This window comes from Coloeus monedula (assembly GCF_965178545.1).
Source record: "Coloeus monedula genome assembly, chromosome: 2".
NCBI classification, from domain to species: Eukaryota; Metazoa; Chordata; class Aves; order Passeriformes; family Corvidae; genus Coloeus; species Coloeus monedula.
In genome coordinates, this window is record NC_138782.1 from 78478805 (window position 1) to 78620941 (window position 142137).

The window sequence follows — 142137 nt, forward strand, 5'->3', positions numbered from 1 at the left end:
GTGCTCTAGACCCTTCACCAGCTCTGTTGTTCTTCTTTGGACAAGTTGCAGCACCTCAGTGTCCCAGAACTGAACAAAGAACTTGAGTGTTCTGCACTGAAGACTGCAGCCTCTCCAGTGCCAAGTACAGGGGATGATCACTGCCCTGGTCCTGCTGGCCACACTATTTCTGATATAGGCCAGGATGCCATTGGCCTTCTTGGCCAACTGGGCACACTGCTGGTTCATGTTCATCCAGCTGTTGACTGTCCAGAAGCCCAAATCACCATCATGAGGTAACAAAACACAGGTACTAAATCAGAGCAAGAAAAAGGCTGGGGTCAGGTAGAGAAAGATGGTGAAAACAAAAGAGATGCTCACTTGATGTGATAACCAGAAGCATGAGATTTGCTGCTATTTCAGTTGCTCTAGTATGTTCAGTGAGGTGATGACTGTTATACAGAAACCTCTATCTTTCTCTCTCTCTCTCTCTCCTGATTCCTTAGTGCTGTGCTATGGTGTGTGTAATGCCATTGTGGGTGGCTGTGATCCAGGGCATTTGCTGGCAATCTGGTTCACCTCTTTGTGACACTGACAGAGTGGAGTAAGTTCCTTCTCCCATACCCTGTAAAGTCTGGATGGCTTTTTGGAGAAAGGTGTCAGGTCAGAGAACCTCCACAGACTCCTCGCAAAACACAGACTGTGGTTTCCATCATGTCTCCTTGCAATGAGAAGGGAAAAGTAAAGGGTACGCAAAATATTTTTTCTTTACCTCCCTCCTCCACATTCCTACGTATAAACAGGGTGTGAAACCTAGATTGTCTCTGGTATGTCAGACTGGTGTCTCATTCTGCCAGCAAAGGCATTTAGAGACACCACTGTCTCCATCTGTCCTGGTTCCGGCCAAGACAGGGTTAATTTTTGCTGTAGGCCGGGACCTAGAGGTTATTCTATACCACCTCATGTAATTTTCCAGGGACAGGGCAGGGAAAAGGCTCACTTGCAGGCCAAGATAGCATTGCAGAGGGAGAAGTCAGGTGTTGTTGGGGGTTTCCACAGGGTGAGCAATAACTTTTCTTGTACGCTCTGACATTAGTATTGTTGCTGTTACTGTTATTTTTTTGTCTCATTGCTGTTTCCAGTAAATTGTTATTCTCTCAAGCCATGATCTTTACGTTTTGTGCCTCCAACTCTGCTCTCCAGCCACCCATAGGGGATGGACAAGGGGATGGGGAAGTGTGCGAGTCACGTGGGGTCTGGAGTAGTTTCAGTGTGAACATGATATTTGAGAATATAATTTCTAAACCGTGACACCATTTTACCCGTGCATCTTCCCTCTCTGCTTCATAGTTCCCAGTGAAACTCCAGTATCTTAGCTACACTGCCAGCAACAGATCACTGCAGAGTCCTGTGGGACTGTGTCTGAAAAGCCTGGAGTTTCACCTTTATAACATTCTTGGTTAATCAGCAAATTAGGAATCTGCTCTGGAAAGTTGAGGCGATAAAGTGCAAAACCTAATGATTTAGATAGCAGCTTTAACGCAAAAGAGCTTCGATGATATATTGACTCCTATTGAAACAAAAAGGTCCCTTTTTCTGCATCCATGTTGGCACACCATACACCAGCTCTATGTGCCAGGTCCCTGAGAGCATACTCAGTCCTGGCTGTCCCTTCCCAGCCCCATGAGCTCCCCTCACCTTGCCCAGAACCCCTTCTCAGGCCCCCAGGGCCATCAGGCACTGCTGCATGCTGCCAAATGGCATTACTGAACCCCCACCTTCATGTGGAGTAGGGTGTTAGCCAGCGTGTGATCTGAGCGTGGACACTTGACCTCCAATCACATCAGTCCCAGCAGCCTTGCCCAGGGTCCCTTGTCAGTGGCCGTGCACTCCCAGCCATGCCAAATGCCAGGCAGGCTTGCTCACCTGGGAGGTGACAACGAGGTTCATTTTTATTAATCTTGCTGCAAAACTCAGGTGTACTTGCCCTAGTGACATTGCTGCTTGAAGAAATGAATCCCTCTCTCCCCGCTCACCCTGCCAGGAGCACTGCATCCCGTGGCAGCGCAGGTACAGGCACCCACAGCTCCTGCCTTGGTTCAACCTCCCCGTGGCCTGACACATCTCAGATGATTGGTACATCTTAGTGCACGATATTGATACTTCTCAGTACATGTGTTGATACATCTCAGATCCCACTCAGAAGCTGAGAGCCACCACAGGAAAGAGCATGGAAAGAAAGCAGGCCCATGTACTTCCTGTTTATATTTTAAATTTATAATTATTATATCATTATTAAGAAAATACCCCTAGAGGGTCTCTCCAATGAGGAAAATTCCAGCATGGAGCAAGCTGAGCCATGAAAACTTGGGAACAGGTAAGTTAAAGGGAAATTTAGGTGAGGTGGAGACAGCACAAGACAGGTAAGCTCTGGATCCTCCTGGGTGCTTACAGTTGGGACCTTATTGGGAGAAACATCGGTTTTACACTGACAGAGGGCTGGTTTAGACTGGATATAAGGAAGAAATTCTCTCCATGTGAGGGTGGTGAGGCACTGAAACAGGTTGCCCAGAGAAGTTGTGGCTGCCCCATTCCTGGCAGTGTTCAAGGCCCTGTTGGACGGTGCACTAAGCAACCTGGTCTAGTGGAAGGTGTCCCTGCGCATGGCGGGGGGCTGGACAGGGTGGTTTAGGAAGGTGCCTCCCGGCCCATCCCGGACCGTGTCCCTGTGCCAGCCAGCCGGGCTGCGGGGGCCGGCGGGGCGGGCGGAACCCGCGCGCGGGGGAACGGTTCCCAGTGCCGCGTGTTGCCGGCCGACGGCGGCGGCGGCCGCCTCCTCCTTCCTGCTGCCGGCGCGGGGGCGGCGGCGCTGTGGCGGCGGGGCCGGGGCATCGCGGGCCCGGGCGCCTCCTCCCCGCTCCGCTCCGCTCCTTCCATGGCCGGGAACTTCTGGCAGAGCTCTCACTAGTGGGTGCCGCGGCCGCGGGGCGCGGGGCACGGATGCTGCGGGCCGCCGCCGCGCTCTGTCCATTCATTGCCGGGCCGGGCGGCGGGCATGGCGCTGAAGGGAGGCCCGGGGCGGCCGGGGGAGCGCCGGGCGGGCGGCGGGGCCTGCTCGCCGCGGGACCCTGGCGGGAGCCGCGCTCGGGTGCGGGAGCAGCTCGAGCCGGCCCCGCTCAGCCGGCGCTTGGGAAGCGTGTGGGCGCTCCGGGAGAGGGGTCGCTTCCCGGTGTCGGTGCCCGCGCCGCCCCGGGCTCCAGCGGCGGAGTGCGGGCGCTTGGGTCCCTGACACGCTTGTCCCCAGCGGTGGGGCAGCCGGGACTCCGCTGGGGTTGGACATTAGGAAGCGTGATTGATACTGGAACGGACTGCCCAGGGAGGTGGTGGAGTCACCGTCCCTGGAGGCGTTTAAGGAAAGACTGGACGTGGCACTCAGTGCCACTGTGTAGTTGACAGGGTGGTGTTCGGTCATGGGTTGGACTCGAGGATCTCAGAGGTCTTTTCCAACCTAACTGATTCGGTGATTCTGCCCTAAAACTCCTCATGCTGAGCGCGTCAAGGTTTGAATGGTGCCCGTAATGTAATGGCTGAAACATAAACCTTGTTAGTGACTGTCAGGGTCTAAGATCTGTACAGCCTGCCCAGTTTGCTACTGGTAGAGGGTAATCTCAGCCTCTGGTAGTTCTTGTTTTGTTGTTTGGTTTTTGGGTTTGGGCTCGTTTTTTTTTTTTTTTTTTTTCAGTTGTCTAACTTTTGAAAACCCTGAAGAACAGTTGCTTGGGAAGATTGTGGCTTTATTAAAGGCCACAAGCCCTTTAGCCCCGAGCCTTAATCCATAGTCTGTTTGTACAGGAGACACTCAGTATAATGTTGATGAAGAGCTGCTGAAATTATTTTCCATTCCTTTAGCTTACAATGGATTTTGGATAAACAAGATCTATTGAAAGAACGCCAGAAAGACTTGAAATTTCTCACTGAAGAAGAATATTGGAAGCTACAGATATTTTTTACTAATGGTAAAACATTTTTTTATTTCAGCCATAAAATCTGTGCAATGTCTGCCATGTCTAAATGGAGGTTTGAATTGCTTAGAGAATGTAATGTTTTCATTGTGGTATAACATATACTTTCACAGCCTATTTTAACAAAGATTTGGAATATAAATAACATCATTATTTGTTAGTTATATTAGCACAATTCTAGGACAACTTGCAGGCTAATTAGCTGCATCTGTAACATTTTAACCTGTGATAGGACGAAACAGTAAATTTTCTTATTTTCAAGAGGTTCTTACCAAAAATATAAAAGGAGGAGAAGCAAGCAGAAACTGCTAAGCTAGTGTATTAAAGGCTCAGTGTCAAGCATTAGTACTCAGCCTGGGCTTTTGGTGGGTTCTTAGGCTGGGGTAAGTATTTTAGGTGATCTGCACTGTCCTCTTAAACAGCAAAGTTTGGAAACTCGTTATTTGTGTTCATTTAGATTCTCTGAAACCTGCAACACAGCCCATGTTTTGTCTTCTGTCTGATTTCCCAGCACCAGCTGTCTCTCAAATTGTCCACGAGTTTCTGAGAGCTTGGCAGGCAGCCTGTTCTCCCAAAGAATTTGGGATTTGTGTGTGAAGTTGTCTAAGATTTACTTGATCCTGCAAAGCGTGTAACTATCCGTATGAATGGCCACACCTGAGTATATGAGATTACAAAGGCATTTAAAATTTTCTCTGTGCAATTGACATATTTGGATATTTGAACTGAAATATTTTTAAAAATCTCCTTTGGCAATGGGTATTGCCAAATAGTAGCTTGTTTGCTAGCAGCTCTTCAAATTTTTTTGCAGCAGTCCTTTAAAGTACAGAATGCTTATTTTTTCAGCTATCTGGCCAGAGTAGAGAAGTGAAGTGACTTTCCCAGGGTCACTGGAAGATCTTATGTCAGTGTTGGAATGATATCTGTGAAAGATACTTATCCCAGCTTCTCTCTTAGCTTAGTTATTTTTGTAACAATTGCATATGCTATAAACACGATCACTGTGAATACATCTGTGTTATTGCTTATAGGGCACCAGGAAATCAGGCTAGCAATGATTTACCCATTTGATCCATTTCTGAAATTTCTTGAGGTGAAAACCAAGTGTCACAACTTCATAGCACAAAAAGAGACGAAAGGAGGGGTATGGGTATTTCTAAAACTGTATTTCTATGCTAATTTCCACTAGTATTAATTTGAACTATGAAATATGCCTTTTAAATGTTTCACTTCATTGTTTTTCTTGAGTAAACAAAGCTTTCCAGAGTAAACAAGTTAGTTTTTTTCTTTTGGTTTGTGGTTCTCAGGGTCCTTTCCTTGGCACTCCATGCCTCCCCTGAAGGTATGGTGAGTGACTGGGGGCAGCTGGAGAACAGCTCTGCCAGCGTCTCCCCTGTGCACGTACAAACACAGCCTACCCTGGAGGAGAGCGTGGTGCTGGGCTTTCTCCCCTTCTCTAGCAGAAAGGCCTCTTCACGGGCAGGGCAGTCAGGGGCTGCTCTGTGCTCAGGCAGAGCTCACCATGTTCAAACCCTGGATGTGTTGTATGATTGCCTGCCTCTGAATAGGGACCCTGCTTTGGGTCCCCCCTTGTCTCCCATCTTCACTACCTGAGAGCAGATGAGGCTTGGCCACAGCATGTCACATTCAGTGTGTGAGCCCAGGAGATGGTTTTTCCCTAAAGCAATTAAAATCTGCATGGAGAGTGGCAATTTCCTGCTGCTTCCTCATTGGAAAACAAGTACAGTAGATCACTAACTGATTGTATGGCTCCCTGCAGCTATGAAGAGAAGGAAAAAGATCATCTAACATAGTTTGAAAAAGGAAACTGATGTTGATTTCTCTGGATCACCAAGTCTTAATTGGTTTTGGTTGAGAAGTTATTAGTTGTTTTCCCTTTTTGGTTTTGGGCAGAAGCGGTAATGTTTGTGTTAGAGGCTGCTCAAAATTCTCAGATTTAAAACAATCTTATTAAAAAACCCCAAAACACTGAAACCACTTACTTTGTAAACATACAGGAATAAATGATCCTATAGTTTCTTTTCAAATATTATAAAAATAATTACAAGTATTGGACTTTTTCCCAACATATACAAGCTTCCATTTCATTAAGTCTATCTAGGCTCTTGTCCATTTTTTTTCCTAACCCACACTTGATTTTTTCTGACAGCAGATGGCCTAACCATTCCTGAAAATCCCATGGGATTATGAAGCATATTTGGAGAATTCTGTTTAGCTTAATACTTGAGTTTTTCTGATGCCCGAGTAGTAAGACAGCTTTTTAGCCCCATGGTCAAATTGAAGGCAAAAATTCTTTCAAATCTCCCAAGATATGCTGATAAAATGTTTAATACATTATACACTGCGTACTGGGTTTAACACCCTTTTTGGAAGTATTGCTTGGCCTACTGTCAGTGGCAAACTAGTCCCAATTTGGCATTCTTCTCTAGGAAGAGAATGATATGACACAGGCAGGGATTTAATGTTGCTTTGGGCATTGCCAGTGGGTGGCAAATGTGTACCCTGGCTATTTGCAGGGCATACGTGATAAGAGCATGGGTAAAAAACTCTCTGCTTGAATGTTTAAATAGAGACTAAGAATTTAGTGGTGACTGACAACAGAATTGTTTGGTTTTCCCACCAGTGGTCACTGGCTTGGTGTTGCTGTACATATTTTAAATATCTACTTAAGTGTATTTTAAAATACTGTTTTTGACATTTCTCATGAGGGAGGAAAAAAAGAAGAGGGAGTCTTCACACAGCCAAGCCGTGCTCAGAATAATGGCTGCGAAGAAGTATGGGAAAAATAACAAGTAACAACCTTATGTTTCACTGTGCCATTCTTAATATCCAGCCCCTGCTCTTAATCCCAGCTTGATGCATCTAATTTGCTTGGCACCTTTCCTTTGCCTGGGAGGCCAAACAAGAGCTACCTGCACAGATGACACCAGGGTTGTTTCTTGGCCAACTGGCAGAGGACCACCGTGATGGAGCAGCTGACTGCATCCTCTGGTCTCCCACCCCCTCTCCCTAGACTAAATATGTCTTTTTTTCTTTACACCTGCTGCCTCTGCCAAATTTAATGACCGTGTTTGTGTTGGCAGCTTTACTTGTTTGAAAAAAACCCATCCATTTTGTGTGGCACTGAAGAGCCGTGGATTTATATTTCCTGTGTCTGAGTTTGTTTTGCTCTAAAGTGGAATAGCTGAGCTTTACCCTTCTGAGATTTGTGTTGTCATCTTCTTAAAGGTCATACTCACTTTATACACAATGAAGTCAAGGTACCTTTCCCTTTTTGAAGGTGTCCCCAAGCTTCAGGAGGCAGCGGTTCTTCACCTGCAGGTCTGTAGGTTTACAGCAGCGTGTTGTCTCACTAGAGCAGCTGAGCTGAGGGAGAAGACTGTGGTGCTGCTCCTTAGAATCCCCAGCACTAGTCATGTTTTGAGACCCTTTGCTATTTGGTGTCAAATTGTTTAAAAAAACTCAACTCAAGCTTTTGTTCATTTTTTTTTTTTAAGTTATCCAGGCTTTAGGTGAACATCTTAAATTAAGACAACAAGTTATTGCCACTGCTACAGTCTACTTCAAGAGATTCTATGCCAGGTAGGACTGTTTACTATGATGGTACAAGAATAAAACATTTGCTAGGCACATTTTGGTAGCCCTTTAAAAATGCAGTTCTGTATTAAAAACAGTGCCACTTTTGTTTTCTGGATGGTGTAAAGCTTTTATGCCTTAATAAAGTTAACTTAAGCTTTGCTTTTTCAAAAGGAAGTGTGGTGCTCTTAATAGATTAATCGTTCTACATGTATGAAACAACATATTATAATTTTGTTGTAACATTTCAGATATTCCCTAAAAAGTATAGATCCAGTATTAATGGCTCCTACGTGTGTGTTTTTGGCATCCAAAGTAGAGGTATGAAGTATTACAATTTTTTAATGTAAAATTATGTGATGTATGAGAGAAAGAAAACGTTTAGGACTTTTAAATTTTTTGTCTTTCTTCATGCTTTGGGGGTTGAAACCTTCTCTTTTTTTGCATAGATTTCTATAGCATTTAAGAAAAGGAGACAGAGAAGGCCTTCAAAATTTGTCCGAATTACTAACCCTAAAGTGCCTCTGAAAATTGAAAAAACATTTTAAAAGGCTGTTTCGCTGTGACACAGTGTTTACATATTTACATACACTATATCTTAAATTGTGCAGTGTCTCCTTTCTGGTGTGTTTTTCCTTATTTATGTTTACTCAAACTTTAAAACATAATTGGAATTTTTTTTCCTAATTATCTTGTTCTATTTCATATAGCAAGGGATCCTCAGAGTTTACCACACTTTCGTTACTTGAATTAAAAGTATGTTGTAGCTCATGCGCTGTCCTTGAGAAGTTATAAGGAAGTGACCCATTAGGGATAGTGGTGAGAGGGCTCCATGCCTCCACCATCGGAACTCCACTTTGAATGTGGCCAAGAGTTAGCATCAGCTGCGTGCTGCTGTTAGTCCTTTGTTATGCAGCAAGTTTTACAGCTGTTTGAGAAGTGTCCGTGTAATGGAAAAAAGTCAAATGGGACAATTTGTGATATGTCAGCACTAAGGAATTTTCAGAAGGAACTCAAATACTTTAGGGATGGTAGAAACAGTGCTACTAAACCAGTGTTGACATGTGATACTATTGTCTGTACAAGTACTGTGACACTTTTCAGTGTTTGGGAGACGTGAAGGAAAAGAGAGTGAGTGTTGGAGAGAGTGCTTTTTTATCAACCTGTTAAATAAGCCTTTAAGAAGGCATAGACATAGAGTGTAGAGACATAGATGTACCTTAAATTAGAAGACTGTGTAGCCTTCCTTACGCTAAAGCTTCTGCAACTTTAGAGGGCAGCTGTAGCACTGTTGATTCAGCTATGGACTTACCTGAAAGAACACTGTATGTAGAAAATTTTCAGATTGCTGACTGTCTCAGCACAGGAGTTAAGACTTCATGAAAACATAACTGAAAAAGGTAGTTAATGGCAGGTTTCTAAAGACAGTTTTCTCTCCAGATGGGATAAGGAAAAAAATACTTTCTTGAAACCCTCTTGTCTATTTTATATAAAGAATGTTAGCCAGGTGAGCTTTTGTGGCTTTAGTACCTTTCATAAATCTTTACTGTTCCTCACAAACAACCAATAAACTAATCAATGAAGTAACTCTTGGGTAAAGAGTTTAACCCTGTTCACCTTAAGGAGAAAAAAGGGGTGGGGGAAAAAACCAAATACTACAATACTGCGAAAAGAAGCCCAGTTTAGTAAGAAGCCATTATTTTAATTTGATAACAGTGTGAGTGTATGGTGTTTCAGGTGGTTCACCTCATTTACCATTCTTTTTCTTCAGGAATTTGGTGTTGTTTCAAATACAAGGTTGATTTCTGCTGCTACTTCTGTATGTAAGTATCAGTAATTTTCATTACACTCCAGTTAGATATTTCTATAGGGAGATGAGTTGGTTTCTTTGCTTGTTTTTAAAAGGCAGCTTTTGATCAAATCATGGAGGACTATAAGAGCCAGTTAAAACCGTTTAGAATAAATAGCTTCTGTTTCCAAATATAGAGACAGAAAGGTCCTTCCTGTATTAGTTTTGGTTGATTATGGTTGGAACTTATGCCAGGCATAAGTGAAAACAAAGTAATAAAATAAAACCATCGAAATTGGTAGACAACCTCAAGTAGTAAATTGGATTCTGAACTACTCAAAGATAGAATTCGAAATTTATGGCTTTGTTTAGTAAAAGGTATAGCTCTATGGAATTACCTGTTTTAAGAATTTTTGGTAGGCTGTATACCTTCAAATTTTTTTTAGTCCTTTTCCCCCATCATAAAATTAGCCTTTGCACATGATATTTATTTCTAAAAATACATTTTATAACCTATTGTTCACAATAAATTCAGTAAAATTACACTGTAGTTGCTTAATTCTCTATCTTTCCCACTTGCCTTGTTTTTCCCAGTTCATGTAACTTGCATCTCATCCATCAAAGTCTCGAAGTGATATCTTCCTTAGCTGAATGCTATTCTCTGACCCAGAAGGTCCAGCTGCTTTCAATGGGCAATTCCTGGCTGTGCTCTCCCAAATGTAGGTCAGCGCTTTCAAAATCCCTCGTAGCCATTGAGGGGACAGGTGACTGGCTGCATCTGTAGCCTCCACATGCAGAGAGTGTATCAGTCCATGGGGCTGGCCCTGTGACAGTTCTGCCACCAGGAACTGAAGCACATCTTCAGTGCCAGCATGACCAAGACCAGTACTGGATATAGTGCTGAGAGTTGCTATTTTTACATCAGAAGCATCATTGTGTAGAAGTTTTGATGCATCAGTGAGAAAGTTGGATGGATTTTGGTAAATATGTGGCAGCTGATTTTACTTGGACATCTAGTTCTTAGCTGTGCTGTTTCTCAAAATCCCAGTTTCAGGATCCTATAGAAAATTTTCCCCACAGCTCTTCCTTCAGACGTAGAAGTCCTGTTAGGCCTGATAAGTACTGTGCATTTCATGGAAATGGGGGAAAAATGCAACAGGCTTTCTCCAAGCATTTATTCTTTTATTCTACTTGGTTTTCCTTTACCAGAGTTCCTTCAGTAGCACACAGCAGTTTTTGGGAGCTCTTAATACAAAAGACAAGAAAAGATGAGGCAAGACAAGTAAAAGCAAAAGCAAGCTAACAAAAGGGGTGATGTAATAGTGGCTGGTTTAAGAGGTTTGCTTACTTTTAGCTAGGTAGAAACATGAAGTTAATAACACTTGCTTCTATTGTAAGGAAGATAATCTCAGACTGGTTTTCAACAACCTCTTCAAAAGGTTTTTGCTCTGTTTACACATCTCACTGAAAGGACAGCTCCATGTAGTGGTTGTGTCTGCAGCTTGCTTTGTGGGATTTTTCTCAAAGTGGTATTTTTTTTTTTTACCATGTACCTCTTCAGTTTGCATACATCTTGAGAAACCCTTTTATTAATTCTTCTCTTTCTTGAAATAATTAAAATTTCCGACCAGTAGCCCAGTCTTGGTGTCCTACAGCAAATTTCCTAGCAAAGTCCACCATAGGTCTAAATGGTGAATTTTTTGGTCCAGAGGACTGATGCTGTCTTTTCTTCTAAGTGAATGTCATACTGATTTTCTGGAAGTAGTATCGATACTACCATTTAATAATGTATTGTCTATTATTAATATAAGGAATATTGTTCACTTCCAGGATGTTAAATGTTACCTGTTTTCCTTGGAGGACAAGGACTTAAAATAGATTTTTAAATGTTTCACTTGTACAAATCTCAAATCCACATCTTCAAGTATTCGTGTTTTCCTTTGTTCAGCATTCTAACATGAAATCACTCTCGTTTTGCCTATTAACATGCTTCTTACCAGTGCACAAACTGTACTTGTTTTCCTCGTAAAATACATGAAGATTAATTAGATATCTCAACTGGAGATCATTATTACATGGTGGACCTGCAAGAAGTCTGACTGAGCTCCCTCCCTCACCCTGCCCTTGGGCTTGCTTTTTTAAGACTTCATTAGTTCTTTTAAAATCTTGCATGTTGAAGGATCAAATCTAAGTAAAAAAATCCCTTGTGAAAATTCCATTTGGATTTAGTGTTGGAACTGGGATCCTGAATGTCAGTAGCTGGATAGCTCTGTGAATAAAGACTTGTGGGAAGTTAGTTGTCCCTGAGCTTGTTGGTGGTTAACCAGAAGATTTAATAGTGTCCAAAGGGGCAGTCAAATGTCTGGCTGAGTATCTGTGCAAATCTGCATTTCAGATGTATTTCTCTCTCCCTTTCAGGATCTTAAATCTTGCAACTCATCTCTTCTCTTTGAAATACAAACCTTTTGTACTGAAAGCAGTTTTGCTGCCAAATAGATTTGAAGGGCTATATACAGATGAATGAATAGAAAGGGAAAGAAGTAGAAGTATTAATTACATTATTTTTAACATACTTTTTTCTGTTTACTGTAGTGAAAACTCGGTTTTCATATGCCTTTCCAAAGGAGTTTCCTTATAGGATGAACCATGTAAGTATGCTATTTGAAATACAACTCGATCAAATAAATTAATAATTGTTAGCAGCAAATTCTGTCTTTTAAATTCTAACAAATATTTTCATACTCATATGTCAGGGTTGCTCATGATTAGTTTTGTATAGAATATTGGGAAAGTTATTTTCTAAAGTAAAAAAATATTACATCACCTCCTTTCCTTAAATTGCTAACAGAAAAGATAAGTGATGTGATAAGGTGACTGAAATGGTAGTTTTTCTATAGCATGATGATAAAAGAGATCTAAAAGAGGTTTTTTTTAATATTCTTGGTTACAAATACATTGCTCCAGGGAAAGTAAATGGCCTTTGCACCTGGAATGCTTCCAAGCTTGCACACATGAGCAGTTGGCTTACAGAAAGCAGTTTTGTTTTTGCCTGTAAAATTTAATGGCTCTGGAAAAATAGTTTTTATTTACTACTTAAAATTTAAATTTACCAGTGGTTTTCAAGGTATTCTCAGTCACACTGCTGAGAAGTTTTGTAGTTTTTCTTAAAACCAATTTTGACCTGTGCTGTAGAATTTTGAAAGTTAAATGTCTAATTAGTTTTAGATTGACTGTAACAAATACTACTCTTTTGTTGGTTTGCTTTTCACTCAATCTAGAAAGCCAAATGATACATCAGAATATAAAATACCTAAGACCTTACAATAAAACTGCCCTGCAATTTTACAGAAAAAGGCAAATGGAAATGCATTTTGGAGGACTGCTTTTGTATAGCCAAAGCAGTCCAGTCTTTTCCTTGATGTCACTAATACATCACCACCTCTATTGAGAGTGAGGGCTGATTTAATTACTGCAATTAGACCAAATATTTCATATGAAATTAAACCTGAAAATGCTTTGAAGGCTGTTTGGCATGTTAGTGGCCTGATGAAGAAGCTCTAATTCTACAAAAGAACTTCTCTATTGCTGTGAAGTTTTTATGCACTGGGAACAATTTGCTGCTACCAGGTGTTGAAACAAACCAGACAAGTGCTGCCAGTGAAGCAGTCTTTCATAGCAAACTCGATGCAGAATATTTAAATGAATTGTTATTATGACTGGAGTTAAGTTATAACGGTGATAAGACAATTGCCAATAATAGTTTTATTTTTGTTTGGTTTGTAGTTTCAGATAGAATGCATTTAGGACTGTTGAAAATAGTTGTTGAGAATTCCTGTGCATGTGTGGTGTTAAACTGTGTGTCAGTTAATTCTTTCTGCTGCCTTAAACATGCTGCTTATTAACTGTGATTTTGCTTCTTTACAGATACTAGAATGTGAATTCTATCTCTTAGAATTAATGGTAGGTTGGGTTTTTTGGTGGAACTGCTTCTGGTTTTGGGAGAGTAATCTCCTGATGCAGAGACTGGGATGTCAGTGTCTTTTTTTCCCTAGATGGAATGGCCAGTCATGACCATAAAGAGTTGTATTCTTTCTATGCCCTCTTCTTCTTGCCTGGAAGAATCTAGGGCTACGCATATATAAATGTGCAGAAGGTGTGGGTACTATCCTATTCAGGCCAGTCTATAACAGCCTCATAATTAGACTAATCTTCTAGGAAGTGAGATACAGGTTTGAATCCTGTGAGGAGGAAACCGAATTCAGGCCTCCCATTTTCTGAGATGGTGCTGTAACTATTAGGTTATTGGATGAAAGGAGCACAGTGGGACAGTTTATTCCAGAGCCTTTCAAAGAGAGGAGCCATACCTGCTTTTTATAAGAGTAGCTATCCCATTGCTGTGTTTGCTCGGGTAGCTGAAAGGATGCATCCCAGGCTTCTTAGGGGGCTTGGGTAAAGTGCCTAATTTCTGCATATGGCTTGGATTTGGATGGGTTAAGCACTGAACTCTAGTACTACTGTACTAGAGTAGTTCTGCTCAGGTGCAGAGAAAAGGAGAGAGAAGCCAGGGAGCAGCTTAGTGAGTTAGACAGCAGATGAGAGAATTTATTTTGGTAATTGAACACAGAGGAGGTCAGATCAAAGTTTTTGTTTGTGTCTACAAGTTGTTTCAATACAGTTTTTAGATTCCTGTTTAGATTTAGTCCTTGATACTGCTGTTAATGCATGGCAGTAACTCTTGAATTTTGTATGCAGGAGTTTTAGGACAAGCAACTGCATTTACAAGAAGTCATGTTTTAGGGATTCACTTATTTTTCCAGTATGCTATGCAATATATAGTGTGTGCAGTAACAGTGTTTCACCTAAGTGTTCAGCACATGTAAATAATGTGGCTTTTCCCTGTAGTATCCATACAGTTGGCTGCTTTCAGCAAGAGGATTATTCCTTCTTGTTTACCTGGACCTGAAACGAGGGGATTTGAGAGCAGTGGAATTTTTCTTCTCTTTCTTTCCAAACCAGCGTCAATTATTTTGGCATGCTTTCCATGTATGGTATTTAGTAACAGATTGTTTTCTGGCAGCGTTTTGTATTTCCAAGTGGGAATTACGGGTTTGTAAGCAAATGAGGTTTCAGTGTGCTGCAGATGTGGCTTTCTGTGTCTCTTAGGGGAAGGACATTGACAGACTGGCAACCGTGCTGTGTAATGGTATTCTAGAGAGAGCGCTGCCCTCATTAGAGCAGGACTAGGTGTCAGAATGCTACTTAAAAAAATAATCAGTAATTGACTTGTAAACCAAATGTTTTAGTATGAACTGACAACATGCTCTGCATTGTAATCTAACTTCTATTCCACTGACATTTTTCCTAGGACTGCTGTTTGATAGTATATCATCCTTATAGACCTTTGCTCCAATATGTGCAAGATATGGGCCAAGAAGACATGCTGCTACCTCTTGCATGGTAATGAAGACAATGGAAATAGTTCTTCCTTTCATCAAGAAAGCGTTTAACAATTACGCTTCAAAGGTGGTTAAGCTTTTGCTGAACCAAGCAGGCTTAGCCGTATTTGAATACAAAGGGTGCCCTAGTTAACCTGTACAGGTATATGTCCCTGACTTAGCTTATTCTGTCTTTAACCCTGTAATGATTTTACTTTGCAGTGGTCTAGTTTTTATTTTTTTGACTAGCTCTAATAGCACAGTTTTAACATTACTGAATGGTGACTATGAGTAGCGGAAATTTCTTTCTGTCAGCATTGTCTTTCTGTTGTAGCTTCTCATAGGAGGTAGAAACAATGTGTAGGGTTTTCTAGCTGTGTTAGCAGAACTCGTATTCTTGAACTGTTTCAAATGCACAAAGACAGTAGAAGTACTACTTTCATGCATGCCCTTACTTATCTGTGAAACAGATATTATCTTATGGTATACATCAACATCTGCTGCAGAAAGACATTTATGGTACTAAAATAGTGTTTCCAAATAAACTGCTGTGACTACAAGAAAAAAAAAAGGAAAGGCTTTAAGAGATTTTTACAAGGGTAAAGATCTCTTTACTTGATGTTTTGCTCTGCAGCCTCATTGCTTTGACCATCTGGAAAACTGACAAAATACTCACAAACTGACAGGAGTTTTAAAGTAATATAGTCTAAAGGTGAATAGGAAGATACTTACAAGTTCTTTTTTGCACAGGAGGATAGTGAATGACACATATAGAACTGATCTTTGTCTGCTGTACCCTCCTTTCATGATAGCTCTAGGTAAGTAACAAGTAATGTCTCCTGTCATGTTTAACTGGAAGTATTCTGTGCGCTGTCCCATCACAAGTATTCCTCAGAGTGCCCTCATAAGGTGCTTCAGGTTGTGTTTCATACAGCACTGACACTGTAGCCTTGCAAGTTAAAAAGCCTTAAAGGAAAGTCAGACAATTAATCCCAGGTTTTCTCTGTTGAACTGTATAGGGTTTATAAAAAAATTAATGTTTCTAACTGTATCAGGAGTGTATCTTTGTTCAATATCCATGTCACCTGATCTTTGCAGCTTGCCTACATGTGGCCTGTGTTGTCCAGCAGAAGGATGCAAGGCAATGGTTTGCTGAGCTGTCTGTTGATATGGAAAAGGTACACTGTTTTTATTCTGTTTTTATTCCCGCCATTTGTTATGGACTGACCAGAAATGGTAGTCGTGGTTGTCTTACACATGTGCAATACTGATTTGAGCTTAATTCAGTGATCTTGTTAGGCAGATCTCTTTGGAAGGTAGACAATGTTGGGTTATGTGGTTATCACCCTTCTCTGAAAATCAAGATAAAACCGTAGCATAACAGAAGAGCATTGCTGGTGTTGCCATTTTCCAGACAGTATATTTTACATTGTTTGCCAGAAAAAGAATTCCCAGCATCTTTCCATCATACAGGATTGCCAGCACGAGTCTGACTTTTAAGTTCAAGTGCATCTGATTTTCTGATTCACCTTTCGACATCATGCCAACATACCATACTCATTTTCTCCCTGTACATGTGCAGAGTATAGCATAGTGTAGAACATTTTTGACACTTTCAGGATGTCCAGCACTGTGACTTCAATCAGTGCTAAACAGGGAGACACCAAGATCATTCAGCTGAGTTCCCTGCTAATGCAAATTCCATGTCAAATAATCCCCATCATTAATTTATTAGGTTTCAGGGTACAGTTGTCCTTATACTAACAATGTTCTTCATCAGTTTTACTTTTTAGGTTGGCTTCTTTAACCTTTTTTTAGCTCCAGCAAGCAAATCAAAGTAGTACTCATACTTCTTACCACAGTGTTTCACTTAGCACGTATTTTTTTCAGTCTTTTTTTGAAACTGAGTGTCTGGAATTAAATAGCCTGTTACGGATGAGATGTACCACTTCTCTCTGTGCCCTTGGTATTGCCCTTTATCCCACTGATGTTACGGCATTGTGTTTGTATTCCAGGATTTGTCTTGAAATTTAAACACAATGTGGATGCTGTGCTGCATCGAGAGTTCTGTGAATTATGCTGTCATGCATTTAAAGGCAGGGTGATAATAAACTGGCAGCAAGGGAGAACCAATCTATATTTAATAGATAAAATTACCATAATCTTGATACTGAACATATTTGAATGTTTACACGTATTGGTTCTTATGTCAGTGATAAAGTCTAAGCTTTATTTTTTCACATGAACACCATGGACTTCTTCACCAACTACGACTTTTCTTTCAAGGACATATATTGCTCTAGCACTTAATCAAAGTTCATGTATTAAAAAGAAGAAACAAGTCTACTTCATTAATTTAGAGAATGATGAAACATATTAGGAATGAAACATTCTCCAGCTTTTATATAGAATATTGCACTAGAAATTTAATAGGAAATTAAGGTAGATAAAAAGTGTCCAAACTGGAATTTGGCTTGCACTTCCAGAAGCAGAATATGAAGTGTCAACAATTCTTACTAAGCATATAAGAAGTATTTAAAAACTCTTTGTCTCTGTTTCTTGGAAGGAAAGAATTCAGATTAATGTTTCGTGGTTTTGGGCTTTTGTTTTCCCACACTGTGCCCCTAATACATATAGAACATTGATAATCATCAATTACTGTATTGATAATCTATGGTCATATAGCTGAAGTCATGCTGCCTGGTGTCTATTTTCCCAGGATCTTAGTTATAAGCTGTGACAGTACTTGCAAATAAATAATAAATAGAAAGGTATTTAGTTTGCAGAGGTAGAGAAGCAGTAAATACAGTTGAAAGGGAAAGTACTCCGTTCCGGCTTTGATTCACAATTAAATAAAAAAAATAATTAAATGCTTTATTGCAACCAGATAAAGTGCGAGACAGCTCTGTTTGTAATATGAAAATTGTGTTGTTTAGTTTCAGTTTGGGGCCTGTTTAGTTAATTGCACACTTAAATTGGCTATGACAAAGGTAAAATCACTATCGTGCATGACCTTAGGCTCTCTTTTCTTCCTAATACAGATTTTAGAAATAATCAGGGTTATTCTGAAGCTGTATGAGCAGTGGAAGAACTTTGATGAGAGGAAAGAGATGGCTACTATTCTTAGTAAAATGCCTAAGCCAAAACCACCTCCAAACAGGTACAGTACTTCCTTATTACATCTTTCATATGGAAAAACCAGACTAATATGTTAAGAATGTTTAATTTAAGGTATAGTGTATCTTTTTACAGTGCAGATGTTTCTGATACAAAACCAGCCCGATTGTTCAGGAGCTAGTGGGAAGCATAACATTCATTGTCTTCTGGAGAGTGTTAATGGGATTAGAGTGTGATCAATACAGCTCAGCAAATGTAAGGAACCCCAGTGTGAGGCTCCATGACTGGACCAGATTCAATGGAACTGGGCCTGCTTGATGTCGTATTTAATTACTGTGATTAAATATCACTGTTGGGAATCTGCACATGCAAATTCCTTTGCACATGCTTGTGTAATGTGAACTTCACAATGTTCAGAAGTAGATTCAGCAGGCAGCTTCATGATCATATATTAAAATTATTATTCACATAAATATGGTGAAGTTATTTATGCATGCTGAGAATAACCTTTGCATTTTTTAATGAAACTGAGCAGAATATTTTGACCTATTTCTGTATAGGTTGAAGTAGTTACTTTCAAAAGGTTTTTATTATTTTCAGAATACTGTATTTTTTAATTTTAAAAAAAGTATAAAAATGTAATATGATGCTTCTTATTGAAGAGACATTTTTTTTTTTCTTCAACAGTGAAGGAGAACAGGGTCCAAATGGTAGCCAGAACTCTAGTTATAGCCAATCTTAAGGCATTCCAAAGAATTTCTTTATGGACCACTTTGACTCAAGACATCCTGGGATATTTCCTGTGTTCATGAAATGGACAGAAGGTTTTAGTAACATCTTTGACAAAGAACTTGAAGAATAAATAGCTTGTTTGTGTCAAGCATTTTGAAAGCTTTTTCTCTAAAACTACATCATTTTCTCTGACGCTGGAGCAAATGTGCTGAGATTTTTCAGTGTAAGGAATCAAACTTTAAACCAAGCTGCAAAAGATTAACACTTTTCACTCAAAACAAATAGTTCATTATTGGTTTTATTTGCATTGATGTGAACTATTTTTAGAGTGACAGTAACCCGAGGCCTAAGCGTAACTATTAACGACTTGTGTTGTCTTCATTTTGTTTGTGACTGAAGGAAGATAGTGCACTGTATGTTGAATCTATCCATTACCTTCAGTTTTGTTGATTTAAAAAAAATAAATACAGATTCTGCAACAAGTAACACACAGTCCTTCAGAAACAAATACCTAGAAGAGCCTGTAAAGAATAATGTTACAGTTTTAATGAAAGCTGCAGGAAAGAAAGTCAGTTTCTATTTTTGGATTTTTAAAAGCTGTATTCCTCAGTAGATCTACTTAGTTGTTTCTGCCATGATACACAGTAGCCCAGCTTACCAGAGAAGTGCAATATGTATAGTGATTCTGCAGTTTTCTGAAACATTTCAAGTGTTAGGAATTAAGAAAAACCCAAAATACTAGGATTTTTTTTTTTTCAAATAAATGTACTGTATAGTACAATCGGAATATTTCACAATCAAGTACAAATCTGGATATTATTGCTATTTTTTATGGTGGATTTTTTTGTAGAAAAGATATACACTGTTAGTCTGCCTTCACTGTTAGTGTGAATTTGTGTGGTTTATTAGAGAGTTTATTTAAGAGGATCAAGTGTTCAGTAAGCTTCATACTGGCTAATTTTAATTGGGATGTTAGGAGCAACTCTAGAATAACTGAAATGGGATTCCTTGGTTAAGTTTGTGCTGGAGAAAATGAGATTCCTTCAAACAGAAGGCCATATCCTGCGTTCCTTACTCAGGCAGATATCCCACTGAAGACAGGAATTGGCCTAAATTCATTTACTGATTTTTTAGATAACTTTGTTTCTAACTAAGTTCTGTACAACTTTGTTTTTAACGATAATGCCAACTTGCCCAAGTATAAAAGTCGAATGATAAAGTTCAGTAACATTGTTCTCTTTTTTTTTTTTTTTTGTTTGTTTTCCTGAAACAACACATTTCACTGCTCTGAAATACTGGAGGGAGATTCTTGAAAACATGTGCTCTGTGATGCGTCTTGGTTCAAAAAACTGGCCCCTTAAAAAAACCCCACCATCTTTGTAGTCGGCTGGTCATTTAGTGAAATACAACTCAAGTGGTTTTGTACGTAGCCCATTAGGCTACTAGCATTTATTTCTGTTCAGGTTATTTCCATAAACCTTTAGGTGAACCAGCCCCAAATGCTTTGGTGAGGTGGGAAACATACACGTTTTTGGTCTTTGCTACTTGGTTGCCACTTGATCCATACCTTTTATAGACAGTTGATTGATGAAGTGGAATTCAGCTGTTTTGCTTTCATTTCTTGAAGTCTAAAATGTGCTATTTGTAATGTGGACTTGGGGAATAGAAATAAATCAAAGCGACTTGACCTCTGTTGTGTGGAGTTCTTAAACGGGAGCTGTTCTTTAGGTAAGCATCACTCAGCTCACATATGCCACATTATCTGCCAAGAAAGTTCACGTTTTGGAATTGGGGAATTAATGAAGAATTCTGGCTAGAGTGGTTAAATTTTTTCTTGCTGCTCAAGAGCCTTTGCAGACTTGACTTTACACCTAAATCGCAATGGGACCTAAACCTCAGAGCTAAAATATCGGGCACTTCTTGATGGTACCTGGGAGTTTCCTAATAGTTTTCTCTATTGGAAAGGTGAGGCTAATTTTATCAGCTCTGATTCCAGTAAAAAGAGTGAAAGGCAATAAAGTGCAGTCAAAAGAGCTGGATTCAGTGAAGACAGTTTTAAAAAGATGTAATTTCAAACAACAGGAAATGGAACAATGTGAATTCAACAGTCTTGCTATTAAGCAGACAGAAAAAAATCACCTTTCTTGTGTTTCATTTCAAGGGAGAGGTGCATAAAAATGTGGTATCTCATTGAAAGAGATGTAGCTGAAAGTCTTCACAGGTTATATGGCAACAGGTGACTCTGAAGTGTGAAAGCAAACACAAGCCATCTATGCCAGAACGACTTAAGGAAAAATCCCAAAGGAAACAAAGTGGATCAGACAAGTTACTTAACTCAAACCCAAAATTTGAAAAGCAAATTAGAAACAATCATCTAACTTGACGAGCTACAAATAGTTTGAGAAACATCTTGCAAAAAACTACCATGATTATCAAAAAAGGAAAATAAAAAAGAAGTATACAGTAGTTTTCCAATTATGAAAGAAATAACCCACAACTCTTCAGAAAAGACAGCAGGGGTCTAGAAGAATCATGGGTGGTGTGAAGACTTACCAGGTGACAACTGCTCCCTTCTGACAGAGGAAGCCGGAGCAGCTGATGAAAAAAATACATGCCAAGTTGGGAAGCAACAAAAGGAAAGATTTCTCACCACTTCTGTGTCTGTTGAGAGTTTCTGTTGAAAATTTGAAAATACCCGAATATACTAAGACATGCAAAGCCTGAAGCACTCGGAGTTGTAAATGAGAGTTATCTGGAGATTGTATCACTACATACTAATCCTGTTTTATGCTCTTTCTCAGATGTTTATTACCAGTTGCTGCCAAACAGAAAATAATGGGCTAGATAGATCTTGGTGTGACACAGAATAACGTGTTTATTTTTTGTGGTTATGTAGTTTCAGGTGTTCCCAACAAACGTTAATGTAGCTACAAAGGAAGCACTGGCTGCTCATGGCTATAGTTGACTAGACTGCCTTGCTTTGTTTGTTTGTATGCTGAAGTTTGTTGGCTTGATCAATACAACCAAGCATGATGAATTACACATTTAGCTAAATATTTTCAGTGGTTCTGAAATCCTCTCTACAGTCTGACCTTAGTGATTTTCAAAAGGCATTGTTAGTCCTGGTGAGGCCTGGCACAACACAGCCAGCAGTGTGTTTCTGTTGTTCCCTTGACCACATGCCTGTAGCATTGTGAAACTGACAGTCTAGGTCATGTTAAACAGGCAAAATTAATAGATCACAGGATTTGGCTAACTCCAAGGAAACAGTTGGCATCCATTATTCCTCCCGATCCAGTCTGAAAAAGAGCTTTTGAGAGTAAGAGAGCAAGAATTGCAGGGTAATTGACCTCGGCAAGGTAATACTTACGCTCATCCTGGCATTTTAATTTCATCTTACTCCCATTAATTCATCAGTTAAACTAAACCAGTATTTTGCAAGTTAGTCTAAATTCTAAAAGTTGGGGTTTTTAAAATTGATTGGAAATAAAGTATAGCAATAAGATCACTAAAAAGTCAATGATACTTTGAAGAGAAAGGCGCTCATTACTCTGTTGTGACTGCTGCACCAAAGTGTCTATACTTATCAGCAAAGATGAGAGCACAGAAACCCCTCTAAGAGACACCCCCAGGGCAGCACGGTGAACACAGCTGGCTGTGCCACCTACAGGGGTTCTCCTCTATAAACCAATGACTGAAGAGAAATAAAATTCTAGTAACATTTGTTACTTCTGCTTCTTATCTCTCTGAACTTGAGAGGGTGTATTTTTTAGTGCCTCTTCCAACTATGCAGATTGCACTGCCAGAATGGAAGAACTATAGGATAAGCACAAATTGCTTGCAATACCAGAAATTTCATTCCTTTTTCCAGCTATCCTACACAGTCCTGAACTTCTGTGCTAGGACTTTAGCATTCTACAGGTCAAAGCAATTTACCTTTGCAAGTTTCCCTGAGCTGCTACAGCATTAAATAAATTTTTAAAAACCCCAAACTTAAAGTTATGACTACGCAAATTTTTAGGTGGGGATGGGTTGTTATGTTTTTTAAAGTTAAGACATGAAAATTACTGAACATAAAAGAAGGAAAGGAGTTTAGTTACTTCCTTGGACACCTCCAATTTTCCAGCCTAAAATGATTCTATCTCTGAAATAGTAACTTCAACTATAGGCACGTTCTCACTTGATACAGAGTTGCTGAGAGAACAGAACTTGTTGACTGAATCTTACAGCATTCTGGGCTCAGAAGCAGATCTGCATGTAAGAGTGGGTATACTTTTAAAATAAAGAATCATACAGCATTTTCAACAGTGAGTATTTTAGCATCAGGACAGTTTCCTTTTGTATTTTCTGACCAGTAGTTATGTTTTGGCCATATAATCACATATTACAAACCTAAAAATTTGTACTTGTATTTTTTGATGACACAGCAACTATTTTAAAACTTCATCTACATGTGAAGTTTACTAAACCTGTGCTTAGGGTTCCATGATTCCATTAGAATATCTGCAGTTTGACTATTCCAAACAAAGTACCCGACACAAGTATTTGAGAAATAGTAATTTTATTTGTCCTTATCATCATTAGTTTCAACAGTCATAAACTACATCATACAAAAAAGTAGACATAATCAGACTTAGGTTCTCTTCATATACATTCACCAAAACCATAACCCAAAGTAAAGGTTGAAAGGTTGAGCAAATTTAATGTCCTCTGTTCGTGTTGTAGTCTTTGGGTATAATTTAAACCAAGCAGTTGATTTGCATGGCTATTTGAAGGTGAATGTCCATTTACACAAGAAGCCAGCAGTAAGCTTTATTATGGAACTGGAATGCATGCAGTTTGCTAAAACCTACAAGCCATCCTGAAGCATTGATGAGGTAAGGGTTGGCAGTCGTCTTCATTTCTTTTCTGGAGGTTCATGTTTTACCCAGTCGTCAAAGCCACCAGCATACTGCTGAACTCTGAAAATATGCAGAAGATACCTTTCTCAAGAAGAGTCCTTCTTAATATTGTCTCTTACAAGGACACAGCAAAAAAAACAAAACCAAAAGTAAAAAATAAACACCCAAAACCCCACAAACAAAAAACCCCACAAAAAACAGATTAAAAAAAATGCACAGAAATTCTCTGCAACCATATACACTTGAACGTAGCTTCAATGAGCCAGATGGACATTTCTGGTACTCTAATACTGCCTGCTTCCATGCCATGAGTTCTGTAACTCCCTTCTTCCAAATGACACTGCTGGAGTTCAAACATCATGCAAGAAATAGCAGCTGGCTTAATGAAACAATTGCTGCTTCTTTTTTAAAAACAGGAGCACAGACTCGCAGCAGTGGGAGATTTACGTGTTACTGCGTCTAATACTTCAGATGTCACCAAAGAAACCCGGCACACTGATCGTTACTTCCTTGCAAACCTACATACTCTATAGGTCTGACATACCCTGTGCAAAACTAAACTCTGGAAAACAAAAATCCAGCACGCAAAACAACGCTGACTCCTTCAATTAGGCAGCACAAAAAGCAGGTAATGGAGGATATTTTACACTTTGAAACAAGAACATGCTTCCGTGCTTTTGACTAGAGTTAATAGGAATATTCCAGTTCATAAACTGCAGTTCAGTGAAAACATGAGCAAATAACCAATGTCTTAGATTTCATCTGCAGTCTTCAAAACAGCAAGGCACCTTCCAAAGGTAGGTTTAACAATTCTGCAAACCAAATGCTGCATTTGATTTCACTCTATCATAATCTCATTGCTTTGTTAGCTATTGCCTTCACTGCTTTACTCCTGGCAAATAATCCAAAGATTTTCAGGAAGTGAAGGCACCCTTTGTCAACAGTGAACATTACAGGTAGAACTGCAATTCAACAAAGGGTGTGGTTTCATAAACTATTTAATTTAAGATTGTACTTCTACCAAAGCAAGCAATTCTCCACCCTTCCAATCTTCCTCCATCTCAGAACTAGTGCTTATGAAACTGTATAAGGAAGAAGCATCTCAGCAAGGGAGCCCTAAGAGGCAGAAGGACCCTTCAGTGGCAGCGTGGTCTTGGAACAGTTTGTGTCACCAGTGGCACATGCGCAGAGCTGCTGAGGGGTTGTTTCAGAGGGTGGTACACCTCACTTAGCTGGAACATCCAGTGTTATCTTTCAGTTTCAGTGGAGACAAGAGGAGATGTCTAACTCAAATACCAATCATTTTGTTCATATTCCACATGTAAACTTTTACGCTTGCCCACAAGGTATGTGTTCTGCTTCATGGGGGGAAGTAGCATTAATCCCATCCTTACACACGAAGTCATACCTGCTGAAACCCAAGGACATGGCAAAACCAAGTGCTTGTTTACTTCTTGTTCCTGCCAAACAGGAGAAAACCACAGGGTCTGACTTGGATGGCATCTTTTGATTATACTGCTCCTTGAACTCTGCTGGGTCCATTCGTAGAGCTTCCATTAATTCACCCACTGGGAAATACAGAAAACAAGGTATTGTTTATTCTCCATCCACAGACAGGTTTACATTGCAAGACTTCCAATTGCTCTGGAAAGTTCAGCCTCATTACATGCCAGCAGCTTTCTAGCACCGTTCCTCTTTGCTCAGTCACCACCACTTGACTGCAGCCTTGCCCATTCCAGCCAGGAGGAACAAGGAACACCCGACGTCTGCACACAGCGGCGTTGACAACTTACGCGGTATGTTGATGGACTCCGGGATTTTTCCAAACTTGTCGATCTCCCACCTCTCCCGCACGTCAATGTGGAGGACGCTGGCCTTCTTCAAGTCTTTGAGCTCCTGGTAGGAGAGGTTCGGCGCCCCGGCGGCGCAGAGGCTGCGGCAGGTGGGGCCTGGCGGGGAGGCACAGCCGGTCAGACCCGCCCGCCCCGGACAGACCCATCCCCGCCCGCCCCCGCTCCCCGCTCACCGGGCGCTGCCGCCCGGCTCCAGCCGCCGCCCGCTGCCCGCAGGGCCCGCGCCGCCCGCCACCAGCTCCCGAGCCCCATCCCGGCGATGGCGGCCGCGCAGCCAGGACCGGCCCAGCCCCGCCACCCGCCCCCGCCGGCGGGGAGGAGACATCGCCTTCTCCGCAGGGGCGGGGGCTCGGAGCTTTGGTCGGCGCTGGCCCGCGCAGAGGATCGGGGAGCGGCGCCGGGGCGGCCACGCGTGGCACCTTCCGGCACCGGGGGCAGCCGGGTCACACAGACACCGCCTCCGGTTTCGGTACATCCAGCAACTGCTGCCTTGCCTGGGCGGGGTAAATTCTACCGGCCAACTCAAACTGTTGAGACGCCTGGAAGTACCAAAGGCTGGGAGAGTAAACAGAGATGAGGAATTTTGATGCCAAATCTAATTTAAAAAACCCTAGCCTCTGAGTGTTATACCGAGGAGAAAAGGTGATTTTAGCACCAGCCTGCACAACTTTCACCACTGTCACTGTCCCCTTAGGGCCACAGGAGATGTGGTCCAGGCACCGGTCTCCTTTCTGGTGACCAGTGAGAGGATGTGCGGGAATGGCATGAAGGTGCATCACAGGAGGTTTAGGTTAGATATTATGAAAACCTTCACCCAGAGGGTGGTCAGGCACTCGAACAGCCTTCTCAAGGAAGTGGTCATGGCACCAGACTTCAAGAAGTGTTTGGACAATACTCTGATCCACATGGTGTGTGATTCTTATGGCTGTACTGTGAACAGCCAGGAGTTGGACTCAAACTTTGTGTGTGCCTTCCAACGCAGGATATTCTATGATTCTATGATCCCTAGTTTCAGTTTGGAACGTTTCAGTTTTGAACCAAAACCCTAGTTTTGTTTTTGAAAGCTGTCAGTCTTCCAGCCACAAGGACTAATGGCCAAGACATGTGAGTGGACAAATGAGGGTCCTTCTGTTCCACACATTTTAAATCAGTACTCTGTATTTACTGCATACCTTTGTAGATATGTTACATACCAGCAATTCTATTCTTTGAAAGCAGGCATGCTGGATCTTTCCATAAAAGATGCATTTTGAGGAGTATGTTGTGGAATCTTTACTAGTAAGAGTTTTCCTTCTCAAAACAAGAACAAAATATTTCTTTGTACTGTAAAGTGTGACAAATTGAACTTGGCACATATAACTGGTTCACTAGCTGCCCTTCTGCCAGCCTCTCCATATGGCCTCCTTAACAGGCATTTGCAAATTGCCTGTCTGAAGCAGTATATCTATAAATGAATTGAGGTTTTATGCATTTTCCATTTCCCACAAGGTAAGGATAGAACACACTGCTTCTAGAAATTATCTTTTGAAGGATAGTTTACTGTATATTTTATCTGTAGTAAAATAATGACCACAGTTCACTTATTGCATGTATCACCATAAGGACCATAATCCGTTCAATGTGAAGCACTAGAACACTTGTCATATGAAATGCATACTCACAGGAAGATGCGTTTTTATGGTTTTAATTTGACCCTGGATCATATTATGTACAAAAGGAGAGAACACACTTGTTCTTGAAACTAGCTCGTCTGCCAAAATAGGAAGCATCCACTAGCTGTCTTGTGAAAGACTGAGAATTTGAGGTCAGAACAGATCAAGCTTGGGTAACTCCCGCAGCTTGGTGAGAAGGTGGGGAGCAGCACATTCAATTCTCCTTTTGTCTTCATGGCTGCACCCATCCAACCCCTCCTCAGCAGCTTCCTTCATTTCACCTCTTAGGACTCTCTCTCCATTTCACCCTCTCCATTTCACCTTTCCTTCACTTGACTCTCCCGTTCTGCACAGCCTCCCACACTCAAACTCAGTGGCACCCAACCCAGTTTCCACTAGCTCCTCCCACCAGTGCTGGACACCCTTTACTCTGCCTGTCCCCGGCGGGGATATGCACATTTGATGTCCCTCCCACGGTGGGTGCCTCGGAAATCCACGCAGGGCCCAGCTCCTGCTGCATAACCTCTGGGCACGACTGTCCACAGCCCTGCGCGCTGGCAAACCCCCTCTTAGCGCGCTACCCACGGGCATAAACCCAGCGCAGCGTCTCGGGGTCTTTCAGCAAAATTCAGACGTGAAGGTCACCCCACCCTTTGCACCGTCCTTGCCCTGAGTTTCCAGGGTGCCCCGCAGCCAGACCTGTCGCTACCTGTTGCCTCTCAGTGGGCCCCGGTGCGCTCCCGGGCGGTCCCGCTTCCCCACCGCTCTTCCCACCCGGGACACGCGTTGTGCCCTGGAACCAGCACCAACCCCGCTGCCACTCGTGCGGCCGCCCCGGGTTCCGCGGGGAGCCGCCCGCGCTGCGGCTGGGGCGGGGAGCGGCGCGGCGAGGCCGGGGGCGGAGCGGAGCGGAGCTTCCTCCGCCGCTTCCTGCCGCCGCCGCGCCTGCCGCCGCCGCCCGCCGCTCCGTGAGTGCGGGGCGCGGGGAGGGGGCGCGCGGCACAGCGCGGGGGGCGCCGGGGCCGCGCCGGGCCCGTCCTGCGCAGCCGGGGGGGGGGGGTCGCGGAGCCTCGGCCGCGGCCGGAGGGTCGGGCCGGGCCGATCGGCCTCGCCATGGCGGCGGCCGGGCCCGCGGCCTGCGGAGCCGCGTCCCTCGGGGCGCCGGGCGGGCGCGGGGCGCGGGCTGGGGGCGGTCGGAGGGGGCTCTGCCCCGCCGTGGCCCCGGGCCGGGCGGGCCGCCCCTCCCCGCTGCCCGCGGCACCCACGGAGCGCTGCCCGGCGCTTCTCCCGCCGGGCTGGTGGCCAAGTGCGGCAGGTGTTGGGTCGCCACCCACGAGCTGCTGGTGGCGACCTCCCGCTGTCGGTGTGGAGCGGGTTAAGCCTGCCGAGACATAAGAAGGGCAGCGCCGGGCCGCCTCCGTGACCCGCAGCGCGCTCGCGGTGTGTTCGATTGAGGGCGGTCGGTGGCGGCGCCTGTGGCCGGGTAGAGCACGCGGCCCGGTCACCCGGCGGAGGGCACAGGGCTGCGGTGCGCCCGGCTCCGCGCTGCCCGGCTCCCGCTGCCCGCGCTGCCTGTGCCGGCCTGCAGCTGCCGCCGCCGCGGCCTCAAGTTGGTGCTCCGCGCCCGTGCCCGGGGATTAGATGACAGCCCGGTGCCGGTCCTCGCGGTTAATCTGAGACGTGGTGTTTTAAACCCATAGCTGCAACTCTACACGTTTTATTTATTATTGGGATTCTCTGATTTGATTCCTTTTTTTTTTCTTTCTGTCTTTTGCTGTCACGTCCTTTACTTTAGGACTTTGTCCTGCCCTTGCTCTAGCTATGTTGCTACTTGTGCTGTTAAGCAGGATATGCACGACAGCATATTAAACGTAGGTGCAGTAGAATGAAGACATCAAGAACATAGAAGCAGATGGCAATAGCTGCAGGTGTAGCACTCTATTCTAGTTGCATGTCATCTTTAACTACAAGTATTTCCCGATTTCATTAAATAATCTTCATACAAACATAAAGAGTGGAGTTGTATTTAAAGGATTCTTTCCCTTCTCATTTTGTAGCTTTTTAAATAGAAGCATAGTAATGGCACGAGCATGTGCAAGAATGAAGCAGAATATGCCTTTGTGAAATTGTTCTGGTGTTTACTACATTTGTAAATATTTTGTCAGATTTCTTCATGAAATATTGAAGACCTGGTGCTTTGTAGCTTTATTTCTATGAGGTTCACAGAACTGCAGCTAGTGTCTCAGGGGTTCTGTTTTGAGCATCAATTGTAGATCGAGGACAAGTTGTTCCACTTCAGACGTGCCATCAAAACAAACTGGGGCAGTCTGTGTGGAGGAAGAAAATGGAATAAAATTTTTTGTTCTTGCTGGCAAGACTTAGACTTTCAAAGAGCTCAAACTAGTAGTAACTTACTGTTTTATCTGTTCTACCCTCACTGATTAACCAAGTCCCACAACACCCTTACAGAGTAGATAGGAAGTTATGTGCAGCCATTGTCTTCCTTCATCTGCTCCAGCTCAGCCCTTTAGGCAGAGGTACAGCAGGAGTCTTAGCTTAAAGTATTGTCTTGTGTGGGTTTCAGCCTTCTGTCTCACACACATGCTGCAACTACAGTTCCTTTTTTATTTCTTCGAATTCACAGAATTAGCATTTCTCTAAAAGTCCTCTTAAAGTAAATATTGCCCTTATTTTCTGTTATGACATCTTGGACTGCTTTTTCCCCAGTTTTTGGCCACATGGTTGTCCTGGCAGGGTACTGTGGGTTCACTGGTTACTCTCCAGCTGTTTCAGTTCTTATGCCCTCAGATTTTCTATGGTGATGGCACAGTAATGTTGGTGTTTGTATCATGGGAGTCCACAGTCTGTCATCTGACTGCCTTTTCGCATACAAAGTTTTCACTTGCAAGCCAACATCATTAGTTATAAGCTATGGCTCTTTTTATAGTACTTAGGTGTTTTGCTTTTTAAAGGATGAGTTTTCTAGGAAGACCTGTGTTGGACCACAAATGCATCTACCCAGATGTTTTTCCCTTTTGGTGTATTATAAAAAAACCCCGAACATTTAATGCAAGCTAGAGAACATAAACAAAAGTTGCAATTTGCTTTATGGGGCTGGATGTTGACAGGTATATCTGAAATTTTCCATATAATTTTGCTATAAAATACTAGCAAAAATATGTCAGCAAAGTACTACTCTCTTTACCCGCTCAATGCTTTAATATACTCTAGTCATAAGCCCAGTTACAGAGTCTTTTCATTTTTGTTTCTGGACACATCTGGCTTCTGTTCATCTTTAGAGGTAATTTTTCTGTGGCAAGTGGTTTCAGAAGGAAATCTGAGGGGGATTGTGCAGGATACAAACACGAAAGTTGATGAAACATGCTTAGCATGGGCAGCTGGATAAAGTGGATTAATGAAAGTGAGAGATGCTATGAGATTTTTACTGTCACTTGGAAAATTGTATCTAGTGGTCCAAAGCCTCTGTCTCACTCCTTGCTCAAAAAGTACATCAGTGTCTCACCCTTTTAGGACTGTGATACGACGTCAGGATTGGCGTTTGAGCTCCGGTGATGGTGTAGGATGTGTGATGTACCTTTGGGCTAGGGAATCTCAGAGATGGTGCTTTCAGAATTTCAGATGACATTTTCCAGGGGAAGAAGCTTGGCTGCCACTACCAGTCAGCAATTCTGGTCCTTTTACTGCTCTCGCAGGCAGCGGGGGCTTGTTTTCCGCAGAGGTTTCGGTGGCTGTCAGAGCGCCGCGGAGCTTCCCGGCCTGCTGATGGGTGACACTGCCCGGCTGCTGACCGTGATGGATGTGGGGCCTGTTTTGATTGCGTGACACTTGGTCTAGTGGCGAGCAAGCCAAAATGCCACAGGTAATGCTTGGAACAGATGTCCGAAATACATCAACTTGCAGCTTACATCAAAACATGCAGCAGTTGTGGAGGATCTGGCATTACTGATCCATACAGGGACCTTTCACAGATGTGTTTCAAAGCATCTTTGGACTTAACCTGCACATCTGTGCTGTTCCTTAATCCCTTTGGTTCAAGGCTGCTGTTGACAGCTGGACAGTTCTGTTAACATGAAAGTGTTGTCTTTCTGTTAGCATGAAAGTTTCTTTCACATGAAGTGCTAATTTTTCCCAGTATTCAGTGTATGCTCTGCCCTTTCAGTATGACACAGGTTTTTCTTTGCATTAGCAATATAAAATGATACAATTTTAACTTGAAAGTTTGACAACAAGTGGTGAGACAGCTGGAATTCAGGATACCTCAGATGAATTGAGAGATTGAGGTAAATGTGTTTTCCCCAGCTTCTTTGAATTTAGGTGCTCACTGATGAAATAATTAACAGTACTGGTTCCACAGTTAATGGGCAGTCCTACTGGGAGAGCATTACCCATATCTGAAACAGTACTGGAGATTATCTGTAGACTCACTTGGGTACATTTCATAGAGTAAGTATGCTTAGGCTGGTGGGTTTTGCATAATTTTTGTCTTGTTTGCATTCTAGTAATGCAACTGTAATCCTAGTTAATCAAGAATCAGAAAAATACTGTAATAGGTATTACACAAATAAGAACAAAAATGTGGCACTTGTCTGAAAGAGCTCGCACTTTAGTTATAAGAAGAGGGGAAAAGTGATCTAGGCAGATGGAAGCAGTGATATGGTATTAATCAGTGCAGCAGGTTGTTTCTGAAACATACTGGTGGTCTGGTTTGTGTTTCTTATAAGCATCATGGTGAAGGTACAGCATGGAAAAACTCCCTAAGGTGACACATTTCAGCATTTAGTAAGTGAACTGTAGACATTCTATGAGGAGGGGCTCAGCTTCCGGGTAAGAAGTGCCAGATGATAAGATGGGAAAAGGTTTTGGGAAGTGAAGACAGTTTGCTTCTCCCACTCCCTTGCATAAAGATGTTGTTAAGTGGAATAACCTGGTTGGTTTGGCTGGTTTGGTTTGGTTTGGTTTCCCAAGGAAAAGTGATTTTTAGTTCATACTAGCCTTGTAACTTTTATTTGTCTTAGCTGTACTGAATTACTGCAAAAAGCAATTTTTTTTAAAAGTAGCAGTTACTTATTTTAGGAACTACATTCAACTCTTGTAAGTATCTAAATATATACTTTATGAAGAGGGTTAATTTCTAAATATAGGAATATGAATGCTGTTAAATATAGACTATTTCAAGCATATCTTACATTTAAAGTAGTCTAGGCACACCATAGATTTAACTTAACAAATTCAGCACATTGATTTTTGGCACTCTGTCAAATCTGAAGCTTTTAAAATTAGATAGGCAGATCATTCTGCTGCTTTTGAAGTGGTTTGTTCTTTCTAGAATGGTGGAAATGAGCAGTTGAGTGAGGAGGTTTTGATCTTAATCAGGTTTTTGTAGGAAGACTGACATTAGGAGTCTTTTAAGAAGTGAAAAGTCAACTGAGAATAGCTAGTGATGGTGATGATTACACTTCAAACTCTTGTATGCTGAGCTCAAAGAATCTGACCACGTTTGGCAAGGATTAGTTCTTAGTTTTGTATGAAATGTTTTTTTGAAAGGAAAAAGTTTAGGTTTTTCTAATCCAGGTTTTTGTATTTTTTGATTTTTTCCCAATGAAACTGCATAATTTCTATTTAAGATTTTTACTGTGTGCCAAGTAGAGATGAGGGTAGAGCTAACATACCCTCTAAACTCAGGTTTTTCTACCACAAAAATCAGTGTCTTTTTATCTGTCAGATACATTAGTCAAATATCGTATGCTCCATGACTTGGTTTTATGTGTACAGAATGAAGAACTTAAATGTATTTGCTTTTCCATCACAAAAGGAAACTTCAAGCAAGGGTTTGTGGTGGCTTCTTTCTGCATAGGAAAAGGAGGAGAGTCTGTCCTGTTTAAGATACTCCATAGTTGGTGGCTATAGACACAAAATACTCATTGGACAGAGTAAAAAAATATGAGAATGGGTTGGAAAGAGGCAAATCATGGGAATACTACCATGGTTTTTAATCTTCAGTGTGTCAAGTTTGTTTTGTCTGAATTGTTTTTCTCTCTTTTTTTTTTTTCCCTTTTCTCCTGCTTGTCCTGAATGGCTTGTGCCTATGACAAACAATAAGCTATAAAGCATCCCTTTTGTTTTTTTCTTAGCTGTATTTTATGCTTTCTTGAATCTATGTTTGTTCAGGATTTTCATTCCAATAAAATCTCAAATCTTTTATTTCCCATGAACTGAAATATTTCTGAGAAGTTATTTCTGAAGCATCTTAAGTTTCTTCCTCATTTAACTCAATTAAATATAACAATCAAATTCCTGGCATAAACATTTTGATTTTGAAATTACGTTGACTGATGTTGATCATGTTTTTATTAAATGGGATCTTTAATTTGTAATGTTTGCAGTCCCTGAATGTACTGGAAAAGGGCAGACAGTACTCCATATACACTGTGCTACTTGCATCATAGATTGTGTGGAATAGCTCATTGCTCTTACCCTTCCATCACACTGCCGTGCTTTTCAAAATCAGGCACATACCCTGGCTGGCTAAGTCCTTGATATGCTCTGGTTTTTCCAAGAGCTCACAGGTCAGTAAACATTGTCTGATGGATGTCCATCTATGTGTGTGTCCATGAAAAGTAATTAATCTAATGGTCCATGTTGTCTTTTCCTCTGCCTGCTCTTAGTGAAAGGAAACTGAAAAGTGTCTGGGCTGTGCAGTGTGAATGCAGCTTCTTACACCAGTGTTCATTTCTAATGCCATGTTGATTATGTTGGGCTTGAAGTGTCATGTTTTCAGTCATTGTGGGTATCAGCTGATGCTGTTTTTTCCCAGTGTCCTGAGGGTCCCTAGGATACGGGTCCAGCAGTGGTCTGTGTGTGCTCTGATCCAGATCCTATCCCCTGTGCTGTCAGTCACCGGAGTTCACAGGTGGTAAAGGCTTGCTTGTATTTCAGCTGCTTGGGCCCACAATTATTTATTTGAGCCCTCTAAATGTACTGATATGAAAATCACTTTCATTGGAATGAAGTCTGTGGTTTGGACAGTCTTACATAATCTGTCCAAAGAGATCAAAATTGTTACGCCGAGATGAACTCATAGACTGTTTATGTCAACGTTGAATCACCTAAACACAACCATGTTCCTTTAGGGAGGACATTTTTGCTGTCTTTGCTACTGACTCTTTACATAATTTAGTGTAGGACCTTGTGTTTTCTCACAGCAGCTCTATAGGCCTTAGTGTTTGATGAATGTCTCGATTAATCTTGTGCTCAGTTAAGCGGCAGTGCGACAAGTGGTGATGGGTAGTTTCACATGAAACTTGGGTATATATGATAAGCTGCCAAGGCAGAAAGACACAGATGAAGTTGTTTGAACCTCCTCATGTTTTAGGGATGCCAGGTTGCATGGCTGCTGATGGACATTACGTGTGCTAACATCTGTTGGAAATATATAATCAAGAGCTGGAATATGTAGGTCTTTCTTACTGTATGAACAGGAATTGTGAACCCATGAAATCAGCAAAGCTGAATTCAGTGGCACTGTTCACTTGCATGTCTAAGCTTTATAACCATAAGTATAGGAAAATTTGAAATCTGTGATTTAAGAACATGGTATTTAATATAGTATAAGCTAATTTCTACGTAAATGTAGCATTTTGCAAAAAATGCGTTGTATTTTTGCAAGGCTTGAGGAGACGTGAAGCCGTTGATGCAAGGAAGCAGCAAGTAAAGATTTCTTTCATACTCTACAAAAATTTGACTTGTCCAAAGCAAATCTCTAATGGGTAGGTTCATGCAGAACCTCCAGCACTATTAGCATGTGTGGCAGATGCAGGGACATCTATCCAAATCTGTAGGAACCGGGAACAGGAACTTGGAGGTACAAATTGCCTGCTTCACTTCAGGGAAGGCTGTTCAGATACCAGTGGTGGTGGTGCTCTAATACCAATATTGATGACTGTTCTGCTGATTGGCTTGATGGATAAATAAGGAGAGGGAATATTGAATTCAATATAATGGTTGATTCCTGTGTCTCTCAGAGCTTCAGTGGTACAAAGGTCTAAATGCATATACAGAAAAGATTAAAAAACCTTAAGTAGACAAACCTGCTAAACTTTTGCAAACTTAACTAATTGATCTGTAGTAAGACTATACCTTTTGGTATTCCCAAATGTAGGGCGTTTTAGAGGTTTCCCATACCTAAATGCAGTAGCACAGTTGAAAATCTTTGGTCCTGGTGGCTCAGGTGACACTACTAGCCTGTTTCTGGTGCACAATAAGATGTCATTTTATTTCTGAACAGAATGGCTCACATGTTTGCAGTGTATGAATATTTGACTATTTTATGTTCATATGCTTTGTATGTGAAAACAAAAATCTGTTTTTATGAACAACACTGTTAAAAGACAAACTGTAAACTAAGCCCCAGTGTCTGTCTGATGCACAACTACAGTCCTTCAGCGAATTCACATTTGGATTTTGATTAAATGACTGGTGTGTCAAAATCTCTGAGGATTTTTTTTTAAAGTTTACTGGCAAATATCTGTGCTTTAATTCTGTTCCTCATAGGACTTCTTGATTAATGACACAAACTTCCTATGAGAGACTTCATCTTTATGGATTCTCCAATGTTTAATAGAGGGGTCAGCTTGCACTCCAATCTCTTGTCCCTCATAGGATAGAACACTTTAATCAGATTTGGAAGACTTTTATTTTCTTATAGTGTTTGAAATTGCTCAAAAACTTTTAGGGAATGTGCCAAGGGTAAATGATGACTGAAACCTTTCATAAGGGATATATATTAAGGAAGAGAAACATTTATTTTGATGAAGTTTTTCTGGTATGTTATGGTTGTAGCTCTGTAATAACTTACTTTGCAATTGCATTATGAAGAAAATCTTGATCTCTCAAATATTTAACACCACTGCTTAGAAGTGAGTGTGTCCCCTTTTCCTACAGATACAATTCATAATGTTCTGTAACTGATCTAGCGACATTCCTAAGACTTCCTTCCTGACATGTTCATACTCCTTGTTACATAGTAGCTGACGTTAGACCAAGCCTAAAACTGCATTCGCCAGGTTCGAATGTGTGGTTTGATCTTGTGCTTTCAAACTTGCTACATTTGATGAAACATTTCAATAGCAATAACAATAAAGCAACCTCTGTTTGTCTTTCCTAGTAAGCAACAGATGCGGGTGAAAGATCCATCAAGAACCAACCCTGAGAAGCCAAAGAGAAGCAAAAGGCCTAACAGGCCACAGGATGAGGACTCTTCAGATGATATTTCAGGTAAGTACATTAGGTGATGTTTGTCCTGAGGTTGAGGATTAATAACTTCCATGTTGACTGATGAAAACCACAAATCATGGTACCATGAAATACTTTTCTTGCTTGAATTTATAACAGAAATATCCCCAGTCAAATGTTTATGACATGATCAGCTGTTACGCTACATGACTGCTCTGAAGGGCTGGAGAGTTGGTTGATCTTCGATGACAACCTCTTCAAAGCAGAATGGTCCTTTCCTCTCCATGTAAGGTCAAGCACGTGTGGCAGGAGGCTTCTTGGCTGAACAGGGAGCTTCCAGCTGAGCACAGAGGGGAAAAAGAAGGGCAGAGAGGGTGGAGACAGGTTTGGGCTGCCCTTGCAGAGGTCTGAAGTGTGCAGGATTAGGGATTAGGTAAAGCAGCTTCAGTTAGATTTGGATCTGATGAGGGATGTGAAGAGTAAGATGAGCCTGTATGGATACAGTGACAGTAAAATGAAGACTAGGGTGAGTGCAAACCTCCTGTGTGAGGGGGCAGGGGTCCTAGGGACACAGGAGGAAGAGGCTGAGTAACTCAATTCTTCCTTTGCTTCTGTCTTCACATGTAAGCTCTGCACTAGATTCTCTTTGGCTCCTGACCTTAATGGGAAACTTTGGGATATAAATATAGTCCAGAGTAGAAGATTGAGAACTGTTAAACAGGCTGGATGTGCACGAGTCCATGGGGTCAGATGGGATGCATCTGAAGTTGCTGAGAAAACTGGTTGATGTCATTGTGAGGCTATGCTCTGCTGTCTAGTCATGGCAGCAAAGTGAGGAGAGCAGTTGATATGCAGGATAGGTCTGCCATTCAGAGTGACTTAGACTGACTGGAGAAATGGGCTGGCAGAAACTTCTCAGTGTTCAACAACGGCAAGTGGAGAGTTTGGCACCTGGGCATAACCACATCCAATTACAGGGTGGGAATTAATGGCTTGAAAGTAGCTTTGCAGAAAAGGTCCTGGGGGTCCTCATGCACACACTGAATAAAACCGAGCTGTGCTGTTTGTGCCTGCTATAGGCAGGATTGTATCAATGAGAGCGCAGGGCAGGTGGGGGATTCTTTCCATGTTTTCCGCATTTGTGGGACTTCATTGGAAGAACTGTGTCCAGTTGTGGGCTCCCTCGTCCAAGAAAGGCTGACTTGTCAGAGTGAGGCCAATGGTTCACCCCCTCCACGTTTTTAAGGAGATTGAGAACATGATGTGGGATGAGGGGCTGAAGCAAATGTCTTTGTTTAGCCAAAGGTGTGAAAGTATAATTTCTTTCATTGACTGCCTGATGGTAGTTAACAGAGAAGGCAGAACCAGATTCTTTTAGGAGGTCCACAGTGAGAGGACTATAGGCAACAGACCAAATTTAGAGCATGGAAAATTTGACTAGGTGTGAGGAAATTTATTTTATTTTCACTCTGAGGGTGGTCAGACAGAAATCTGATTTTCCAGGGAGTTGGTGAAATCTCAGTCCTTGAAGATAGTCAACACTCAGCTGAACAAAGCTATGAGCAAACAGATCTAAATTAGTATTTGGCACTACTTTAGATGAGGGCTCGGACAAAATGGCCTTCAGAGGTTATGTCAAACCTAGGTTATTCTGTGACATAGTGGAATTTGTGCAAAAAAATATGACAGAGAAGAATGGTTGATATTCACATTCAGAATGAGCAGTTGTAGTAGGGATGCGTGGGTATTTGAAAATCTTTCTTTATGGGTTGAAAAGAGGTCAAAAGCCTGTGTTGTTATGTGCAAAAATAGATTTATGTATTATTTTATTGTCAAAAAAAGGGGAAATTAGTTTTGTATAAAAGTAATCCTTGTACTTTTGTACAAAGTAGTTTATCTGGTTTTAAGAGGTGGCATTTATTGACTTGAAAAGAATTTCCATTATGGAAAGACTGAAAAAGATTCCTTCATAAAATTCAGTATGTGAGGAGCAGCTGGCTGATCTTTCCTACTTTAATTCTTTGCTGATTTTTTTTCCTAATGCTGAATTCGTTGAAGATTATGGTCTTTCAGTGTACACGTGCTGCCTTTCATAGCTATTATTTTTGAAGGATGAAAGTGAGTCTGTGTTATTTTCTGTAGGCTTAACCTGCCAGCACGTGAGCCAAGCAGTGGACGTGCATCATGTGAAGAGAGCGGTGGCTCAGAGCGTGTGGTCAATCTGTGCGGAATGCCTGAAGGAGAGGCGCATGAGCGATGGTGAACCCGTGGCGCCTTCAGACATCTGGCTGTGTCTCAAATGTGGCTCTCAGGTACACAAGTGCACTCACTTTGCAGAGGTGGAGTTTCTAAAGGATACAACTGTTGTAGATCCTTGTCTGTTTTGCATCTCATTACCTCCAGAGGAACAGTGTGACATAAGGGCTTAGTTGTGAGAGTCCATGCTTCAGCTTCCTCAGGAAGTGGGATGTGACCTTATGTTCTTGTCTCATTTTTGGCAGAGTTTAGGGTTAGCTTTATGTGTCACGGTGAGGTGTGGCATGATTAGTAAGTGACAGTCCTGCCTTTTCTCTGTTCTTATCTGCGTCCTCTTGCCACTTGGAGAGAATTGGCTCTGGGAACTATGTGGCTACAAAATGCATCCGTTCAGCTGGCTCCTCTGCAGAAGTTCCCACAAATAGGAATGAATGAATGAAAAACCAAATGTGTATTGCTGAATGAGCTTGTGCTGTGGACACTCAGTTGCTAGATTTGATTGAAACCAGGGAGAAAGGACAGTGCTGGAGTGAGAATGCTGCTTCTGTGGCATTAGACTGGATCAGTTATAATGTCAAATCATGGCCTCAGAGTTTAAAATGGTAGGTCCTGATCCCAACAGCTTGCACAGGTTTCTGCCCTGGGAGTGAAGTAAAGATTGATACAGCGAAATTCAGTTTATGGTCAGTGTCAGGCTTGATTCAGCCAATAGTTGCCTGAACAAAACATTTCACAATTTTCTTGGAATTTCAGTTGGGACAGAAGCCAGCTCCTACCAGTATGATATGAACATATTTGATTGTACAAAGAAACGTGCTATTCACAGGGTTCAGAAGATAGTTAACTAGATCTGAGGAGGACTCATATATCTTGTTTGAAAAATTCTAGTTAAGGAGGGCTTTTAAAAGGAGTTAATTCTGTCTGCTTCTTCATGCTGTTAAAAGCTTCTAAAGTTCGTGCCTCATTCAGAGCCAGTCCTGAATCTAAGTCCCACTCTGTTAAGACTTGAACAATTGCAAATGCTTTCTCTTGAAATTGCTGTTACATAAATGGTGTGTTCGGAGCAGCTTTGTAGTACAAAGCACTTTATGTACTTTTTTCATTTGCTGTCTGGAATGCATTTGACATTCTTGAGCAGTGAGAGTTACCTATGCTGTCCTTTTTCTTGGTATTCTGTGGACTAAATATGCCATGTAGTTTCATTCACAATTACTAGAGAATTCTTGCTTTTGTGAATGGTATAAATTTTTGTCTATTGGTATTTATTCAATACTTATCCAAAAGCTAGGAATTATTTCTATTCAGTTAGAACAAACTTAATAAATCTCTATATTTTTAATTGATTTTTTCAAGTAGAGAAGATGAGAACGTTAACTCCTCTCAATCCTTAAGAATGCTAAACGAATAGGGCAGAATAGCTTCTTGTCTAATTTTGAAAAGTGGAGTTTTTGTAATTTATTTACTAATAACATAGTCTTTTCCTTCCCTTTTCCCACCCTTACTGGGTTGATGTTTCCATTTTTAGGGATGTAGTAAGAATTCCGAAGGCCAGCATTCTCTGAAACACTTCCAAACTGCACGCACAGAACCTCACTGCATCGTTATCAACCTAAGCACATGGATCATATGGTAAGAATCAGTCTGCAGGTGTTTGTGTGTGCTTGTATGTAAGGACTTCACATGACTTAAAGTAGTTTCTTCTCATGATAAAGACTGATTATGACAGATAAAATTAATACTTTCTGTAGAGGAAGGGCAGGCTTTCTGGAGACAAAATACGTTGGTCCATTGCGTTCTCTGAAATTATTTAAATCTGTAAGGACCACAGTGAATTGGGACTGATCTATAGAAGAGTGTATAAGAAATGAAGGAATTCAATTCTATTCCAATTTTTAGTGTGAAAAATTGAAACTGAGAGCTTAAGTAATTAGTGTGAGGTTGTTGGGGAGATTTGCCAAAGCTGGGATGTGCATGCGGATAGCCCTGGATTCCAGTTTGTCTCTTCTTTTGTTTAGGTGTTATGAATGTGATGAAGAGCTGTCAACACATTGCAACAAAAAGGTTCTGGCTCAGATAGTTGACTTCCTTCAAAAACATGGTGCCAGGGCTGAACCAAGTAAGTTTGCACAAACAATTTTATCTGGAGATACCTGTAATGTACTGTCTCTAAAAATAAGCACTTCAGATTTTGAGTCCCATTAAAAATACAATTGAAAAATTATGTACAATGTGACCATAATGTAATTTATAATTGCAGAGCTACTTGGGGAAGTAATGCCTGTCAAAACATAATGTCACTTTTTTTCTCCAGTATGATTACATTTTAAAAATATTTTGGGCACTGTAGGACAGTGTTTCCAAATTTTGTCTTTAACAAAGAAAATTTACCATAGAAGAGTTGTTACCTTAAATAAGATAAGGCCATATAAATTAATGCATAAAAATATATCAAAGTGTACACTATACATTCACTATAAATAAATTTAATTTTATTGGTATGGATGTATCACAACTTAAATTTTTCAGATTTAAATTTGTTCTCCACAGTTAGCTAGATTTGTTTAAATGGATTTTCTAGTACTCTGTTGTTGGATGTAATGTCCCTTTCTGCTATCCAGTTTTAATTGATAAAATGTTCATTTCTATTAAAATAAGATAGTATTAAATTATTTTCTTGTATTAGGAGCCTAATATACCTTTTCAATATATGTGATAGTTGATAGAACTTTGTATGTGTGGCCTTCAGCTGTCTACTCTTGATAATGTCAACTTTATTCATCCCTACTGTAATGCACTTGGCAGCATTTCTGGCTTGTGACTCAGAGAGTGCATTGAATTCCAGATTTGCTTCCCAAAAACCACCTTGAGTAAATCAACTGGTTAGAAGTAAGAAAGGAGAAGGGTTGCCTTACTGAATGACACTAAGTATTCTTCTAGCTGCATGTGCATAAATCCTACTGGTTTTAAGAGGCATTACGTATTTTTTGAGGGATGAAGATGAAGGACTACTTAGAAATATGATATTTTGATGTAGTCACAGGTTGTATGTTAAATTATTCGATTTTAATAAATTGATATATTGCTACCTTTTGCATCTTTTTTCTTGGAGCAGTTAAAATACAGCATGTGATTTCACTTTTGTTCACAGCTTTAGTTTCAAATTTATGTGTAATAAATGGGTGTTGCAGCTTTCTTGCAGATGAAAATGCTCTGGTGTTTTTTCAGATAATGGAATGAAAACAATTTTATTCCATTACTGTACTGAGTGAGTGATACAACTTTCTGAGTGATACAACTCTGTGCCTCATGGCTTAGATTCTTAATTCGTGAAACTTCAAAACATCTAAAGCTTTCAAATTATGAAGTTTAGACGTATTCTGTGAAATGTCTTAAATTAAGCAACTAAAATTCCAAACTAACTCAGGAACAGTAAGTGTATTATAGCAGAGCAGGATGGCATATGTATATGTTTCTGCTGTATATGCATTTGTGTTTAATTTTGATACTCTGTTTTGAAAACACATATATTTCATGTAAGTGTTTGCTGATATAACTGGGAACTTTGCTGTAACTGGAACCAAAATTATATATATTTTTTTGTTTAGGGCTTAGACATAGCCTTGCAGGGTGCCTGCCTTGGCAGCAAGAGGTCTGAACATGCCAGGGTTGCTCCTGCAGGGCAGTCACGTCTCCTGCTCCATTCTGGGAAAGGGTTGAGGCTCAAGTGCAGGCTTGGATTCATGCATAAAGTGTGTGTGTGTACTTCCAGTTATGTTTTAATGGTGGAAGTCTGTGACCCTCTCTATTCTGTCTGTGTTGAGCAGTTTGGATTGCATCCCTGAAAGCTCTGGAAACATGGGCCCAAAAATGATTTGTTGGGTTTTCTTAAGTGGCAAGGAAAAGACAGAAAAGCTCTTTGCCTGGGACAGTCTGTTGTTTTGGGCCAGGCTCCTTGCTGGAAGAGGCTGGAAAACAGCCGTGTGTTCATAAATGACTGGTGTGCATGACAGGGAACTCCTGACCAGAATCGGCACTCCTGGTTCATTTTGATAAATGACAGACTTGGTACTTCCCCTACAGAAATCCATCTAAGGTTCTTTTCTTTTCATTAGACTACCTTTAGGGATTCTAGAAAAATAAAACCTGAAATTGAAATGAAATTCATGCTGTTGTCCAGAACACAAAAGTACAAGATGTATAACTGTTGAAATTAACTCTACTTTTGTTTTGGTTTAATTTTTTTTCAGTGTAGCATTTTATTTCATGTTCCATTGATATTTTCAGTGTAACTGTCATTCTTTAAATTATTAGTCGGTGTAGACTTTTAAAATTTATTTTGTATATTCACCCCTTAAAAACATAAGCTAATTCTAAAAAAAAGAAAAAATAACTTGTGAGAAACAAGTAGTGTAAAACTGACAGTTAATTCATATTTCTCACTTAAAAATCAATCTTGTGCTTTTTTCCCCACTGCTTTTCCATTTCTTTCTAAAAAAGCAGTCAAAGTGAAGACAGTTCTCATGGCAGAATGTGGCACTGTAACAACAATTCATCTTATGTCTGGATTTCTTTCTGTTGTAACAACTGGTTGGCATGGTGCATCATTAAAATTCAAATAGCATTGTGTAGAAATTTCTGTAGAAATGCAGTATGAACATGGATTAAGTAGCAAGTGAGGGCTGCTAGGATTTTTTTTTTCAGTTCTCAGAAGTGCAGGATTCATTTAAAGATAAAATGATCAGTTGAAACATGTGAGGGAGGGTTATATAGATTTCCTAATTAATGCATCTTGGAAAATAAACAAAAGCAAAATGCTTGTCATTTGGTACTAATGTGGTGGAATAGTGTGGCAGCAGGATCCCTGCTTTTCACTCGGCCTCTCATAAAGATTCAACTTCACTTCAGCTGTAAAAATGTGCAAATTACATTACTACTACATGACTGACTTTTGTAATTACATTAAGCGATTGAGATAAATCCCAGTGCTGGGTTCCCAAAAGAATGCTTGCAGCTGTGTGATTTTCACATCTGATCCTATGGTTTGTTGTACCCAGCAATGCCTGCTCTTTTCTTTTTTTTCCCCCCTTTTTTTTAGAGGAGTCTGTTTGGTTAAGAGGTCATGTTGGGCACAAGCTGGAAGAAAAAAGCAAGATTGCTTTCTAGGGTGTACCACCCAGAAATTTGTTTTGTGGAGAAGGTTAGCAGGCCACGATGATTTCCACAGAAAGGCAGGTGCAGTATTGTCTGTGTGGCACACTTGTGAGCTTCACATGGACATAATGCACATGTAGTACACAGGAACCATGCTGAGACATTGCAATCTGTGTGTCTGCTCATTTACTGGAGACAACAAATTGTTTTGCAGTCTTAAAAGTGAATCTGATGTGTATTTTCCTTTACAAAAGCCAAATTATGTGTCAGTGGAAACATAAGATTGCATACTTTTTATAGAGCAGTTAATTAAATTGATTTGTGTGGCAATAGAATGGGAAGGAAGAAGATATATTCTCGAATTTTGTAGTTAAATTTATTGTTGGGAAGGGGCAAGGAGAGAAATGAGATTTTGCTAGTAAGTTCAGCTGCCCGGATTTGCCAATAAGTGAAAGTTAGAAACTTGATTTTTATTTTGATGGCTATAACTGATGTATAAAAATAGATATAATTTTACAGTACAAGTGAGAGTTACTGACTTGTATGGAAAAACAGGTAGTGTGATGAATAACTTTTCAGGTTTGCATTCTGCTGTGGATATTATCAGTTGACAAAAGATCATATTGAAAAAAATGGTATTCTTTCTTAAGTGACTTTTACTACATGTAGTTTGGAGTCATAGAAGACCATTCTATCTACTTAAAATTCACTAGCAAAATAAAACAGATTATGTTGATTCTCTGAATCTGAAATACACTTTGGCAAAATGACATTTCTGTTATTGGTCAGAAATTTCTTTCAAATTTGCTTTTTTTTAGTAAGCTCCTTGCAAAGGAATGAAAACTGAATCATCAACAAAAAAAAAAAAAAAAAAAAAAAATTAAGCATTTTGTCATTTTTAACCATGGATTCTTACCTTTCCTGTCCACTTATTTACTTGTGAGGTGTAACACAAGTCATCTGAGCATCTGAGGGTCAAAAACAGTCCTTGAACAGGTTGCTGTTTCACACTGTGCAGATGTCTTTTCTAGTTTATAACATTGTGGCAAGACTCAAAGAAATAAAATTACTGTTTATAATCTTTGATTTGGTAGGGTTGTAACACTGCAAGAGAAATTGGGCTTTTAAAATGTAAAGCTAGTGACCATTTCAGAAGAAAACCAGGATGTTTTTCTAAGGGTTGGATTCTCATTGTTGTACAGTGTCAAAAAAAAAAATCTAAATGTTTTAGATAAAAAAGGACTGCCAGACAATTTAGTAGCATTTTGTAGAACAGCATGATGAGAACTTGGTAAAAGAAAGGCAGTCTATTAACCTTGCTTTTACTGTGAAGACCTTCAGCTGAAGTACCAGAGTTGTATTCAATAGAAAAGGCTTGACCTTGGAATAAAAGTGCGTATTCCTGGAACCCTTATTTTTAATTAAAAAAAAGATGTGTTGAAAAGATGAGCAAAAGTGCTTACTCCCCTGGCTGAAAGAAAAATTTGATGTCATTTATCTTCTTGCTTACATACCATCTGCACCCCCAGACACAGCTCAGTTTCCGCAAAGGCGCTACAGAAGTCCATGTGTGCTGCAAATGTTTGAAATGCTGGTAAAACAAATTGATAGGGAACCCACAATAAGTTTTCTTTTGCAAGCAGATGTGTCAGCACCGTGTGTGTTTGTACACCTGGTCCAGTAAGTGGCTCTGCTTTGTGCAATGAATTGTTGTCTATGTTAACGTTGGGCTTAGGAATCTCAGTCACTACCCATGAGGCTGGTACTGAGCAGCTGTGGGACAACGCAGTGTTCCCTGCCTCCCAAGAGCTTATGAGACAGGACCACAGGTGAGCAGAGCAGGCACAAGAAAAACTGAAGAGAAGAGCAGCAAGAAAAGGGTGCTTTGCAGGCAAGAGCTGTAGCAGAGGAGCAGTTTCTGCTGCCCTTCTTCCCAGGGCTCTGGTGGGAAGGGGGCTTCTAGCATGGCAGAGAGCTGGGTGGTGTCAGGAAGCTTCACCAAGCATGAAGGCTGTGTCTCTGTACAAAAGCAGCTGTCTGAGAGCTGGAGGTGGATATCGTGGTGGGACCAGGGGCAGGCACTGACCTGGTGCCTATGGAGAGGTGGTCAGTAGGGTGTGATGATCTGGATGGAGAGCTGGGTTTCGGCAGAGTGCTCAAGTAGGGTGTCTCTGTAGCCAGATACACTTTGTCAAAAGAAAAGAAGGTTCCGATGATCAAGGCACAACTTAGTGAGAGTTTTCCTTTTATGGCTGGATTAGAAAGGTCACCTCTGCATGAAAACAGCAGAAAGAGTCTGACAGAGGGGCATGGTCTGAATGTGAGTCCCAGGCACAGTGGGGATGGACAGGCTTGCCTAGGGCCGATGTCCACACTACCTGAGAAAGGCAGAGAGCTTAAGGGTCACCATGTCAACTTTCTAAAAGATGAGTAAACTAATGACAGAAATCAGTCTGAATTTGATTACTTCTGTGCTTTTCACCTGCCTTGCTGTCATTAATGTTAACAAGGTCCTTTATAACAAATACTACTGCATGTGGATGGATGAGTTGGACTACATCTTTTATTCTGTTTGGCTGGGAGCTGAAGGTCCTTGTGGGCAGCAGCTGATTACAGCCATTTTGATGGAATCCTTCGGCTGGGATCCTTGTGTATATACTGGCTTAAAAGTCACTTTTCATACCCAAAAGCACGCCTGTTAAATTACAGGATTGCGAGATTGAAACGGCAAGGGTCCAGGAAACAGTGTTCAGTGCAAATTCACTTTAAAAAATTACATATTAGCCTTTTGATTAATAACATGCTTGTAGCCTTGGGTTAATCTTGCAGAAGGACCCTCTAGCCCCAATCTGTAGAAGTATTAGCTATCACAGTCATTACCAGCATGTTCTATTAAGACTGACCAACTCTTCACATGTCAAGTAAACATTCAGCTTCAGGCCTGTCTGTCATTTATCACTGAGCCGGGGACACTGAACAGAGCTAAATTAAAAACTTCTGTCCCTCCTCTGGCTCTGTATATGTACTTAAACATATCTGTGTGTTATAAGCAAGGCAGCAGATAATGGTTGTAATGGCAAAGCAGCGCTATTCTGTCAGGACTTTTTCACAGATACAAAAACATAGTAAAATGTCATGTGGATTGTGCTTTTAAAATTATTTAAAAATCAAGAGGCAGTAATTAAAACCTTCTGAATGGAAGGAGGTTCCTAACTTTGATACCAACATCCAGGCATTTTTCCGATTTCCTCTACTTCTCCTTATCCTTATACTAATTATCCAGCTTTGTGGCAATCAGATGTCTGGTTCTCATTTATTGTGTTTTGTAACTGTGTATTCATCCAGCTCTTGTCACAAAGCTGGATGCTTCGGCTTTGTTTTCCCTCCCTGAAATAATTTATATGTAAGGTTCAGCAAATGGAACCTTGCTACTTGTGTGAAGCTGCCATTTAACCATGAAGTGAAATGCTTTTATCGAGTTTGCCCTGCAGATATGGTCCGCTGTGGCAGTGCTGTCCATATTTGGTGGCTGTGCAAGGAGAGCCAGGTGGTGCTGCAAAGCATAGCACAGTGAAGCGTGGACAGATCTAGGTTTGACATTTGTCATCCTGTACTGCTAAAGGGAAGAGAAAAATCTGCTTTTCCATATGCTTATGCTTTAATTTTTGCCTGCAGTTTTGTCCAGATGGCCTTGTGAACATTGTTTACTTTAAGATGCTGTCCCAGATGTTTTTGAATGCCGATGGATAAATGCAACAACTGTGGTATACTAATACACAAATCATTTCCACAATTTTGGCCTTTTTTTCCCCTCTTTTTTTTTTTTTTTAACCATCTCTTTTTCCCAGCACTACTCTGGATGGCCCACTTCTCTGAGGGGAAAACATCTCCAGTTATAATATTAAACTTCTGAGAGTGAGCAGTGCCTTTGAGTTGCAGATACTTGCAGCTCCCATTCCTGTGCTGTGGTTTTCTGGAGCTCTGTGGGTGGACAAGCCTCAGACACTGTAGAATGTCCCTTCTAAGCACGCCAGTTAAAAGGTGTTGCTTCATGTAGCCCATAAAACAGTGACTGTTTCAGGGTATGAGCAGCTCATTTGTTGTTTGTTACATTCAAAAACACTTTGTCTGCTTTTTCAAGGAGAACTCAGTCTTTACTTTGTCCTTGTACTCTCTTAATTTTCCACCTGAGTGGAAAGGAGAGTAATTTAAAGCTGTGTAAGCACTGTTAACAAGAACATTCAAAAATACTTTTAAACAGCAAAGCACCTTTAACTCTGTTTTGAAAAACTGATACAATTTGGAAGAATAGTTGCACCTTGATAGCACTGTAGGGTGCAGGCAGACTGGGTCAGAAGCTTGTTGCCAGATACAACAAATATTTGAATGACTTCTTTTTTATTTAATTATTGTTTTTTCATTTTCCAAGGAAGAAGGTATTTAGGAGTGTACATAAAAGAACCTTTTGGTATGAGAATTTCATTAACGTAAATAGGTCTGTTAGTTATTTCTCAAGAACACTTTAATGAGACTTCAATGTGAAACTCATTAGAACAAATACATGAATTCATATGTCAAGACAGAGATTGTAGCATCATGGTTCTTGGCATCTATTAAGTCCATAACTCGTTTACATTGACGTGCATTGTTAATCAATATTTAAGACACTGCAGATGTCAGTAATGTTCACATTTAGTCCTGCAACCATGACAATATGAAAGTTGCTAGTAGAATTCAAGGCTAAATATTGTTATCTCAAGTCTTTCTATTACCTCTAGGCTACAAGTTAATGACTGTCTAACTTTGCTGCCCCTCATCTATTTAAATAATAAGGGAAAAAGGGAATTATGTGGATGTTATAGCATAGTTTTATCAATTTTTTGTTACTTGAAATTAAAACACTAGCATTTTATGTATGTGGGTTGCATTAGCAATTCCTCAGGCTGTGACAAAAGAAGGTGGGTTGAGGAGCGAATGTAGGGATAATGAATCTGCTTGGGCTGTTGGGAAGGCAGTTGGAATGGAACACTATAGTTGATAAAGACTTGCAGCATTCAGTGGTAACTTTTGGCTACCTCCATTCAGATGCACCAAAAAGCGGCCTTTCAGTGGTGTTTCTAGTGTGTCTAATGAACATATAACTCAGCTGCCTATTGCTAATAAATGAACTCAGTTTATTTATTGCTTGTGTAATTGTGGAAGTTAACAGTCTTATAGGACAGTATGATTACTATGGAAGGTTTTGTTGAATGTATGTACTTGTTGAGGGCGGTTTTTTTTGCCCCCCAGGGCTTTATCTGATGATGTCTGGTTTTTTGGTTTTTTGGTTTTTTTAAGACTGCATACAGGAGCTTAGAGTATTATCAAGGTATCTTTCCACGTATGTTAAAATTAATAAATATAGTCATGAAAAGACTCAATTCATTAAACTATGCAATTATGTGGTCATATTAATCTGTAATTTAATTATAGGTTCATCAAAAATCATACGTCTTCGTGAAGAAAACAGTGAAACAAGTGAAATACTGAAAGGAAAAAGCTCTGGTAATGGTGCATCAGTTCCAGTTAAAGGGATAAATAATTTAGGAAATACATGCTTTTTTAATGCTGTCATGCAGGTAAGATGGAAAGATCATACCACTTTATCTTAATGGATTTCAGAAATACTACATCTGTATAATATCTATGGGCTTCTGAAAAGGTTCTGAGTGTTAGGAGTCTTCGTTCTGCTTTCTGAAAGTCCTTTACAAATTCTTTTTACTCCTTGCTATCCAAGGAGTATTTCCTGTTATAATAAAAAAGAATTCCTGGATCCAGTAGCATTTTGCACAGTAATGAGACAAGTGAAAATGCCAAGTGTTTTACACACTGCATATATGTGTGGGTTGTACTCTAGCATATGGTTTTATTTGAAGTTCAGCATTATCAGTCATGACTAATGCAGGGTATTTACCATACTGGTCATATAAATAGTGGTACTTTGTGCATAATGTAAATTTCTGCACTCTGCTTTGGGATGATTTTAAACCCCTACAATGGATGCAGTTATAAAATTACTTCTATTGATTATGAGGTTTTTTTCTGACTAGAATAAGAGGAATGAGCTATACTAATATACATCTGTTGATGTTAAGTGTACAGCCAATCTAATGTCCTCAAAAAAAGCAGCAGCCTTAGTGGGTTTTATATTGCACCATTCTGTTGCTTGTCAGCTGAGCAGAGACATCTCTATGTCTGCAGACAGGAGTGAACAAGTGAAAGAAAACTGCTACGAAGGTGTTCTGCACCGGTACACTTTACGTTTATGATGTTGATTACAAAACTCATCAAAGAGATACTAAAATTACAAATCGTTATCTGTCCATACTTAGGGCATTGTAGAAACCTAAGTGATCTGCAATCAGAGTTGACCAAAAATCAAGAAACAAAGCTGAGATATATTGAGTTGGTTTCACCCCTAAATTCAGGGAGGTAATACTTTTCAGTGTGCCAAAGCCTTTGTGCTTCATGGGGCATGATGAGAGGGACTGCAGAGTTTGAAAGAGGCAAATGGTTTCTAATAATAATGTCCTCATCATAAAAAAAAAAAATTAATCTTGTTCAACATAAATAACAAAGTTATTACTAGTGAACTATTTTGAAATTACAGAAAAAGAAATAGATACAATTTTAGATACAGCCAGATCAGTGATTTTTTTAGAACTCTTTCTCGTGGTCTGATCTAAACCTCAGTTATACATTATGAAATATATCTGGTTTTGTCTACCCCTGAATCTAGAATATATAACTAAAGAAACTGTGTAATTGAATAATCAGCATGTTTCTTGTGTATTTTTGGTTTTTTTCCTTTAAGAACTTGGCACAGACTCATGTACTAAATGAGCTCATGTATGAGATAAAGGAGAAAGGAACAAAGTTAAAAATCTGTCATACTTCAGATTCTCAATTGGTAAGTATGCACTGAGAAATACAAATTTGGGAAAATGTGGGAAGAAGCTGGAGGACAGGAAATCACGTCACTGTTAAAAGCACACTGTTACTCTCCCATTTCCTTTGCATTTTAATTTTTTAGCTGGTTTATGTTGCCTGTGAACTGACTTCTTTTGCAAAAATCATTACTCAGCCGTGGAGGAGGAGGAAGAATTACTTGCTTTCACGTTTTGTCATATTGAAGTATCAAATAATGCCTGATCTCAAGAAAGAGCAGCAGGTTTATTTTTCTTTGCCATTTAATTTCTTCAGTATGAACATATGATAGAGGATATAGTCTGTTTGGCTCTAGAATGTGTCCATGAAATATTTTCCATCCCAACCCTTCATTGATAAGTCATGTAAAGTTTATTGCGTGCTTCACAGCCTGGGGGATTAAAATGAGAGAAGCGAAAATTTCAGTGAGGAACAAATTTCTTCTCCTCAAGCTCATTGCAGGCATATGGGAAAGTGTCTCCTGTGGCTATTATCCAAAGAATATTCTGCTGTTCTGGTCATGTCTTAGAGACTTGGGGTTTCATTATATGTTGTTGGCAATAAAGATAATACCCCTTTCGCTCTGCTAGCTGAAGCAAATATTTTACAGAGGATTTTTTCTTAGTTTTTTCCTTTTTCTCCCTGCTGTTTGCTGTGAACTTTCTGGTGGCAGTGAGGGTAGAAGAGTGGTATTCTGTTTCAGATACCTTCAAAATGATGAAGATTTCACTGTGTTGCTGTAGGTGATGTTTGTAGCTTCTCCAGACGAGAGCAGTGTGAAATTCACTGCATTGCTGTCTGTATTTCCTCCAGTGGCAGTTCTGAGCAGCAACATGTTTCACTAAGTTCTCCTGAGCCACAACAGAAGTCTGGAGCTTGTTTTTGCCTAAAGGCTTAGAAAGCCATTGGGGTGTTGGGTTATGCTTGATGTGTAACTTGCACAGCCATAAGGTTGAAAGATTTATTTTTAGTTTTATGACAATGCTTACAATGTAAATAAGGTCTTTGGAGCAAAGACTGTTTTCTGGTCTTTATATGCCAATGCAGAATTAGACTGCTGCAGTAGTCTAATTAATAGTAATGTAGAAACCTGTAGCTTCCTGCTTGGTAAGGGGCTATTTCCCACCTTTTGATAGTGTATATAAAGCAAGTACTTTATATCTGCATGTGTCCATAGGGCTTACGTTTTGTGTGGATCTGCTCTCCGGACAAGGCATCCTCTCCAACTGTTCATCTGGCACTTGTAATCTGTTTTTCTGAGAGTCAGGTCAGCTGGTAGGGAACACTGTGGGCTCATACGAACCTTGGAGTGCTGGTGGTGTGTGGCCGTTGAGACACCTGGTGTGTAAGCAGTGCAGGACTATCTTCTGCTTTAAGACTGGCTTGACTGGCTGCTGGCTGGATCTTTTCATACCCAGAAGTGCCGGCAGGGTAAATGTTATATCAAGAGGGGCTGTGCAGGATGCACCCTGTGCCTGTCTCACAGTGCCATGGGGAATGTGTGGGATCCGCCTTCATCTCTTGCTGGGAACCACTGCTGGTACCTTCACAGCACCTGGTTCACGGAGGAACAGGGTGCATTTCTGTGGCTGATGGATGTGTGGAAATTTCAATGTGTAGCTCACAGATCAGAGAAGCTGGACACCCCGTTCCTAAGGCTGGGTAACAGAGAGCCACTGAGCACAATCTTATGCTGGCCCACTGCGGTGGTCACCTGGGTTGTCACTCCAGATGAATTTCAGTGCATGTTGGGTGTAAGAGTAAAGCAGGTAATACAAAGGTTGTCTGTTTTTGTGAGAATGAGACCAGCTCATTGACATGCCTATTTGCAAAGCTATTGGTTACCACCAATTTGCTCAACAAGAATTGTTTGGTTTTGTGACTATTATTCCTTAAATAATAAGCCTGCTCTTAAACTATTTCAATCAAATAGGTGACATCAACATTTAAAAAAACCACCCTGAAACACTGTTAAGACTGAAAGATACATTGCTCGTTATCATGTGTGTAGTAACTCGAACAAGTCTTGTGTCATCATCTTTGAAATCTGATGCGTAATTTACCTTTGTTTTAGGATCCTTTGGTGGTAAACCTTTCCAGCCCGGGACCTTTGACTTCAGCAATGTTCTTGTTCCTTCACAGCATGAGGGAGGCTGGAAAAGGTCCTCTTTCTCCCAAAGTGCTGTTCAGCCAGCTTTGTCAAAAGTATGTATTGTCAGTATCTTTCACTTATTCTTTTAATTTCCAGTTTCTAAGGGTGCAATGTCTGTCGTCCTTTCTAAAGAAGCTGTTAGATTTTTACTGGGCAGTCCAGAAAACAGCTTGTTCATGTTTTAAAGTTGCAGGACTCCTTGTTGCATGCCAGGGTTGTACCTGCTCTTCCCATAATGTGTGGTCCAGTTCATAACTATGGACATTGAATTGGCTTCAAACTGAGTATGAAGGGGCAGAAGAGGGCATGGTAAAACTAAAGAACATAGGACTACCTTCCAGGTTTTGTGTTTGTTAACATAAAGCTGTGCAAACACTGCAAAGTGTGTGTAGGTATTTTGTAAAAAAGAGTAAGATTTTTAAATGGGAAACCTCTGCTATGATGTCTAACCTTGGCATCAATTCAAAATTCGAAAGGGTCTAGCAAGTAAGGACTCGAAGCAGTACTGAAATGGCATATGGCTCCAGATTGCAAAGAGCTTACAAACCCTAAAGAAACTCCAGTTCCTTGGTGTGGAAAATGTTTACAGTGGTGCTTTGTAGGTACTTTCAATGATGATGCAAACATTCTTGCTTTTCAAAACACCTGTAGAAGACCTACTTAAAAGTTGATACAAATATTTAAACATTGACTTTAAAGTAACAGAATCTGTAGAAGCAGAGTAGCTGGAGGATGGTATATATCAATCTCATATTTAAAAAAGAATAATATTGCATGATAATTTACTTGCTACATTATTGTTGCAAGGAACTTTAAGCAACTTTAAATTGCAGCCTCCTACCATGGTGTTCCAGGACAACCTTACTGAGCAGGAATGGATTTAAAAAGCTTTTAGACTAGAGCAGGGACAATTTAATTCTGTAAAGAAATAAGTCATTGCCTTTTCTTTATCCTCAAAATTCCGCTTCAGAAATGTAATATTATATTTTTCCTATTGTACTTGTCTCCCTTTTGATTCTTTTGAGCTGTAAAAGGAAATGTGTAATAAGTGACCTTAGAGCATTTTTGAGTCAAACAGCAGTGTTCTTTGTTTAGCATTATCTACCTGGAAGAAAAATATATAGGGAAAAAAACTATATTGTTTTCTCACTCCTCCTCCTTGTGTTTTGAGGCTGTCTCAAAAAATGTGATTGTAAGAATTAAATTTGGCTGAGAAATGGAAGGGAAATGATTGAATAACAATAGTAGTTTTTTCCCAGTAAGTATTAAGGATCGAAGGGAAAAGATGATGTAAAACATGTTTTGAAGCTCACCTTAGCAAATTCATTGTGAAATAATCACAATGCAGTTCACTTCAGATGGCATGGCATTTTTAAAAGTGACAGGTATTTTGTATCTGCTCTGTGTGTATTTGTGTAGTCATCAAACGATGTCAGTGTTAAATCTCAGCTATCTAGTTGTTCTTCTGTTGTTGTCTTTTGATCATTAAGATGTGCATGCACTTTAACTAGCAACTAAAATTGAAACATTTTAATGTGGTCAGCAGACTTTTGGTGTTTAGACATGTATCTGCCAGCTCCTACCATCCCTTGCCTTCATCCCTACTTCTTACTTCTGTTATCCTTGCAGAACACCATGTAGATACAAATCCTTTACTAGCCCTGCTATCAATAGCAAAAGTGTCAGCCACATCCTGTTAGTGAGAAGTTAGGTGTTTGGGGGCAGTAAGGGGTTGGACAGGTATGACAGAAGGTTTTGGTCTTTGGATTGTTTATAATTGTTGGTGACATAAGCAAGAAAGGGGGTGGTTCCAGAAAATTCAGCAGTGTGCAATGGTAAAAGTAGGAGAATGAGAAATCTTTATCTTTGCCAACTTAATGTATATACTATTTATTAGCTTTAACAGTATGAATGCAGTGTTCTGTCATGCCATTTTTATAAAGCCTTTTTTTTCCCTTTTTTTAAAAGTTGGCTTTCTGTTCTTCAGCAAGGTTGAAATGCAAGAGAGCACAGGGCAAGATTGCAGGAGTTTCAGCTAGGAAGAAGTCTGTGTTACTGCAGCATCCTCTGCTTCTTGAATGCTGCTGCCAAGAGGTCATGCTAATAAAGTAATCCTAGAGGCAGGCACTACTTGTGGTCTTCACATTGCATTAGCATGAACTCTTTTTATTCAACAAGCAAAGTTCAAACAACAAGTTTCCTAAAGAGATGACAGGATGAATGTGTAAAAGGGAGAGCTACAGTGACACAAAATGACGGAGATACATCAGAGAAAGACAAGTCAGTTAACTACGGGGGAGGAGGGCATGGGGGAGGCATTCTAATACTAATGTTTCAGCTTTATATACATTACATAAAAGCTTGCTGACTCCAGTTGCAACCGTTTTTCTTTCTAAATTCATTCTTTCCCCATCACAGATCTTGTCTCAGTACAAGTGTAAAGCATATGACCATACCTTTCTTCGGTAAGGAATTTATGGAGGAGATTGTACAGATAGTGTAGGATGGAAAAGGCTGCAGACACTGCCTTGTTCAGCTGCAGCTCTGGCATGTCCAAGTGGGATCCCAAAACCTGCAAGTGGATACACGTTCACTGCTCAAAAGCAGTAAGAGAAGTGGAACACAGTCATTTTCAGCTGCAAACTGCTTCTTCAAGAGTCTGAGGAGATCATGGTGTGAAGTTCATAATCTTGTGTTTGAAAGGGCATTTGTGGTGCTCTTTTTTTTATTAAATAACAAAAGAAAAAAATGATACTGAGTGTTAATTTTATCAAGTGGTGGAGTAGCCAGGTTGAAGAAGGGGAGAAGAAGAAAAGGAATGGATGAGTCTTTCTATAGCAACTGTTTAGCGTCTGGTACTAATTCATCCACTGTTAATTTTGTTAGTGTTGCAGCTGTCAGATGTTTTGCAAGGACAGATTGTGAGCATAGCTACGGGGCCCTTCTGTTGGTTTTCCACTATACTGAATATCAGGACTGCAGATTTCTGACTTATCTGGAGACTTAGTGACTAATGCAACATTGATGTATTAAGAGGACATACATTTTATTTCCTTTATTTTTTATGATTGAATAATTTTATTGGTGGAAGAAAGCTTAGCTTTGCCTAGCAAGTAAATGTTGCAGCATATAAGTGATGAGTCCAGAAAGGAGTTACAGAATTTAGCTGCTTCAAACCTCCATCACATAATAATTAATAGAGATATTTTATTGCTACATTAACATGCAGGAAAAATACTTCCCTAACAAAGATTTTATTGGTGTTCACAAAATCTACATATGTCTTCCTTCTCCAAAGACTATTCATCCTTCCTTCTTATGAGCAGAAAATAGAACTGAAGGCAGAGGTGGTACTGGCAGAATGGAGGTCATGTGTGGTTAAGACTGTTAATATTAACAGAACTATAGTTTTGGAGGGGAAACCTAAACAATTCCACATTTATCACTTCTGAGAGGAAATGCTGAGGAAAACTAAGGTAATGTTATACAAGATACAAGACATAAAGGAAACAGGATTTTTCTCATTAATTAAGGAGTCTTTCTGAGTCTTTGCTGTAGGCAAAATAATATTTCTGTAGGAAAAATACCTTTTTAGAAAAGATTTTTTGCTTGCTTATTTTTCCCATATGACTTTTACCATTTAAGTATAATAGCAGCAGAACACACAGTTGATGTTATGAATTATTTTGTGTCCCTGTCATGCCTCCATGTGCCTTGCTTGGTGGTGCTGTGTCATGTTCAGGAGATCTGACAGAGGAGATTACAGCTTCTCTGCACAGCAACAGTTGAGAGATTGCATGTCTTTTTTTTCAGCAAACTTTGACAAAGTTTTCATAATTTTAGGAACAAGTTTATGAGTGCAAAGTAGACAAATTGCATGTAAAAGTGTGTGTTGGCAGAAATCATCTGCATGTGTTCCTGAGCTTTATGTTCACTTCTACTCAGGAGGAAGACCTGTGTAGCACTTTGGAGAACACAAGTATTTTCAATGTGTGGTATTGGTGAGCTCTGTAAGCAAAGGTTATAGATAAAATGAAGAAATAAATTTTTTAGGTACATTGGAGGTGTGTTCTCTATTTGGGTTAACCAGAATTTGGCAGAGGTAACAAAAATAGGAAGCCTTTATGTCAATAGGGACTTGAATATTAGGAGTTTAGGCAGGAGAGAACATGAAAAGAAGACATGACAGCAAGAGAAGACAATGAATGATAGAAGATAAATTAATTGTGCTTCTTTAACTGCCCTTGTAAGAGTTCAAGGAGCTGTCTGTGAAACTGAAAGGCAACAGATTTAGAGCCAGGGGAAAAAAAAAAAAAGAAGAGTAGTTTTTTAAACATTTTATAGGGTTAACCTGTGGAACTTGCTGTCACAGAGCGCTGTTGGAAATCTTAAAGGAAGAAAGAATTGATCTGGTGCATTGCAAGAAAGTGGAGGTATCTCATTTTCCCTTTTGGGGGAAGGTGAGACAAAAAAGATGAAATAAATCACCCAGAACATCCAAAGGAGAGCTAAGTGCTGTCTATCCATGCCCTTGAGATAATACAGTTGTGCCTGGTGTTATCTGTTACTTACATGTGGGGCCAAGCCCTTGTTTGGTTGGGCTCCTCCCAAGCACCTCCTACCAAGAAGAACTCTGTAGTGTATGTACTGCATTAAAGGATTCTTGTGCATGTTGCCCTACTGGAAGAAATCAAATAGTATGTTCTGTTTTCTGTTTCCAAGCACTTATTGTTGTTTCTAAAGTTTTCCAGCCTAATAAGGCTATCTTCTGCACAAAGATAGTAATCCTTGAAAGGATGATTTTGGAGAAGATTTTTTTTAGAGACAGTAAAAGTATGATTGAATGACTTTAATTGTATCCCAGTTCTGCTTTTAAATCATAGCTTAATTTCCCTCAAATGAATATAATATAGGAATTAAAACTATTAGGGTTTTTTTCTTTGAAATACTATGTTACTATGTAGTTTTTGTTACTACAGCATTCTAGGAAGTAGATCATAATGAAAAGTATTTCTTTAACTGACAGTCAAGCAATTATAACTGGTCTCCAGATGAGCAATGAGAGGCTAGATAAGTAGCATGCATGTAGATGTCACAGTTGTCCTTCACCACTTATGGCCATTAGCAGGAGTTCAACCTGTTCTGTCATTATCCTGCTGACACTGTACAACAGGTTGTATCGCATTGGCACTGGCTTCCATATGTCAGCACATCTGTGAGCGGTCAACTCAACCAACCATCTCCAAGTCCCTCACTTTTGCCAAGGATATTGCTTGAAGCATATTTTCAAGGAGACGAGAGCACACATCTTTTAGTTGTCAGATTTCTGTGTATCAGCATGGATTAATTCCTTTTTCTTCTCTAATACTGGTTTTTAAGTGTAGGAAGTTTCCAGTAAATGCATTGTGAGGTGTGAAATTCCCTCCCTCCTTTTTATTGTTATTTTTTGGTTTCCTCTTGTGGTTCCCCCCCCCAAAACAAATGCACTAATCTCAAATGTTTTTCCACAAAACATGAGATATTTAGAATTATATGCAACATTACATAGTATGCTATGTACATGAATGACAGATTAACTATATCTTAAGCAGTGTTAACAATGACATCATTTGTCAGTCCAAGTAAATGACTCAACCTTACAGGGAATCTTTACAAGTCACTTTCCATACCACTTCACTTTTAAAGTGGTAGCTGTTACATTCCCATCATCCTTGTTTCCATTAAAATTCAGGCATATAGATTTAGTACAGGCCCTGAGAAGCCTAAATAATCTTGTACTTGTAAATGCACTATATTCTAATAAAATGAAAAAAAACCAAAACAAAAAATGAAAAACTCCTGTGGCTGAGTTAATTTCCTCCCCTCTTAATTTAAACTGATAAAATTGTGTGAAACATGCAGGTAAATTATTTTACTTTGAAATACAAATTAGTAAATTAATTTTCCTCTGAAATGATTATTGTATACTCATCAGTGAGAGGTTGCACTGCAAATCATAGGCAGTAACAAGAAGTGTGTGTGGGCATTTTCCTTATTTGCATTGAATATTTAGCTCTGTGAGGTGTCTCTGCAGTGAAAGAAAACCCTCCTGTAACAATGATGGAGTTTTTGCTTGGTCCTTTGTCAAGCAATTATTAATTTTTCTTCCTTTGCACTGTAGTGTCTCTTACAGAGGTCTTGCTTTTGTGGCCAAAAAATAATAAAATCCCTATAGTACCAGGATCCAGAATGTGTATACATGGAAGGGTTTTTTGCTATACTGGAGCTATTAATGTGCCTATACTGCAGAAGATGGGCTGAATATACTCATTGATTCTCACTGCCACAGGAAAACAAGAAGTTTCTCATAAGTTAATGATAATACTATGGCTAACTAACCAGATTTCACAGAATTGAACTGATTTTGCCATCTGGGTTAAAAAAAAAGTTTTTTCAGATTCCTAGACATTCAATGAGAGAAAACTGTTTTAGTAATTGAAAAGTGAAACTGTGCATGCATACAAACCTGTGCATGCAGCTACATATGTTATTTATTGTTTAAATGTATATTGAGTGTTTTATTGGAGCCAGAATAAAGGTTCAGTGCTTTTAAGAAAGTATTTGCAATTTATAATCAAATTTATTAGAAATAAAACATGTGATTTCAATAGAAGAAAAGACTGAATTTTAGGAATATCAAACAAAATATTTAATTTCTAAGATTATTTTAATTTTTAAATTTGAAATTAATTTTTGAGGTTGACTTGCTTGTGAAAGAAAAATTCACTTTCAAAAGAATGCTTAAAAAAGTCTGATACTGATTCCAGATTTTATAGTCTTACAGTACAGTAGCATCATTAAATCATTTTAAGCTAGGGATATTGTCAACTTTCTGTCAAAAACTGGATATGAAGTGCAATGTGAAATTATCCTATCCTATTTAAATGTGAACATGTTGTTTTGCATACGCAGGTCCAGATCTGTTCCACTTAATTTTAGGCACTGACCTTACATATCTGCCTTGTCACTTTCAATCCTTCTCGAGTTACACCCCAAAGTGCCTCCAAGGAGCTGTTCAAAACGGAGACCCCTGTATCACTATCGTGCCTGTAGCCCATGTCTGCTGTGCCCTAACTTGGCATCTTGACACCTTGCCCAGCTTTAGATTTTACTGTTGCAGGCACGTTGCGCATCTGGTGTGTTTTCTGGTCACCTTTAATTTCTGCTGTCCATGAGCACAAATTTCCAAGGCAAATCTGAGCAGCTTTAGAGTATGAGTGGGATGGAAGCCTCACTCACTCTCAAGAACCCTCAACAGCTTTGCTGGGCATGTGAGATCATTGTGCCAGGGGAAATACCAATATATATTTGCAGCTCTGTGTGCTGATTAGCCACAGCACGCAATCCACAGCTCAAAGTGAAAACTGGCTCAATGTGTGTTTAATAAAATTGAGGAGCTGAGTGAGTGGTTGGTTTTTCTGGCTGCTCTGCCAGTTTAATAAAATTCCTGTTTGAGCTGTGCTAATCCAATTGTCCCTGTGCTAGGTTTTGGAAGGGGTGCACATGGTTAGGCCTGCATGTGCTCACCTCAGTCTGCAACAAGAGTCACAGCTGCCATTTGGTGGCATTACTGGAAATTCAGAAACCCACCTGTTGCAATCCTGAGTAACTTGCTCTAGAGGACTCTGCTTGGGCAGGGAGGTTGGGTTAGGTGACCTCCAGTGGTCCCTTCCAACTCCTTGTGATTCTGTGGAATCTCATTTTAGATCAGGTAGTTCAAGACTGTAATTAAAGATCTAAAGGGTAACCTGCCTGGAAAGACAGGTATTTGGCTAGTCAATTGCAGTGAATGTGACTAGAGATGTGGTAATAGTGAATATTTACACAGCCTCATTTGGGATTGCAAGAACCGGAAGATTCAAATTGTTTATTAGAAGCCTTCTAGCTGTGGTTATCTTTGTAAGGAGAACACCTTAAGGATCTATCCATGTACTCATAAGTTTTTTTTTTCTAATTTCTATGTAATCTGTGCCTGAAAAATATGATCTTTAGAATACATTTAGATGCTGTGAATAGTAAAAAAAGAATTCAACAGTTCTTTAATAGTAGTGATTGATACTACTGAATGGCTGTCTCAGAACAGATGCAACATTACCCCTGTGCAGTTGCCTAAAACATCACCAGTGTAAATGGGAGCATAGTCAGAAACAGATGTTTTTCCTCTTTTGGCTTCTGAGGATCATGTGGATGCTGCCAGTGATCTAAAAGGACTGTTTATGCACATCTGAGATTTCTCCTCAAATGAGAAAAGGGTGAGATAGCAAAGGAGGTTAAGCACTTGGAAAATCTTCTTTCTCTCTCTTCCATGACATTGGGAATGTCTGGTGGTACAGATGTACTGGGGTAGTCTGTCAGGAAAGAGCTGCTAGCATGGATGAGACTCTACTGGCAAATCTGTATTTTAGGCAAGCCATACTCCATAAAGTCAAACTGCAACCCAGGTTAAAGTGCAGCCTTGCTGATGAAATTGCCTGCTACATCAGGAGCTTCCTAAAGCCCCATGAGGTCCAGCAGGGATTGTACCTATTTGTACCCTGGCACCCAACAAGTGTCTGATGTTGACATTGTCTTGTTAAAAACCTCCCAAGATAATTTAAAATTCTTTACTGTTTCTCTCATAGGGCTCCTCGATTTAAGGGATTCCAGCAGCAGGACAGCCAGGAGCTTCTGCACTATCTGTTGGATGCAATCAGGATTGAGGAGACAAAAGTAACGTCTTTGTGTGTCTTTTAAAAGTGAAATACCAGTCATTACTTCAATGTTCTTCATGTTCCCAGTGTTTTAAAGATGTGGTTAATGGAGTAGGAGTGTCTATTTTCATTATCTTGAGAAAAATATATTTTTTTGAAAGATATTTAATTATGTTCATGTTGATTTGTTAAGATAGTTGATTGGAATAAAAGTTTCAGTTAGTAGTAGTAGGAGTATTGTAAGTAGAACATGACAACTTTAGGAATCCAAGTTGTTTGCCTTTACAAAAAGGAAAAGGGGGTGAAAAAAGGACATCTGAGATGTCAAGAAAATAAAGGTAGAACCTCTGTGTTAGCTGACAAAGTGAATTTAAAGCTTTGGAACAAAAATTAACAGTTCTTAGCTATGGCCCTGCCCACAATTTTAACTGAAAATTTTCACCGAAAATTGTGGGAGAAAAAAAATCATGCAAAGTTTCTTGTGTCTCTTGAAAGTGTGAGGAACTCCTGGTTTTATCAGCAAGGTGCTGCTTTTCATTGCTTAAAATCTACATTCAAGTATGTGAAGAATAGAAGCAGTTTGTTATATTGAAAACATCCCTGTGTGAATTTTGTTTATTTTCCTTCATTATTTATGTTTCCTGCATTGTTCACGCAAGAAAGGGTGTGTTTGGTTGCTATTTTGACCATATCAGATTTAATCTATCTGACTTAGTCTTGGACCCTTCTTTTCAGATGATACTTTGTGGTAAATAGCCTTTTCTAGGCCTCCTCTAAAGGAAGGCTTTAAATCTTGTACTGAGCAGAATACTTCCTCTTCCCTTTCACTTAGTAACCTGATGAATGTCATGATCCTGAGCTGAATTATCTCACAGATAAGATGTAAAGCTGTGTCTGAGCCCAGTTCCTGGCACTACAGTACAGCTGAACAAGTCCCCATCCTGCCAGAATACTAATTTTTATTGGTCTTGTCAGCAGCATTCTTGATTATAAACAGAACTGAACTGCAAGAAAAAACAGTTAAACCTTGACACTGTCACACTTAGAAAATGATGTCTGGAACAGGGTACACAACAGAAGCAGCTGATTTCTTTAGAAAAGAGTTGCTATGTTTTTGCAGCAGAGGGAAAGTTTATTATTTTATTTTTTGATTTTCGTGTAATAAAAGGTGAAAACTATATTTTCTTGACAAAGGAGGATTCACAGAAAGCAGGATTATTACAACAAGCTGCTTTTGCAGGAGGTGCTTGTGTTTTCCCCTCAAGTCAGTCTCCTGTCAGCTTCACCAGCGGATGTGCCATCATCGCAGTAACCTGCATTACCATTTGCCTTTTGAATCATTTATTATTAGAGAGCAGCTACAGTACCTACCTCAAAAGAGTGATGGAAGATGGTGAGAATTTACGGTGATTTTTGGGCAGTATTTCTGCCACCCCATCACCAGACAGAGAGAGGTGGGTGCCACCCTGCCCTGCAATTACATCCCACTGCTGCCTTAATGGTGCATGACTGCAGACACATCTTTATCACCTCAGGGTGCTCTGCCACCGACAACACTAGTAAAAGCTCTCTCCCCCTCCCTCTCAGTTTTTTTTTAATCATCCCATGTTTCAGTTCTGTAGATGGCAGACAACCAGCAAACATAAGACCTGTGCTGGCTGGACACAGGCAGGAGCCCAGCAGCTGCCCCTGTGGCCTCTCCACCATGTGGGCTTTGGCTGGGCACTGCCTGCAGCAGCGTGTTTGCCACCAGAACCCCATAGCAGGGGTTACAGCTGCTAAACTTCCTCTTTCATGCTGCTTTTAAACTTCCTTCTTGGGAGAGAGAACAGCTCTGCTGAAAGGTGGCTGGCTGCTTTGCCATCCACCTATGAGACAGCTGAACATGGCCATCCCCACTTCCCTATCCCTGCCAGGATTAGTTGTTTTTAAACCCTAAGTGTTGATGAGAAATACATATAATAAGTAACAAGGCACTATTTATAGGAGCTAACCAAAAATCCTGTTGTACTTTTGCCTCTTCTGTGTGGTTTTGTGTTTGTATCTGACACCAGTGCTGAACTTTTCCATATTTCTGGGGCAAAAAGTTAGAAAGTGTGTTTGTACACAAGTGGACTTTTAAGCTAAAAGCTTGGCCATACAACAATAAAGATGACATAGCGTCTGCTGTTTCCAGCAATGTGGGCTGGAGATGGTTTCACACCAGGGCCTGAAGTGGCTGAACCCTGCTGCTAATTGATTAATGTCTGCTGCCATTGTCCACAGCACCCTACCCATTCAAAGACTATGTCTTTCTTTGACCTAAATAAATGGTTCAACGAGCTAATCCCAACAAAAGGGTTGCTTATGGCCCTAAACCCATTTATGGTGCTCAACTTCATGAATTACCTATTGATTAATCCTTTTAGTATATTGTTGGCTTTAAGATGAACAAAGCTGAGCTCGGGGCAGCGGGAGTTAATTCACAAGCCAGGTCACATACTCATAAGGTCGGAGTATGACTTGGTCTGATGGGTGTCTGAACTGGAAACCAAACCTCCGATGCTGTCTGTCATCCTCACACTACTGTGATATGTGGCTTGGAAGTGTGCTTTGCTGCCTGGAAACTAGAGCCATTTATTAATCTTTCTGTTAGGACATTGGGTTTGAGTTGCAGAAGGTTTGGTATAACTATTTGTCTCTTAGAATGTACTTTGCTCTAAGTGTGACTTCAGTATTTGATTATAAATGTCATTTGCACACTGACAAGGTAGACTTGTACATGTTACTAGACTTTGTAGATCAGAGAGACAGGACATTTGCCAGGAAAAGGGGAAGCACAGGTCATGCATACTGGAGTCAGGGGACCTGATTAATCCTCCTGCTTCTCCCTCTGTAGTGTGCCAGAGGCTGGGCTTTTCTACCAGCCCATGCAGTTCTGCTGCCAGGAACACAACATCTCCTCACCTCCAGGCAGCTGAGAAATAGTGGGCAGAAGCACTCCCTGTCTGGAGGGGCAGCTACAAAATCATTAATGAATTTGCTTTTTTCTGATCCTTCTTTCAAACCTGTAGTTTTTAGGATTTTTTCCGAGTAAATGTTGATAACATTTATGTGGATTCATAAGAAGTTTTCTTTCTCTTCTAAGGTTTTCTAACATACCTCTGGAATTTGCAGTGTTAGAAAATAAAAAGAAGTGATAAAAATAGTGCCCAAACACAGTCACTGAAGTCTGGCTACTAAAAGACACTTAGCTGCCTTCCAAGTATTTTGTATCCTAGTCAATCAGTATTAGTCCATTCGCAATGGGAGAAATGGATAGTATTAGTTTACTGAAAATCTCATAGTTTCTTGGTAACCTGTAAAGTGCCCTATAATGGTTCCCTTTTAAGAAAAGGAAATTTTTAGATGATGATCTACTGAAGTTAAGCTCATGTAGTTTTGATATTGTTAGTGAATAACAACAGTAGTTTTACAATATTAAATTATGCTTATTTTATAGAAATAAAACAAGATAAAGTCTAATCATATATTACTAGTTTTTAGAATGTTTACACTTAAAATACTTGGTTTTATTTTTACTTCTAGCGTATACAAACTGGTATCTTAAAAGCGTTTAATAACCCAACTACTAAGACAGCAGATGAAGAAACTAGAAGAAAAGTCAAAGGTATGCAACTCCTTATTGAAAACTTCTAAAACTGCACTAGTCTTTAAATACCATTTTCTTCAGAACTGCCTATTGCGAACAAATCCGAAGTGCTGTGATTGCTAGGCTTTATTCTGTGTTACTCTAGTGCCGCCTAGTGCGTACCTAAAGTATAGAGAGCTGACTTGCATCTTTGTATCCAGGAGAAAGGCTCCCCGATGATAATAATGCATCTTTTAATAATAGGTAGAACTTAATTTTGTTTTCTAAAATAGCCTGCTCCATATTTGTTATATAGTCATAATTACTTTATACTCAGAGAAGCCACTTTCCATAAATAAAACTGATTTCTGTTAGTTGACTGGTACTGTGAGCACTCTAAATGCACTTACAAAGTCAAGATAGGCAGCAGTTTCTAAAGAAGGCATTTTATTTCAAGAGAAGTGGTTCTGGTGTTTTGTTTTTTTTTTGTTTGGTTTTTTTTTTGTTTGTTTGTTTTGTTTTTTTGGGTTTTTTGCGTGTGTTTGTTTATTGAGTAGTTCTAATTCAGGGGATTTTGTTTTAATTAAAGTCCTAATGGTTAAGATGTTTTGTAAGTCATCCTTCCCAAATCTGCAAATGTTAAGGCATAAAGATGTATTAGAAGAGGATTTTCTTACATTTTTTAGGGCTTTATAGTTGAAAAAAAAATTTCGAAAGGTTCATAACCTGTCTGCTTACCCCAGTGTCTATATCAAGGCAATGCAATATTTTGTATTCAAAAGAAAGCTGAGATTTTATTTTAAAAGCTTCTTCTTAAGAGATGCAATATTACTATTATGTTACAGAAGATGGGGAAGGGAAGGATGAAAGGGAACCTTCTCACTAAAATATTTTTAAGTGTTGAGATAATAGTATATGATGTATTAGTTATTGTATTCAAAACATTTTGAATATGTTTAAAATTGTGCTTTCATAATATATCTTGGAAAGAATTTTGTTGTACTTATAGTGTGGCATTGGATGTGTTATTTTTCACATTTAAAAAAGGCAATGTTTTTTCAGCATATGGAAGAGAGGGTGTGAAGATGAACTTCATAGATAGGATCTTTGTTGGTGAATTGACTAGCACTGTCATGTGTGAGGAATGTGAAAATGTAGGTATTCTGGAATTTGGTTTGATGTGGAATAGATCACATACTGGTTTGATTACGTTGTCTTGAAAGTATAAAATTGTGTTGCCAATTTTATACTTGTTTGTTTGTTTGTAAAAACAAGACTTTATTGAAAGTTTCTCATTTGAAATTATTTATTCCTTCTTTAAAGCATTATTCTCCCAAACCTGAGAAGAGGGATCCTTTGAATTCAAAAAGGATTCAAGTACTGGGTTGGATTTTACATCTGACTTAAGGCTGGAGGTTCCAAATTTTATAATCATATGTGTTACACGTCAGTGTAATTTGATGTTTTTAAAACACTTACCTATCTTAAAACATAAATCCTCCTGCCTCCTCTTCTGGGGTACTCCTGAAAATTGGAAATTACTTACTTTGAATTAGAATGAGTGGGAAAATGCTAAAAATTACTTCTTTTTCTTTCAAGTATTTTTTATAATTAATGTAATAACTCTAATGAACAGTATATTCCTTTCATAATTAATATTACTGACATTCCATCAAAAATGCTTTCCATGATCCTTATAATTTTCTTTTAAGTTTGAAAGAGAAAAATCTTGTTTGCATGACTTTTCTAATTGAATGTTACATTTGTGTTTGGTTTAAAACATTCTATTTCATATTATAGAGATTAAGTAAATTAATCAATCTGAAAAATTAAGCACAGTCCTGCAGTGCCAGGTAAAGTTCCCTGTGTGTGATGTGTAGATTACTCTTCAATGTGCTACTAGTACCAATGAAGAACCTTGACTATATAAAAACCAGAGGTTGTATGTATTTTGCATGTCTCATGTATTTTTGCTGGATTCTTACATTCTGCCTGCACAGGACTTGGGAATATGCTAGCTGTAGTCCTTCGAGGAAGAGTTTAGCTTTCATTCTCCTTTGCCTGCACTGGCAAGATATTTTTGATACATGTTTGGCCATGCAGACTGACACTATAGAGGAACCCCTGTTTGAACATGGCTCACCAGGCAGTCAGTCACCAGAGCTGCACTGCTTTTGATCTCATTTATTGCACTACGGGAACCTAAGCGTTCCTGAGTCCCTTGCATATAAACCTGCAGTCCATACCATGTGTCACAGGTGGAAGATGGGGTCACAAATAGAAGAGAAGGGACACGGTAATTGATGGCATGACTGTGACTTAAATGTACAACGTGATTTTTACTTCTTTTTTTAAGGTTTTTTTTCACAGTCTTTCCAGAGGTAAGATAAGTCAGTTTTGGAAGGAATTCAAGAACAGCAAGGGAGAGAGCCTAAGGAACTTAGTGATAAAGGCAGATGGAAAGTGCTGAAAGAGATTGTCTAGGTATGCTTTGCAAGATATTTCCAGCTTATACATGGCAAAATGAAACCTTAGTACAAAAAAAGAGGTTGGTTTCTTTTAGTCCTCTTTTCCCCTGTAACTGCATTTATTTTACCAATTACTATATGGTGTGAAAAGATCTAACAAAGCTTTTGACTGTAACCAGTAAGACTGACTTAATCTTAACTGAGAGCATGAGGTTAGAACCTGTCACTTAACTGTCATTAACCAGTCCTTGCTGCATAACAGCTCAAACACCTGTGCAGAAGTGTCAGAATCAAGAAACTCTGAAAGGTAGCTTTCTGCAAAATGGTACCACAGAGGCCCATGTGACTTGAAAATCCATCTGGAGCTCAGAGAACCTGAGCACCACACTGCTTCAAGTCAGTTCATGCCCAGATGAATGGCCTTGCCCTTTGTGTCTGTGTGCTGAAGCTTTGTGTGGTATTAGAAAGAAAATTCGAGCTAACTTAATAAATTTTTTTAAAAAGTTAGTGGGAAGTTCTTCATTGTAGTTTCATACATCTTGTAAGTAATTAGCTTTTTGTATAGCTTTTGGTAATACATTGATTAAATAAAGGGAGCTATGTACTAAGCCCATATACTGTTCTTTGTGTTTAAGTGAACTTTCTCTTTTTCTTCAAGATTTCAACAGTAAAAGAACCTTTCATTGATCTTTCACTTCCTATAATAGAGGAGAGGGTAAGAAACAGAATATGTAATAAGTAACTATTGCTTCCAGTGGATTGTTTTTAATACCCTTACAAAGTTATTTATGCATATACACATAGTTTTGATTTCAAGCCTAAAAATGTAACCTTGTCCATAAATACATGTACTGTTATCCATCTATTCCTTATATGATTTTCCACATACATACATATATATATAGGCATACAATGTCATAAATGCATATATCTTTAAATTAGTCCAAACTTGGATCAAATGCCCCTAGTAACTTAGAGAATATATAAGTCTGAGATTAGCTTAATTTAATAGTGTGTACTTATATAAATAGAATGATTATAAGCATTTTCTTTTTTTGGAGGTCCAGAGAGGCAGATTCTAACCTATTGGTTTGCATCTAGAGAACCTGAGTCCCTTGGGCTGATGTTTACCTACAAGATGAGACACTGTAAAAATGGATATTTGAATATATTTGTTCTGGTGTTCTCAGCATTTCATGGATTTCCTCCATTAGCTGCAGAGGAGCTGTATTCCTTTGAAGGCATAAACTGTTTTTTCAGAACTTGGGCTTTTCATTTGAGAGTAGTGGGGGTGGGTTGAGAGTGGTTCTTCCCTCATCCTGCATACATCCATCTACATTTAAGGGAGAGTAATTAATGTAATATTTTTTTCTATATAAAATGTATTCTCCTCCAAACACCAATTGTTTTCCACAACAAATTCTTCATCTTCGTTGGTGCATTGAGTGCAGATGCCTGTGGGAGTTAAGGCTTTAGCAACATTTTGAGTATCTGGGCCCTTGTGCTTCCTGGCTCTCATGTGTAACAAGGAAACTTTGTGGGTTCTGTTTGAGAGCAATTTCTGTGGGCATTTAGCAGTTGCTGCACTTACTTGAGGATGGGCATTACTTTATAGTCATCACTTTCCTTTACAGTTGAGATGTGCTGCTGCCAGTAATGTGATGGGGGCGTGTGTGTGGCAGCTCTGTTGTCACAGACTGCACCAGGCACTGACTTAGGGATCTGTGTCCCTTTTGATAAAGTCACATCTCATACAGCTACACATGTGTTTATACAATAATAGAATAGATTATTTTGTATTGTATTACATACAGAAATTTTGTATCATTCATATTCCTTGTGGCTTTCAGTTGAAGCTTCAGAGATAATGACAGTGAGTTTATGATTTAAAAAAACATTAGAAAGTAGTCTTATGTCACAATTCAGGGGGCCATTTAATTGTTTTATGTAGGTCACTGTTTTCTAAAATAAACGAAAAAAATCCACCTACATTCATCTTTTCTGTAGGTTGCAAAGGATTAACAAAATTGACATGTTGCCTTTCCTGATTTCCTGTCTAATTTCTTAGGTTGCAAAACCTGTGCCCTTGGGAAGAACAGGTAAAAGTAAAAGTGTACAGGAGGCAGATCTTGGTCAGTATAATTGTTCTTCTATCGGTACACTGAATAATCAACCCAAAATTGTCAAGAAACACACTTTAACAAAAGATAAGGTAAGAACTTATATACTCACACTAACCAGTCATCCCGAGTTAACTGAAGTTTCTAGGGTGACTGGGAACTTCCAGGGAATTTTGACACATGTCAGTTGGGTTTTATAGTATACATATAGCTGACATAGACTCATTTTAAAATATTTAGGTCATCATTAGAAGCATGAGAAATGACAGTCATTGGTAACCATTTAGCTTTCAGTTACAGCGTTTCATTTATAGGGAAAAAGAAAATCTGCAGGCTAGTTTCAATTCATGTTGCTTTTGAGACTATTGCAAATGTCTGTGCTCTGTTGAGTACCATAAAAACTCTCCTGAATCAGGTCCTAACACATTAAACACATGTGAAGAAAAAATAACCATATAAAATAACCATATAAAACAATGATAGGAGAAGAGAATGAGAGAGAAGTAGAAAAAGGACATGAGGTAGAAACAAAGGAAAGGATGGAAAGAAGTAGTGCAGAAACATTGTTATAGAAGAAAAGCCCTAAAACTCAACCTGTTGAGGTGAGTGGAAGGATTTCCATTGGTACCACTGCAATTTTGATCCAATTCAAATAAAGGAAATAAAAAAGAGGAAGGAAAGTTGCTCATTTCTTCCGGAAAGCAGCCAAAAAAAAAGAAGGCAAGAAAAGAGTCATGAACAGTTGCAAATCACCTAAAATTATGGCAGCTTTGTGGGTTTGGTTTTTTAAATCTATAGGAGTAGTTTTCTGTGGAAGCAATCTTTTTTTTTTCTTCTTGCAATCTTGATTTTAAAAAAGTCAATTTCAGGTAATATTCAAATCAGCAAACATCCTCCTAGGGATGCCTTAGTTAATTTTATGACAAATGCCTGCAAGGTGAGTTGAATTTTTTCTGGGGCTGCTCATCAACTAACGCCTCTCATGGGAGGTGAGGGGAGTAGCTTAAACTTGAGAACCTTTTAGAAGCTTAAATTAGATTAGCGAATACCACTTCAAATGTGCCATCCACAGCTGTCACAAAGTGAAAGTAATTAGTTGTGGGAAGTATTGATCTCTCAGTAAGTATAATGCTCTTAGCTGACTGGGGTGTAGGTTTCTAATCCTAAATTAGTATTAAAACATCTTAAGCAACACAGCTATCTTAAACATGAGAGATGAAGAATATAAAACAATATAAACCCCCAAGAATTTGCTTTGAATTTGAATCATGTTTCAAAAGATGTCAGCTTACAAATCTGCTTTCTATTTCTCCCCTCTATTACCGAATGAATAATGCCATAATTTACAGAATCAATTGAACCATGAGAGACGGCTTGCCAGAAAAGCTTCCTCAAAGGAAGAAGAAAGAAGTCCTGTTATCATGCAAGAAAAAGCCAAAAAGCTTGAGCTGGAAGGTAGCTCTGGTGTCCTGTACTCCAAAGACCCCACTGCTGAGGCAGCTGTCAATGGAAGCCAGACAGAGGGCAGTGAGAAGGAAGCCAGCCGCTCTGAAAGCAGCTTTGATGCAGACAGTGAAGCCTCAGAAAGCGAAAGTGCTTCTAAGCAAACAACTTTGAGCCCACCCAGCAGCGTGTCTGGTGTGCACGTCAACCACTTAAACCCTAAAACGCCGCACAACAAGCCGAGCAACAGCAACGAAGAGATGATTTCCAGTGCCATATCCAAGCTTAGCTTCTGTGAGCCTGTAAATGAAGATAAGAAACCAAGCTGTGGCGATCCAGCATTGGGTTTATCAAATAATTCCATGTTCTCAGTAGGCAAATCCTCACTATCCCAAACCCCTCAAAATGCTTTCCAGACGCTTTCCCAAAGCTACATAACTAGCTCAAAGGAATGTTCTGTTCAGTCCTGCCTTTACCAGTTCACCTCTGTAGAGCTCTTAATGGGGAACAACAAGCTTTTATGTGAGAGCTGCACAGAGAGGAAACAGAAGTATCAGAAGAAAACCAGCTCCACAGGTAAAGTGCTTGTACCTCTGGACCATTTCCAGCATTGCCTCCCAAAGCCTGTGTGCTGGCTGCTCTTCCATTGCTCCAGCACGGGCCTCCCTGCTGTGGCTAAATAGAAAATGTCTCCCCAAGCAGAACTTGCTTGTAACAACTTAAAACTTCATCAGGCAATGGCAACAAGGCTAATTTTTATATTAGAACATAATTGTAGATGTAACATAGAATTTATTTTGCATCTTTATTCTATCCAAGATAATGAATTTAAAGATGACCATAAACTGAGTATATGCACTGCTCAATACTAATCTTTGCTGCTGTTTCTGTTCCTTACAATCCTCAAAGCTTTGAAATAAATGCTGTAATATTCAGCCCCAGTAGCTTACATACTCAGGGAAGTAATGTAATTATGTATGGAAAAGGGGCAAAAAAAGAGAGTTGTAATGAAGAGAGGAAAAAAAACTTCCAGGATTTGTAAGAATGGAGATGAGAGAGAAGTACCTTCTTCTGACAGTCTTTTCCTTGATGCTTGTATAGCCCAAGCATTCACTGAATAAGAAGAACAATTTAAATTTCATGAAAAATAAACATTTTAAAAGGACTGGAGGATTGGGGGTTTTTTGGTATTGAAATTCAGAATAATGAAGAAATTAAGCTCTTCTCATAATCTGTAAATAAAATATAGAGGGATGTCTTATAATAACAAAAAATTGCCTGTTTGCTGTGCATTTATAGATACCTGAAGAGATAGAAGTTAAGCACGAGTAAATCAGAAAAATTAATCTAAACATAATATTTTATAATCATTCCTGTAATCATCATTGGACTGTGCTATATAAATAACACTTGGGTTCCATGGACACCATGAAAAATGGAAAAGTAAAATCAATTCACAACTAATCATTATTTATTTTTTCCTTCTAAAACAGAAGATGTAAGAGGTCACCCGATTAAAAATTAACCATTATACCTCAAATGAACTATTTTCTTTTGAACATATGTAAAACCAGTAAATTAATTTTATCAGCAAAAATAAATGCTAGCGACATGTTCTCTTTTCCTGTGGAGCTTTTCTGTGGAGTTTTCACTGTGCTACTTTTGGTAAGAGCCCTGTGTTCCGTGCCTTATGCACCATACGGGGTTTGGAGGCCACATATCCCAATCCTGTATGTTCAAACCAATAAGTTATGAGGCTTCCTGAAGTAGACAGTTCTCCTCAGACCTTTCTCTTAAATAAGTATGAAGTATGTAGTCATTCAGAAAGAACTGAAGAATGGAAAACTAAACTCTTAGTGATTAGGACATTAGCATAGATAAAGAGACTTGTGCCTTCCAGTTTTTGTCTAGGGATCATCCATTTATTTTAGGTTTTAAGAGGAAAGTTGGGTGCTATAGTAACAGACAATGTAGGTATCTCAGTGTGCAAGCTGACCTAGATAGTGTACAGCTTCCTGCTTCTGATCTGATTTGCACAAAACTGGCTAAAATAATGCTCAGATTTTGCAGATTATGTTTATTAATAACTAGAAAAATGAGAAAATATTCTGTTACTCCACAAAATTTCCCTTGTGTTTTATATAACAAGTACAAAACCATCATAGCATAGATCTATTTTGTCAGATGTTTAGAAAATATTTTAAAAATTGCATATGACTGCCTTCACTTTAAAAATTATTTTGATATTCATAAATACAGAAAAGAAAATGGAAGGTGTCTACACAAATGCTCGGAAACAGCTGCTGATTTCTTCAGTTCCTGCTATTCTTATTCTCCACCTGAAAAGATTCCACCAGGTAAGAGGCCAAACCCCTCTTGTATATTCCTCTGCCCCACTGGTGAACAAGCAATTCTTCAAGTGCCATTGTGATCCCAATGCTGCCTTTTTAGATGGAGACCTGGTAGAAGCACTGTTTGAAACATGCTGATGTTGTGATTATCCTAACACCTTCAGAGTGCATTTAGCCATCCTGATGTATCCAGGGAAACCCCTTATGTGTCTGTCATGCTTATGTGTAGCAGACACTGTATTGAAAACATAACAAGGTTTAAATCAGTTAAAATCTTACTCTTGGATTTGGTTAATTTTAATAGTATAGTGATATATCTTATCTTTAAAAAGATTCCTAGTAAAAATATTTCTTTTACAGTCTTCCTTTCTGTTCTTTTGAAGGCTGGTTTGAGTCTACGGAAAGTAAACAGGCATGTGGATTTCCCATTGATTTTAGACTTAGCACCATTTTGCGCTGCATCTTGCAAGGTACCATTTCAAATCTTTATTGTACTTCAGCAGTTGTTGTCCTGATCACAAGTTAAATTGGATTGATGATGACGATAATGATGATTATTTCTTCCTTTTTAAATTAAATTATAGAGTGAATTTTTCAAATAGTGTCCTGAGATCAGAACTGTAATTGTGTGCAATTCCATTCATGACAAGAATATCACAGATGTTAGCTAGTATTAGTTAAGCTGTGGTGCCCTGGTGATGCTGGTGTATCTAACAGCATTAAGAACAAGTATTACTGCCTCTATGGTAACTAAATTAACAAGACTAGTGAGTACTTGTAATAGAGGTGTTTCACTGTTGGAAATGCTGTAGATGTCTGTTTGCCTCTTTTGGAATAGTACTGCTGATAGGTACTTAAGACACCTGTAAAACTCATTGTGAAATAATTCACCTTTGTTTTCTGTGTTTCTGGGAATGCAGAACGTTATGGATGGTGCAAGAGTGCTGTATAGTCTTTATGGAATAGTGGAGCACAGTGGGTCAATGAGAGGTGGTCATTATGCAGCGTATGTGAAAGTCAGGACATCTTCCAAGAAATTGCTAGAGCATATTTCTACCACTAAAACCGTTCTGGGTATGTACAGACAGAGCTTCCTTTCCTTCACTGTAAACCAAAAGCAACTGTCTACAGGGATTTATAGCAAATAATTTTTTAGCTGAGAGTAATCTGTGATTTTTAGACAAGTTGTAGAAACCCCATCCCAGCATGTGCTCTAGGCCAGGTTGGATGGAACTCTGAGCAACCTGAACTAGTGGAAGGTGTCCCTGTCCTTGGGAGAGCTGTTAGAACTAGATGATCTTTGAAGTCCCTTCCAACCCAAACCAACCTATGATTCTATTAATTGTTCTTTTTTGTTGTTGTTGCACGCAATGCATATCCTACTTCTGCTGTTAATCCCATATAGAGCTGAGTGAATAATGGAATTTTGATTCAGCTATTAAACAGATAATTGAGGGAAAACTTTCCTCTCTTTCCTAGTCAAAATAATACATCCAGTATTTGAAAATGGTTTAGTACACCAGTCAAATCCATGACATTAAATTAAATTACATTTTCTAAATATTTGAGCATTTTATGTATCTTATGTATTTTAGGATTGGGAATTTTTTAATACTTAAAAATCTGGAATACTCTGGTCTGATGTGAACAGCAGGAATCTTTTTCATGGAAGATATAAGGTTTGGTGTAGGGTTTCTGTTGGCATTTTGAGAACAGCACACTAGTTCTTATTAATACTTGATGGATATGCAGAATGAAATAAGTTGCCAGGACAGAATCAGAATCTGTTAGTAAAAGATTTGTGGCAGCAGTAATATGTTACGCTGTCAGAGTTGGATAAATATATTTACTCTTTCCCTTTTGGGGGAAAGCGAGAACCAAGCATTATCCTTTCTATCCTATGTAGTATCACTTTGCATTTGAAGCTCATTTCCAGTAAGACAATCTTTTACATTATTCATGACATCCAAGTTTCCTTCAGTCTAATGCTTGTCTCGCAATGATTATTAGAACAGATTAGATCTTTTCATGTTCTTAATTTTACACTGGTCAGCTTTTAAAATAGGATCTTTTTTCAATGTCAGAACTGGTTGTGTTCTAGTATAACTTACTGTTGGAACTCAGCAAGCTGTACTTGAAATGTCTTTGGCTTTCTAAAAAAATATGAAAAAAGCCATGGCAGCATCATTGCATTGTCTCCCACCAATTTCTATTACAGTGCTCTTTGACATGTAAGTTTCAAACTTACGTGTCAAACTTACATTCCAACTATGAATAGCGGACTGCATCTAAGTAATTAATTACTCTTGTGGGTTAGAAGCTTTTCTTGCTTTTCGAAATATCCACTGTATTTGTTTGATAATGTTGTGAAAGACAAGAAAAAATTTCTTTTGCTTCTGCATTTCAGGTTTAAAAGAAGCCATGGGAGCATCAGGAGGACAGTGGGTGTACGTTAGTGATGCCCATGTTCAGATGGTTCCAGAATCAAGAGTACTAAATGCACAAGCATATCTACTTTTTTATGAAAGATTATTACTATAATTCTTAACACTTTAATTTCAAAGATGGTAGTGTTATTTAGTTTATCTTATTTAAAGCTGCAGTGGTAAGAGTACCTGTAAATATTGTGCCTTTATCTTGTAGAGAATTTATCATATTTTGACTCTGAAGTTCAGTTAAACTATCATAAATATCTGAATGATTCTCTTAAAGTATGCACTTTGCCAAACATTTAAAATTCTGGGTTCGTTAAAATGCAGTACCATTAGAATGTAAGATGATGTCCTATCCTACTGAGGTCTAGGGAAAGTTTGTTTTTGATTATAATAAAGATAAGCTTTTGCCCATAGCTCTAGAACAGTTGAGAATAGAAATACTGATAGCGTTAAGTGCCTGGATTTGCTGGTGTACAGTAACAATACAAAGTGTTCAACTTGTTTTGATCCAGCCCAGACCCTTCCCATCACTGGGTTGGATGTCAGCTGTTAAGATTCCTGCAAACAAGAACCTGTCAAATTGTGTCGCTTCCATGTTTGGTAATTGGAAAGCAGAGTCCTTCCAGAGTGGAGTAACAACAGCTGTCTCTGGGTAATGCACTTTCCTGATAAGAGCTGGGAATAGATTGGGAAAATGATGGCTTCTAAATAGTGGCAGTGAATCCTCAGATACCCAGTACCCTTTCAGTTGTCTGCAACTGGCACTGGTATAGCAATGTACTCCTGTTTCAATATAAGTATGTACTTGGTGTGCGTAAGTATATCCTCCGAGATATATACACACACCATAAATCCATCAACAGATATTGTTATTTTACCTTCTAGGAAAGAGAATTGCAAATAATTTCTGTATTTAGTAATTTTTCAACTTCACAATTATGACAATGTACAGCATATAAGCTTGTGTATGTACAGAGTTTAAGTATAATTCAGTAAATGCTGTTACTTTTGGTTCTAAACATGAACTGGTTTATCTGTTCCTGAATACTTTTCTGACAGGAGTAATAAACTATAAATTATTTTTGCACTGTGTGTATGAGTTGGACAGTAAATGATGACTTTTGCCCTCTGATACATGTCTGGACTTCCTTTTGTCAGCAGTGGGGGACAGCAGGTGTCCTAGTGGCAGAACTGGTTTTTCTAGACTTTTTGACTGCCCTGTTTTGATGTGTTACTTCCTTTGGTAATTTCTTATTTCCATCCCAGAGAGTAACAGATACATTCTACAGTCAAGACCTGATGACTACTTGAAGTTACATGGTAATTAATTTATTTAATAAGCTGTTACTGAAATACAAATTACTTCTGTAACAGTTCCATCCTCTATGACTTGCTCTTTAGTAGAGAAAAAACTGTTAATACATGCTTACTGTTTTCATTTATAGTAATATTTTTTAATGAAAAAACATCCTGTCCCTATTACTGTCTGTAGCACATGTTGTCATACCTAGCTGCCTGACTCTCCTATTCCCTAGTTCTGTTTCAGAGCTTCATCCCACTTGCATTCCCTCTTTTGCATGAGAACATGGCAGAACCTGCTAGAATTGCATTTGCTCAAACTCCTTAGGTGTATCTTACAGCCACAGTACTTGCACATTCTTGTGCAGGCACTAAGGATTGTAGGCCATACAACTGATTGTCATAACGGAGTGAGCCCCTGGTTGCACAGGATTTTATTTTTAAAAGGAAAACTCCTCTGTTCAGATCAAAATTAGGCTATGTGTTTTTGCCAAAACAATGGGGTTTTTTCCTTCTACAAATGAAAATTGTCTCAGTCTACCCAAAAGTAGTAAAACTCGGAGAAACCAAGCAGCCAGCTTTAGCCATCTGTATTCCAGCTAACAACATCTTAACCTGAGTCTACACTAAGTAAGAAAGAAAGATGTTTAGAGGAGAGTTGGTTAAAACACCCTAATTCTCTTTTAGCTCCTTATCTTCCCGTACCATTCATCCACCTACACACACCGGCCTTCCCTTTGTATGTAATTGATTGAAACTCAGAATTAGTTACAGGCAACAGTCATAGCAAATGGCAACTAAGTGTCACTTGTGTGACACAATCTTGCTAGGAGAACTCCACCCTAAAGCAGACAGACTGAGTAGCTGATGCCTGACCTTCCTCCTTTTGCTGACTATTGTAAAACTACTGAATTTAAGTACGTGTATTGATCTACTTTTTAGCCTAGAACTACTTCCCTAGACTGCACAACTAGGAGAGAAACAGAACAAGGTTCTTAACCTGTTACTTCTTACTTTTTATGCCATTTTCAGGAAATTCCTGAGGTGGTCTTGGCTTCTTTATATCTGGAGTTTGCAGATTGGACTGCTGAAATTTTCCCAAGTGGACATAACTGACTAGGATGCCATAAAAGATGCTGGCAGGATTATTTTCTCATTAACAGCCAGGGACCATTTACTTGTGTTTAGGTATTTTACAGAACATGGAGAGAGAGTACCATGAAAAAGAGCCAATGCCTTTATCCAAGATCGCCATCACTGTTGCCCCTGGATGAGGCATTCTGACTTGAAATAAAAAGCTGTGTTGGCAGGAACTCTAAGCCTTGAGTCAGGAACAGGTATGAAAATACCACAGAAGGAAGCATTCTCTAAAAATTAAGGCAACAGGTGAAATTATGCCTTCGAAGTGAAAAAACTGATGACCAATGCAAGATGTCACACACAATTTTAGATGCAAGTCATGGTGTCCTTTAGACAGACATAGGTTTTTTGTGTAAAGTTTGGCTCTAAAGAAACTACATAAATGTGTGTACTGAAGACTTGTTATAGTTCCTTATCAGGACTTGGAAAAGAAGCTCAGAGAATTCTGGGAAAACAAGGGTGTACATCCTGTATGTGCTAGAATGTTAAATATGATTCTAGAGTCTAGGAGCTGCAGTTTCCTGCAACTGCCAGATGTGTGCACACTACTGAAAAGCTATGTGTTTTCAGAATTTAAGTGAAGAGCTTGAAAGTTTAAGATTCTCCTTAAAATATCTTATGTTAACAACCAAAAATCTCTTCAGGCCTACAGCATCTACTCTTTACAGAGCTTCACCATACTTTTGTGGTCTCCCACCCTGAGAAAATGCAGTAACCTGTGTCTTCGTGTGGAATAATTTCAAAATGGCTTTCTCTTCATCCCACCCTTCTCTTCTCACAAGGGCACCACTACTTTCTTCATCAGCCCCATCTGTTCTTTATGTTTTTGGGGTCTCCATAGGCCTCTGTGTCAATCTCTTTGCTTTCATTGATCCTTAAACATAATATAGTGGTTCCCAATCTCATTACTTACTCTGTGAACTTGCAAAGCTCTTGCAGGAAGAGCTACTGTAGCTGTAGTCGGGCCTGTCCTCACCACCACACTGGCTCTGCCTACAGGCTGCAACACCAATCCCTGAGAAAAGCTGTGACTCCTGAGCAGCTCTCTGCTGACCAGTCACAAGACAGCTCCTGTAAAACAATTACAAAGGATTAAAATTAAACAGTTCCTCACTCATCAGTAAGTAAACTTCACCCATGGGAAGTACCTGATTTACATATATGGACAACTGGAACCCCTACAAAAGTTTCCCCAGAACAGAGACATCAACAAAGACCACTGCATCAGCTAAGCAGTTAGTACAGATTATAAGAAAGAGCTTTGTTATCTTTGGATTTATATATAATTTATGCCAAAAGTGGCAAAAAGTGATGGGGAGGTTTATTATACTAACCTGTCTACAATATGTGTACAGACATTATATTTGCATTAGTCTGTTCTCCTAAGAGATGGCTACAAATAGAGGGGAAGGAAAAACAAACCCTGAACTTTGCCGCCCAAAATGTACACACTGAAATCGTCTTTGTTTAGAAAATTACATCCATGCAGTCTGCCAAACCTTCCTCCCCTTTCCCATCTGCACCCTCTGTGTGTATCAATGAAGTGCTCTTGCTAATGGATTTCAAGTGGTAGCAGGTGAGAGTGGTTTATAAATTCATTAAAAGGCTGAAATGTCTTAACTTCACCATTTGCTTCTCTGTATGCTTCTTTTTTATACTAACACAAACTGGATCATAAAGGGACATGAAATTAATGCATCTACATTCTCAACCCATTATAAAAATCTTATTCGAACATATTGGTAACAAACTAAGAAAGGAGTAATTTCTTTAGTAGAAACTCTAAGATGTATTAAAATGGGAACAAATTAGATGGGAACAAAGAAAGCATTCAAATACAACTCTTCTGTTAACAAAATTTAATAAATTCAATTTTCATTAAAAAGTGGTAACACACCTCAGAAAACAGCTTTACAGCAGCCCTGATTAAACAAAGATTTGATATTCCTTAGTTTTCAATATCTGGACCCTCTTTTGCTGTACCCTGTACAAATTTATGCCTTCGTACAAAGATTTATATATCTATGTGAAAGAAATGCCACTACTGTTCAGTAGAATCATTTTAGTTGAATTATTTTAGAACAAATTATTATTGCTTCTGTGTCTATTTGCTGTATCTTAGGCTGTTATTTTGCCAGCTGTTCTAGCTGTTGTACCTCTCCTGTTGGTGTATAAACAAATTGCAGAAATGGTGGAAAAGTGATTATTCAAAATGATTCGTAATCTATTTTTTTTGTAAATGAGATTATAAAATATATTTTCAGATGGATGTCTTAGTACAAGTCAAAACACTTGCACAACATTACATAAGAAGTCTAAGTGAACTTGTATGTTCTAATAAAACAGTTGCAATGCATTGCAACCACTTCAAAACTACTTGGTGTACATTCTACTTTATATAAAGTTACAAATATTTCCGTCTTCATTTATAGCAGTAGAAAACACTAACTTTTAAGTGTCAAGAATGTCTCTTATGTCTATTGCAGCTTCTACTATTTTTCTAGTACAAAAGGTAAAGGTGCAGCACTGCTTTTAAAAGAAAACAGAAGAGCATTTATTCTGAGTGGGTTTATGACTTCTTAGTAATTACCTCATTGCTTTGCTAGTTTAGGAGTTTTTTTGCTTTTGGGCTGTGTAACCTGGGAATCATTGTAGTGTACTCAGTAGGGAAACCACTATGTCAATAGGCACCATTCCCTATTTAGCCATTCCACAAAGTTGAGTTCTGATTCGACGGTCATATATGCATGGAGATAATGCCTGATCATGTGTGCCTGCATTTACACAAAAGGCAATCAAAGTAATCAAAAATCTTGTTGCTGAGTCCAAAATACTTGTGAGCAATAAATCAAGCATGTAAAAGTTTCATCTAGTTTTCATTAATTTCTTTTTTCCATCTGTTTGAACTAATAGTCTGACTCTACTCTGCAGGTATTTAAATAACAAATAGTATTTTTAGAATTGGACTACAGTGCTGATACATGGTACATTTCTTTTGTAGATTTCTAATTCCAAATATTACCAAGTTAACAGGGTCTTACATACAGACTGTATTTTAAAAACACAATTCTTATCAGTTTTCCAGTCTATCCTAGGTGCTTTAACAAGTTTCTGAGAGTATAGCTGCATTTGTCATCTATTTATTTTGTCTTTTTATCTGTTATATATTGTTAGAAAAATATGTAAATAAAATATCCAGCCATGTGGAAAACTGTGTTATTTAAATATAAGCTGTATGTTGTACCACTGAGTTCACGTATTTTTGCTTTTGTCCTGTCTCACATCATCACTGCCTGTGGAAGAGCTCCCCAGAGATGAATCTGTATCCTTGAACACTTAATCTACCCTGGTTATATCCCCGGCCTTACCCCCTGTGACAAAGGGCATAAAGTTTGTTCCCTTTACAAGAACTGAGTTCTGTAATTCTGTGATAAGATCAGGACCAAGAGTGGGACTCCCTCACATGCCCGGTTTCAGTAGCAGCAGGAAGTTTGTCCATCCATAAGCATCACTCCAGAGTTCTGTGAGTCGACACTGGACAGACTTAAAACTTCCACAACACTTCTGTCCATGGAAAGCACTTCCACAACACTTCTGCCATTCCACGTGACACAAAAAGGGAAAAATCTAGAACACTTCAGCTAACACTAATATGTAGCCTAAGTGGCACTGACAAATCTTACACTGAAATCATTACAGAAGTTTCTTGAAGCCTTCAGTTTTCTGCAGATTTATAAAAGCTAGCTTACTCTGTTACTCTGTGTGGGTATTAATATAAAGTGTTATGCAATGATCAGAGAGACTGGGGATGTTTTAGGCATTTGCATCCATGACGCTGAAGGAAGGGAAGGCAGTGATCACAGCGGTAAGTAATGTGCCAGCTAATGGAAACCTCTGCTCCACACAAAGGAATGGAATTACTCAGTCCCTGCCTACAGAATCATCCCCAGTGACGATACAAGAAGAGCTGTTTACCGCAGGTGTTTTTGTTTTTTCTTCGTACCTCAAAACAAAAGGAAAAATTCAAGGTAGAACTCACAGAAGTTAATTTGGATATTCAGAATAAACTACTTAGAGAATTGTCCTGCTTCACAAACACTCCTGATAGCCATCTGCTGGCCTGACTTTGAATGCTGGCACCCTGCAGCTGTGCAACACAGAAGTTACTGTGTATTTCAGTGTAGGGCCATTGCCCAGAGCCTGTCCACTTACGTACTTACACGCTTAGCTACCAGCTTTACATACTTCTTCACGTCGGCCCCGCACTAGAAACACGGATCACACTCTGACTAGCAGTTACCTGTGGAGCCACGGAGCTAATGGGCATCCCAGGGGCCTCCTCACACTATTGCAGGCGGGAACGTGAATCCCGCTTGATTCCCACCGCTCCCAGGCCGGAGCCCGTCCCCGCCTCCCTCTCCCGCCGCGGCTGCCATGCAGAGCCGCCGGCAGCAGAACCGGCGGGGCTGCCCGCAGTAAAGATGGCGGCCGGGCGGCGTTGCGGCGCCCCCGGCAAGGGAAACGGGAAGCGCCGCTCGGCCGCCCTCAACAAAGATGGCGGCGGCAGGCGCCCGTGCACACCAGGCGAGGGTCAGCACCGTGACGACTTTCACTTCCGGGTGAGCGCCAGCGGGCGCCATATTGTCTTGTCCGTGAAGACGAGGAGCGATAGCCGGGGCAGCGCGGCCGCGGAGCGGCGGCACCGGCGGCGGCGGGGGAGCGCGTAAGTAGCGGGGCGGGTTGTGCTCGCCAGCGCTCCCGGGAGGCCGGCGGGTGTCGCTGACCGGCTGTTCCCCTTCGCTCCGAGCCGAGCCGGGAGGCCACCGCGCGCCGCGGCGGCGGCAGCAGCTGCTCGCCGGGCGCGAGGAACCGGTGGCACCGCCAGCGGAAACCGGCGGCCAGGACGAGAAGGGACGAGCCGAGAGCCGCTCGCCCTCCCCCGCCGCCCGTCTGGGGGGAGCGGCGCGCCGCGCATGCGCGGCGAAGGCGCGGGGGGGCTGGCGGGGACCCCCGGGACCCCCCCGTCCTGCGCCGACCCCCCCGGCGGGGGTCCCCGGTGGGGACGGGCCCGGGGCCGGCACTGCGCATGTCCCGGGGCCGCCCCGCGCCGCCGCCGCTGCCCTGGCGGGGCCCGGAGAGGCCGGTGCCGAGCGCGCGACCGCGCGGGGACGGCGATTCTGGGATGCTGGGAGCGCGCAGCCCGCCCGGCCGAGGCGGGGAAGCCGCTGGCTGCTGGGCAAGCAGCGTCCGTGGATGCGCGGGGGAGAGTGGCTACTTGGTTTAGCCGGTAACCTAGTTAGGGAAGCAACATGTGCCCTGGGATTTGGTAGTTGGCTGTGTCAGCAGCCTGGCTCCTGCGGATGAAATGTATTTGTGGGATATTTGTGCTGTTTCATGGGTTTCGTGGCCGTTCCTATGAGTTCGTTCCACTGGAGGGCTCCAGAGAACTAAAATTCACACAGCAGCATTTGTAAGATACCTGGACTAGTAGCTTGGAAAACGCAGGGTGTTTTTAAATGGAGCCTCAGACAGATGATGGGTTTGAAAGCCTTTTTGCTTTTGGCACTTATCCCTGCAGATTCTCTGTACTTCATTAGACAATCCCACAAAGTTGTTGAAGTGAACTCTAATGGGATGTGCTAGGCTTTACAGTTAAGGATGGAGACACAAAACTGTTCAGGGGGCTGGAACCCCTCTCCGGTGAAGACAGGCAAAGAGAGTTGGGATTGTTCAGCCTGGAGAAGGCTCCAGGGAGACCTTATTGCAGCCTTCCAGTACCTAAAGGGGGCACGTAAGAAAGATGGAGAGATGGAGGAAGACTTGCTATCAGGGCCTCGGACAAGGGATGACAGTTTTAAAATGAAATTTAGATTTAGACTGGATATAAGGAAGAAATCTCTTATGATAAGGGCAGTGAAACAGTGGAGCAAGTTTCCCAGAGAGATCGCACATGCCCATGGTTGGAAATGTCTAAGATCAGGTTGGACAGAGTATTCGGCAACATCATATCATGCAAGATGTCAGACTAGATGGTCTTTGAAGGTCTCTTCCAACCCAAACCACTGGGTGATTCTATGATGTGCTACCCCAGCTGAAATGTACTAAGTTTCTGTAACAAATTACTACGCAGAGTATTCAGCCACCTTGGTTGTTGTTCGCTTCTCTTACAGTTACACCTGTAAATGTTTTCAAGCAAACAGTCTCTTGGAAGGTGTGAGATACAGGGAACATGGGTTGCCCTAAAAGTTTTGTTTTAAGGCAGTGTCAGCCACCTTTTGAAGAGGGGGAATGGTGGTCTTCAAAGCATAAGGCATGTGTACCAGCAGATAGTAATCTAACATAATTTTCCAAAGACAGGGTTACAAATGCCATTCCAGTCCAGCCGAACACCTGTGTTGTTGGTATGAGTAAGAAACCTCTTTTTGGAGTCTAGCTGTGCTAAAAATGGCTCTCATGGAGGTTATGGATGCTGTGGCTCCCCTGCCTGTAGAACAGAGGGGGAACTGAAAGTCTTGCCTTTGTTCGGGGACAGGTCGCTGGGATTACTGACAGACAAGCTCCTGGTTTTTAATTTGTTTGGTCCAGCAGCAAATCTTGTGCCATCTCTACTATTATGCCATTACAAGACTTTCTGTACTGTCTTTGTCCCAGATGACATACAAACTGCTCTGGTAAGAGTGCTTTCTCTGCTTTGGGCTCAGAGGTGTTGTAGGGCTTAAGAGTCCACAAATTTAGCACAGTTCCACAATTTTTCAGTGGCTAACTCACCTTATAAGCTGTAGTGGTAGAGTGGAGTCATAGCCATGTTTGATTTTTAGTTAGGTGCAGGATTATGCAAAGGTACTATGGGGACAGCAGTGTCCAATCTCACCTCTTTTCATGACTGAGGTATGTAGTGATTCTAAGTCTACTTTTGGTGAAAACTAATATTTTGGGTAGGTGTTATTAAAGTGTTCTTACTTTCATCACTAGCTGATCCCTTATTAAGTGATAACTGTAGTTATCATTGAGGATGATATCTGCTCATGACCAGTGAGGAGTAGTTTATTTAGCTACTGGTACTATTAATTTTTTGTGCAGAGCATGTTCACTGCAGAGGAAGTTGCAGATGGACCATCCACTTCAGAAAAAAAATGCTGGGTTACAGGGGTAATTGAAAATCCTGCATCAGGACTTCCAGCATAATGATACATGAAGAAAATAATCAGACTGGCCTTTTTTTTGCCCCCCAAACCCAGTAGAGTTTTGACTTAAACTGCCTGAGTTATGATAATGTTTCTGTGGTAGTAAATGTTCTAGCAGTGATTTTGGTACTTTATGGTAATCAAATCATGTGTTTGTCCTTATGTCTTAGAAATACAAAAAATAAGTAAATGATACCTGGCTGCCAATACCTTTTTCTCTTTTAAAAAAGAGTTGTGTTCAGCTCAGTGGATATGTGGATTTAAGTTTGAAATGGCAGACCTTGGAAGCTGTACTGCTCGAGTGACTCCCTGAAGATTTCACAGTACTTTCTCTTTCTTTTTCTTTTTTTTTATTTGACCTTTGTTCACACTGCTTTATCTTGTTAGCACTGTAAATATTAGTCAGACGTAGTGATGTGTGAACCAGGTTCTGGAGAACTTCATGGATACTGAGCAAGCTGTTTTCATCAGTTCTTTTTCTGGTCCTGTATTTTGGATCTTGGTTACACATTTGAAAAGCCTCTGTTCTTCAGTCTGAGAACGGTTCTGATGTTAAAAATGGAGTGGAGCAAAGTTGACCTCCAGCATTTTAGTGATACACAACTATAAGTGAGCTGGAAGATTTGACATGTTCTTTGACTTGACATCATGCTAACAGATCCCAGCAGGCATATAGATATAGCTTCTGGCTCTTAAGAGGAGAAAAGATGCGTAGTATCTAGGCATTAAATACCTGCAACAGCTTAAGAGTGGTGCCCTAGATGATGTATAGAAATCTTCCTCCAAGTGAAAGTGCAATGAGTGAAACAGAGTAGCAAGCAAGACACTTACTTCAACTTTTTCTGATTTATTGCAGACTTAACTCACGCCATAAATACTTAATTTTCCAATCAGCTGAGTATAATATAGTAGTAAATGTTAATTCTCCCAAGTCAAATGGAAGCTGGTATGTTTTTGTCTGAGTGATGATATGCATTTGTTTTGAGTGAATGTGTCTGCAGACCCTCTGTCGTAACTTGCAGGGTTCATTGCTATGTGGATGCATAGGATACAGTGCTTTTCCAGATTCCCAGATATTTTTAACTGCAGAAGTGTTCTGACTTACCTGGGTCTCCTATGCCAAGACCACCAGCTGATGATAATTCTTGTGACACCCTTTATTCATTAAATTTTCTTCTTGGTAGGGGGGCTCCTTTGGGTATGCAGAGCTGTTTTTCTTGTGCAGCTCTCTTCAATTGTACAAATTCTTACTGAAGAGTATCCTTTATTCCAGTGACACAGTCATGGAAGTAGTGCTCAGTTTACATCTCCTTCCAGTTTGGAGTACTTTGATATAGACATCTTTGGAGTTTGTACAATGTGTGTCCATTATTGTCGTTGGATTACAGCTTGGTTAGATAGTGATAATACCATGGATGAGCTGCTCTTTCTAATTACTTGGGAGAACTATGTGAACTCTTGGTGTTGTATCCCTAGAGTATTTATCCACTAGTCCTTCCAACCTCGTTGGTGATGTCTTTCCTATCATGACCCTGTTGAAGCAATAGCATCATGGGGGGAAACAGCTCTCCAGCAGCACTTGTTCAGCTTGAACTCTTGGTGGTACTGGCCTAATTCCTGTCTTTCTGGTAACTGCTTTGATCCTGGCGTGGTGAATGTAGGATTAGATTTATCCTGCTTGCAACTGAACAGTTAGACAAAATTCATCATGGAAACTCATCATAAGCTTTCAGTCACGGTGCTGAAACTTCACAGGGTCAATACCAGCTACGTTGAAGGAAAGATAAAAACCTTACATTAGAACAAGGCACCCACATGAAAGATCAAGAAATCAGGCTCTTGGTTTCAAGGAGCTCTGCTTCTGAAACATCTCCATTTTCCTTTGGGTTCACCTTCAGAGCTTAAGTCTATATGAGATAAAGAAACTCTGCCCACAGAGTGTGTGATGCTTTTGAGATCCTTCTCAAGATGTGACTTGGATGACTTCTGTAGCCCAGGTTCTACAAAGAGTGTCAGAGATTAATGTGCCTTTGCTGCTTGTATTGTCTTAAACTCACACCAAAAGATTACCTACCTGATGACACTGAATGTTTAATAATAATGTGTTTCAAAACCAGTAATTGCAGTTTGTTACAAACCAGGACTCCTACCTCTTGGGGTCTTTCCCTTCAACTATGTAGACCTAAATATAGTCCAAAAGTCATGGCTGCACTGTCAGGTTATCTTGGAGGATGTGGAACATCTGTCTAGCTTTTTTTTTGTTGTTTTTTTTGGTTGGTTTTGGTTTTGACCTAGATATCTGACCTGTGAATGGAGTATGAAAGAGTGCCAAAGACTCTTTGTATAGGGATTCTCCAAGTATGCATGGTGGCCTGCTCTTCCTTGTTTATTTAGGTAATGGATATTTCTTTGCTAAATGCAATGCCTGTTTGGAATGCCTGCAAGACAAGATTTTTAGTCACCAGAAAAACTTCTGCAGCAGTGTGTTAAGAGTTCAGTTTGCAAGTAAAACTTGTCAGGCCATCTTGTGTAATATATTGACCTGCTGTTCAGGAATGATGAGTAGAATGATCAGAAAGGTGATGCAACAGCCTCCCCTCAGCATGAGAAAGCTGTTGATTATTGGCTGTGGGTTCTGTAGGTTCCAGAATCATTAGTCTGTCTGTCTGTCTACAAGGTTGAATAAATCAGACCGCCAGATTGTGCCCTGAGGATCAGGTCGAATGATATTGATGTCTGACACAGGAGTTCCTCACCTTGATCTCTTCAGCTCATGACACAGCAGAAGGTGTGTGTCACTCTCCTTCTAGTGACAGCTTTATTCCTAGGCTGTCTCCTGATTTCTTGGAGTAGAGATAGTCTAGCTTCTAACAAATATTTGATTTTGTATTCCAAACAATGCTTTTTTTCTCATTGCTAAGATATTTCACTTTCATTAATTTCCAGGCAAGCCATTCAGAATCTCTGTATCTGCTGCAGAAGCTGTTGAACTGTAAGGTGTTCTGCATAGTTAGGATGTTGTGTAACATTCATGCTGGGAAGAAGCAGATTGTCAGAGTGATGGGAATTACTTACAAGGAGCAAGAAAGAGTGCACAAGATGCACTCATCTGGACAGCTTGGTATGGTTAGTTATCTTCTTGATGCTTTTCTGGAGCTGAGCTAACTTTCTAAGTCTGTGCTTCTTGTCTTGGACTAGCTGCATGAATTGGAACAATTCAGTTATTCCATTAACTATATTAAATTTTATTTAGGGACAGGTCTTTCTTATCTTTCCGGGGGAAATTTCTTGGTATTTTTCAGTTCTGCTGCAGCCAATGTCATAAGGCATTTAAGGAAGGTATTATCTCCAGGATGACAAGCAGGCTTTGTCTTTTGACATTCCCAGGACTGAGCCTTGCTCCTTAAGACTGTTCCTTTCCATTGTTGAGAGGTCAGAGCGCAGTTAGCTCTGCCACAAGTACTGTTGAACTGATAACAGATTTTATGAGTTTACACTATGAAACTGCTGAGGTAGAGTTGTCCAGGGAACCTGAATGAGCCTGTTAGTGCTCAAGTTCTGTTGGTGGCCTTGTCTAAAAGATGGCCACATCTTTGACATCAGTGGGCACTGAACTACAGGGGACTTCACTAAGCACTGTGCCATTGGCAAATTCTCAGGAAACCATGCTCTCCTTGACAGGGTACATTCCTGTTGGTATGGAAATATGTAATTTGCTGCAAGATAACTGTGTTTTGTGGGAAGTGCTTGGGAGAGTCTCCCAGAGTGAAAGGTGAGCTTGTGAATTACCACTCAAGATTCTGTTTACTGGTAAGTACCTTGTGATTGTGTGCTTTTCAGTGTGTGGTGTGTCTGGATACATCATACAACTGTGTTGGAAAATAACTTATTATGCAAACAAATAGGTTGAAGGAGTTGCCTTTTTTTCCTAAAAGAACAGGTTAACATTGAGGTGTAATTTGTAGTTGAGATGCATGTTACAATCAAGGAGAGGAGTTGAAAGGTGGCTTTAAAAATATCTGTTCTTTCTATGTCTTTACCCAAAGAAAAGTTAGTTTAAATATTGTAGTAGAGAGTTTGACACCACATTTAAATGTTTGAGTGCTGTTGGCTCTCAGAGGTTGGGAGAGATCAAGGTAAGTCCTATCTGTGTTACTGTCTCAGCTTTTATCATCAGCAGGGGCACCCTCACTAGCAGTCCTCTCAAGGGTGGCACATTTTCATACTGGTAATTTGCTTTAATAAAACTTCAGCAGATCCTGGTCCAGCCTTTGAGTACAAATTTAATTTAAAAATAAAAAACCCCAACATGTGAAAGAACATATTTGAGAACATGTTTGCTCTTAAGAACTCCAGCAAAATTTTGAGATATTATATGAATTTTTCCTAATCTGTTAAGTACATGTAACTGGAATTAAATGTGAATTGATGGGGTGTTTTGCTCATGTGATTGTGCTTCTGTATAAAACAAAAAGAATCCTGAATTGGCTTCTGTTTCTTCATTGGTAAACAGATTTTTAATAGATTCAGGTTCCTGTTCTGTGATCTGACATCAGGGAACAGCTCTTGAAGCACCAATAAATGTTCTTTTGTTTATTTGTGTGTGTGTGTTGGAGAGAGAGAGGGAAAGAAAAAAGGCTATGTCCAATTGAATTGGAGGGTGGAACAGCTAAGTAAAGGAACCTTAACGCATCATCATAAAGGAGGGGTAGTAACTGCATTTTCCTTTGTAAATAGGCGCCTATAAAATGGATCCATTCTTTGAACCTGTTGCTTCTCAAACCTCTTGTATGCACTAGTGATGTCAGAATTGGTGTGTCTTAATGACTGCTCAGCTGAGGTACCCTTCTGTTAGTGTCTTCTAATGTTTGAATTGAGTGAATTTTAGCCAGTATTCATCTCCCTTCCCCCCCAACTTCAGTAGAAAATAAAGCTTGTTTCACTGCGATTTGGATGCTCTGCTGTGTATTTGGCCTTGTGTCACTATTGGGAAATAGAGCTGTCCATTGTGTTAGGTGAAGCCTGTTCTTTCAGGTGATGCTGATTTGGGAACTTTGTAAGACATATAAACTTGTTTATAATTCATGTGGCAGCATCCTAAGTTAGTTTTGTCAATGCAGATTTTATTTAGGTGGGAGAGCACTTTGAGTCTCTTTTCTCCATTATTAATTACTACTTGTGTCTCAGGAAAATAATGGTTGTTTCTTTTCACATACATCAGTACAAAAGGTTCCAGCTGCATTGAGCCTTTAAGTTACTGATTTGCTGGGTGAGAGGCATTGTTTGTTGGGTTTGTTTCCTCCTCCCCTGCCTCGGTACTGGAGGTGAATCCCTTGCAGTAATTTTAAAATTACTGACTACAGGCTACATTTTCTCTGCTGTGTTTTGTGAGTTCTTTTTGAAGTAATTTGTGCCCTTTCCATTTTATGGTACTGAGGTTCAAAAGTGTTGCATTGGTAACTCTCACATTTGGTTTGTTCATTATTGTATGACTTGACTTGGTCTGTTTTTATTTTTGACATCTTTAAAATATCATCACTAGGAAGGAAACTCAGTGATGTCTGACAGGACAATACTGAGATTCTGTTGAAAAGTCCTTGCGTACTCAGTAGAGTTTTACAAGCAGAATACAAAGTTACATTCCCTTTATATAGAGAAGAGTAACATCGAATAGCCTAAGTGTTAGTTTTAGTTACCTTTTAGAGCAAGGCAACTGAAAATGAAGAGCTAAAACCAGGGGGGCTTTGCCTCTGGCACTTAACAGCAGATGAAACCATTAGACACTCTAGTGCTTAGCAAAACAGTTTTTCAAGTCAATGAACCATCTTTGAATGCCAGTAGCCTCCCTGTAGTAAATGAAAAAAAAATTTATCAAGTACCTTTTTTGTGTTTACCTTGTACCAGTTGGTGAAAACTTGGAGAAAATGCAGGAAAATAAGTGGAGAACTAAAAAGCAGGGGAGTCTGTTTCCCTGAAAATGACAGTGTCCTTCTGTTCCAGGTCACCATATAGAGAGAGGCCCTAGAACCAACCTCTTCTGGTCAATGGCTCTGAGCCACACATTTAGTCTTCAATACTAAAACACATCATCTAGTCTTCAATACTAAAATTTTGGAATACACATGATCTTCTCTTTTAGCCTGTATATGTTAAGGTTGGTTTTATAAACATTTTAAGTTGCAAATTTTATTCCTTCCAATATCCAATTCCTGTTTTTGTAAAACAAACATTGCTCAATAAGGAAGATGAATTGAAATAAATGAAAAATAGTTTTGGACAGTTTTCACATTATATTTGAAAAAGGGCTTTTGCATGTACAGTTGCATAAAAAAGTGATGTCATTGCTTAAGTGTTTGTGTAGTACATATTTCTGATTAGTAAAGAATTTTTTTACACTGAATTTGGTAATAAATCTGTGTACTTGGAAACCAGCATATTTTATGGTTGCCAACCCAAGAAAATCAACATTTCTTCAGGAAAACAGTAGAAGTACAACTGCAATACAGAATTAAAAGCTTTCAAATACAGTTCACAAACTAAAATTATCTGTTTCAAATAGCAGTGACTTTAAATTAGTTTGCTCTGAATGGCTTAAGTTGAATTAATCAAATGTTGAAGTTCTTCAGGGTTTTATGCTGCTGTTGCTGTCTTGTCAAACTGTTGTGTATCAATAGAGAAACCATTTCCGTGCCTTGACCTATTGCTTTGCACTTCCCCACCTGATTTCTCTCCCCAGAATAGCAGTAATAAGGTGAAATAATCTCTCTAGGGCAAGTTGAAGTCCGGGCCATATTATGTTGCAGAGCAGTGGAGAAGCAGCTATGTATGCTAACAGCTAAAACCCAACTGCATTTTATTCCGGCCCTGCAGCCAGCTGGCACTGAGTGAAAGCTTCTGACCTTCCAAACCAGAATGGACATGTCCTAACTGCCTGTTGGGTCCCAGGTCCATGCTGACACCTGAAATGTGCTTGGAAGCAGCCCAGAGAGTGCAAGGTGGCCTGGGTCAGTGCTGTTCTCTGATGGGGAGACTGTGGGGGTCGTTCAGCACCACTTTCTGTAGGAGTGTGGACTTGGCCTTGGTGTCCCGGGGCATAATAACTTGCTGACAGAGCAGCCAGGAGATGAATGAATGCTGCTGCTGACTGAGGTCACTGCCTGTCTGCTCTATGCCTTGGTCACCATTTCCGATGCCAGTTGGTACAGGCTGCAATGTAATCTATCTTTCCACAAGATTGATTTGAATACCTTGTAAAATAATAAGGGAGCTGTTGACTTGAGGGCAGGTTATACTGAGATGTGGAGACATTTGTTGCCTTAGACTGTATTAATGATCTAAACAAATGCTTCAGTTTGTCCATAGTGAGGATCAAGGCCTGAGAGTAAAGAAAAAAAAAAGACCAGAATACTAAGCGTCCATTTCAATTGAGAAATAGATATATAATTGTGTTAGCTGGAACATATTTAAAAAATCTGGAATACTGAAAATTTTAGGACAGAGATAGAGCCAGTCCAGTACAAATAAATCTCATCTAATCCTATCACGTAAAAGCTGTGTGTAGGAGGTTCCAATTTAATTGAATTTGTAGAATGGTCTTAATATTCTTGCACTTTGATAAGAGAAATTGATGTTTAACTGTGTAAATTTTTTTTTTGCATTTGGTTATATGCAAACCTGTCTTATAAATTATTAGTGAAAAAATTTAAGCCTTTTGCTGAGTATATTTTAGTGTATTTCCACAAACCTGTTGCAATGTACTATGTATTGAGGTAAAAAAGTGCTACCAGAATTAATGAAATCCATGTTTATTATTGCTAGTGGGATTTAACAGCTAGAAACAAAGGGAGCGGCACGATGAGGCTGTGCAGTGCAGTAGTAGTCTGGAACCCCAATTCGTACAACTTTGAAAGTGTAAACAAGTTTATTTTGACAATTGAAAGAATTTTTATTCTGGATAGAAAGATGAACTGAGGAAAGGAAGAAACATTTAATTACCTTTTTCTTACTTTAGGGGGCAAATAGTATTTGCAGTTACTTCTCATACCTAGTGTATGAAATATGTATATATGAATACCTGGAGAACTAGTTTAAGAGGTCAGCTAAAATGTTGCATTAAGTGCATTAGTAGCCACCCTTACACTCAACTGGTGTAAAAAAGTTAATTTCCTAGGTACAAATAAAATTGTGGAAAAAAAGGGACAAAAGAAAGGGCAGGGTCTTCACTTATTAAAGGTTTGAATATCATAAAAGTATTCATGAAATGGGAAAAAGCCTCCATACTTAGTTTGGCAAGAAAAGATAGTGAAATTAATAAAGTATTAGGTAGCTTTTGCCCAATACTTCCCCTGTTGCCAGAGTTGATCTGATCTTGTTTAAAGCCCCCCCAAAAGGCATTTGCAGCTGAATGTTTCAGAGCCACACATGTAATTTTTCTACAGTGTTGACAGTAAGTGGTCTCAGAACAAAGGTGATCTACAGTTTTTCAGATAAAAGATTTAATTTGACAGAAGTATGCAAAATACAAACTTGCATTCATCTCCCTGTGGCCCGGTGCCCCCTGATGTTGTGTGCAGCTCTTTGCGTGGTGCACTTTTGTAGAGTGATGCTCTCTTCGTATGCAGTCATGCATACGATGCAGTTCCTTGTGCAAGCAGGCGAGCACAAGATGCCTTTCCAAGCAGGTTCCACTCCAGTCGCTTTGTCCATGTGCTGAGAGCGGGCTGTTTGTGGGGTGTGTGTGTCCCACTCCCTCGGAGCCACTGGCGTTGTTCCTGGCTGGCCACCCAAGTGGCACTGGCTGCTTTGAGCTGGTTTGCTCTGAAGCAGAGAGGCTCTGTTCATCTATTCTCTATTGCACTTGGCTGTGAGCCACAACTGGGTCCTGTGTGCTGCTCCTGTGACCTCAGGGAATGAATTTTTCTCTTTCTTTTAAGTTTGGAGTGTTTGAAACAATCTACATGCTTGATGTTTTAATAGCACGAGCTTAAGGATTGTATTTTAAATTCCACGATGATATATTCATTGAGTGGAAAGCCTGTTGAGAAGTTCTTAACAGATTGGGTAGGACGGAGGGGGTCACACTCAGTGCATTCCTACCCATACTGGTTTTTGGGAACAGCTTCTGGAGTGAGGTATTCCCAGAACTGTGCCTAGTTTATGTCTTCAGAGAAACTGTTCAGAGCAGTGCAGGTGGCTGCTCTCAGGTCTTCCATGTGTGGCAGGTTAGGTGCGTGCCGGAGGTACAAATGACGGGAAGGAGCTGGTGTGCCATTATAGGCACACCTGCCTGTTCTGCTGTGCCTCAGCAAATTCATGTCGAGCTGCCCCTGGAGCTTTACTTGAAGCAGACTATGGAGCTCTGCTGCCTGCTGTCTGGACCTAGGGCTGCTGCTGCCTGCTCAGTGAGGATATATACAGCATGGCAAAAATAATTTCTCATGATTTTAAGGGACAATGTGGTAATTGTGTGGTCATTTATTTTTCTTTCTCAGAGTTGAAGGAATATATTATTTAGAAATTAAAATGAGTTTGTACAATGCCTAAAATGCATGTGGGCACTGTCTTGTACCTGTGCAGTTCTCCTGTGCAATCATTAACAATGTGTTTTACCATTTGGTGACTTTTGTCTTGCTTAACAGCCTTGCATGACACTTGTTTAGAGAAATACACATCTTTTCCCTAAGAAGCAGGCAAAGATACCAATCATGCCTTTTATATTTTGACTTGCTTTAAATTGCATTTATTGCCAGATGAGATCTTGTCTTACCAACTTGTCATATCTCTCCTTGAACATCATTTTGTAGTTAATTTCTTTGTGAAAATACAGAGAAAGCATACTAGACTCCTGAAATCTTACAGTAATATTTGAGATATTACTCTGAAGGATGAACCATTTCCTCCAGCTTAAAATATTAAGCCAGCATTGCTTCAGCTTGCTTTGCAAGGCTTAACTATATCTGCAGTTATGTAAGTTTCAATTATGTGATATTTCATGGGCATCTATTTAAACATACAACTATTATTTTTAGTTGAAATATAGACTATATAAAGACTTAAAAGATGTGGGATCAAGGTGGACAACCTTGGCAGCAATGGCCTTTGAACCAACAGCAGTGGATGCAGTCATTTCAGCACCAGCAAGATCCAAGTAAGTATATAGAAAGCTTTGTGGATTAATTCTTTTAATATGTTGTCATTTGAATTTTTCAATCTTTGTAACAGAGTATGACTCATAGTTGCCTTTTGTAGCTGCTCTCAAGATAATGCATTTATGATGCTTTTCTGAACTAGAAAAAAGAGAAAACATAGAAAACACACATTGATTCCAAATGTTTTCGCATAGTTAATATATAATGTGCAAATACAGGCAAGAAACTGAGTTATCCTAGACAAATTACCAACATTTTACCAGTCATATAGATCAACATTTAGACCTCATGTACCAGATATGTATCCCTGTCAGTTCTTTAGCCAAGCTGAATCCTTTGTTTGAGAGAATCTGCTTTTTTATTCGATACCTGTTTGGCAGAAGTACTAATGCAGATATATATACAGAAAAAAACCTCACTGGAAGACTAATATGATTCTTGATTTAGGTTACAGCAGTGATAATCATGATCTCTTGTTTGGATTTTTTTTTTCCCCCACCAAAACCACCAAATGCTTTAAACAGTAGAATGTAATATACCTTAAATTGAGAATGGGGTGACAACAAATCAAAATATCAAGAGAAATAGAGAAATGGATGAAAATGCAGGTGTGTATTTAATACTAAGGCAAAGGGACATGGGTTTTACTGTCACTTTAATTTCTGTTAAATTCACTGGAGAGTTTTCCTGACTTGATAATAAGCAGAAGACATACTAGTGTTCTTACCTGAGAGTGCGGTTTATTTATTTACTGGTAGGAATGGCAGTAAAGAAAAAAATGGGAGAGAGAACTGAAACATAATATATGGCAATGGTTATACGAAGAGTGTACACTGAAAAATAATTTTCTAACTATGTCTCTTTCTTGCTCTCAAATCTTCATGAAGTTATAATTTAAGGATATGTATATTAATTTCTGATGTCAAAATTAGCTCACTTATGAAAAAAGTGCATTAGTACCACCCACTGAGTGCTAATGCGAATGTAAAATAATCTGCCTTATGACATTTTGAACATATGCAGAGGAACTGTACTTCAGCAAGTCTGTACACTGACATTTGCTTGGTTTCTTTTACTGTACACTGTGAGTAAGTTTTAATGGTGCTCACAGTACTTGCTGAAGGTAAACGTTGCCCATTTATCTTGAGCAATAGGACATGTAATTGAGAGACAGTGTTAAACTTCAGACGTGTGAGTTCTAACCTTTTTAACTTCCTCTGTTTATTTTAGGCCAGATTGACTGGGCTGCATTAGCTCAAGCATGGATTGCTCAGCGAGAAGCCTCAGGGCAACAGAATGTAGTGGAACAACAAGGAATGATGCCAAACGGACAGGATATTTCAGGAATAGAGTCTGGTCCAAACAACCATAATAATTTTCAGGGGGATCCCAATTTCAACAGAATGTGGCAGCCAGGTTTGTTTCCCTTCCGGTTCATTCCTGTTTTTCATGTTTCTTCATTTTATTCGTGTCAGACCTTTTTTGGTGTGAACATGCCCTGTCTCTCAGGCTTCAAAATGCAAAACTACCAGTTGACTTATTAATCACACCTGCTCCTCAGAGAGCTACTGTTGCCTCTCCTGTAGTGTAATATGTGCTTCTGGCATGATCTTGACATGTAGAATGAGTTCACAATATAACTGGTAGATGATGGCTTTAGGTGTCTTAAAATCTTTAAAAAGGGAGATCAGCAAAATTCTGTGTGGAAAAATATGTTTTTATTACGTTTCATATACTTAGGATTTACCCTTTTTAGCTTAGGTATCTGATTTTCAATTATTGTAGGTTAAAGTTGGTTGGACGCTTCTGTTAGTATCAATTATTTTCAGTTCCTCAAAACTTCAGTTTTTTTCAAAAATTAATTTTCTTTTTAAAACTTCTCAAGATACTATTGGTAATAAGAATGGGATAGGAATTGGTAATTTTCTGCCAAGAATTTTTCTGAAGTTGTTTTCTGAAAGCTGGGTTATAACACTACACTATAATGCAATTTGAAGTGTATGAACAGGATAGTTATGTGCATGTGTTCAGTTGTTTTGGGGAAAACTGCACTTCATGCTTGATTCTGTTAATGGTTGAAAGAATAATATTCCCAGTTTTCATTGTCACTATCCAAATTTATTGAAATGTAACCTTTAATATAAGTAGGCTTAATATGTTATTGGCAGTTCTTATATGCACATAATAAAAGGGAGGTAGCCATCAGGTTTCACCTACCTGTGCTGGGCTACGAGTTATTGTAGGCACATGTAAGAATTTTTAACTTTTCTATGTGGCAGAGAGTATTCTAGCTGTATTTCTGTACAGTACGTGAAATTTTCACAGAAATAGAAAAACTGTGATAACACTTTTTAGTTGCTACTGTAATGGATCCAATTATGATACAGATGGGAAGGACAGTAAAAATTAGAAAAATGTGCTAAAGGACTGGATGGAAGGTGGGAATTAACCTGAGATGCTAGATACTAATTCTGTTACTGGTGAAATTTATAATGCAGCTCTGTCATGGTCTGTAAGTATCTGTATAGTGCACATAAATTTTGTCTTTTTAAAGAATCATTCAAAAATTATGGCCACATGAGCTATTAATTCATTCCTTAGACCCTTTTCACTCTGTTAGCCAATTGTAACGTATGTTTGAGGGCTTATGACTACAGCTTATTCTAGGACCTCTGCTAGATATATTGGATATATTGCTAGATAATCATCCATTATCAAGACACAGGACTTTGGAGCACAGGTTTCAGTGGTTGTGCTTGCTTGCAAAACCATTTTCTCTTCATAATAGGTATTTCAAGTCCTTGCTTTCAAATTTGAAGTAGAGAAGTAGGAGGAGTTTTTTAACAGTTTAAACAATTTAAACAAGTCCTGTGGTGAACTCACTATCACTAGAAATTTATAAAAACAAGTTTACAGGGTGTCTGTGCCTGTCCAGTTCTGTCTCCATACTGCATGTTTTAGTTCAGCTATAGCCATTTGTATTTCCTTCATTTAGTTAAAGAAATTATTGAGACAGTATAATAGAGTCTGTAGATTGATGATTCTTCATTACTTTATCATCTGTGATGCTTTGAGGAACCTTGTGATAAATACCAGAACACTGAGCGATTGATGACTCATACAAATTATACTAACTTGGTATTGACTTGTATTCTAAATCCTAAACAGAATGGGGAATGCCTCACCAACCCCCTCACCCACCTCCAGATCAGCAGTGGATGACTCCAACCCCAGGTCAAATGGAAATTGTTCCTCCGTCTGAAGACAGCAACAGTCAGGACAGTGGGGAATTTACTCCCGACAACAGGCATATATTTAACCAGAACAATCACAACTTTGGGGGACCTCCCGATAACTTTGCAATGGGGCCAGTGAACCAGTTTGACTATCAGGTGAAACATATTTGTTGCTTTAATATTGTAGACGCGCAGAGTCCCTTCCATGGATGTGTTCCTCTAATATCATCTAGCGGCGACTTTCATTCTTCAGTTCTACAAACATCTACAGAATCTGTTATCTGCTAAGACACATTTTTACCAAACACTTTACAGAAGAGACTTTAGAGTTCTCTGTTATGTTCAGAGGCCAAAGGGTTTTATTTTTCTCCAGTAGTAATAAGAAGTGGCTGTTGTCTGCAGTATTAAAATGAATCACTGTGTTCCAGTATATAAATTAACATTATGTAGCTTTGTGTTTAAAAAAAAAAAAAAAAAAAAAAAGGAGAAGGAAAAAAAATAAAGTTCAGAAAGATATGCTTAAATATGCTAGATAATGTACCACAGGAAACAGTCCTGTATTTGCAGACAGATAGACTGGATGATCCATTGATCTTTTCCATATCTATCTACTGTGATTCTTTGAATAAACAATGGTATTTCTAAAAATAAAATCCATATCCACTTTTTTCTTCATTCTGGCATATAAGTTGTATAGCATAATAAACATGTAGCTGGTTTTATAATAATAGCAGGGTGCATTGCACAGATCTTTAAACACAAAGAATTTTTTTATCTTCCCTCTATTTTCAATATTTTTCTTTCAAAACTTCTGATATAAATGACAAACTAGCTGTTTAAAAACCTACCTCCTGTTCATAAACAAATACAAGGGAAGATGGGCAGAAATGGGGTTCTTTTAATCTTCTAGGTTATTTTTCCTGTTACAATTCTCTTGTTCAGCAGTATTGTTAAATAGGCAACCATTAATTTTCCAATACATGAGTTAATTATAATTTTATTTGTTTATTGTCATGGGAAAAACTCTTAAAATTAGCTTCTCTAAATACTACAGAAAACTTGTTTTGCAGTGAATGAAAGAGATGCTTAACCTGAAATTGTAATGGAGAGTGCTTCAGTACTAGCGAGTTAAATACTCAGTAGAATATTTGATGCTATACCGTTTTTCCTAAACACTCTCTTCTTAAATTGTTTCAGTAGGCTTTTCTGGGCAGTAAATATTAAAACAAAAAACTCTGCATGTATGCCTCAAGACCTACGACATTTGGATTGTATACAGCTTGCCCAAAACCCAGGATCTGTACTAAAATTTCATATTTATGTATTTAATATTTTAATCAGCCATATTAATAAGATCTGTGAAGGATTACTAGAAAGTGCACAGTGCAAAATTCTTATGTAATAAAAGGCTGAACTTTAAATTCTTGTTGTCATGCTGTAGTTAAAAGACTGCTAACATAGGTAGACTTTTAAATCTTAGTTTTGTATACTCTTGATTTAACTGCATGCTCTGGTGCTAAGCTGGCACAGAACTGATGGAGATAGATGGTGATTATAGGGCTTAGTATTTAGCACAATATGAAAGGAGATTGGTTGAAGCCCTTTCAGGTTTCTTAAGTATACCTGCTTAAATCTAAGTTTAGTCATTAAATATTTAAAGGAAACTTGTTTCTTGGGGACCACAGTAAGAGAGATTGAGAGATTTCAATAGCATAGAAATCGTGGATTCCTACTTGCATGGATTTTTGTAGACCGACTTGCTCACATGCTGCATTTAGTGTTACCATGTGAAGAAAAATAAACTGCATTACTCTTTCAGCATGGGGCTGCTTTTGGTCCACCTCAAGGTGGATTTCACCCACCTTATTGGCAGCCAGGACCACCAGGGCCACCAGGTCCTCCAGCACCTCCTGCACCTACTCAAAATCGAAGGGAAAGACCCTCATTCAGAGATCGACAGCGTTCACCTATTGCGATGCCTGTGAAGCAGGAGCCTCCACAGATTGGTACATGTTAACCACTCCTTAATGAAAAAATCTAAAAGCTGTGTTTTATAAAGAATTGCAAAATTTGATGACCTTTGTCTTTTTAATAGAAAGTAAAAGAGCAGGGAAAGAAAAAGCCATTATAAATGTTTTTTCCCCCACAATCAGATGTGGGACTTGTTTTGATGGGGGTGGGGGGTTTGCTTCTTTGTTTTGGGGGATTTTTTTTGTTCCTTTTTTGGGGGGAAGGTTTTTTCATCTTGCAAAACTGTAAACCTTGCTTATGTAGATGCTGTGAAGCGTAGAACTCTGCCTGCCTGGATTCGTGAGGGCCTGGAAAAGATGGAAAGAGAAAAACAGAAAAAATTGGAAAAAGAGAGAATGGAGCAGCAGCGTTCACAGATGTCTAAAAAAGAGAAAAAGGGAAGTGAGGATGCTGAAGAAGGGGATGGTCCACGGTTACCTCAGAAAAGTAAATTTGTAAGTAGAAGGGTTTGTTTTTTGCTCAGGTTTGTATTTCCTGAAAGATCACCTTTTTAGTCTCTTTAAAGAAGAGACTGTGTTAGTGGTTACCTCATTGGTTTTGTTGCTTAAAGTAAGGTTAAGCTGCTGCTCTGTTGATAATTACTTGATGTTTGGAAGTTTTTAATGGCTAAGAGGTAGAAGTATATAATTTGGCCTGTAGTAGCAAAGAAACAAGGATGAAATTGGACTTTTTTTTTTCCTTTTATTTTTTCCTTCCTTTTGGAACATACAGATCCTTTGAAAGAATTCTAAATCAGCAGCTGAAAAAATTCAGATACCTGTATTTGCTAAACTGAGCCAATTTAGGAAGCCTTGCATTGCCTTCACTTCCACAGTTATCTTGTTTGTAGTTCAAAGTACATGTTTGGCAGGGAACTGACAACTAAGTATTTTCTTAGCTTGTGTGGGTAGAGGTACCCGCATATTTTTTAGGAAGGGAGAAAATAAATGGTTTTATGATAACTGAAATACAGATTTCAGTACAAAGTAAATGAAATTGACTATTACAAATAGAGACTAAGGAGCTTGATATTTAAGTTTTTCCTGAAATGTATGATGCTGTTCTTGTAGGACAGTGATGAGGAAGATGAAGATGCTGAAAACACAGAAGCTGTAAGTGTTGGGAAAATCAGCAGGAGTCCATCCCCAGCTCCTCAAGAGGAGCAAAGTGAACCAGAAATGACAGAAGAAGAAAAGGAGTATCAAATGGTATTAATACTGGTGTTCTCAATAAGTATTTCTGTTTAATTGCTCATATTTTTCAGGCATATCCAAGTAAATCACTTTTCCTATGCCTGATACTGTCATTGGGGTACAGTATGCATTGTACACTAAAGCTGGGTTATATTTGCATGTCTCTTCATCATGCAGTCTTTCTCATGGAAACAAGGATATCGGTTATATAACTCATATTTAGCACAATAGTGAAAGAATGTAATGACTGTAATCTTCGCACTGATCTTTATTAATTCTATGGTTTTGCTTCACTTACCAAATTTCTGAAAACTTTTAGTGATTAAATGCACCTATCTCAAATTTATGCTTCAACCTCAGTTCCTGTGAAAGGGAATTCAAGAAAGGTATTCTTGCAAGGAAGTGCTACAAACTTAAATCCTAGATCAGCAGCAGTTTCACTGTGTCTGCACAACCTTCATACTTTGGAATGACAATTGCATGCAAATTGTACAACCGAATCCTTGTTAATTAAGATCCTGAATTCTACTAAGTTTGATGAATGTATTTTTGTAGAGCATGTGGCTAGACATAAACGACTTGGAGAACTAGCTACCATAATTTCAATTTTTGTAGAAAATATGTAGTAATAAAATGCTATATAAGTAACCTCTGATCTTTACAGTCAGAAATGTGCTCTTTATTTTTTGGAAGAATAATTGGAATCAGTCGAAGTACGTTTCTGATTTACATACTCATTTGTTATATCATCTTAGACATTAGGATCAGTGCCCTGGATAGCTGTGTACAATACAGGCAGATACAATTCACAGTCAAAATACAAACTTTAAGGTTGTGGAATCAGGTGACATTTAAACAGCTTCAATCTTTGGTTTTCTAGTTATGTCTTTTGAAAGAGGTCATTAAATAAAATATGCAGGAGACCACTTCCATAGTCATCAAAAGAAGTGAAGCTGTATGGATATAATTTGAATGCAGCATTTATTCAAGGTATTTTGGCCTTTAATTGTATATGCAATTTTCTTCAGATGATGCTGACAAAAATGCTGCTGACAGAGATTCTCTTAGATGTCACAAATGAAGAAATCTATTATGTGGCCAAAGATGTTCACCGTAAAGCAACTAAAGGTATGCTGGGTTTGGGGAATTTTTTTTTTTTTTTTAGTTTCTTCTGCAAAAATTCTGTATTTGCATGTCTTTAGAACATTTAACCCCCATAGTTCTCCCTCAAGAACAATTCCAGTATAATGCATCCAACTTGGTAGAGTTCAAATCCAGTAATCATGTACTGTCGTCCTGTGCAGTGTATTGTGAGTTACTTGAGTTATTCCATTTTTTTTCATACAATTCATTTCAGTTAAAACGGTACCTGTGTGTTAATGGCTCTTGAGTTGTAGCTGTTCCTTACTACTATCATCTTTATCTCAAAGCTGTTCAGAAGTGAAAAGAGATGAACTTTGAGTCCTCAGTTAGTAATTAATTTGCTTTCACTATTAACATGTATTGTACTTACAGAACAGATTATTTTAACATAACACAGTTAATCTAAGTATGTAACTACTGAAGTTGAAAATTATGTGCAGATGCTGTAACTTGAAAAGTGATTTATGAGTATCTATTTGGTTTTTTTCTGTTCACTGTTGATTGCAGTTAAATTCTAAATCTTCATGGTCAAAAAATCTAGAAGTGGTTTTAAATGGATGATGCGTTTTTAATGTTTCTTCTCTCCCTCCAAAGAACAGCAATAGTAGTAGATTTAACAATACCATAGACTCATGACTATGAAATCGTGGCTATTTGTGTTAACATGTTGTTCCTGTTGTTGATGTGATACAAAGCTCCTGCAAAACAGCTGGCACAGTCCAGTGCACTGGCTTCCCTCACTGGACTCGGTAAGTATGTTCCTTATTTTTGAGAGGGCTTAAAGGGGGAGTTACACTTTTGCCTTGCATTTCTAGAAATTGCATTTTGAAACTACATTTTAATTGCCTGGGAGTATGGGTCACTTTCTGATAACTTTATCATTATCAGCACCTTTGTTTGTTCCACAGGTGATCCTACTGATATATAGTGGGATAGTTGCTGGAGTAAAGGACTAGGCAGTGATTTAGTGTATGAGAATCTTGCCCTAATTTTGAAAATCCGTAAAAATTTTAGATAAATTTACTTTTCAAAGTATGATAGTTTCAGAAGCACACTGCAGTCTTCAAAGAAAGGAATACTATTTCATACTTTTCTTCTATTTTGATCCAAGCAAACCAGAGGGGAAAGTTGATAGAAGACTAATGTGAAAGTCTATAAATAAAAATATTGTAATCTTTGCAATTATTATTTTCTTGAAAAGCTACATAAACACAAAGGCTCCCATATCATATACTACCAGAAACAACACAGAAAAGAGAGATTGACATTCCAGCTTGAGACACAACTGCAAGAGATTTCTCCCAACATGACTTTTATCATCTAAAATGTACTACAGCAGTGTCAGTGATCAGTTATATGTTCATTACATGGAATATTGATGAATTAGATTGAATATTATCATCACAAGTATTCATGTTTCAAAACTAACTCAGTAAAGATCCTAAGGAGCTCAGACTGAAAGAAATCCATGTCAGATGTTTAAATTGACTTTATCCTTTTCAGTCCAGTAGTTACTAATATCTCTGGGGGAGAAGAAAGTCTGTTTCTCTTCCATCTCCATACCTGTCAAAGTGCAGTGTTTTCTAAATCATATGGAAAAATTGATATGGCATTCAGAATTTCTGTAGCCTTGGACTACGGAGGCAGCTGAAGTCATTTCAGGGATGTCTTCCGGGAAAGATCCCAGGCATTTTCTGTCCGGTTGCTGATACAGAGGCAGGCACTGTTACAGTCTCCACAGGGAGCTCTTTTGCCTTTCCATACAATTGGAAACAAGTACCATGGTCACAGTGATTGCTTGCTGAAAATAGACAAGCTGTTCCAGAAGGAGTAGAACCAGACAGTGAGCATCAATGCAGATACGAGGGCCTTGAACACACTGGCAAACAACACTGGCACTTACCAGAATAAAGTGACTTCTTCAGAGACGAGGAAGTGAAGGAAGGGCAATGTTACTCTCCTCTTTGCCTCACAGAAGTATTAAGAACAAAGCTTAATCTTTCCTCGTGATAGATTGGACTTTATGCACGCAGGTGGACTGGGTGGTTATGGATCAGGAGACAGTGAAGATGAGAGAAGTGACAGAGGCTCTGAATCATCTGATACTGATGATGAGGAATTACGACACAGAATAAGGCAAAAACAGGAAGCGTTTTGGAGAAAAGAGAGAGAACAGCAACTACTACTAGAAAAACAGCTAGAAGGTAAATCTTACAATGTCTTCTTACTGTGCCACTGTATATGGAGTTTGCTACTTACTGTATGTAAATTGATGGCAAAGAAACACATTTTAAGCCAAAAATACAAAACAAAATATATAAATAATTTATTTTTAATTAAAATTTTTTAAAAAACCCAAAACCCTGTGATTTACTTCTGCTTCTCTATAGGTAAGGTTTTCCTTTTGTACAAATAATGTAGGTCAAAAGGGTAGCACTGTCGGCTCCCAGTGCTGAAGAGCTGTCTAGAGATGGATGCAATGTTAAGAAGTCATGAACCAAGTTCACAGGCTGGAGGAGAAAGTGCTATTGCAATAGAACTTAAAATTGATGGTTTCCTCCACCTGAAAATAAGACATATGGAGCCCTTAATAAAAGGCTGGACTAGCGAAACTTCTGCTTTTCTTAATATTCCTATCTCTCTTTGAGTGTTTTAAGATGTATGCATAAAAGGATAGCCATATGGAGAGTGACTGAGTGGTGGCCTGTGACGTCTGTCTTCCTAGTGCAGGAAGCCAGATGTCAGTGTGGTGATATCTTCATGGGATTATTTGCAGAAATATAAATCTAGAGTGTAAAGCAGCTGATTCTATACATCCAAAATACCAAAGAATGCTAATGCAGAGTTTCATTTGTAGCAGTGTTTTGGAAAGGCAGAAGATTTCTAATGGACAATACAGCATCTTCTAACATACACTGGCTTCTGCCTGTATTGCCTAATAACTCAGGGACCAGCTGGAATTGTTTTCTGGGTTAAATTTGACCATCAGCTGCCATTTGGAGCACTCTGGGTTTCTGGAAGCAGTTTTATTCCCTAAGTTAACTCAGGAAATGATGGCCCACATCAAAAGGCCGTTTTTAGGCAAAAAATGTTGTATGTCAGTTATTTTTTCTAGATTCAATTTAAAATGGGGAGATAAAGTTGGCAGTGATGCAAAGGATCCTAGGTTGAATAGAAATAATTTTTGTTTTGGAAACCTCTGAGAGTCTCACTATGTGAGAAATACAACTTCTTCAGACCAGTCAGTAATCCTCAAACCCAGATGAATGGGGCTCAAAGAAAGGGAGGAAGCATCAGTACCACTAGAGGAGTGTTGTAGGAAGGACAAGGGGAGAAACAGATGTGCAGAAAGGTTGCAAAAGGAAAAGGTCTTATGTGTAGATCAGTTTGGGAGTTCTGGTGTTTCAGGATATTTGTTTGATAACTTCATCTTAAACCACTGAAACATGAAATAGCATCAAGGACTTCTAAAAATGACTGGGCTCTACACTTTCTCTAAGCAGGAGGTCAACTTTTCTAGAATTACAAGAAAAAAAAAAAGAGTGGCTTGGTAAGTAGTTGGTATGGTGGCAGTGTTTTAATTATAAGTATTATGAGAGGTGCTTGGAAACTTGGTTTCATCAATGTAACAGTGTGGAAATTACTGACATACTGCTCCAAATTAATTGCATCTTTTCTTCTGTGTACTTCCTTTTTCAGAAGAAAAGCTACAAAATGAAAAAGTTTCAAAAGAGATGAATGAATTTATCATCAAAGAACAAAATAGTAACTTAGCATCACAGGAGGCAAAAGAAATTGAAGCAGATATGGTTCATGAAAAGAAAAGATCTCCAAATGCAATCGCACCTGACACAGAACTCAAGAAAGAGGGTAAAGAGAGGACAGGAAGGAGTGGGTCAAGAAGCTCTAGCAGTGGTAGCAGCAGCAGCAATAGCAGGAGCAGCAGCAGTAGCAGCACAGTATCCAGTTCATCCTATAGCACTAGCTCAGGTAGTAGTCGCAGCTCTTCACGTTCTTCCTCTCCCAAAAGGAAGAAGAGACACAGTCGCAGTAGGACACCGTCACATAAAGTTAGGCGCAGCAGAAGCAGGAGTTACTCCCACAGAAACAGGAGAGAGAGGAGTCGGAGCAGGGAGAAAATAAGGGAAAGGAGAAGATCTAGTAGAAATCACAGTGCTGAAAGAGGGGAGAGGCGGAGAAATCGGAGTCCTTCGAGAGAGAGAAGTTGGGATAGACGTAGAAGCGGCAGCCGCTCAAGAGACCGGCGAGCCAACCGTGCGAGCCGCAGCAGGAGCAGGGACAGACGTAAAGCTGAAGATCAGCGTAGAAGCCCTACTGGAAATAGGCACAAACATAAAAGTGAGGGCAAAGATCATGAAAGGAAGAAGGAGCAGGGTGGAGGTGTAGACAAAGACAAAAAGAAGAACAGAGAAAGGGAGAGAGATCAGGAAAAGAGAAAAGATAAGCCCAAAAAAGAGGAAAAAGAAAGTAAGGCTGGCAATCATGACGACAGTAGATTAAAGAGAAAAAGAGACAGTGAAAGAACTTTTTCTCGCAGTGATTCAATATGTGTGAAAATAATAAGACAGGATTCCAGACAAGAAAGCAAAAAAATTACTACCAAAGATAGCAAAAAACGATCAGGCTCTGAATCTAGTGCAAGGAGTAGTTCTGAATCACCAGGAAGCAGTAAAGAAAAGAAGGCTAAGAAATCGAAGCATATTCGGTCATGCTCCATGGAGAAATCTCAAAGGTCTGGTAAGAAGGCAAGCCGCAAACACAAGTCTAAGTCACGATCAAGGTAGTATACTTTTTAAGTATTTTGTCTGACTTTTAAAAAGTTTTTTTATATTCGTCTTCATGTGCACGGCATATGAACTTTTTAAATAAAGTATGGTATTTATTAAACTTTTTGTCTTAGGCAAAAGTAACTTTGGAAAATCTTTTAAAACTATTAATTACTAAGCCTAAAGTGTGTGTGGGTTTGGGGGTCTTTTATTTTTTCCAATTAACTTTCTCCCCCTTTTCCTTTATTTTTCAGATCAACAACTCCTCTTCGTCGTAAACGCTGAGGAATTTATGGCACCAGTGCTATGACGTTTAAAAATTCCATGAGTTATAAAAGGCTTGTCTCATTATAGAGGCACATTGTGGCTATGTAGGTGAAACCAGAATCCTTTTTTTATCTGTAAATAGGTGTATTTTTTCCAAATGCTGCTCAGAATTAAATACCTAATAGGATTTCTTTGTATTACATTTTTTCAAGAACGGTAGTGCTTATTAAGACTATAAAACAGGCCATTCTCTTTCAGCTGTAATGTTCTTAAAATTACTATTGAATGTACTGTGATGTCAATAAAGCTCTTTAGTTCATTTTTTGTTTAAAATTCTTGCACCTGAATTTTGTGTTAAATGGTAGAAAGTACTTAAAAAAGAAAAAGGCAGCTTTTTTGGTATAACAAATTTTTAAAGTACTTGAAAAAGATTTAACGTGAAACACTTGTAATCCATGGACATGATGAGATTACTTTATTGGGGGTGTGGAAGAACAGAGAAAGGACATCTTATTTTTCTTTAGATATGTGTAATAGATTTTTAGTAACTTTTTTTTTTGGTCTAGCTGGTACTATATGCTGTGTGTGTAAAATATGGGTCACTGTAATACAAGCTATACTTAAACAGACTGAACCCCATTAGGAATATGTGCGATTAACTGATCTCATGTGGCAGTGTTAAGCTCTGGAACTATATTCCTCACCCAGTTTTCAGAGAAATCTTTGGATGTTCAGGGATATTACACACATCTCAGAATTTTAGATGTTTTTATGGAATATATTTATAAATGTCACTCAGTACACATTGGAAAACTGACAATAGGCTAGCTTAACATTTTGGCACATGCATCAAATGCATAGTGAATATTAAAGCTGGTTCTTAGTGTTACAAGAATTGTGACTCCTGTAGAGCTAATACATTGTGTATTAGCAATGATGTCACTAAATTTTTGATCTTAATATTACCATGCAGTGAAAGAGGTCACTGATTACCTACTTAAAGAAACTGACTATTGCTGTTAGAAACAAGAGTGTGAAATAATAGAAGTTAAAAAACAAACCAACAATACCCAACTCTAGGCCAGTGACTGTTACAGAAGAACGTGAATTCAGGGAGAGATCTGTGCCTAAAAGGTCTGGTGTGACGCCAGTTGTGAAAAAGAAAAGGCTTAACATCAAAGTAAGTTCTTTGATTGGCTGTATCTTCTAAGAAAAAATTATACTAGTTCAGGCAACTTGCGAAGCATGTCTTCATGAACAGATTAATTAATCCATTTAACTAAGTCAGAACTCAGCTCTGCAGCTTTTTTCAACTGTAATTTTTTCATAAATAGGATGCAGAAATCAACTGCTTCAGTACAAAGAAACACGTTTTAACTATGCGTTTAATAAGCAAGCTAATGGCTAGTGAATACATGCATGTTTATCAAAATACTGTTACAGATAAATAATCAGTTATAACACACCCCCCCCTTAATTATATCCTTTCACATAGAGTAAGCAGATGTATTTATTAGCAAAATAAGGCATAATTTACAACATGTGACTTTTACTTGCAGTGGTAGGCATATAAATAATGATGTATTGATCCAATCTCACTACACTCTTGGCTCTGGGTAAGAGTGAGGAATTTTTGAAAAGTAGGTAGCATAACAGTTCAGATGTCCTAGACGGATGTCTTGAGAAAGCAGAAAGAAACTGGAAATAAGCTTAAGAAAAGCTGTTGAGGAATACAGTTTCCAGGATGCATTGAATTTGATTTTCAGTTCAGATTTTATATTCTCTGTCTTAATAATAAAAAAGATTATGTATGAAAAGCTTTATATACTCTTCCAACAACTGAAATTCTGTCACTTCCTGTAAATATGAAAATTATTTTTTTGACACAAATGCACTTATGGGTAGTGACTGTATGCCAATAAAAAGAGCATACGATCTCTGTATTTAACTGTTTCAGAAATCTTACTATGACGGCCTACTCATCACTCAGCAATTAAATACACGTCGGTACTCTTGTCAGCATCACATACATTAGACTTCTCTGGGCTTTGGAAACTCCCTTAGGAATGTCTTTCACCAGAAAAGGCTAAAATAACAACTGCTCTTTTAATTCCATACCTCTTAAGTGATCCCAAAATGTGCAAATAAAATACATACATTCCCATTTTTGTATCATTTTAAAATGAACGCTGCAAAAACATTTCAGTGCACTACAGGAAAGCAATACATAAGATTTTGAATATCATGGAGCAACACGACATTTGGAGGCATTTCTCTTGAAAACTTTTTTACTAAATAAGGGATAGTGTGGAATCAAATGAACAATGATTTCCATACAAATTGTTTTGAAGATGAATACAACCAAGCCAATGTTGATATGTGCCCCAAGGTGCCCACTAGACCATGTAAGAGCAAGAATTAGCTGTGGCCAGGGATAGGCCAAAAAAGAGTAGTTGGGTAAAATATTCTGACTTTAAAGATTGAGCAACTACATGTGTTTTGAAATATGGCACAATACCAAAAACTGTTCTGTCTTTGAGGCTCTGTCTCATGGAATAGCTACTTCTAGTTTCAAATGAGCTTATTCTGTTAAGTTTATTACTTGCCAGTGTGCATGTATTAACTGGCTTGTAATTGATTTTAAAATCACAAATATAAAACGTAAGGTTTGGCTCTCTCACTGAGATTCTGCGTTTGCTTTGCTAAATGAATGACAAGTAATAAGTTGAATGATATGAAGATGCCTGTTTTGAAGGAAGGCTTGGTTTTGTCTCTTAAGGAGACTATCCTAGCATAAAGGAGCTCTGTTTTTATCAGTAGCTCTGAGGCGTTATTAATGACTCTTAACTGTAGTGCACCGTGAGCTTTTTTGGATAGAAAGCAGGTGAGTAAAGAAGTGAGGCAGGTACAAATCAAGCAAGTTTGCCATATATTTCATTGCTGTCGAGACAAGCTTTTTTGAGCCCTTTCAGCAGTCCTTATTTAGCTTTAAAAAGAAAAAAAATCCAAATATCTACTACATGAATTATACTGTATTTACAGGAGACCTGTAAACAGGCAGACTTCAAGCAGTGAGGGTGGTAGTACCAAGCAAGGTCAGTTAATAAAGCAGGCTGGCACTAGAGGGAAGTCAAGCCAGGACTGGTTCTACTACTCCAAACTTCCTGCTGCCTGGAGGATGCTCCTGCCTCTGGCTTTGTGCAGGCCGTGCCTCCTGCCGGCGGATGCCAGCGTCCGCACAGCCAGGCAGGGAACCCGGCCTGTGATATCTGCCTGGCAAGCACGGGAGCGCTGCCAACTCTGCTTTCACGGCTTACCTTTGCCTTGCTCTGCACGCCTGCCTTCCAGCCAGCTTTGGTTTTCACTGGGCTTTCTTGTTGGATCTGCAGCTCAATAAAGTGTCAGAAAACAAATATTTTAAAAACTGGCTTAATTCTTTTCCATTTTAAGCATGTTAAACTAGCTCACCATGGGGATTTGAAATTTGAAAGTGCTGGAGCTGACACTGGGGGAGAGGCTCCCCGTGTGTGTCAGCCCTGAACCGCCAAGGCCGCTTGCCTGAGCATCAGTTCGGTGCCCCGGACAGCAGTGCCTGCAAGGGAGCAGAGAAGGCAGCCTGCTCCTTCCTGGGCCACAGCCTGGACTTCATCTGCAGACCGTGCCACGGCAGCCTCTGAACGAGGCAGCAGCCCCAGCCAGCTCGGATGGCTCCCATGAGGAAGCGCTCGGGAGCCTGCCTCAGGCCCAGCCATGTTGGAGCCCAGGGGTTCTGCTTCAGGCCGCAGCGGCGCAGTGCCGGCTGCTGGGGTGGCTTCCCTCCTGAGGCTGCCCTGACTCGGGGACTCTTGTACTTTGTGCCGTGCCCTGCATGCCCGGTGTGTTTCTCGGTAATGAAACGGACTGAAAGCTGTGGGCTCGTCACTGTGTCATCTGAACGAGCCGCTGCTTGCGGGTCTTTTCGTGTTCCAAGACACGGAAGGATCGGGAGTAAGCAGTAACATTCAAGCAGAGTTGCTCCAGCTGAGGCCCTGGCGACAAGTGCCACCGTAGGGGCTGACATTCACACCAGCCTCAGCTCCGGGCGGAACCTTCCCGGCGCCCGCCCCGCGAGGCAGCCGGCACTGCCAGCCGCGGACCGGGGCGGGGCGAGAGCGGCGCTGGCGGCGGCCGCGACCATGGCCGTGTGGGGCGGCGGGGCAGCCCGAGCCCTCACCCGCGCCCTGCGGCGCCGGCGGGCGGCGGCCGCGCTGCCGGGGGCTGCGGGCGGTGAGCGGGCGCTGGGCGGGCGCGGGAGGGCCCCGGCGCGGGCGGCGGCAGGGGCGGCGTAACGGGGCTTCGCTTCGCCGGCTCCCTCACAGCCGGGCCCGGTAAACCTCCCGCCGGCGGCGGCCCCGGGCAGCCGTGTGTCTGGCAGCTCCTGGCCGCGTCCCACGGTAGCCCCGGCCTACTCAGCGCCAGCCCAGCGCCGGCCCGTTGGGAAGGTGGTGTTCCTCTGCCGCCTCCTTTGTAGTCCAGAGATGTCTAGATAGCTCCATCGCTCACTGCGGCCTAAAGTCATCTTCAGGGAATGGTTTACTCTGAGTACAGTGAGGCATTGCTGGGATTCGGGGGCTGTTGGTAACCAGGCAGCAGCTGGATGTGAGCGAGTGTTCGCTGTGCTAGGGAGAGCCCTGCGTCGGCTAAGCAGGAGTGGAGAACAATTGCAGGATAGTGTCCCTGCCCTGTCTGTGCACTGTCCGTGAGGGGTTTTTGCTTAGGTTTCCTTACCAGTTCGTACAATGCAAAATGAGTGTGCAGGTGTGTATTTCTCATTACAACACATAATAAACCCGGTGTTGCTACAGCTTACGGTCAGAGTAAACATTTTTGGGAAATTAACGGAAACATTTCAGTTGCATAAAAAGTTCCTTTCCATTCAGTCAGCGAAAAATGGCATTGTACATAATTTGGGGAGTACAGGGGTGGTGAACTAGCACACATTTTTTATTTAATTCCCAACTCCCTAAGTACAATAGTGAGCAAATTTGCAAAGATTTGCGTGGTTAGTGTTCTGCTGGAGAAGCACTCTTGCAACTACGTGGTTTGCCTCTGAGTTCTTGTAAAGCTGATGTTTTCCATTCGGTTGTCTTTTATTTATGCAGATGACCATGCTGATCTGTCTTTGCAGACAGGTCTGAGAGGTATCCTTCAGGATTACAACAGGAAAATACAACTGAAATCCAGTAGTACCTTGCCTGTCTCTCTGACTGGAATGAAAAGCAACATGTAAGTATTGTATCTAAAATAACCCTTCGTGATAAGGACTATCCTTTTCTGTAACAATTTTATTTGACTTCATAACAGTGTCACATGGAGCTGTTTTTATATCTCACGCGTTTGAATGTTTGATGTGGCCTATTCTCATTTTGCTAATTACCAACTTAAAAATTACAGGCATGCAGCCATCTGTCTGGGAAGATACGTTACCCACCCAGTGTAGTATCTGTATGCTACTAAACAAGTGTAACTCCAGTCTCTAAAGAAACAAGAGTTTTGCCTTTTTGCATTTTCCAATGCAGTATTTGTTTTTCCCATATTTCAGCTGACATGAAATATTAGTATTGGTTTAATGACATTCAGCTTTTATTATTTAGGCTCATTGTGAAGAGACCTTTCAGCACTTCACACTCATCAGTGGATTCAAAGGAAATGAAAAAATTCCAGCTCCTTGCGCATAAGTGGTGGGATGAAGAAGGAGAATATGCAGCCCTTCATTCTATGAATGATATTAGAGTGCCATTTATTAGGTATAGTTTTGAAGACATACTTTTTTTTATATGTACTATTTCTGCATAACATCAGAAAATATTGTAAAAGAAAACCAATTACCATTACTTAAGATAACTACATATTGCATCTACTAAAGCACCTTGTGGGTTCGACCTTAATCACATCCCTTTTCTTTCAGAGATACTCTGTTGAGCATGAGTAGTAATTATCATCCGGGAAATCCACTTTCTGGAATCAAGATTCTTGATGTGGGCTGCGGTGGAGGACTGCTGAGTGAGGTATGAAACAATGTGCTCTGCATTTTCTTGTTAAAAAGCATGCAAGGTATTTGAATTGTTGTACTAATGACACTGCTTAATTTCTAATCCACCAAGGAGGACCTTTTCTCTTCTATGATATATTAGTTACTGAGTAGAGTGCAGTGCACTCTTACAAAGCCCACAGAGTATTTGGTTAGCATAGTGGTGGTGGTTTACAGAGAATGAGGGAATTGGTAATGAGAAATTCTAAAATTCTGAGGTTCATCAGGAAAATAAGATTTCAAGCACTGTAAAGAAAAGGAGAGGGGAAGAATGATGAAAAAGTCCTTGAGTTTTCCTTTTTTATTTTTCTTTTTTTACTTTATGAGTCTGGGCAAGAATACTTGGAATCGTGACATCCTCATTACCAAAGAAGTAATTTCTGTTATAAACTTGTTCTTACACATTCATTTCTCTGAATTGCTTATCTTCAGTTTTTTATATGGGGGTGGGGATTTTCACCTTTGGTTTGATCTCATGGGAAATGCATGGAATAACGTCAAGAAGCACCCAAAACATACCTCTTCTGTAGCAATCCCTGTGCTACAAGTCAGCAGAAATCCCTGTCAGTAGAAATCCCTGTGCTACAAGGGCTTCCAGAGAAGTCTGCACAAACTTGGGACTGAGAAGTTACTGTTCATGGTGGAACACTGTGCACACAGGCCCTGAACAATGCTGTGTCCCATCAATAGACTAGGGATGGTTTGTGAATTTAGGGTTACAGATCTGGCTGACTTAATCTGGGAACTTCATCAGCATCGGAAGTGAGGTGTTACAAAGGGACCTGCATCTCTCCCATGTTTTCTTTCTTTTTTTTTTCCTCTCTTTTGAGCAAAATCTTGTAGTCTTGTGAGAGGGGTCTCTCCAACAGTGCTGGCAAAACTGGTGTGCTGCATCACCTTCCCAGGCTGAACAACTGGTGAATTTCAGGTTGGAATATCATACATGTGGTCATGTTCTGCAGCCTGTTTCAGTTTCAAAAGAGGTGATGACTAAGGTGTTAACCTTGGAGTAAGAAGACACTGGAGAAACCTGAGTGACAGCCAAGGCTGATGCTATCCTAGTAAACATCAGTGTTTAGTTCTCAGCAGTGAGAAAGTCCCAGAGATAATAATATATTGAATTACCATTAAAAAGACATGAGGATTTACCATTACAGGTGGATGTTGAAGAAAGTAATGACAGTAATTAAATACAGCATTGTTTTCCCCCCCTTTAATTACTGTGTTGATTTTCCCCTTTTGTTTTTCCTCTATCAGAGAGTAGTAGTGGAAGAAATCTTTATTTGGTGTAAGAAAATGTATTCAGAACAAATTATTCTAAAAGACAATTTAGATGTGCGTATAGTGCAGTATATAATTTTCTAAGAAAATTAACACCACCTCTCCAAATCTAAGGCTGTTTTTAATAAACATTTAACAATTTTAATAAACATTTAATAAACATTTAACATAAAACTGCTGGATCAATTCTCATCATTTACTGTTGTTTGTCATATTCTCTGATGGATGCTTTCTTCATCTTGTATGTACATTGCAGTTTTAGAAACCTTTAAGTAAATTGTTTTCATGCAGAGAATAAATTACACTCCTTTTTATTAGCCTTTAGGTAGACTGGGAGCTTCAGTTACTGGAATTGATCCTGTGGAGGACAACATTAGCACAGCAGATCGGCACAAGTCATTTGATCCGGTCCTGGCCAAGAGAATACAGTACAAGTCCAGTTCACTGGAGGAGATTGTGGAAGAGTCTATGGAAACCTTTGATGTAATTGTAGCTTCTGAAGTAGTGGAGCATGTGGCTGACCTTGAAATGTTTATCAAGTGTTGCTCTCAGGTGTTAAAGGTAAGAGAGTTTTTGCTTTCATTATTGGGAATATTTATTCTCTTTTATTACTGTGGCTTTTTAAAAGGAGTGTGAAAACACATTTGCACACATTTCTCCACTAAGTCAGAAGCACATTCTAGAAGTGCCTTCCATTCTTCCCCATGATGCAAATACATCTTCCCAACTTCATTAACTAAAGTTACGGGAAATTTATTTCCCCAACTCAGCCTCAGAAAAGTGCTAGGGCATTGCCTAGCATTGCAGGGTTGCATTGCATCAGGACCTTAAGAAATCTGGTTGCATCTGGTTTCACTCAGTTGAGAGAAAATGTGGCAGTACTGCTGTCGATGGACAGCTGTGGCTCAGACTCCATGGGAACTCTGTAATGATGTTTCTGACACAAGATTTTATTCCAGTGCTAGCATCACATCAGATAAGGTCCTGGCTTGCTTTTAAAGGTGTCTAGTTAGGCTTTGGAGGTAATCAGCTGGTTTTTCATCTTGATATTAGTTCATTTGCAAAGAAGGATAGTAGGCTCAGCACACAAGTGGCAGCTTTTCTTTAATCTCTTTATCTTTCTGGTCATCAGAAGAAATATAAATTATTTCAATGGATTGCACTACTAATTTTTAGCCTGCTGGGGACAAAAAAATTATCCCTTATTTCTAACAAATAGTCCTTTAAGGACTAATTAGAATTTGTTTCTGGCTTTATTTCTTTGCCCATGTAATTCTTAAAACAAGCATGACATGGCATTCAGCAGTCTCAAAAATTAAGGAAGCATTTCACATTTTACTTTGGTTTCAATTAAAAAAGCGGTTTGTGGTTTTGTTTTGATTTTTTGCTTCATTGGGTTTTTGTTGGTTTTGTATTTTTTTTTTTTACAATGGATTTGAATATGCTTTAATACCTTTTATTTTTCCATTTCCTGGGCAGGAAATATCATAAATGACTTTTCTAGGTGTTCTTTGGGCTAGGGAATAGTTTTTAGGCCACCCAAGACTTGATTGTGTTGATTCTTTGAAGATTCCTGAGTCATACTGTTAGAACATTATATTCTTTCTTGTATTAAAATGTTAGACTCATAAATATCTATCCTGGGATGAAGTGACTTCTTACTCTTGCATTGTGTAGACATTGATGTAGACAAATTATCTGTCTCAATGTGATTAAATTTACAAATTTTAAAAAATACTAAAAATACTATTCTAATTGAACATTTTAATCTTTTAATTAGCCAGAAGGTTCTTTATTCATTACGACAATCAATAAAACACAATTGTCCTATGTCCTGGGAATTGTGGTTGCAGAAAAAATAATGGGGATTGTACCAGAAGGAACACATGAGTGGGAGAAGTTTGTTTCCCCTGAAGAGCTGGAGCGCCTCCTGGAATCAAGTAAGTTTCAGGCCAGATGGTGGGAATGCAGAGATATCCTGTGGAAAGGGCAAAGGGATAAGTTAGGTGAGGTGAGTGCTAGCAACAATACACAGCTTTTCCTGCTTGAGTTAACAGTCGTATACTAAGAGTATCATTCCTGGTTTAAAGACACTGCTGCTTACTGGAATTTGCACAAAATAAATTAAGTGGAATCCTAAGAATGCAGTGATTACTTGAACAAAATCACTGTTGCAGCTGCCCTCTGTTTAATAGCCTAAATTAAAAGTTCCAACATTTTCCATTGTGTTCTGGTGGCAGAATGTATGCTCTGAAGTGGTTCATATGCTCTAGGTCAGGTTTGAGGAAATAACTGTGTTGGCACTCCGGGGCTGCACTGCTGCCACTGCATTGTTTGTCGCCTTTCCTTTGGGAGGAGGCGTTTTTATTTTTGGTTTGCTGCTCCATGTTCTCTATTCATGTTATGTTACTAAAAGATTTCTTTCAAAATGTGAAGATGAAACCTACCACAAATTCATTAGTCACTTCTTGAGAAACTCTGTGATACTGATTTTAATTATTTCTAATTAAGTTACCCTCATCTGATTGCTTTTAAAATAGACAAGGCACTGAGCTGGGAAGACCTCTGCCCATTGCTCTGCTTTGCTGCAGATGTTCTAAAACCCTCTCACCAAATATTTCACTGTGCTCTAGTTCGCTGCAAAGAAGCTGAAGTATGAGTGGAGCTATTCTCTTGGCAAGGTCTTTTCCTGGCATTTTACAGTGATGCCATAAGGAATATGACTAATACTGGTGGTTCTTTCAGTTCTTCCTTTGAAAGGAGAAGCAGGTGCAGTGGAGTGATTTGTTTTGATAGGGTTTTTGTTTTCTGCCTTCCATCCTGTATCCTGCTGGGACACAGGAGATCCATGCAGTGAACTGAGTGCTGCTCAGCCGGGAGTGATAAATAACTATTTGCACTGAGTCCTTGATGGCATTCATGTGCCTTTTTCTTACATTTTTCCATTCCTAAAGGGAATCTGCAGAATCCTTGAAAAGATGTGCTCAGATTTTGATTTTGGAGTGTGTGATGTCAATCTGAAGCATGTCTCCACCTACAGAAAACGTTACCAGTCACCCAGATGAGGAGGTGTGAGGCTGGGGTTTCCAGCACAGCCCTGTAGCTGCTGGTGGTGCCTAGCCTGGCACAGAGCAGTTGCAGCCGCTGCCAGGAGCAGGACCTGCTGTCACCAGCGATGCCAGTGTCACTGCATGTGGGGGTGTCTGACAAAGGCCAGCTTCCTCCCCAGCCTGGAGGAAGTGTGTTTCAGACTTGCTGTTCTGAAGAGCTTCATGTTGCAGTGACTTAGAATATTTAAGAACATCTGTTAGTTTATATGACTTCTTTCTTTCCTAGATGGCTTTTCAGTCAGGACCGTGAATGGGATGTTGTATAATCCGCTCTCGGGCTCCTGGGGCTGGATGGAGAGCACGAGCCTGAACTATGCACTGCACGCAGTGAAGTCTGGGGCTCGGGCACGGTCACATGCGACAGACGCCCCGCCAGAGACAGACATTCAACAGCGCTCAGCCACAGCTGGCACAGCTGGCACTGTCCCAGATGGCACTGTCTGACATGTGTGGTGATGGACTGTCACTAGAACAGAAAATGAGCTTTTACTCAGATGGACACAATAAAACCTTCACTCACAACAAGCTTCCTGTTTGCATCAATAATACTTGCGCTATTTTTGGCCAAATATCTAGGGCAGTCGCAAAGAAAACAAGTGCCTACTATCTCAGGAGTATGTTAAGATTGAAATGAGCAAAGCTTTTAAAGAATAAGTATTTTAATGAGAAAGTAGTTTCAAATTGTTGGAAAGGGAAATGCAGATTGTTCTGTTGGTAGCTTAGAGGAAGCTCTATTACGCAGTGCCATTTTCAGTCCTGCTGGGACTCAGATCTCCATTGAATAATGGCGTAGAATGAGTTAAAAACCACAGTGCTGTACAATAAATAAAATGCCTTAAGTATTCCAGATACTCAAGTCTGTTAAGATATATGAAACACTTAAGAGCTACGAGCACTTATTTCTGTAATACACCTTTCTCCATGAGGAGGGGCAACAAAATAGCAAACCTTTACTGTTGAGTCCTGCTGTTTCTGCAGTTGACATGAGGTAATTGTGCAGTGGAAGAAGAGTCTCTGAGACCAGAGTGCCTCAGCTGTCAAAGCCCCTTCACCCTAAAGATACGTGTATCTGTGCCTATTATTTTAACTTTCCTCCTCTGCCCAAATAGAGAGAAGCTGCAGGTAAAATTTTACTAAGCAACCAGACATTTATGCTAGAAAAATGACATATTAGCAGTCTGTCCTAGAACTGAAGTGCCATACCTATTTAGTCTTAATGCTCTAGAGCCTGGGTAAGGAAAAGTCATTTACAATGAAACAGAACTTTCTAAATAAAGTGTTGTTGGTGTGTCTATGACTGCATCTATTTCCATCTTTCTCCTTTTTCTTTCAGCTTGTATACAGCTGGAAAGGTGTCTTGTTTTTGATTGCAGGGATGAAAATGAAACTTTTTTTTTTCTTTTTTTCCCCCCCTTATTTTTCTCCCTGTTTAGGTTGCTCGTGCATTTCTCCTACTGTAGAGGTGTGGTGGGCTAAATTAGCTTTTTACACATTTGCATTCTGGTTTTACACATTTGCATGCTGTATCTGCATGTTGCCTTCAGATCCAAGTTTCATGATGGACCTGATGATGCCCAGAAGAATACAGCTGATTTATAATGGAAATAATAGTAATTCATAGCTGTTAAAGATCAAGAAGTAGTATCTGGTGTGATTGCTTCCATCACAATAAGCTCTGCTTCATAATATTTCTTTGGGCTATAGCTTGGATTCGAGAAGAAGATTCATCATCATGTTAGGAGTTCAGTGATGGAGAAGCCACTATACCAGTACGTAAATTGTTCTGAAGGTTCATCAGTTGAAGTGGTTTAACCTTGGAACCTCACCAGTGATGTCTTAACATACTCATTTTTATGCTTAAGTACCTCTATCAGCTGCAGTTTTGAGTTGTCACCCCTTAATTTTCGCTTAGAATGGTGGTCTGAGATTATCTCTACAGGTATTACCGCTACATGTGAGTTTCTGAGTTCACTGAAATTGTGTGGTAAACACTGTTTCTGGAGCACGACAGTGGAAATGGCTGCAACGTATCACTAATGCATTAGGAGACATTCCCTGTCTGCCTGACTTTGTTCTGCAAGGGAATCTCTGCTCCATTGGTCATGCATACCATGCATGTGTGGTGCACAGTGTTTAGGAGAGGAGTGACGCTGGCAGAAAAAGTGGAGTCAAAGGAGCTAACCTTTGCTAAGCTGGTTGGTAGCTAGGTGGTCTTTGCTCCTAACAGTGTTCAGGCATGTTAAACCATATGGCTCCAGTGAGTTCCCCTAACCAAATTACCAATGTCAATCAGAGTTACTACAACTGTATGACTCATTTCAAATTTTGCCAGCAGCTCTGAAAAGCACTGAGACCTGGACAGATTCCTCAGGTAGCCCACTAGAAACATCCCCCAAGAGGTGGTCTCCCCTCCACTGATTAGTTTTGAGTCTTGTCAAGTGAAATAAAAATAATGTTATAAAACTGGAATAGAAAGAGCTGATGTTTGTTTTCTTTAAGAGCCCTTAGTCCAGCTGTTTATGTGACTGACTAGCTGTTATTCTGGCTTTCTCATCCTTTACATTTTTCCTCATTTACTTCATAGAATCACAGAATATTCTGAGCTGAAAGGGACACACAAGGATCTAATCCAATTCTTAAGTCAATTACTTGTTACTTCCTTGTAGTTTTTCATTAAACTGTGAACCACCTAAGGAAGGGGTGTTTTGTTTTGGGTTTTTTTTCACTGTTATTTCTATTGCACATAGCACAAAAAGCCTTTGATGCTGCCTGGGTTCTCTGTCCAGGCTCACAAGAGGGATCCTGTACCTAATGAACAATGGCTGGCATTTAAATGACAAGCACGTGGACCTGGTTATCCAGAAAAACCCAAAAAACCAAAACCTCTGGTTTTGACAAAAACCTTACCACAAGCACCTACTCTTCTGCTCCTACATGTGTATTGGAGCCCTGTCAATCCAGGAGAGTTTTGTGAGCAGTGTGGACAAAGGAGTGGGGACTGCTTGAACAGGTCCTTGTACCTATAGTATATTGGCAGATGTTCTGATATGCTCCATCCTCAGTCCTTACCCCTCAGTTTTCTTCTCCTGCCTAGTATCCTAACTGTTCTGGCTATATTTCACCCCTCAGCTTAAAACAACCTTGTTTTAAGCTAGAAATGCTAGAAAGGGTAGAAAGAATTTTAGTGAGATAACAAACAGTACAAAAATATCCTACACCTTGTGAACTGGTTTTATTTTTTCATATCCCTACCTTTTTCATACACGTGCAACTGGCACAGTGTAATCAAATTCAGTACTATGCAGTGAATATGTACTATGCACTTGTGCTCCAGAAACTTTTCTTAAAATCTGTACATAGAAAATCAATGAAGTTTTCACACTTTGCTTAGCCCAGCTGCTGCAGAAATTTCATAAATGCTATTGAAATGGAAAGAATTTAAATCAAATAAATTTCCACATCTTTTGTCTTTCATTTTGCAACTTGTTCATGTTTATGGAGCCATAGCTTCAATACTTAGAGGCACAGTGGTGGTAGGAGGTGAAAAAAGCAATGTTATAGCAGCAGCCATGCACCCAGGACTAGGAGTGAGGCAAGAGGTGATTCTTGCCTTGAGATAGGGAAAAAACTGTATTTGGTGTCTTTTTCAGCCTCTGTGTTTTCTTTTAGTTGCATACCCTTGACTCTCCTGTTACCAGCCATTTATTCCTGCAAAAAACCAAATCAGAGTTAAGGAGCTGATCCTGCAAAAAAAAAAAAAAAAAAAAAAAAAAAAAAAAAAAAAAAAAAAAAAAAAAAAAAAAAAATAAAAAAAAAAAAAAAAAATAAAAAAAAAAAAAAAAATCCAGCAGAGAAAACAATGGTGTTCTGGGTGGTCTCAGCTACTCAGCTGTGGTTTGGCTTGTTGTGTTGTTTCATCTCTCCCACATTGCTCCACATGGTCCCAGTTCCAGCTCTTTGCTGAGATTGATTCTTGTCCGAGGCGTAAATATGTTTTTTGCTTTCTTTCCTTTCCTTATAATGTTTCCATGGGATGCTGCTGGTGGTTGCGCTGTTCAGGGAGCTCAATTTTCCCACTGTGGAGGACTAGTGCCATTTGGGAGGTGAGCACTGGGAGTAAATGGACAGGGAGAAGGTGGGACACAACAGCTCCTTGAGGGGCAGTAAGCTTTTAGGTTGGCTCAGCCTGTCTTGTGGAACAGCACATTCAGATAATAATTGAAACATTAATTGTGCTCAATCCCAACTGGAGTAGTATGAGAGCCTCAGAGGAGATCTGCATTTAATCTTCTTTTAAAATAACAATACAACTTGAAGATTCCATGGCTCCCATTATGCTATCTTATTGCCCATTTTTCCTTTCTGGTCCAGTGACATTTTATAGCCATTTTTGCAGGACTTGACAATTTCTTTCATTACATTTCCACTAAAACCCTGTGTCAGGTTCCTCAGGAATGGAAAAAAAGAGAAAGGAGTGGGAAAGGAAATGTGCAGTGGCTGTGAGTTAAGAATAATGAATATCTTCTTGGAAGTTTTTCTGAAAAGGGCTTCTGAAGTTTTTCACTGTGTTGAAATCTCAGCTTTAATTAAAAAAAAAGCAACAAACAAACTTATTTTTCATACACTTTTAATAAAGGCTTGAAAGGAATAATCCCATGGAGTCTAGAAGTTCAGAAATCAGAAGACTCAGTGTCTGTAATGAGCCAGCCTGATGAAGCAGACTGGAGGAGAAAAAGTGAGACAGAACATGAATTATTATGTGAGTGCTGATACTGTATTTGCAGGGGTTTGAGAGGTGCCCAGGAGTACCTGGAATGGGGGAGAGGATTGAACAGCCAGAAACAGGAATATGAGTGATGCCTGGAAGATAAGTATGATTCTGATGGAGAGAAGAAATGTGAAGCAGAGGGATAGAGGGCAGTCTGGTTCTAGTGTGCCTTTGAAGAGGAACTACTGATGGTTGGGAGAGTGGCTCTGTGTCAGACCGAAGCACAACAGTTCAGGTGTTCACAGCCTGCCACTTGCTTTTGCACATTAACCTCCAGTGCCTCATTCCAAATGCCTACACCCTTGCTGAGGTCCGTGACTTACTAATCATGAGCTGCGGACAGATCTCTCATTCATGGTGTTCTCCAGGTTACAGGACAAAATTCTAATCACTTAAAGTTTGTGCTGACAGTAAACCTTATTTTTAAGGTTCCACTGAAGCAATATAAAATGTCATGTTATAATCTAGCTAGAATGGCTGGGATTTCACTTAGACTGTAAAATCACCTGACCTGTCTTGACTTACACAAGCATTAATTGCACAGCCACCTCTCAGTGCATTAGGAATTCAGGATATATACTTTGATCTCCATTTTATTGTGCTTGTATTCCCCCATGGAGTCACTCCAGCACTATGATCAATATTCACTTGTTCTAAAAAGACATAATACTTTTTTCTTCTTAAAAGGATTGTGAAAATCATTAGTGTTCCATTAATAAATCTGAAACTCTCATGAGGTATGTTAAAGAAACCCTAAACAAACAAAACCAAAAAACAATCCCAAAATAATTCGGAGATTGAATTGCTAACATTGCCTTGTATGGTAGTTGTATTATAAAACTTTACAATAGTAGAACATAGAGAAAATGATAGGGTGTTTATTTTCCCGAGTTAGAATATGCACATACAATCTGCAGACATATAAAACAAAACGTACAATAAAGGATGCCTCAGAAGGATGTATCCAACTCAAATGTAAATTAGTAGATTTACCTTGAATGCCCTCTGATGAAGCATAGCCCCAGGACTGAAACATGGGGTTTAATTTCCAGCTTTGCCTTTCAGCTGTTGCAGAAGTGTCATCTCAGTGCCTAGCCTCCCTTGATCCACCCTAAGTTATGCTTTACAAAACTGAGAGGAACTGGCTACCCCTGGGGGATCCCTTTGGGGTGCTCCCTGCCTTTGTCCCCAGCTGTAACTGAGGAGGTCCTGACCTGGATGGGCACGTCCACAGCCACCGAGTGCCTGCCACTGCTGCAGGAACACTGAGCATTGAGTCTCTCCCATCCTTGGGGATGTCAAAAACCAGTAAAGCCCTATGTTGTTCTTTCTAAACAAAGCACTACCGGCTTTCCTTTCAATGTCAAAGAGAGGTACGTGTTCATTACCCTCCTCCTCAGCCCTCCCAGTCCTAACAACGAGACCATCTAACTTCTCAAAAGCACAAAGCTTTGGAATACTGAGGCGGTTATCTGATCATGGACTTGTCCAGAGGCCTCTGTTCTGCAGCCAGGAAAAATGACCCCTTGAATTTAGAATCACCAGAACAGCATTTCTCAGTACACCATAGTAAGAAAAGTCCTGCCAAAGCTGCCAAAAAAAGGTGTTCACTAAGAAGAAATGTGTGTGTGTGGGATGGGATTTGGGTCACACTGCTATGGCTGAAGACAAAGTACTCTGGAGAAACCTTGGTTTTGCCTTCTCCAGAGGAAGCGTGAGGCCCCAGATGAAGACACCAAAGTTTCTGAAAGTGTTGTCAGATGAGATGATGTCCCTTGAAAGGATAACAAAGGGAGGAAGCTACACAGGCTGAAAAACTTCATGGCAGGCAATGAAAGAAACTTTACCTGGTCTGTCTAGGTAGGACAGCATTCCTGTGTGGGTTGTGCAGCATCTCTCCCTTATTGAATCTTACCTGTGGATAAGAAAAAAACTTCTGTCTACAGGATTACTTTACAAGCATTTTTTTCCAGAACCAAATTAATAATGAACCAAAATCCTATCTTCTACACTGCTCAACAGTTCACCTTCTTGGAGGATGCAGATTGCAGGCCATTGGCTCTGTCACTGTCTCTCCCATCCATCTTTATTTCCAGAGCTCTTGGGAGATGAAAACACAGCCTCGGCCTCAGGAATATGGCCTCTGGAAGAGTCTCTCCTCCTCTCTGATCCTGTCCCTTCTCATTCCCCTCCCACTGCCTTCAGCTGAGAGTTTATTTGCAGACAAATGTGTCATGCTGGAATGATCTCCTCTTCCCATTTTGTGGCCCTATTGCTCTGGGTTGGCAGAGTTTGTTTTCCCTAATGGTACTTTGTTCCGTTTTGCAGTGTCTGCAGCAGCCAGTGCTTTTACCTCTATTACCACCTTAGGCTAGTTGCAAGGAAATCTAAGGCAGATGCATTAAAACAACTCATTTTCCCACAAAAAACACTTCTTACTTAGCAGGGTAAAACCTGAAGACCATACAGATCTCTTGAAAAGAGTAAATATGGTAAGGAAAGGAAATATGTGTAAGGAAATCTGCAAAAACTTCATACATCTCTATTATTAGTTAAATATGAACTGAGATTCCAACCAGGTCACAGCAGTATGTACTGCAAATCTTACTTCTTCTGAGGATGCTGTAAATCAGAGAGCACTTATAAATGGGCAAAGACTGGGAACTACTGCACCAGGCTATGGCAAGCAATCTGTAGCAGGTTCCCACCACTATTCTGCTATTGAGAAAGTTTTATATGAGAGATCTGACTATAAATCATGTAACTGCCCCCATGACATTGTGAGGGTTGTCAGTTGTCCAAAAAGCTTGTAAAATAGAGTAATAAAATTAAAAACAACTAAAGAATTGTGAGACTGTAGGTCTGTAGCTGTCAGCTATACTCAGCTATCAGCCTGAGTACTTCCACCTGCAGAAAGCAGGAGGTTTCATGTAAAGCCTTGGGGTTTTTTTCCCGTGAAAGCGAGGAACTTGAGTTACATCATTCAGAGCAGTCTCAGGGTATGTGTTGCCTTAGAAAGTGGCTTTGTTTACTAGCAAGTGCAAAGCAAACTCTGGAGAACTGCTGGAATTGCACTTAATGTGTACTTACATACACACACTTCCATATAGCACAGAAGTAGTTTAGATTCTGGATGTTCTGCATTTGTACCTTTGTAGGTCATTAACTAAGTAAGTTATCATTAACTCCTTTTCTAAATCCAAACTGAATTACTGTTTTGCATCTATACCGTGGCTATTTTTATCTGAATAATTAAAAAGATGTGTTTATGAAACTCAAGCTGCCCTGAGAGATCATTAATATTACAACAAAACCGATCCTGGCAGCAGTCAGCAATTGTTGCAGAAGGATCCTGGAAGCTTGCTGGTGATGAAAAAGCCTTTTTTCACCCTCTCATAAACTGAGCCCTCACCACAAAATCCATTAAATTATGTCATCTGCAGCGAAGGGCTCAGTAAGTTTGGGTACTTCAAAGAGAAGGAAAGCATTTCCATACCACTGGATGAACCCCGGCCATACAAAAGTCAGAGCCCTGCCTGGGCTGGGGACAGCCAGTCCCTGTTCAAGGGCACAGCAAGGTGCTTTCGCCTCAGGCAGAACAACCTGTAAAACCAACCCATACTGATTCATGGAGCTGTTCAAAGCTCCATGCTGCACAACCTTGGAGCACTTGGAAGGGAGAGAGGCAGCGAGTGGAAAATGGGTGGCCCTGTTTCTTGAAGCCCCAGCGGAGATCTGGCAAGTGAAACTGCTGTTCAAACCCAGCTGGCAGCAGCACATGGAAGTAAAACCTGTGGTAAGCATGAGCTCAGAGCATGAGCTCTGATTTTTAAAAAGCTTACTTAGTTCTTGGCTAAAACACAGATGGGACAGCTTGTGCACTGGCACTCTGTAGAGTCCCATCACAACCACTGGGTTCAGACTGTGATTTCCACACCTGACGCCACCTCTGTGGGCAGCCTGCCATGGTAACCTCAGGCTTTTTTAAAGATGTGCAACGAACTCAAGGACATTACAGGAAAAAAAAAAAAAAAGTAATGAAGATCAAGAGTCTTTATGCCAATGTACAGAATCTAGCAACTTTGTAAGTGCCTTCCTGCCCCCAAATCAAACTGCAGACTTCGGAAGAAAAATCTGACTTGCTATGTAACAAATTAAACTTAGATTTATGCTAACTAGAAAAATCTACTTATTCTGTTACTCTGTCTTCCTTTAGACAGCTGCACTAGAACAGACTACAAATAGAAGTGTACTTCCATGTATTAGATCTTGTTTTGCTCTGTGTGATGTATCTGAGGGATGACTGTTCCAGTCTGTGCTGCGCTCGGTGTGTGTTTGCAGCCAGACAGGCTGTGAGTGTATCACCCTTAGCTCTCATTTTCCCCACTCAAAAAAGTGAATGGTGGTAATTTAGCAAACATGCAGAGATGGATTCCCACCCTCCCTGAGCGAGACAGCTGCCAGTGCAGTGGGCATCACTTGTGAGCCTCTTTGAGGAAAATTTGGGAATATCAGACCTTATCTCAGGAACCACCCAGACTGTGGCACCTGCAAAGCACAGGAGCAGAAAGTAATACTTGGGTTCCTGGGCACTGCTACCAGCTAATAATCCTGTCTAATACAAGTCATTGGCCACAGGCAGCAGTGCCTGAAGGAATGGACACTGCTTTCTTCCACAGCCAGGGAAAAGGCAGTCTAAGGACATACTTTTTTCTGTCTTGCCTGCTGATAAACTTGACTACCAGGCTGCCAGGCCAAATGGGTTCAATACCTGCTGGCAGAAAACTTTGAAACCTGAAGGAAGAGAAGCTGTCAGAGCACCACTAGCGAGACAACCTAGTGTGGGACAGGTATGAGGGTACTTGTGTTTTAGCCATGTTCTTTATTTGTTGTTAAACTCTGGCAAACAAGATGTGACACTGGGACCTGCAATGGTCAATTTTAAATGGCCAGATCTGGTCAGCACCATGCAGGTCACAACCAACCTCCAAAAATCCCATTTATAAGCAGGACAGCAAAGCTGCTGGAGTGTCTATGCAGATCTGTATCTGAAATACCATGAGGCACATGTGCTCTGTTGCTGAGGCTTCCCACACTGTTTTAGGAGGCATCACTGTGTTTTGGACCCTCACAGCTTCCGGGCAACACCATACCCAGAACAGGATTAACACAGCATAAAGTCCTTTGCCAAAAGTAGGGTAGAAGTACCCTTACTGAGCAAATGTTAAATGCCTGACTGAAGTCCTGCTCTAACAATCCTGGGGCAACCAGGTACAAGCTAGACTACCAAAACACAGCATTGATTTTCAGAGCAGAAACTGCAGTAATGCATCCAGTTTTACTTAACTTTTCTGGGTCTGCACTGGGAGGTGAAAGATTTACTCCGGCCTTCCCTCTCTCCTCTCCCCCACAGGTCTTCCCCACTTGTGCTGGCCATTGATTAAAACACAGATTTTAGGATAGCTCATTTGTCTCTGAAAGTCAAGCAGTGCCAGCAGCTGGGATGTGGATGCCCAGGACCTCTCCCTGCCCTCACAGAAACTTAGATCCCATCTGTAACTGGATCCCTCTTATCAGTAACACAGCAAGCAATTCCCATGCAGGAACAAAAGCTGAGACCAGCTACCAGGCTGTGACAGTCCAGATTTATTAGGCCACCCGCCACTTGAAACAAATCTTCAGCCTGAGATTTCAGGTGCTGTAACAGAGAAAAAGCACTTTCCTTCTTTGTCTCTTCATTGCCCGGTTTTAAGAATTTAACAAAACTGTATGCTGCAAATGATCAGCTGTGGCATGAAAAGGCTATTGCTTTCACTTTCCACTCTTGTTTCATTACCTGTGCATCACCTGTCATGTGGGATGGCTCAAAAGCTATGCAGAAGCTGTTCGGCCAGCACCTTGCTAAGGATGAGTGCAAAGAAGTGCAGCATGTTTTGGAGGGTACAAGATGTATTTGGAATGAGATTTACTGGGACCTCTCTGATCCCATTGACTCCTGAGAGCAGAATGTCAGCACAGTATCAAACATACTTGCATGGCAGCCTGTGGCTACTGAATATGTGTGAACAACAAGTTAAAAGTGAGCAATAAAACAAAATGCTGCAAGGAGCTACTGCAGGAAAGTGTGAGAGCACAACCAGCCTTCCCTGGTGAGTGCAGGCAGGAGGCAGTTCACAGAATCACAGAATCATAGAATGTCCTGAGTTGGAAGGAACCACAAGGGTCACAGAAGTCCAACTCCTGGCCCTGCACAGGACAATGTCAAGAATCACACCTGAGAACACGGACTCTGCAAGGCTTGGTGCTGTGACCACTTCCCTGGGGAGCCTGTTCCAGTGCTCAAACACTCTCTGGGGGGAGAACCTTTTTCTAATATCCAACCTAAACATCTCCTGACACAACTTCATATTGCTCTCACTGATGTTGCACAGCAAAATTAAACACAAAACTGGCCACCATTGGCACTTGGAGAAGTCACTATATGGATCTGAACTTCATGAGTTTGCTCAGGGACCTCCTCTTCCTCATTCGCCTCCTTTGTCCCACATCCCGAGGTAAAGCATCTACAAAGCCCTAGCCACAGACTCTATCCATCCCTCCTGGACACTGAAAGTTGGTCCATTTGTATTAATGATAAGGTCATTTCTCTTGCACCTGATGGCATAATAAAATATCCAACTTGTGGGAGCATTTTGGAGCAGCTATGTACACACCACAGCATTTGACAAAGGACTGTTTAGGTAGTGATATTACTCAAAAAACAAAGGACACTGTTTTGGGTTTGGTGTGATATGCAGAGCCGAGGATATTTGGCAGAACATAGGGGAAGTCCTGCTCATGCCATCACGGGGTACGCAAAGATCCTACTGCAGCAGGGAGCCCGGAGGCAAGGGAATGCCGGGACCCCCAGTGCCAATAAAATCTCATGACCTTGTGGGCCAAGGGATTTGCTTTGAAGCCATTTTGCTTCCATTTCTGCTCACAGAGGTGTTTTTCTCAGTCACCTCATCGAGCACCAGAATAATAAAAAGAAAATTGCCGCGGTGTTGACAGACACAGTGTGACAATGCTCAGCTGCGGCCAGGCACGGGGAGGGTGTTTTTTTTGTCCCAAATACAGGGTGAATACGAGGCTTCTGTCCCTCCAGGAGCAGCGCGGCGATGCTCGGACCTGAGGCATTTTCACAGGGCCGGCTCACATGCAACCCCCCGGGCGTGGCACAGCGGCTCCTCGACCTCAATTTTGGACAGCGACTGCCAGGCCCGGGGTACTCCGCAAGGGCAGGGCAGGACACACCCGGCCCAGTCCACCCCATCCCCTCCTTCTCCTCCCCATCCCCTCCCTTCCCAGCCCGGCCGCGCAGCCGCGCAGCGCCGGCCGAGGGAGCCGCCGGAGCCGCCCAGCGCGCCGCGGCCCTTCCCCGCCGCGGGGCCGGGCTGGGTCCGGCAGGACCGGGCAGGGCAGGACAGCGGGGCTCGGCGGCTCCGCGGCGGGGGATGCGGGTGCCGGGCGCAGGATGCTGTGGGGGGTGGGCCTGGCGGCGCCGCGCTCCTGCGTGGCGGACCTGAGCCGCAACCGCAGCCTGTCGCTGGGCTGGTGCGCGGGGCCCGAGGAGCCGCCGCCCGCCTTCTATGGGGGCGAGATCATCGCCTTCCCGCTGTCGGGCGGCGGCGGCACCATGGCGGCGCTGGGCTCCGACTCCTGGTGGAAGAAGACGCTGTACCTGACGGGCGGAGCCCTGCTGGCCGCCGCCGCGTACCTGCTCCACGAGCTGCTGGCCATACGGTGAGGCTGCGGGGCTGCCGGGCGGGAGCGGCGCGGGGGCTGCGGCGCTGCGAGCCAAGGGTGCTCCGCGCCGTGCCGAGCCGGCGCTCGGAGCCGCTTTCACCTGCGGGGTCAGGCTGGCGAGGTCCGGCGGGTTGGTTCTCTCCTTCACCGTGTTTTTGCCATTTACGTATTTCTTTTTTCCCGTTCCTCCCCGTTTTCCCCCATTCGCCCTTTGCAGCAGCGCAGGAGGCGGCTCCGCGGCGAGCCCTGCGCTCGCCCCCACAGGTGGCCCAGGCTGGGCCCTCTCGCTGCTTGCGGACCCTGGCAACCAAAGCCTGCAGCAATCCCCTTAAAGGCTGACGAGTGTGTTGCCAGGGCGAGGGTTTCTCCTTTGTCTGTTTAATGTACTGATGTAACACGCACCTGTCCGTTTGTTTGTTTTCTTTTTTTTTTTTTAATTCTGGGGTTTTTTTTGACAGGAAAGAGGAAGAGCTTGATTCGAAAGATGCTATCATACTGCATCAGTTTTCAAGGCCTAGGAATGGCGTTCCGAGTTTATCCCCGTTCTGCCTGAAAATGGAAACGTACTTGAGGATGGCTGATTTACCCTACCAGGTACATTGTGCAGTTTGCCTTTGCATTGCAGCTCTCTGTAATTGCATGAAATGGCACATAGGCATCCTGCTTCTCCTCCCCCCAGTCTGTCTCACCCAGGGAGATGTAAACATACACCTACAGCTGGGTGGGTATGCCAGCACTTTCATGTCTCCAATTAAATTTGGTGTATAACCTTCAAAGATATGACTTGAATAAGATTAGTCTGGAACAGCTGTAGATTAAACTGGCAAAGCTGAGTGAATGTTAAGAAGTTAACTTGGCTGGAAATGCTGAAGTGGGTGAATAGTCTGGAGTTCATGTCACGCTAAATAACACCCCAAAACTAAAGCAGAACACTGTTTGATCTTTGAATTTCACCACGCTAAAGACATCAAGATTAGACAGCTGCAGGTTCTTGTTTTTCTGGAGGCCTTATCTCTGAAGCTCTCCTGGGAAGAAGCACTTACCTTTTGCTTCACCTCCCATGGCTAGTGCTTCCTCCCCAGTGAAGTGAGACAGGATTGCTTTTAGAGGTCATGAATACTGCTCCTTAACTGTGGTTGGGTGTATCCCGTGCTGTCTTCCTGCAGGGAATGAAGCCTGAGCTACTCCAGCGAATGAAAGCTGTGGGAGCAGAAACTTGAATCTCGTGGTCTTGCCCGTTAGCATCGGGGTCGAGTTGGGATGCTGCCAGTGTGGCACACACCTTGTTGTGGTGTTGGCAGGCTATACAGCACACAGGCTCTTTGAGACATGGGATGGTTTTCTTTTTTTGTGTGTGTTAAGCACTGAATGCCTTTAAGTTGATAAAATAGTGGTGAAATATATAACTTAAGATCTTAGGTAGAAGAAATGTCTGGGGTTTCTTTCCTTTTTTCTTCTCCCTCTGTTTTTTCCTAAGTGATGTAAATTTTCCTTTATCTCAAAGAGATTGAGCTGTGGGTAAGTTCCACACTCAGCCCCCAAGTGGTTCAAATCACTTCTTACTGCTCCATACCAAGGTATTAGGAAGAGTGTTTTGCCTAAGTCCAATGTTGTACAGAGGAAAACCAACCCTATTACAACTTTTTTTTAACACATTCTCCATTGATGTTTAGCTTCATGTGTGGCTAAACTCCGTTACATTGGAAGAGAAAAGAAGTCTAATTCGTACGTTTTGCTTAATTCTTTAAAAGCCTGAGTTTAAAGTTTTCTTACAATTCAGTGGTACTTGAATCAGATGCTTGGGAGTACTAAAGAGGAGGACTTCCATCCTATGGGATGTATTTTTCTCATTTAGGTTTACAGAACTTGTGAGATTCTGAAGCTTGAACATGTCCTTGGAGCAGGAGGACTTTGTGCACATTGCTTTTCTCAAAGTGATTTTGGTAGAAATTGCACGTTTGAGGGGATGACTCTCTTGGTGGGATGTGTTTTCTTTCTAATGGCAGCTGATGCAGTTCAAAGGTTTGTGATGGTCAAGTTTGCTCTGGTGGAGAGTAGCTAAAGAAAGCTGCATTATAAAAGATGGTTGTGACAGGGCATGGTCTCTTCTAAAAGATAACACAGCATTTATGTGACTCAGGATGGAGTCCTTTAGAGAGCTCATGCTGCTCAGAAGTCACACAGTTTTTCCGACAGGAGTTTCCAGAGGGTTATCCTCCCCTCTTTATTTTCTGTACTGAAGGTCAGCATTGTTTTTTGGTGTTGCATCTCTCTCTACCCTACTCACTAGCTGTGAGCACACTAAACTGACAAGACAATCGAAAGCAACAGTCCTCCCTTCAGCTGCTTCCTCTTGTCCCTTCCTGCACATGCTGTTCTGTGGCAGGTCAGGCTGATCAGAGCTGGCCTAGCTAGAGCCATGAAGTTACAGTTTATTTGCTTTTAATTCAGCTTGGTTCCCCACATGCTCTGTGTGGCATTTTGCAGGAGCAGGAACGGATCCTGCAGGTGCTGGGAACACCAGGTTGCCGCTTTTAGCCATGCTGGCTTACATGGTCTTGTGGTGCTTGTGGGGTTCCTGACCCTCTGAAAGGTTTTAGAGATAAGTTTGGTGGAGCTATCTTATGAGCTGAGCACGAAGCTCCTTTTTTCTAGAAGTGGATTTTGTTTCTGTCCTTGTGTTAGGAGTATGGTGCTGTATTGGGTTCTGGCAGGTGGAGGAAAGTATGGATGCTGCTGTGGGATTGAGCATGAGGGGAGCTGAAGGGGACACTGTTCTTGGCTGGAGTTTCTTATACTCTGCCTGTAGACTTTGATTTTGTTCCCTCATGACTGTGTTACCCTTAGGACACTGTTGGTGACAGAGGCATCCTTTGGCTGCCTGGCAGGCGGTGGGGTGGGTGTGTAGGGGGATACAGCAGGATCCAGAAGGAAACACCTTGCTTCCCTGCACACTCTCAGGTGCCACGATGGAGAAGCGCTGCAGGTGGCAGCTGGTGCTCATCCCAGGAGACCTGCTGCAGTCATCACCTTGCCGGGGAGGGGCTGCTTTGAAGGGGGGGGTTATGAAACGGAGTAAAGAGAAGATGGGAAGGTGCTCAGACAGCTTTTACTCTTTTGATTCCTTGTGTTTATTGTAGTGCATCAGACTGTCCAGTATTGTGCTGTGTGTTACACAACATGCTTTAATGGCACGTGAGGGTTGGAGTAGAGTGACATATTCCTACCTTACTCTCATCTGAATTTCTCCCAACACGTGTGCTCTTGTCACAGGTTTTCTTGAGTCTGCCTCTCTGTGTGAGAGTTTTCCATTAAAAATGATTTGGGCAGCCCCACCCCAGCTGGGCTGTCATAATCCCTGGCTGGGTTTTCAAAACATCGATGCTTTTTTTGGTAAAGCTTGCTTTGAAAGAGCCCCTTCTAAGTCGTCATCGAGATCTTTTGGGTATTCCTGGATTTCCTCAAGAACATGAAGAGCTGAGCCTTTATGTAATCTAATAAATAATTAGCACAGCAGGAATGTGCTGTTTTCATGCCAGGTCTGTGGAAGTGGTAGCATCCTTAGCAAAAGACATGAGTAAAAGTAAAATCATAAGTAGGAGTAATTGAAAATGTGAAATCTAATTTCTTCTGGATAGTACTGTAAAATTACCCCAGAAATTCCTTGTGCCATTCTTTTTATAAATTCCTCTATAAATGAGGTTCTGTAGAGCTATTGTTACTGTTCCTTTGCAGACACTTAATGTACCATGAAGTGTGAGGGGATATTCTTTTGGTTTGCTTTTGGTTTTTACTAATACCATAGCTTTTCCCTGCTTAGCAGCTGGAACAATTTTTAAGTGGAAGATCAATAAATATTTGATAGCAATTAGCATGAGCGATAAGGATACAGAGGTTTCAAGCCTAAAAATGCCTGTTTGAGAACAGCGAGTACGAGAACAGTATAACAGATTTCTCAAGAGACTAAGGTTTTTTCAGGTCACTGAAAGATATTTCCTATTTTGTTTGATCAACCTTATGTAATGAAACACGAAAATATTTTTAGGCAATGTATTTATATGTATTGGATATATGTGCTTGAAGAAATGTGCAGCTGAATAATAACAACTTGTTTTTTTCTGGGCTGCAAATGGTATGGACTGCAGTAATTGCAAGATGTAATAAACACATCTTTAAGTCCAGTAGCTTCTGCAAAACATCAGCGTTTGTGCACAAGAAGGGAAATATCTTACTGGAAGGGCTTAATGAAGATTAAGCCAGGAATGCTCAGTGTCTTCTAAACGCTCTATGTAGTTCCAGGAAAACCTTGTGCTTCTGTAATAAAGTGACAATGAAAAATTGTGGAAATGTATCAGTCAATCTCAGTGCTTGAAAGACCATTTTTGATGAAGGAAAGATCTTGGAAGGTGGAAGGATGGGGCAGTGCTCTCCTTTCAGTTTCAGATGTTCAGTGGTTTTAGAGCTTGGCCGTGGCATTGGCCCCTGTGTCACCCACACGTGCAGGTGGGAGGGATTCAGGTGCTTTATTCACCCATGCAGGGGTGCAGTGGATGAGCCATGATATAATCCAGTGTCCCCACTGTGCTGTTTGTTTGACCACAAACCCTGGAAGAGGCTACAGCCAGAAGGCATTGTTTCCCAGAAGTGCTAGCCATTTGTTTTCATCCGGAAGGGAAGAGCCTCTGGGAATGGCTGCATGATGGCAGTGCAGTGCACATCTGCATTTGGAGTGGCAGCCAGGATTCTGGCCCTCTCAGACTGAGTGGGAGGCGTGCTCTGGTGTATGCTTCTTGCTTCCAGAGTGCCTTAATCCATCTTAAGTGGATTCAGGAAGGGTAGATACTTGAGACCCAAACAGATTAATCCAGAACTGCAAACGCTAAACCTCCAGCAATTAGGAGCTAAGTCCTGAAATACTTAAGGTGACTGCCCGAGACTGAGTGCAGAGCCTTTATGGTGAGCCTTTACTGGTCAGCTTTCTGAGCTAGGAATTTTTATTCACTGAGTAACAGGATGAGAGGATGGGAATCACAAGAAAGGAAAAAAGTTGTGCCTTGTATCTGTGTCTTCAGGAGTCAGAGAATTGAAGACAAATGTCTGATCATGTTTTGGCAGCCAGCACTTCCTCTCATGCTTGTTTCTTGAGACGTAAATTCTCTAATCTCAGTGTTTCACCTTGTCATGGGAAAAACACGTTGCAGCTTCTGTGTGAGTGCTCTGCTGAGCAGGTATAGCAGTATTCAGCAGTGCAGTAGTGCTATACTGTGCTGGGCTCTTGGGATACCCAGTTGTAACAAGTATGTGTATAAATGTCTGAGATTTCTAAGTTTTGAAGTTGCAGAAAACAGATTTCCCCTCTGCTCAGGAAGGGAATGATATGCCTTTCATATATGCTTGTGGATGTGAGTGTTTTGTCTGTGGAGGTAATGCAGCCATATGAGTTGGGTAGCGAATTTGTTTCTTTTAATGTAGTTTTAACATGAAAAGTGCAGATGTGTGCAGGAACCGAATTCAGTTGTGAGTCCCGTGAGTTAAAACTCCTTTAGAATAACGGGCCCAGTCTTCTGGGAGATCTGAGCATCTCTAACCCTTAAATAACCCAGGTATTGAAATAATATTGTATCACATGGCATTCAACATAAAAGTATATAATACCTTGCAGGGCTTGGAAATAACTCTATCTGAATTATTGTGTAGGGTAAAGCTGCTGCTCTGGTTGAATAGCCACTGCTACTCTAGAGTATTAATTAAAGAAAAAGGTTTCTTGGATTTGTTGATTTGTTTCTTTAAAAACACAGAAAATTATTTAAAAATATTTATTCTCATTGAAACAGAACCTGAAGGGTGGTTTTTGTCTGTATATTTGTTTGTTTACTTGATTTTTTTTTTTCTTAGAACTATTTTGATGGAAAACTTTCCCCTCAAGGGAAAATGCCTTGGATTGAATACAATCACAAGAAAGTGTCTGGCACCGAGTTCATTATTGACTTTTTGGAAGAGAAACTTGGAGTGAATTTAAATAAACACCTTGGTCCACATGAAAGAGCTGTTTCCAGAGCTGTGACCAAAATGGTGGAGGAGCACCTGTACTGGTAAGCTTGCATGGCAAAGCTGGCTGTGTTCTTGTGCTGTCAGATCTGCCCCTGAGCTTGGGCCTCGACATGAATGCTTATTTTCTCTTGCAGAAAGCCTGGGTACCCAATTATTAGCTTCACAACTCTTCATCCTAGGAAACTACTGCTCCTTTCTGTGTATGAGGGGGGATGAGCCAGGGATAATTCCCTTGAAAAGTTGTGCTGTGTAAGCAAGGTAAAGTCAGGCCCTTTGGCTGCAGCTTTGTAGAAGGAAGCAGCAGTGGGATGCTCCTCTGTCCTGTTCAGTGTGACCTCTGTATAGGAGCAGCCTTGTTAATAAAGACCAAAAGATCAAGGTGGCTGAATACATTTGTGGTTTGGGGGGTGTAGAGGAATAAATCCAGCATTTGTGATGAATCCAGAATATTGTTTTCTTATTTTTACTGATTTTAATTATGTGTGAGTGATTACAGTACGGATCATTGCCTTTCCTGTGACAAAGGATACTCCGATTGATATGTGTTGTTGACAATACTGCCAATCAGTAGTGTACAGTGTTAGTCTCAGTATCCTGAGAAGCTGAAGTATGGATATGAATGGAAAATAGAGAGAACCTTTCTGGTACTTTATGCATTTTACTGACATCTTTGAAGATAGTACCTTTGATTTCCTCTGTGCTTTACATTTCAGTCCTTTTTAAGTGCCCTTTCCAGTTTGGGCATAGAAGCATCAGGTGGACATGCATCTTGGATGCTGCCTTTGCTGCCTTAGCAGGCCCAAGGCTTTCTCCCAGTAGTTTAATTTCTAGTATGCATTTAAGTCCTTGCTACACTAAGTTTTGCATTTATGTTGCACTTTTTTCTTCAAAACAATGTGTGATTTTTAAATTGAATGCATTTACCTGCTTTTTCTTTCACCTTTCGATCAAAGACCAGCAGCAACATGTGTACGTATGGTTCTTCAAATAATTTTTAGTGTCTCCTGAGAATAACTTTAGCATTCAGTAATTAGCAGATTGAAGTGATTTGGTTTGGAAATTAAATCTCTGCCTTCCAAGAAGTGTGGCCTTCCCTAATTATACTCATCGGCAGTGTCATAGCCTCCCAAACATGATACAAGCAGCCTGTAAATTAACATTTCTATTGGTTCATTTTTCCACCCTCAGTTATTACAGCTGCCAAAGGGAGGATGAAGCCCTTTAGTCCCCTAATGCTTCATCTCCTTGCCTTAGTGTCAGTAGTTTCGTGGTTCACAGATTTAGATTTAACTGCGTTAAATGTATCATTACTGATGGCAGGCTTATGCTGCTGTTGTGTCTCAATTACAAAGTGCTTTCCTTTGTGAAGCTGTTGTCTGTCCATCCAGGCTCCCCTGGAGCTGGCTGGGCACTGCTGGACATGACAGAGGCAAGTGTGGAGGACAGGTGTTGCAAATTCAGGCACTGGCCCAGAGAAGGGGCATGAAAACAGGTGGACAAAGTTACATCAAGAACAGAGATGTGCATGCCTGGATGTGTGTCCCTGTTGCCTTTCCTGTGTAGTCACACAGCTGAGTTCCTCCAAGGCATGTATTTTTGCTGCAGTGCAGTAAGAAGTCCAACTTAAGTCTTACTGTATGTTCCTGTGGCTGTACCAGAGGGTCCATATGTTGGTGAGGTTACACTTTGCAGATTCCTTGTAGTAGGTGTTGCAGTTGTACTGCTGTACTTCCTGGAGAACCGCTTTGACCATCCTGTAGTTACACCAAAATAAAATCAGGCTTTTGTTGTGTAGGACCATATTTCTCCTTGACAGCATTGCATCTGTGGTTGTGGGATCTGTCTCTGAACCTTTCCACTTCCCACCAGATGCTTAGGGTTTGTTCTTGATGTCCTTGTGTCCCATGGGGAGGAATTTGGAACAGTGATTGCCTTTCTGTAGAATAAGGTATATAAAACCAAGCCTCCAAAGCAGTGATACGTAATGTGGTTCCTATTGTTTCATTGCCAGCAGCATGCAGAATAGCTTCATCATAAATAAGTAATACTGTAGTACATTAATTGGACAAAGAAGAAAATTACATCCTGTGGTGTGCTGTCTCTGGGTGGAGCTAATCGTGGTGGATGTTCAGCATTTCCTCCAGAAGTGTTTAGCTTTGCCAAGGCAGTTGCTTATCCTCAGCAGTTAGTGCCTCTTACAGGTGGAAGTGGCTGCTCTGGCTGGAGATGAGAGCAGTGCGGGGCTGCTGAGAACCTCAGCCTCTGGACACCCTCTCTCCACCCGGGCTGTGGCACCTGGCAGGGCTGAGGCAGAATGACAGCAAGTGAGCACGCCTATTTCTGTGCTGGGGTTAGACCATATCTCTGGGATGCACAAGACTGATTTGGATCTGGTGCCGGAGCTCCAGTCCCTGGAGAGTGCAGTAAGCTATCAGGCTTTTGCTATGTTTAATCGGCAAAAGAAAAAAAGTCCTCTAAGCTGAATGGCTGTTGGGGTGAGCCAGTGAAGAGTTGGAAATGGAACAATTTTGTGGCCCTCACCCCAGGTCCTGGATCCAATGCAGACCTCTGTCATCTTCTGTTGGCTTGCTCTGGGTAACCTCCACTACCTGCAGTGACCCTTGGGCCCCCAGAAACCAGTGGGGTACCCACAGCCACCTTTGGGGAATGCGTTGGCTTTTTGGTGTAACTGCAGCACGTTTGTGGGATCAGACCTCTGGTTAAGAGAGGTGTGATTCTCACTTCCTGCTGGGCTCGACGACACTGCTGGGATTCAGGTCAGGCAGCCCCTGGTGCCTGAAGGGCTAGCAAGTGCTGCGAGATGCTTTCTGTCACTTCGATCTCAGGAGACGGAGCGTAGGTCGGTGGCACTAATGTGCTTAGTGAGAACATAAAGCCTTGAATATTCGGCTTAAGCTGAAGACTAACCCATTAGATTGGTTGAGCTGTATTGTCAAACACAACTGTGGTGATTTATAAATGTGTGTGTATGTGTGTGCATATATATATATATACACACTTGCAAATACATTTGACTTATTTCTTGCTTTGTCTTTCAAGAAGCAAACATCATATGTGATGAATGCTTGAAGTACAGGAAGAACATGGTATGAGAATACAGATGAATCTCACTTTGGTCAGTATTCAGACTTGCCATATGTTAAATGTAAAATATTTTTATAATGTAAATATGCTTAAATACATCAAGCCAATTTTAAGAGCAGTGTCTCTCCTACTGCTAACAGTGATGAGGCTTGAATGCCGCTGGAGGCTTAAATGCCAGTTGCCCTGAGAAATTGCACAGCAGGTTGGGTTTCTACAGCTGATTGTGGAATTAATTTGTTATAATACTTCTGTGTTTCAAGAAATTCTAGTCTGCACAGGTTCAGATATGAAAAATAACCCCCAGTTCACATCCTTGTGAATGCCTCCCCCTTGCCTTGAAGTTCAGACAGTTTTGGGATAATCAGGCAAGCTGCTGTTGATGAATCACTTTCTTCATCTCCTCGCCTGATTTATGTATTGAGGCCAAAGCTGCTGTTACATTTAGACTTCGGATTTACCCCCACAGCATTCCTCTTTAATGCATTATTGTTTTATTTATACTCTTAAGATTTGTACAGATGTGCTGGCACAAGTGCGAATGGTAGTGTTTCCCAAAATGCTTCGTTCAGGCCAATATTTAAAATAATTATGTCATCCCATAAATACCTACTCTAGTGTAAAATGTATAGTTGTGCTGTACTGAAGTAGATTATGTAGACTACCCAATTTCTGGCATTTCCTAACCTTTTGTAATATTGATAATATTCTACTAATGTAATCTGAGCAGAGGAGTGATGGGTGGAATTAAATGCTGAGAAGCATGTTTTGGTAGAAGACACAAATTAATGAACCCTTGAATAGAATTCTTTTAACAAAGTGCTTGTAAAGCCAGTTTTAAAAGTGTTTTTAACTCTCCCTGAATCGGAGCCTACTTTTTTCCTTGTTTTGTGTACTCAGAACCATAAAATTTTGGAAGTAAACTCTGTGATTGTCTATTTAGCTGCCTTAATTGCTCATGTAAATTTGAGATTTGGGACATGTAACAGTTCTGCTCATTCAAAGTGACAAGCAGATGTCTTAAGATTTGTGCTTGACAGTTTAGCCTAAGCAGGATTGCCTAAATCCTGTGCAGTTGTCTGTTGCTGTCCTGGTCATTAAACACCTGCTCTGATTTCTGCCCCTTCCAGACCCAAAGACCTCCTCTCCCAAGGCAAGCAAGTTCCCCTCTAGGGAACTGTATTTTTGCTTTAGAGGATGGGCCAGTTAGCTTTGTGGGAAACCTTGTTCATTCTGTTCTATGAAATTCAAACCATTTTGGACATGGTTGATCACTCTTAGTGTGGTGCCAGCTCACTGGTATGCTTGGAGTGAGCAATAATGATGGCAAGTCCATAGGGCCAGGTTTAATCTTGTACAACTGTGGTGACTTAAAAAATGCTGCAGTGGAATGTCCTGTGTTCTTTTTCTGTTTTGTTTTGGCTTCTTTTTCTTGTTGCTCTTCTCCAGGCCAGGCCTGTTGTCCTAAAGCAACTAAATTGTATTGCAGAGTTGCTACATGAGGCAGGTCAGGTCCATCCTGGGGAAGGAGGGTCTTTGCAGCAAGACAC

General features: G+C 40.4%; 6 protein-coding genes across 16 annotated transcripts in view; 5 read left to right on the plus strand and 1 right to left on the minus strand.

The window, feature by feature from the left end:
• Positions 1-2840: 2840 nt before the first annotated feature.
• On the plus strand, positions 2841-20304 carry CCNC (cyclin C). Of its 2 annotated transcripts, XM_082302752.1 has the most exons (12): positions 2841-2946; positions 3889-3995; positions 7520-7604; positions 7850-7919; positions 9370-9421; positions 11980-12035; positions 13312-13347; positions 14753-14844; positions 15573-15640; positions 15921-16000; positions 17864-17982; positions 18627-20304. In XM_082302752.1, exons 1-12 carry the CDS (start codon positions 2915-2917, stop codon positions 18679-18681), a joined length of 852 nt encoding a protein of 283 aa, XP_082158878.1. In that variant the 5' UTR covers positions 2841-2914; the 3' UTR covers positions 18682-20304. The 2 variants fall into 2 exon arrangements, with proteins under 2 accessions (XP_082158878.1, XP_082158879.1); XM_082302753.1 differs by lacking the exon at positions 13312-13347.
• Positions 20305-23225: 2921 nt separating this feature from the next.
• TSTD1 (thiosulfate sulfurtransferase like domain containing 1) lies at positions 23226-25756 on the minus strand. Its single transcript, XM_082277287.1, has 4 exons — positions 25599-25756; positions 25366-25521; positions 24981-25140; positions 23226-23632 (listed from the first exon to the last, which is right to left on the minus strand). The coding sequence occupies exons 1-4, from the start codon at positions 25675-25677 to the stop codon at positions 23569-23571; spliced, it is 459 nt and encodes a 152-aa protein (XP_082133413.1). The 5' UTR covers positions 25678-25756; the 3' UTR covers positions 23226-23568.
• Positions 25757-27935: 2179 nt separating this feature from the next.
• USP45 (ubiquitin specific peptidase 45) lies at positions 27936-77097 on the plus strand. 4 transcript variants are annotated; one of them, XM_082303463.1, is made up of 19 exons: positions 30718-30957; positions 33482-33664; positions 36262-36371; positions 38472-38641; positions 40111-40214; positions 40601-40701; positions 49209-49354; positions 50590-50685; positions 52777-52907; positions 61515-61602; positions 65151-65232; positions 66256-66347; positions 68320-68376; positions 69730-69873; positions 71131-71800; positions 73484-73581; positions 73959-74045; positions 74496-74649; positions 75983-77097. In XM_082303463.1, the coding sequence occupies exons 3-19, from the start codon at positions 36272-36274 to the stop codon at positions 76114-76116; spliced, it is 2454 nt and encodes an 817-aa protein (XP_082159589.1). In that variant the 5' UTR covers positions 30718-30957; positions 33482-33664; positions 36262-36271; the 3' UTR covers positions 76117-77097. The 4 variants fall into 4 exon arrangements, 3 of the variants coding, with proteins under 3 accessions (XP_082159588.1, XP_082159590.1, XP_082159589.1); XM_082303462.1 differs by lacking the exons at positions 30718-30957; positions 33482-33664 and adding an exon at positions 27936-28045; XR_014227380.1 differs by lacking the exons at positions 30718-30957; positions 33482-33664; positions 71131-71800; ... (2 more) ...; positions 74496-74649; positions 75983-77097 and adding exons at positions 27936-28045; positions 67550-67677 and having other exon boundaries at positions 69730-69794.
• Positions 77098-83075: 5978 nt separating this feature from the next.
• On the plus strand, positions 83076-108750 carry PNISR (PNN interacting serine and arginine rich protein). 5 transcript variants are annotated; one of them, XM_082303332.1, is made up of 14 exons: positions 83076-83172; positions 89315-89443; positions 90371-90473; positions 95662-95780; positions 97012-97197; positions 98950-99173; positions 100837-101023; positions 101292-101482; positions 102098-102235; positions 103249-103348; positions 104059-104112; positions 105397-105567; positions 107063-108164; positions 108405-108750. In XM_082303332.1, exons 4-14 carry the CDS (start codon positions 95693-95695, stop codon positions 108433-108435), a joined length of 2472 nt encoding a protein of 823 aa, XP_082159458.1. In that variant the 5' UTR covers positions 83076-83172; positions 89315-89443; positions 90371-90473; positions 95662-95692; the 3' UTR covers positions 108436-108750. The 5 variants fall into 5 exon arrangements, with proteins under 5 accessions (XP_082159458.1, XP_082159457.1, XP_082159459.1 ...); XM_082303331.1 differs by lacking the exon at positions 90371-90473; XM_082303333.1 differs by lacking the exon at positions 90371-90473 and having other exon boundaries at positions 89315-89405.
• Positions 108751-112562: 3812 nt separating this feature from the next.
• COQ3 (coenzyme Q3, methyltransferase) lies at positions 112563-120175 on the plus strand. 3 transcript variants are annotated; one of them, XM_082302659.1, is made up of 7 exons: positions 112563-112683; positions 113559-113682; positions 114051-114203; positions 114365-114464; positions 116087-116329; positions 117549-117708; positions 119105-120175. In XM_082302659.1, the coding sequence occupies exons 1-7, from the start codon at positions 112593-112595 to the stop codon at positions 119320-119322; spliced, it is 1089 nt and encodes a 362-aa protein (XP_082158785.1). In that variant the 5' UTR covers positions 112563-112592; the 3' UTR covers positions 119323-120175. The 3 variants fall into 3 exon arrangements, with proteins under 3 accessions (XP_082158785.1, XP_082158786.1, XP_082158787.1); XM_082302660.1 differs by lacking the exon at positions 112563-112683 and adding an exon at positions 113030-113214; XM_082302661.1 differs by lacking the exon at positions 112563-112683 and adding an exon at positions 113030-113214 and having other exon boundaries at positions 113585-113682.
• Positions 120176-131162: 10987 nt separating this feature from the next.
• FAXC (failed axon connections homolog, metaxin like GST domain containing) overlaps positions 131163-142137 on the plus strand; it is a gene marked incomplete at both ends in the record, with an annotated part of 21301 nt that continues 10326 nt past the window's right edge. Inside the window, 3 exons of the mRNA XM_082276803.1 lie at positions 131163-131431; positions 131893-132028; positions 137330-137526. Coding sequence (XP_082132929.1) covers positions 131163-131431; positions 131893-132028; positions 137330-137526 — 602 coding nt within the window. The remainder of the gene's footprint in view (positions 131432-131892; positions 132029-137329; positions 137527-142137) is intronic.

Coding starts and splice junctions, on each gene's coding strand:
- USP45 (XM_082303462.1), top strand. CDS start 36,272: ATGCGGGTGAAAGATCCATCAAGAACCAACCCTGAGAAGCCAAAGAGA. Junction 69,874..71,130: donor ACACTTTAACAAAAGATAAG/GTAAGAACTTAT, acceptor CATAATTTACAG/AATCAATTGAACCATGAGAG. Junction 74,046..74,495: donor TTTGCGCTGCATCTTGCAAG/GTACCATTTCAA, acceptor CTGGGAATGCAG/AACGTTATGGATGGTGCAAG.
- TSTD1 (XM_082277287.1), bottom strand. CDS start 25,677: ATGGGGCTCGGGAGCTGGTGGCGGGCGGCGCGGGCCCTGCGGGCAGCG. Junction 25,522..25,598: donor GAGCCGGGCGGCAGCGCCCG/GTGAGCGGGGAG, acceptor CCTCCCCGCCAG/GCCCCACCTGCCGCAGCCTC. Junction 25,141..25,365: donor GGAGTCCATCAACATACCGC/GTAAGTTGTCAA, acceptor TGTATTTCCCAG/TGGGTGAATTAATGGAAGCT.
- COQ3 (XM_082302659.1), top strand. CDS start 112,593: ATGGCCGTGTGGGGCGGCGGGGCAGCCCGAGCCCTCACCCGCGCCCTG. Junction 112,684..113,558: donor GCTGCCGGGGGCTGCGGGCG/GTGAGCGGGCGC, acceptor TTATTTATGCAG/ATGACCATGCTGATCTGTCT. Junction 114,465..116,086: donor GTGGAGGACTGCTGAGTGAG/GTATGAAACAAT, acceptor CCTTTTTATTAG/CCTTTAGGTAGACTGGGAGC.
- CCNC (XM_082302752.1), top strand. CDS start 2,915: ATGGCCGGGAACTTCTGGCAGAGCTCTCACTA. Junction 3,996..7,519: donor ACAGATATTTTTTACTAATG/GTAAAACATTTT, acceptor TTTTTTTTTAAG/TTATCCAGGCTTTAGGTGAA. Junction 17,983..18,626: donor CCAAAACCACCTCCAAACAG/GTACAGTACTTC, acceptor TTTCTTCAACAG/TGAAGGAGAACAGGGTCCAA.
- PNISR (XM_082303332.1), top strand. CDS start 95,693: ATGTGGGATCAAGGTGGACAACCTTGGCAGCAATGGCCTTTGAACCAA. Junction 99,174..100,836: donor TGAACCAGTTTGACTATCAG/GTGAAACATATT, acceptor TTACTCTTTCAG/CATGGGGCTGCTTTTGGTCC. Junction 101,483..102,097: donor TACCTCAGAAAAGTAAATTT/GTAAGTAGAAGG, acceptor CTGTTCTTGTAG/GACAGTGATGAGGAAGATGA.